Source organism: Glycine max, chromosome 3 (assembly GCF_000004515.6).
Source record: "Glycine max cultivar Williams 82 chromosome 3, Glycine_max_v4.0, whole genome shotgun sequence".
In the NCBI taxonomy this organism is placed as follows: Eukaryota; Viridiplantae; Streptophyta; class Magnoliopsida; order Fabales; family Fabaceae; genus Glycine; species Glycine max.
Window position 1 is genome coordinate 41,790,108 of NC_016090.4, and position 123,155 is coordinate 41,913,262.

At 33.2% G+C, this 123,155-nt stretch overlaps 16 protein-coding genes and 5 non-coding genes across 28 annotated transcripts; 6 read left to right on the forward strand and 15 right to left on the reverse strand.

Annotated features, from left to right (window-relative positions):
* Positions 1–2,141: 2,141 nt before the first annotated feature.
* On the forward strand, positions 2,142–6,007 carry LOC100782045 (F-box/kelch-repeat protein At1g57790). The gene is made up of 3 exons (XM_006577014.4): positions 2,142–2,381; positions 3,300–4,419; positions 5,569–6,007. Exons 1-2 carry the CDS (start codon positions 2,350–2,352, stop codon positions 4,399–4,401), a joined length of 1,134 nt encoding a protein of 377 aa, XP_006577077.1. The 5' UTR covers positions 2,142–2,349; the 3' UTR covers positions 4,402–4,419; positions 5,569–6,007.
* A 951-nt stretch (positions 6,008–6,958) lies between these two features.
* LOC100798476 (heterogeneous nuclear ribonucleoprotein Q) lies at positions 6,959–14,208 on the reverse strand. Of its 5 annotated transcripts, none has more exons than XM_006577015.4 (10): positions 14,029–14,208; positions 12,782–13,208; positions 12,592–12,708; positions 12,254–12,394; positions 11,931–12,104; positions 8,848–9,055; positions 8,597–8,739; positions 7,743–7,828; positions 7,413–7,577; positions 6,959–7,215 (listed from the first exon to the last, which is right to left on the reverse strand). In XM_006577015.4, exons 2-9 carry the CDS (start codon positions 13,181–13,183, stop codon positions 7,445–7,447), a joined length of 1,404 nt encoding a protein of 467 aa, XP_006577078.1. In that variant the 5' UTR covers positions 13,184–13,208; positions 14,029–14,208; the 3' UTR covers positions 6,959–7,215; positions 7,413–7,444. The 5 variants fall into 5 exon arrangements, with proteins under 5 accessions (XP_006577078.1, XP_006577079.1, XP_040870086.1 ...); XM_006577016.4 differs by having other exon boundaries at positions 11,979–12,104; positions 14,029–14,203; XM_041014152.1 differs by having other exon boundaries at positions 11,979–12,104; positions 12,782–13,563; positions 14,029–14,203.
* A 1,426-nt stretch (positions 14,209–15,634) lies between these two features.
* LOC100306641 (uncharacterized) lies at positions 15,635–18,098 on the reverse strand. 3 transcript variants are annotated; one of them, NM_001251090.2, is made up of 4 exons: positions 17,900–18,045; positions 17,472–17,611; positions 16,179–16,443; positions 15,635–16,025 (listed from the first exon to the last, which is right to left on the reverse strand). In NM_001251090.2, the coding sequence occupies exons 3-4, from the start codon at positions 16,438–16,440 to the stop codon at positions 15,961–15,963; spliced, it is 327 nt and encodes a 108-aa protein (NP_001238019.1). In that variant the 5' UTR covers positions 16,441–16,443; positions 17,472–17,611; positions 17,900–18,045; the 3' UTR covers positions 15,635–15,960. The 3 variants fall into 3 exon arrangements, with proteins under 3 accessions (NP_001238019.1, NP_001350244.1, XP_040869686.1); NM_001363315.1 differs by having other exon boundaries at positions 17,472–17,616; XM_041013752.1 differs by lacking the exon at positions 17,472–17,611 and having other exon boundaries at positions 15,661–16,025; positions 17,900–18,098.
* A 749-nt stretch (positions 18,099–18,847) lies between these two features.
* LOC100782581 (signal recognition particle 54 kDa protein, chloroplastic) lies at positions 18,848–25,652 on the reverse strand. Its single transcript, XM_003521422.4, has 15 exons — positions 25,434–25,652; positions 25,219–25,360; positions 25,050–25,117; positions 24,855–24,956; positions 24,154–24,306; positions 23,973–24,050; positions 23,417–23,542; positions 23,204–23,306; positions 22,875–22,975; positions 21,426–21,563; positions 21,202–21,345; positions 20,900–20,975; positions 20,055–20,140; positions 19,813–19,938; positions 18,848–19,313 (listed from the first exon to the last, which is right to left on the reverse strand). Exons 1-15 carry the CDS (start codon positions 25,578–25,580, stop codon positions 19,206–19,208), a joined length of 1,698 nt encoding a protein of 565 aa, XP_003521470.1. The 5' UTR covers positions 25,581–25,652; the 3' UTR covers positions 18,848–19,205.
* Positions 25,653–26,921: 1,269 nt separating this feature from the next.
* LOC100783118 (rho GTPase-activating protein 5) lies at positions 26,922–31,107 on the reverse strand. The gene is made up of 5 exons (XM_003521423.5): positions 30,217–31,107; positions 29,818–29,938; positions 29,469–29,588; positions 28,976–29,206; positions 26,922–28,028 (listed from the first exon to the last, which is right to left on the reverse strand). Exons 1-5 carry the CDS (start codon positions 30,600–30,602, stop codon positions 27,405–27,407), a joined length of 1,482 nt encoding a protein of 493 aa, XP_003521471.3. The 5' UTR covers positions 30,603–31,107; the 3' UTR covers positions 26,922–27,404.
* Positions 31,108–36,407: 5,300 nt separating this feature from the next.
* LOC100305530 (probable small nuclear ribonucleoprotein G) lies at positions 36,408–37,663 on the reverse strand. The gene is made up of 4 exons (XM_003521424.5): positions 37,430–37,663; positions 37,278–37,300; positions 36,790–36,911; positions 36,408–36,696 (listed from the first exon to the last, which is right to left on the reverse strand). Exons 1-4 carry the CDS (start codon positions 37,462–37,464, stop codon positions 36,637–36,639), a joined length of 240 nt encoding a protein of 79 aa, XP_003521472.1. The 5' UTR covers positions 37,465–37,663; the 3' UTR covers positions 36,408–36,636.
* A 3,542-nt stretch (positions 37,664–41,205) lies between these two features.
* LOC100784187 (auxin-responsive protein SAUR23) lies at positions 41,206–42,290 on the forward strand. Its single transcript, XM_003521425.5, has one exon. It carries the CDS (start codon positions 41,600–41,602, stop codon positions 41,972–41,974), a length of 375 nt encoding a protein of 124 aa, XP_003521473.1. The 5' UTR covers positions 41,206–41,599; the 3' UTR covers positions 41,975–42,290.
* A 3,695-nt stretch (positions 42,291–45,985) lies between these two features.
* Positions 45,986–52,192, forward strand: LOC100784714 (kinesin-like protein KIN-5C). Its single transcript, XM_003521426.5, has 23 exons — positions 45,986–46,190; positions 46,270–46,399; positions 46,564–46,722; positions 46,805–47,154; positions 47,244–47,382; positions 47,536–47,633; positions 47,730–47,886; positions 48,160–48,229; positions 48,345–48,421; positions 48,683–48,736; positions 48,833–48,913; positions 48,995–49,106; positions 49,188–49,274; positions 49,357–49,532; positions 49,685–49,846; positions 49,956–50,063; positions 50,236–50,394; positions 50,484–50,567; positions 50,713–50,918; positions 50,997–51,098; positions 51,201–51,310; positions 51,506–51,657; positions 51,770–52,192. The coding sequence occupies exons 1-23, from the start codon at positions 46,141–46,143 to the stop codon at positions 51,965–51,967; spliced, it is 3,021 nt and encodes a 1,006-aa protein (XP_003521474.1). The 5' UTR covers positions 45,986–46,140; the 3' UTR covers positions 51,968–52,192.
* A 5,845-nt stretch (positions 52,193–58,037) lies between these two features.
* On the forward strand, positions 58,038–62,574 carry LOC100799008 (beta-fructofuranosidase, insoluble isoenzyme 1). Its single transcript, XM_041014153.1, has 7 exons — positions 58,038–58,248; positions 59,761–59,769; positions 59,848–60,710; positions 61,192–61,350; positions 61,481–61,719; positions 61,819–61,912; positions 62,018–62,574. Exons 1-7 carry the CDS (start codon positions 58,065–58,067, stop codon positions 62,195–62,197), a joined length of 1,728 nt encoding a protein of 575 aa, XP_040870087.1. The 5' UTR covers positions 58,038–58,064; the 3' UTR covers positions 62,198–62,574.
* Positions 62,575–64,062: 1,488 nt separating this feature from the next.
* On the reverse strand, positions 64,063–66,122 carry LOC100527779 (uncharacterized). Its single transcript, NM_001250339.2, is given in 3 exon segments — positions 64,063–64,417; positions 64,510–64,691; positions 65,976–66,122. Coding segments are annotated over 3 exon segments (402 nt in total). The 5' UTR covers positions 66,066–66,122; the 3' UTR covers positions 64,063–64,287.
* LOC113001301 (small nucleolar RNA Z196/R39/R59 family) lies at positions 64,790–64,873 on the reverse strand. The gene has a single exon (XR_003266620.1). It is a non-coding gene; the product is annotated as a small nucleolar RNA Z196/R39/R59 family (small nucleolar RNA).
* LOC113001300 (small nucleolar RNA Z195/SNORD33/SNORD32 family) lies at positions 65,186–65,262 on the reverse strand. Its single transcript, XR_003266619.1, has one exon. It is a non-coding gene; the product is annotated as a small nucleolar RNA Z195/SNORD33/SNORD32 family (small nucleolar RNA).
* LOC113001310 (small nucleolar RNA U31b) lies at positions 65,731–65,812 on the reverse strand. Its single transcript, XR_003266629.1, has one exon. It is a non-coding gene; the product is annotated as a small nucleolar RNA U31b (small nucleolar RNA).
* A 1,647-nt stretch (positions 66,123–67,769) lies between the features above and the next one.
* On the reverse strand, positions 67,770–68,821 carry LOC100306626 (uncharacterized). Its single transcript, NM_001250830.2, is given in 4 exon segments — positions 67,770–67,956; positions 68,052–68,118; positions 68,393–68,582; positions 68,670–68,821. Coding segments are annotated over 4 exon segments (387 nt in total). The 5' UTR covers positions 68,773–68,821; the 3' UTR covers positions 67,770–67,929.
* Positions 68,822–80,291: 11,470 nt separating this feature from the next.
* LOC100785252 (protein ABHD11) lies at positions 80,292–84,628 on the reverse strand. The gene is made up of 5 exons (XM_003521427.5): positions 84,190–84,628; positions 83,871–84,106; positions 81,886–81,998; positions 81,251–81,391; positions 80,292–81,006 (listed from the first exon to the last, which is right to left on the reverse strand). The coding sequence occupies exons 1-5, from the start codon at positions 84,422–84,424 to the stop codon at positions 80,757–80,759; spliced, it is 975 nt and encodes a 324-aa protein (XP_003521475.1). The 5' UTR covers positions 84,425–84,628; the 3' UTR covers positions 80,292–80,756.
* On the reverse strand, positions 84,570–84,649 carry TRNAL-UAG (transfer RNA leucine (anticodon UAG)). The gene has a single exon. It is a non-coding gene; the product is annotated as a tRNA-Leu (tRNA).
* A 1,411-nt stretch (positions 84,650–86,060) lies between these two features.
* Positions 86,061–87,183, forward strand: LOC100799522 (pollen-specific leucine-rich repeat extensin-like protein 2). The gene has a single exon (XM_006577018.4). It carries the CDS (start codon positions 86,313–86,315, stop codon positions 86,967–86,969), a length of 657 nt encoding a protein of 218 aa, XP_006577081.1. The 5' UTR covers positions 86,061–86,312; the 3' UTR covers positions 86,970–87,183.
* A 3,190-nt stretch (positions 87,184–90,373) lies between these two features.
* Positions 90,374–90,471, reverse strand: LOC113001304 (small nucleolar RNA Z266). Its single transcript, XR_003266623.1, has one exon. It is a non-coding gene; the product is annotated as a small nucleolar RNA Z266 (small nucleolar RNA).
* Positions 90,472–97,867: 7,396 nt separating this feature from the next.
* Positions 97,868–100,108, forward strand: LOC100800056 (NAC domain-containing protein 90). The gene is made up of 3 exons (XM_003520654.5): positions 97,868–98,110; positions 98,618–98,916; positions 99,515–100,108. Exons 1-3 carry the CDS (start codon positions 97,957–97,959, stop codon positions 99,833–99,835), a joined length of 774 nt encoding a protein of 257 aa, XP_003520702.1. The 5' UTR covers positions 97,868–97,956; the 3' UTR covers positions 99,836–100,108.
* Positions 100,109–106,523: 6,415 nt separating this feature from the next.
* On the reverse strand, positions 106,524–109,900 carry LOC106796104 (uncharacterized). 2 transcript variants are annotated; one of them, XM_041014154.1, is made up of 9 exons: positions 109,763–109,900; positions 109,353–109,662; positions 109,047–109,265; positions 108,690–108,953; positions 107,976–108,611; positions 107,650–107,888; positions 107,400–107,567; positions 107,060–107,327; positions 106,524–106,962 (listed from the first exon to the last, which is right to left on the reverse strand). In XM_041014154.1, exons 2-8 carry the CDS (start codon positions 109,656–109,658, stop codon positions 107,177–107,179), a joined length of 1,983 nt encoding a protein of 660 aa, XP_040870088.1. In that variant the 5' UTR covers positions 109,659–109,662; positions 109,763–109,900; the 3' UTR covers positions 106,524–106,962; positions 107,060–107,176. The 2 variants fall into 2 exon arrangements, with proteins under 2 accessions (XP_040870088.1, XP_040870089.1); XM_041014155.1 differs by lacking the exon at positions 109,763–109,900 and having other exon boundaries at positions 109,353–109,725.
* Positions 109,901–114,238: 4,338 nt separating this feature from the next.
* Positions 114,239–117,084, reverse strand: LOC100800586 (vacuolar protein sorting-associated protein 55 homolog). Its single transcript, XM_041014156.1, has 5 exons — positions 116,943–117,084; positions 115,758–115,809; positions 115,040–115,079; positions 114,877–114,961; positions 114,239–114,653 (listed from the first exon to the last, which is right to left on the reverse strand). The coding sequence occupies exons 1-5, from the start codon at positions 116,960–116,962 to the stop codon at positions 114,470–114,472; spliced, it is 381 nt and encodes a 126-aa protein (XP_040870090.1). The 5' UTR covers positions 116,963–117,084; the 3' UTR covers positions 114,239–114,469.
* Between the last annotated feature and the right edge of the window lie 6,071 nt (positions 117,085–123,155).

Sequence of the window (123,155 nt, forward strand, 5' to 3'; positions counted from 1 at the left end):
GGGTTTATGATGTTATGTTGATATCACGATTTCATGATATTAGTTTAGCTCAAGTTGCCAATCGATGTCTCCTTGCATCATTATGTCATTATATAGTTCAAAAGACATTAGCTTCTTTAGTTTGATTGAGTTGTTTACGCGCGCCAAACCACCAATGTGCATGCTTTTTAACCAAAAGCGATGCTTCTGTTGAAAAGCTATGGTTGATAGTTGAATTACATCCAACGGGTTTCATTCTTTTGCTTGTATAAGAATAAAAACAGGTAAAATTTGAGTATAGTATTACGGTATTTGTGTTTATAATTGGTTATAAATTGATTCATATTCAAATTATATTCACATGAGTAACAACTTGTATCCAATGGGGATTTTTAATATCTACGTTTAGATTCTTTGGATCTATTGTTTATCACTAAACCAAAAATTATAGTATGTAGGATAGACATAACTTTATTCCTTAAATGATTTTTAGAATCACATATAGCTCGAAGGGTTATGATCATTATATATGTCTTCTTCTTCTTTTTTTGAAAAACAGCCCATTATATATGACATAGATTAGAATGTTAAGCCCGTCAAATATACATGGAACTTTGGATGTGAAACTAAGAAGATTTATATCAAACACATTTTGGTTAACTAAATTTTTTAATGTATGGTTTTATCTAGTTCAAAGGACGCTGATGGTTAATTATAGCATGTCCGCCGATAAAAATAAAATAATATCATATCATATCCAAAACAACAAGTTCTGATGCCCACATTCCTTTCTAAAAGGTAGCTCACAAGTTACAATAACACAATCAAATGTTGCTACGCAAGTGATTCGTGTTCTATAATTAATTGGAGGGGAAAAATATGGAAAACTAAAGATTTGCATTGTGACGGTTATGCTGATGCTGCATCAAATCAAACGAAAATTAAAAACATGAGAGCAAGCCTCGTTCATAACAAGCTTATGCTTGGGTGCTACTGCAATGTGCAAGAGTTATATTGTTATTTGAATCGTGTAAGCATCATTGTAGACTTTGTTTATTGGTCCAATTTACAAGCTTCTCAATGTGTTTTCCATGCTTGCAACAAGACGAAGATTCTTTTTTTCTTTTCAACAAAGTATTCCTTCCAAAACCTTGAAAAGAAGACAATTTTGGGGCGACATTCATAATTATTTTGCCCGTTTAGTGTAAGGCCGTGGGCCTCTTCCTCCTTCTGCAAATTTACCCACTGATGGCACAGGGAAACTACTATTGGTATTACCAATATTGTTATTAGCACCACCCATGATTTCATTAACAATAAAATGATATTTTTGTTGTTGGTTGAAAATTCCCAATACTTGCATAACCCTCCCCCTGCGACTTCCCCCTCTAAGAATCAAAGAATTATGTGTTTTTATTTTGTTAGAATTTTTTTCCATCTTTTTATTTACTCTCTCTCTCTCTCTCTCTAGTGAGCACGGACCCACCTAGTTTGTCTATATAATGCACGTGTAATTTTATATTTTATTAATATTTTTAATAAATTTTTTAAAAAATTAAGTATAAATGATGATATAATTTAAAATTTATATAAAAATATTTAAAGATAAAGAGACATGTGAATTGTAACAACTTTTTTATTACCTGTTTGCTTATTATAATTTAAAATAAATAACAAAAGAAGTCATGTGAATTGTAACAACTTTTTTAATTAAACTCTAATCATCTTGATCGATAATAACTACAAGTAAATATATAATTTAAATCATTAAATGGAATGAATGTTGTTTTTTTATTCATTTGTATATAGATTTCAACCATTAATTTAACTCAGACTTAGATTATAAAATCAGACAAAATTCAAGATAATCAATCAACACATGCTGCAAAACTATAAATAGAGGGTCAAATTGTGCTTTTATATATATTTTTTTCTTCTGAATTTGATTATATATATATATATATATATATAAACTGTTTGAATTTATGATTATACCATAGTTAATCAAATATATGTTTAAATAAAAAATATAATATATTTATAGTCAAACCTCAACTTAAAAAAAAAAAAACCAATGATTAGATGTGGTGAGTTGAGTGTAGGAAAATAAGAAAGAAATGAATTAAATAAAGACAAGAGTGAACAAAATCTTACAGGGTTAGCATCGGGTGTGAAAAAAATGTAGCACAAGATACCATGATGGGACATGGGTGTAGAGGCGGGCGTGGAAGCGTTCACACGTTAGTATATATTTGTACAAGTGTGAGCCATTCACACGTGTTGTTCATGTGCCCTTTTTGTGTAATGTAGGAAGCAACTCCGTTCTTCAGCCTCTCAAACGCAACTTCATTATCCAATTGCCTTCGCAAAATGTCGGGGAAGCGAAAGAGGAAGTTGAAATTGTAAGTTCTCTTCATCCTTAGCCCCAATTTGAACTATGTTTTTCTCTCTCTCTTATTATTATTATTATTTAAATAATTTGCATAGTTTTAGGGACATGAAGCATTTCCACAGGGTTTTAATGCCGGATCAGTACGGATTTGTAGGATGTGTTGGTTTTTCTTTAGTTCTGTTTTTGCTATTGAGTTTAAATTTCGCAAAAATGAAAATAAGTTGTGTGGCCCTAATTGACTTAGTTTGTGATTGATAATGTTTTCTAGGGTTTGTGGATGGGATCAGTATTGGATTTTGACAATTGAGTTGAATAATGGGTTGACTTAATTTGAATTGCTGAGATTTGGAATTTGTAACTTGTAAATAGCTGTGTTTAATTTCAATTATCTATAATAATATTATGCTTACTTTTAAGTGATGATTACTACATGTATGCTATCTCATTTCCAATTTGATGAATTTTTCATGTTTCTTTCATACTTATTTCCTGTATTTGAAGTTTGCTATTGATATGTTGTCCTTTGTCTTGGAGCTTTAATTGGTGCGTCATGACTGGTTCTTTGAATAGCCATTTCTAGGGTTGAGGGTTGTGGGATGCTCTTGTAGATCCATATCATTGGTAGTTTTAGAGTTCTTAATGGTGACAGTATGATATTGTATAATGCTGGTATTATATACTTGTCATCACATAAGCCTGGAAACTTTTGTGCCTCCGAGAAATTTACAAGTTTTGAGAAGAGATATAAGTTGGTTGGATGTCTATGCCTTTGTTCTGTATATTTTTTACCTGTTCTTCATTTGATATTTTTCTAAACTGTTTCTAGTTTCAAAATTCTGGCTCTTTTATCGATCTTGTTGCATAAGTTCATTTGTTGAATTTGTTTCACTTTTATCTTGTATGCGCATCTCTAATACTTATTATTTAGGTTAAGCGATGCAATCACAGATAATAGAAGAAAAACAGTTGCTGAGGTGAAAACTGAAAATTTGGAGCTGCAATCCTGGGCTGATCTCCCTGCTGAACTCTTAGAATCGATCTTGTCCCGATTGATTCTAGTGGATAACATCCGGGCTTCTTCTGTTTGCAAGAGATGGCATTCTGTTGCCAGTGATGTACGTGTAGTAAACCAATCACCATGGCTTATGTATTTTCCAAAATTCGGTGACTGTTATGAATTCTATGACCCTGTGCAGCATAAGACACTCACCTTCGAGTTGCCAGAGTTGAATGGATCTAGAGTTTGTTATACAAAAGATGGTTGGTTATTGCTATACCGGCCCAGAACTCACCGAGTATTCTTCTTTAATCCCTTTACTCGGGAGCTGATCAAACTGCCAAGATTTGAGATGACATACCAGATTGTGGCCTTCTCTTGTGCTCCAACATCACCTGGCTGTGTTCTGTTTACTGTTAAGCATGTTAGTCCTACTGTTGTAGCTATTAGCACTTGTTATCCTGGGGCAACAGAATGGACCACTGTTAATTACCAAAACCGCTTGCCCTTTGTCAGTAGCATTTGGAATAAGCTTGTGTTTTGTAATGGGCTATTTTATTGTCTGAGCCTCACAGGTTGGCTTGGTGTGTTTGATCCAGTTGAATGTACTTGGAGTGTTCTGGCAGTACCTCCACCCAAATGCCCAGAGAACTTTTTTGCCAAAAACTGGTGGAAGGGAAAATTTATGGCAGAGCATGAAGGAGATATATTAGTAATTTATACATGCTGTAGTGAAAATCCCATTATTTTTAAGTTAGATCAGACATTAATGAAATGGGAAGAGATGACAACACTAGATGGGGTAACTCTTTTTGCTAGTTTTTTGTCATCTCATTCAAGGACTGACCTCATTGGAATAATGAGGAACAGTGTCTACTTCTCCAAAGTTCGTTTCTATGGAAAGCGTTGCATATCATTCTCTCTTGGTGACTATAGATACTATCCCCGTAAACAGTGTCATGACTGGGGAGAGCACGACCCTTTTGAGAACATCTGGATTGAGCCACCAAAGGACTTTTCAGCTTGCATGTGAAGAATTTTAGTGAAACAAGTAAGCATTTACAGAGTCAGTATTGTCACTATTTATGTAGAGCTTCTTTTTCTTTTTTTTCCACCTAAGCTTTTAACTATGTATAACTGTTGTATCCATGCTTTTATAGCTAGCATAACAAGACATTTATGGGCTACTAGTTTATACTTTACTAATTAATTTATGTATCTTTGAATTTTTCATTAAGGTTCTTAAATGTTTTTGTTTGATTAGCAATGCTTGCCCCTTACAAATTAATCCAGTTGCATGTATTCTTATCTGTGCTAAGTTATATGCAAATCTTAACTGGATTTTTCCAGTGGTTACATGTGCATGAATAGCATCTCGATTTTCAGTTTTAAGTACAAATTAAAGTATTATTTTACATTTACTGTCTCTTATACATTGAATTGTTTTAAGTACAATATAAAGTGTTTGTGATTTTTAGTATCATGTTGCTAAGTCTTCTATTTCAACAGTATGATTACAGTGAAATGTTCTTTATCATTGGCTATGGAAATGTGAAAGGATCAAAGTTACAGGTTAAACTGCAAAACATAATTGTGTGCCTGCATGTAATTTAAGAGCACTAGTTTATTGTTAGAATGAGAGAAGTAACGAAGTCAAGTCTGCATACTAGAATTTGTAATTTTAAAAGTTCAATATTAATTTAGACAAATTTCCTTCTCATCTGATTAGGAGCCAACTTAAATAAATTCGACTGGCTTAGAAAACCTATTAGTAAGGGCACCATTTCGACTTTTATTGTCGATGAAAATATACGCCTGCATTCCTGAAAATTTAAAGAACATGCCACTTGGCATTGACAAACCTTGTCTAGGCTAGGGCTAGTTTGTGCTGGACCAGTCTGATGGGTGAATGGTTATTGTGTTGTTGAAAGTTTTCTGTGACTGGTTTCCTTTTTTGGGTGGTTAAGCTGATTGGACCAAGCTGTTGATTGGTCATGTATATATCTTGTTTTCAAATGAAAAGTGGGAAGATCAAACTTTCCTATTCAGATTGAAATGTTTCATGAGATTATAGAATACTGCTCTCTACCTTGCCATGTGTGGAGTTTTCCCCCTTCCCTCATTTGCTTTATTGTTTGTTCCTTCTACGTGTCAACGGTGGATCGGCATTGCCTAACATGATATCTATGTTTGTATGCAGCATTTTTTATTCATCCTAAAGTCCTAATGCAGAACATGTGAATATTTGGAAGCATTGCTACGTTTGCAGTCTGCATGTAGGAGGCTACTATATGCATAAAATGGAAGTTACATGTGAAGGAATGGACCTCTGTAAGAGGGAACCGAAAAGATTTGCCTCCTTGGTTGTCTTTGCAGATCCTGGGACTTTAAGATTTTTTGCCCAGCACAGCAGAAGACATTAGAGTTTATACTGATCTAGAGATTTATTGATTATTATCTTGGGCATGATCCATATATGTAGGAATGGACATCTGTAAAAGGGAAGCGAAAAAGACTTTGCTTCCTTGGCCATTTTGTCTTTGCAGATCCTGAAATATTTAAGATTTTTTTGCCCCAACACAACGGGGCTTATGCAGAACATTAGAGTTTATGCTAATAAAGAGATTTATTAATTATTATTTTGGGTATGATCCTTTGTTTATTGTTACTATTGCTATTAATCGTTTGTGTTTATTTTATCTGCCAATTAAATTTTAGTTGTTTTTCAGATATTTTTTGGTCTTCATTTTGCACAAAATTGTTTCTGAGGGGACGCATGAATTTAATTTGAGTTGGAAATGAAGTTTAACGATTTGAAAAAATTACAATACTTAATTAGTTCATTCAGTACATTTATATATTTATTATTATTTAAAAATAAAGTACCATATTACAATAAAAAATTAAATTTAAGAATAAAAAATACTAATAATTTTTATTGATATATTTATTATCATTTAAAAATAAAGTGTTTTATAAAATACATAATTTCAATTAATGTATTAGAGTTGTCTAAATCTTTAAAAATCCTGAAGGCACAAGTTAACAGTCATTTAGTAATTCTATGAACATTCAAGAAGTATTTTAGTACAAATCATAAAAAGTCTAAAATAGAGATTGTATCGGCATTTAACAAGTATAAACTGTCAATTGCCTCGGCATGGAAAAAATTGGATTGTACTATGATACTGCATTACAAACTTAGCAAATGACTATTAATTTGTATCATCGTTACCTCAGCAGGTACTTTCAATTTTTAGTCAAACCTAACGTGTTGAATTTTTTTTTTTTTTTAACTCTTTCACGAGTCCGCAACTTTTGAAATGGAGTGTATGAAAATGTATTATACTTTTTTTATTATTTTGAAAAGAATTACAGTATTAAAGTAAACTCCTTGAATTGAACGTAGATAGTTCTTCTACTTCTAACGATAAAATAGCGCAGCATGCAACTTTTCTGGTTCGACAAGAGGAGTTTGTTTTGCACTGGCACCAATACTCATTCAAACATCGTTCCAATTCTTCTAGAACGACGGTTAGAAACATGAATACATGAACCGCAAGCTAAACATCTGAAACACCTCTACATAATTTTTCATCAATCTAGTAAGATTTATCATGTCCTTCAGATAGATCACTGTGGTCTCTTTAAGAATTTGAGATCAAAAAATTGATGGACAAGATAAGTAAAATTATACGAAAACCTGACTTAGATGCTTAACTGAATCTTGGCCCTAGGTAGATGTATTACAAAATCATAACTGCATTCACAGCAGCGCCCTGTTTGTCTTAATCAGTTGGGCGCTGTGCCTTGAATCGTCAACACTTTTAGGCCTCAGGTGCAATTCCTGATGGACACAAAATAGCATATCAGAAAAATGAAGAAAATGGAAGGCGGCATTATATGTATGAATTTCAACAAATATACATGAATTCAATTGTAATTTCATTCCCCTGGATTCGTTATCCAGAATTTTTTATCCGTTCAGCCACAAAGCTTTATTCAGCATTGGAGGAGGTAAACCACTAACAAACAGGAACGAACCTTGTTTTGCTAGCTCCTTAAAGCCCATTAAGTTAGTAGGGATGATAGCGGCCATGCCCACGATTGCGATTATCATCATTACTGCATTTCCCACCACTGGAGCTACTGCCACCACTCCTCCCATGTCGGGATACTGGGGCAGGCTGTTGAAACCCTGGCTGTTGCCTATAGGTATAACCCCACAAAATTACAAAAGAAATGAAACAAACTCAGTAGATGGTGCCAATGGTGAATTGTTATACTAATGTGGAAAAGGCTAACATGCTACCATGCATGAATAGGAATAATGAGTTGAACATCTAAAACAAGATAAATCATGATGACACTCACACTATGTATGCAATCCTTCCATCTGATAACATCATTGGCATCATTGCCATGCCACCAGGGGTTGGTCCGGGACCATACATCAGTGGCTGTACATTTAGGCATATCAACATCAGTAAGAGACATATAGATCAGTACAAGGAGATATAAGGTGGGTTAGATGATTAAGGGAGAAAGAAAGGAGGGGAAAGTTGTGGGTTCAATCCCTCCTACTAACAAAACTAACATTTGCCGATAAAAAAAAAAATATAGAGCAGTACATTTGCAGTGTTACTAAAACAACAGAAGAGTGCATTTCATTGCTTTAAATGAAACTCTTGACTAAAAGCTAGTGAGCATAGAGCGGATTGATATCAGCTGGGTACAGCAGTTACAATTTTCCATGCACCAATTGTTCAAATGATATTAATCATACAATAATCCGACTACTATGATTCATATCTATTACCAATACATATGATAATATAATTAACGTAGATATCAATACAAGTTTCAACTTGTCAAGAGACCCTAAATCCACAAATTGAAGATCATGTTAACCTGATTCTCCGTGGGTTGAGGGCAACCCAAGTCCATCTACAACTAAATTAAAGAAAAAGCAAACGAAAAGTTGGGGATAATTTACGGCAAGTAAAATTAAGTGGGACTGTTCAAGGCATTCATCATCCAAATTGATAAAAAATTTCATGCTTTACAATTAATAACTGCAACTCACTCCTGTAACCTATCAAGGTGAGACAGCACAGTTGCAGCAGTGAGTTCATGGGAAGCATATTCCTGGCCAATCTCCAACCCTCAGTTTTTTTAGAATACTGCAAAACTAAAGGTCGAACTCTACCAGTCAAAGAGCAACTTACTTGTGCAAAGCCAGCAGCACCATATCCTGCACCTATAGCACCACCAACCATACCATAACCAAGATGAGGTGGATAAGTGGGAAGTAAAGCTGGTTTTTGTGAATTTGCTTGTGGCTTTGCTAGCGAACACTCCAGCAATTGTCCTGTCCATCCCCAGAAACAACAATGCTTACCATATATAACAGTCCAGTCCACTATTACCAAAGAAAAAATATTGGAAAAAGGTACTCATCAAGGGAAATAAAAACTACCATCAATTTCATATTTCTCTGTGTTCTTCAAAGCCTTCATGGCACTTGACCTTTCAGCAAAGTGAACAAAACCAAATCTGCTCTTTTCTTGACCCGATTTAGCAGAAGGGAGAACCACTTTTGTGATCTTTCCATGATGTTCAAACAGCTCCTTGAGACGATCCTGAGTAATGTTTTCTGGAAGGTTCTTTACATACACTGATTTTACCTAGTAACAAGAACTAAGTCTCAGTTATACACATTTCTATAAAGCATAACTAAAGTAAAAATTCAACAAATTTCATGAGGAAAACAGCAGGAAAGTTAATCACATAATCACAACAGCTGCACAGACTATATAACATGAAATACAATAACCAAAGTTTATTAGGACAGATAAAACCCTCGCTTTAAGCCCTCCCAAAAATAATTTTACTTACTAATAGTATTTTAAAAAATTTAAAAAGTCAGTACAACAACAACAACAACAACAACAACGCCTTATCCCACTAGGTGGGGTCGGCTACATGGATCAACTTCCGTCATAATGTTCTATCCAGTATCATACTTCTATCCAAACCATTAATTTCGAGATCCTTTTTGATAACCTCTCTTATAGTCTTTTTGGGTCTTCCTCTGCCTCGAATTGTTTGTCTTCTCTCCATCTGGTCTACTCTCCTCACTACAGAGTCTACCGGTCTTCTCTCTACATGCCCAAACCACCTAAGTCTATTTTCCACCATCTTCTCTACAATAGGCGCTACTCCCACCCTCTCTCTAATAGCTTCGTTTCTAATTTTATCCTGTCGAGTCTTACCACACATCCACCGCAACATCCTCATCTCCGCTACACCTACTTTATTCTCATGTTGGCTCTTGACCGCCCAACATTCTGTTCCGTACAAAATCGCCGGTCTTACCGCAGTCCGATAAAACTTTCCCTTTAGCTTGATCGGTACCTTTGCATCACATAACACCCCCGATGCTTTTCTCCATTTCATCCATCCTGCTTGAATGCGATGATTCACATCCCCTTCAATTTCCCCATCATCCTGTATTACAGACCCAAGATATTTAAACCGTGTGACTTGAGGGATAATATGGTCTCCTATTTTCACCTCTGAGTTAGAAACCCTCCTTCTTTTGTTGAACTTACATTCCATATACTCCGATTTACTTCTGCTTAGGCGAAAGCCATGTGTTTCTAGAGCTCGTCTCCAAGTTTCCAACCTCTCATTCAACTCCTCCCTCGACTCTCCAAGGAGGACTATGTCATCTGCAAAAAGCATGCATCTCGGCGCTATCTCTTGGATTTGTTCCGTGAGTAACTAATTAATCAATAAATAATAATTTATTAGGAGTAACTAATTTTTTTTATAAAGATCCCTCATCCTATTATAACTCTCCCTTTTCATAAAAAAAGCACCACTTGCTCATTAGTGAAAAACAGATAGCAATATACTATAGCAGAGAAGATGTACAAGCAGTATTGCGATAAAAGACAGAAAATGGAGAATCCAAATACCTAACCAGGTTTTTTTTAGGGTAAATGACCATTTTGGTCTCTGAATGAGTAAACCGATGATAATTTAGTCTCTGAAAGAATGAAAATTTTATTTAGTCCCTGAATGTGTAAAAAGTGTGACAATTACGTCTTGTCATACAACTTAATGACAAATTGGTCCCTGAACTTTACAACTCAATTTCAAATTGGTCATTGATCATTATAGCTTAATGACAAAATAGTCCCACAAAAACTTAACGGCAGGACGTGATTGTCACATTTGGTACACATTCAAGGACTAAATTAGAAGTTTTATTCTTTCCATGAGTAAATTGTCACCAGTTTACACTCTCAGGGACCAAAATAGTCATTTACCCTTTGTATTAAGTTGTGTATTGAAATTTTAAAAACACAAATTGGATAGGTTGGACCATTTTTGCCTTAGCTTCAATGGCAATTGGTAGTTGCAATTTTACCAAAGCAGTAGTGATGAAATTAGCACTAACGACACACCATTTGATAAATGTCATTCTAAGTATGTTGCATGGTGTAAGATGGGCTGTCTCACTGTTTAATTGCAAGGTTGGATGGTTTCCTTTGGCATGGACTATCCTACTGCTTTAAGTTCTATTTCCTAGTGTTGATCGGAGGTGTCCTCTTGCAGGTTCAGAACATTTGCTTACTGTATTCTCTTTTTATTGCCTCTGTTGATCTTTGCCTTTTGAATGTACCTTTGGATATTATATTTTATTTTATATTGTCCATTTGCAGCTGTTATAACTCAAAATTATAGGATTGACCAAGGACCAGAGCCAGCCCAATGTTTATATAGGCCTATAAATGAGACCTTTTTAAACTAAAGAATAATTTATTAAAATTATTATGATATTATTTGAAAATCTTTTGAAATTTTTAAGAATGCAAAATTACTCATTAAATAATTGAAATTCTCTATCAATTTTATTTATATTTCTTTTAATCCTAAAAATCAAGGTGTAAGTGTTTTACCCAGTGGAAAAAAAGACAAAGAAACTGTGTGGTGATCAGAAAGTACATAGAAAGAGAAGATGAAATAACATTAATCAGTTGAGAGCACAAACGAATAAATGGTGTCTATCGTCAGTCTTATTTAATTTAATTTTATATAATTTCTCTAAACTACTAGTTTGATTAACAAAGAAGAGAAAAGGCATTCTAAATGAAAATTATAAATAGGAGTAGCACTGGCTATAGACACTCCCATTATTTTCATGTAAATATAGTCTTTCTTACATATAAGATTTTTTATGTTTATTTGCATATTGTTGTCATTTTGAATAGTAATCAATACATCATATCTTGTTCACAAAATATGAGCCATTATTCAAATAGTTGCATTATGCTATACAACGCACAAAGAGGTTGCAGATGAAAAATATGATCTTCACATTAGGCTAAATCCTAAACTATAGCCATGCAAGCCTATCAACAACTATGATCTAGATTGATACTTCAGCATAATGTAAGTCATATATCATATATGGCAGCCTACAGATAGTTTTTTCTACAAAATTTTAAGGTAAGTTATTTATAAAATTTAATTAAAAATATAATAAATCACCAGAGAGATTGCAGATGATTCAGAATTCCTTGGATCAGCCCAGCTCACCGTTGGAGCATTGCTGCCAAGTTTAAAGTTTGAGTTTGACATCTTCTGCCTTGAATACTCTGCACAAGCATGATTGTAATACTCTATAAAAGCATATCCCCGGTTACGGCTAGAATTCTGTGGGTCCTGTAACAATGAAACAGTTTGTCAGGTCAAGGCACAAATTACCCACACAATGCACTTCATAGTTTTGGTAACAAGAACAAACTTTAAAAAGGTGTTAACCCATATAAAATCAAACCATACGACATATAATCGAAATAATGTCAACAAACCTTCAACAGTTCCACACAAATTACTCCAGGGCCAATTTCAGCAACAACTTTTTTCATATCTCCTTCAGTCCAATATTTAGGAACATTACCAATGAACAACTTGTGCTTAACTTGAGATGTGGAGCACTTTATTCTTTTTCCCTGGAAACTCAGAAAAAAAAATAATAAAAAAACTGACTTAATTCAGATAACAGTACTACAGGCTAGAGTATAAAATACTTTAAAACTAAAAGGTAAACATATTAAAAGATGGGGACACTGGAGTAAATGATGTAATCAATGAACAAGGTAACAACTAGAAATTAGAGAAAATAACAATGACAAATGTACCAAAATACCTTAAATTCAGAGTTGTTCAGCTCCTCAATAGCCTTAGATGCCAATTCCTTTGTCATGAAGGTCACAAAAGCATAACCTTTTGCTTCACCGGATTCTTTTCCCTTCATTATCCTAACCTGTACAAGTTTAATCAGTTTAGGCAGTCATAAAAAAGGGAAAAAAAGGAAAGAAGAATTTCATGTATCTTACCTCTGAAACTTCTCCCACAGATTGACAGAAGACCCTCAAATCTTCTTCAGAAACATTTTGAGGAATGCCCCCAATGTAAACCTCAGACCCATGAGGTGGAAGTGCAAGAAGCTCAGCATGCTTCTTTTTCTCAACTTCATCCTTAGTGTCTGCCACTCTTGTCTTATCTGAGAGCTTAGTCTCTTCTTCTTCTTCTTCTTCCTCCTCCTCCTCCTCCTCTTCTTCCTCCTCCTCTACTTCTTCATACTCAACTTCTTCCTCCATTGTCTCCTCTTGATCATTGTCCCCATCAAAGTCTACTCGCTCATCAGAATCTGTAGGTTTCTCAGGCTCACTGTTCCCCTCTGGTGAGTCTGGATTTTGGGATGTATCTCTCTGCTTTGTCCCTGGCATTTTTTGCATCTAGAAAAGCAAACTTGCAGGGGAACTGTGAAGGAAGCACAGATGCCAGAAGCATTCATAGAAGAGAGATAGAAAATATGGTAAGGGGGGAAAACAATATGAGAGGCCAAATGGAATAGCAGAGTAAGAATTTTGATTGAATCTGTGTCATGAGGTATGGATCAAGGAGTAGCAATATGGTTGATTTTTAATCCAGGGATCATCATATCATAACAACAAAAGTAACAGAGACAGGCAAGAGAGAACTCGAAACAAAAAATCAAGAGGATAACAATGCTCAAACAGGCCAATCAAAGACAAAAACATCTATTGAGAAATGAATTAACTAAGATGCCAGAGAGTTGCCCAGAAAATAGAGGCCAGTTTAAATTGTTGCTTAACTATTTGTCGGAGGACAATGTACACAGAGAACAAGGTGGAAAAGGAACAAAAGTAAGAAATAAGAAACTGAACTATATATAAAATATACGTAAAAAAATTACATAATATAGTGAGACAGATAAATTAAAAGTAAAAACTAAAGAGCAATACATTTACTCCAAAGCCCTCCCTCCTTAACTAGGTTTAATTGGAGATTAAGATATGTCATTATCTAAATTAATTTGAGATGTGAATAACAATGTTACTGCTCCCTAAGAAATACAGAGCCTTTACTATAAAATTTCACATGAGAATGATTTGCTACGTAGAATAGCCTAGTTAATCCCATGGAGAATCAATAAAACTAACTGTATATGATTTCTTTTCTTCAATCTCTTTCGCAAGATTACGAGATAAAAAAGAAAGAAAGTAAAGCCTGCGAAAATGTGCATTATTAAGAGCTACAGTAAGAGAAGCGAAAGTACCAGATCGTGCGCAAGTATAAATCGAAATGGAAGCTCCAAAATCGCTACGTTCGAAACCCTAATCCTTTGCGCGCGCGCGCCCTTATGCTCATGGTATGGTATGGTGGCCAAATTCACTGTTGCTCGGCAGTGTCAGGGGGCTTTTGGCCTGGGCCTTTAAACCGGGCCTTCTTACGCAAGCATGTTTGTATAAACTTATTATTATTAAGAAATCTAAAAGCAATTTTAGGAGAAGATAATAGAAAAAAAACTTTTTATAAGTTAAAATTAGCTCATATATACCAACAGTTAGACGCAAGTTGCGAGGAAATATCCACTTTATATCCACTTAAGGCTTCCCACGAAAATTTATAATTATTTTCAAGAAAATAACTTCATACTAATATTATAATAAAAAAAATTAATTCATATATAAATTAAAAATATTTTTTTGAAAAGTTATACGTAAAAGTTTCTATAATTAACTTATGCATAACTAATTTTAACTTCAAAAATAATTATTTCATTTTTTTCTTTTTGTAAAAGTATTTTTATAAAGATATTTATATTCTTTTTTTTATCTCGACACACATTGAAAAAAAAGATTAATTCAAATTGATCAGGATAGGCTCTGATTGATCAGGTGGAAAGAAATTAATTTAAATAAAAGATGTGAGATAAAGTTTGAAATTTGAATGGCAAAGAGAATGAATTGAAAGAAAAAAATAAAAAAAAAAATAATTCCTCTCATTTTTTTTCTTGTTTATTTTTTTCCTCAACTAAACACTTCATGTAGGTCATGTCGATTGTCACCCTCCGAGCTTGTATTTGTGTTGAAGAGTAAGCTATTAACATATTCTTTATATCATGGGTTAAAAATTATTAAAACTTGAAAAATTATGAATGAGATTCATTAAATAAAAAAGTAAAATTTATAAAACTTAATTTTTTTATGTGTTTATGATGCAAAATTAGTATGAAATTTCAATACAATATGTAATAACAAGAGTCAGGACAACTCATTTAATTTGAAATTTCAATAAAATCTTTTATTTGAACTCATTTTCAACCTAATTGATCTCTATACATGCAAAGTTACTTATTTGTTACTTGTCAACATGTTATTTCTTCCTAAGAAATAGTGCACTCTTAATTTACTCCTTATTTGAATGATGCATTCTAAGAATGCAGGACCAAATTTTATATGTCTAGCGGCCAAATTAAGCGTTACACATACAAGACCAAATTAATAATGTGTAAATGGTTTCATAACAGCAAGGACCAAATTGATAATATTTACACATAGGAAACAAATTAATAAATTTTTATGTATGGGGACTACATTATGCATTTAACCAAATGTGAATTGTTCGATAGATATGTTTCACAAAATTCAGTGCAGACGAGCATCAGCTGCCTTTGAAGCATGAAAGGCCAGAATCTGATGTAAAATGCTATCACTGCAGCACTAGGCTGGATAGCCCTGAGAACTTAATAAAGTCGCCACAGATTCATAGCCAATGTAAAAAGTAAATCAACAATCTACTTCTCAACCTATCTTCTGAAAGAAGTCAACTTTGGGGCTAATACTAATCATAAAAACTGAAGAGAAAGAAAGTGTTTTAAAAACCAAAATACGATCTCCATTTCACATGACCCAAAAAGATAAAGATCTCCATTATAACCAGTAAAAACTATATTTACCAAGAGAATCCAAAACAAATTATAAAAAATTGCAGCTAGTTAAGCCACTAGGACTGTGACCATTGTCCATTGGGCTAGTGCTGATGGGCTTGGGTAGTTTTTACATTTTTACATAAGATCAACCCTATTGTCACCATTATATCAGGAAAAAAAAAATGAAAAACATTGTTGCCAACACATTGATTATGTCTCCTCTAGTATTCCAAATGATAGAAAGGCCTCTGTATCATCAGACAAGCTTGTTAGAACTCACAGGAACAAGTGTTTAAATTCTCCATTTGCGAGCTGACAAAGCTTATTGTAGCTATCCATATCTGCCAACATGGAAAAAAATACATCAGAGTCCACAGCTTCATAAACTTAAGAATGTCATTAATAACAATGACAAGAGATAAAAACTATTCCATCTGTTTCATAGCCATATATATGTCAAAATCAATTTGAGGAATGGGATGGGAAAACAATACCGATGGCATCACCAAAATTGGTCCATATCTCAGCACCAATTGACTTATCACTGTTAACAAGACCATAAACTTCAACAAAAGTTGTAAGAGGAGCAGCAGGTGGGGGTGATCCTTTTACAACTAGTTGTTTCTCATCTGTTGATTTTCCAATGACAACTCCACCATCAGATCGCACAACCTGCACCACGATCCTTACCCTTCTTCCAACATAGAAGTGCAACAGTTCCGCATTGACTAAGGCTGCAGGATTTGATATATCCATACTCTGCAAAATAAACAAGATAACTTGATTTAAATACAGAAAAGAACACACCTACACACACAGAACAAGAATTGATGGTAAGAAAAAGGCGTCTTTTTTAATTAATTTGTGCTGAGAAAGACAATTCAAAATTTCAAACCTTTGAATTTGTGGTTCCAATGCATTATGAATTGTAATGTTATCGAATTATTATTCCGACTTTTGGCAATTTGGCATTCAACTTTGGATGAAGGAGATGGAGATTTTCAAAGGTGTTGGAATTATAACAGGCAATAAATTTGCAGTTATCCGTTATTGAATGGAGTTGTACCACATCAATAAAAAAGGGAGGTCCTTATGAAGAGAAGAGACATCATCCCAAATAGAAGAGATGTGAGAAAGTCTTTGGCAAGTGAAAGAACTATCATTACTTGTTGCGTTTCCGTAGACATAGGCAAGAGGTGTGGAACCATATTAAATTCTCTGTCTTTTGCTATTTCAATCTCTAGTGCGTTTTTGTATTTTTTTTCCTATCTTAATCCTTGTTATGTGCAGGTTTTTCCACAACAGTTTGACAATCAAATGAAACAACTGGCTTTCATTTACACAAATCGTGTCTCATAATTTACTCAGGTTCAAATTTCAAATATTCCTTAACTGAGAAAAACTATCTTCAATTGTTGTTCACTAAATAGCAGACCATGCTACAATAGTAAACTATTCCATTTTACAAGCAAAACTATCTACAATTGTTGTTCACTAAATAGAGAGGGCTTCATGGTTAATAATCAGGTACAATGAAGGCAGGATTAGTCTGACAATCATGAGTAATGTCAATTTACTTGATTCTTCTCTATTCCATCGCTTTTCAACCACGAAACTTGGGGGGTTTCTCATTTGGCCATTAATTGAACTCTATCAAAAATTACTCAATTAATTTGTATGAAGACGACAGTGTTTATCAATATGAAAATAGTATTTGAGACGCGCACAACAAACAAATTTCAAGAGACAAAAGTGAATGTAAAGAAGTATGAAACATGGTTTGTTACCTGCTCAATGCTGAATGCTCAATGATCAATGCTCAGTGCTGATTGAATTCAGAACACAGAAAAAAAGCGGCAACCAAAGAGAGCGCGGGTTCTCCTTTCAGTAAAAACGAGCAATGCATTCAACTCCAAAGCCCTCCCTCCTTAACTAGGTTTAATTGGAGATTTAGATATGACATATTATCTCAAATAATTTGAGATATGAATAACAATGTTACAGCTCCCTAAGAAATCCTTTACTATGAAATTTCACATGAGAATGATGCGCTACGTAGAATAGCCTAGTTAATCCCATGGAGAATCAATAAAATTAACTGTATATGATTTCTTTTCTTCTATCTCTTTCGCAAGATTACGAGATAAAAAAGAAAGAAAGTAAAGCCTGCGAAAATGTGCATTATTAAGAGCTACAGCAAGAGAAGCGAAAGTACCTGATCGTGCGCAAGTATAAATCGAAATGGAAGCTCCAAAAGCGCTACGTTCGAAACCCTAATCCTTTGCGCGCGCGCGCCCTTATGCTCATGGTATGGTATGGTGGCCAAATTCACTGTTGCTCGGCAGTGTCAGGAGGCTTTTGGCATGGGCCTTCTTACACAAGCATATTTGTATAAACTTTTTATTATTATTAAGAAATTTAAAAGCAATTTTAGGAGAAGATAATAGAAAAAAAAACTTTTTATAAGTTAAAATTAGCTCATATATACCAACAGTTGACACAAGTTGCGAGAAAATATCTTATATGCGGCTCAAGATTTTTCACGAAAATTTATATCTATTTTCAGCAATATCATGATAAGATTACATATTCAATGTTCAATGCTGATTGAATTTTGAATTCAGAACATTGAGAAAAAAGTAGCAACCATAGAGCACAGGTTCTCCTTTAGGATAGTTTTAGGTTAAATTCAAATTTTATCTCAACATGAAAAATATATTTTGAAATTAGTTCATATAAAGAAAAAAATAGAATAATAATGAGACCAATTTTTTTTTTTTTTTTAAATCTTCAACGAGAACGTCTTTTATTCTTATGGATTTTTCTAAACTATTTATCTCTTTTAATCTATCCTTTTCATTTTAAAAAAAATAATTTCAATATATTTTTTAAAAAATTATCAATTATTAAAATTAATTTTATATCATAATATAAATTATTTATCATAAATTTAAAGAATAAATTTGTTTAAAAAAGAAAACGGTTGATTTGATAATAAATGATTTAAAATAGCTTTTGATTATATTTTCTAAGCTTCTAACACATTTACAAGCATTGTGCCTTATGTCATCCACTGCATGCATTTTCAAAAGTCAGAACTACGTACAAGGGGACAAAGTAAGGCTTGTAAGTTAGAAGATCAAATGAAAAATATTGGACGGTCTTTATGAGTAACATTCCACTCCCACGCCAAGATACAAAGTTGAGTTGTACAAGAACAAGAATGACACGCATATTCCTTACAACATATCCCGCATATGTATGATACGACTCATCTCTGCCTAAATTACATCTTTCTCCTGGACAACCCTCATTCATTGCAATATGAATTGAACTAATAATGGTAAATAATCATTTTAGCCGAAGAAAGCTGAATCAAACAAGTTGGAGCTATATGAATTGCTCTAATGATGGTAAAGAATTATTTTAGCTGAATAACGCTAAATCAAACAAGTTGATCACCGGTGACCTGTTGATCCAGACTTCCCATTATATTGTTGTGTTAAACCCTTTAGGGATTTTCAATTTTTGCTCCCAAAACCACGAGGACTTGGCCTTGCTGGTGTTGAGTCCCCAAATACACTCCTTGATTCCGATCTCTTCCTCCTCCTAGCAGTGCCAGGAGGAGCCTGATACAGCCAGAACGCAGAAATCAGAAATCATTTAAATGTTATGACAAGTAACATGCACATGCAAATACAGGCTCAAGATATACAATTATGTGCTGTATTTATTCTCTGTTTTTTTTTCTTTTTTCAGGAAGTCCAGAAATGCAAATGACTTCATAACATCAATAGGATATTTTTACGTAAAAAAGATGTAGAAGGTCCTAAAAGTCTTGCACCTCCAATCAAAATAAAAGAAACATGGAAATGACATCAAGGGATTAGGATTATTCCAAAATCATCTCATGGCATGGATTGAATGCATGGCAGTTACAAATTTTAAGCATAACAAGGCAGACATGTTACAGCTACATTGAACTAGTGAATGGCCACCAAAGGATACCTATAGATGAGGGTTTTTAACACCTAGTATTATTTTACATAAACTAGCTCAGTCAATTCAAAAATAAAATAAAGTAACTTAAAAATTGTTAAATATCATATATGTAGAAAACGAAATCACCTTTTCCTCTGCTTTAAGCGCTTCCTCAAGATTACTAAGTGTTGGAAGTGATCCACTTTCCATTACACCCATCAGGTTCTTCATACGAACACGCATTTGGAAAAGTTGAGCTACAAGTTGGCTTACCTGATATTATTGATGAACATTCCTCTAAGTTAGGAAGTGAAGCACTGGTCGAGAAACCACAGCCTCTAAGGTCATTAAGAGAAGGTTAAATTCGAAAGAAAAATCATTCTACATACCTGCTGCTCTGTTTTCCCTGAATCCTGAGCAACCCTTTTCCTCCTGACAGGGGATTCTGCCAACAGTTCTGGCTTTTCCCTCTCCTCTGGACATAAACAAGAAAGGTTGGTTAGCAAAATCAGTTAATCTAGGCTAAAAAAAACGTAGGGTAAAATAACAAAGTTAATTCTCCTTACAATAACAAAAAAAGCAAAAAAAAAATAGCATTTTTATCATTTGATAACCAAGGGAATCTGGGCCCTGGAGTGTTTCTGTCAATTTTGTTGTAAGAATTCTATGTAATGACCATTTGCTCGTTGAAGATGTGCTTACACATAGCACAGAATATGTATTATGTTATCTCAATACACATAATAAAAAAAGAACCACAAAAATATGCCAAATAATAACTCCATTTGAAGCCTATACATGTAAATGTCTCGTTCAAGCCAAAAATCTTCATGGAAAACAACAGTTGACTAGAACCCTAGGGGATAATGGATTAAGTATTGATTGCAAAACTGGAAAACTAAAGGGTAAAGACAGTGTGCAGGTATCAACTAAATGTCTCACTTAAAAAAATACAAAACAGTAACAACTGAGTTTCAAAAATACAGAAAAACAATCATTGCTGATAGATAACTGCACTGGTAGTAAAAGCAAGAGTGATTGATCAAAGGACATGAGCCATCCAAGTAATGCAAGTCATCAACATATGCGGCATGTGACCTCTATCATTGCTAAGGAAAGTATTTTATTTACTAGAGATACTCCCATGTTAAGAAAAAAAATCACATAGATAAAGATGATATGAGCAATTTTTATTCAACAGATGTAACATCATTGATCAGTAGAAAGAAAAGACCAGGGGTCATCGCTTCTATCATTGCTTCCATGTTCAGCAAATTCTTCTCTGCATCTCGAATTTGAGCAGGAGTAACCTGTATGCATGCAGATGATATTATATAAGTTTTATAACATCTACTGAATCAAAACCACAAATATCAAGAAACGTTCGCAAATGCTAGCAATGCTGAATTTTAAGGTTCATAAACCAAAACTGGGAGCTTGTTGTCTCATAACTCCCTCCTTTGTTTGCAATTGCTATGAGGATAAAACCGTCATGAATAGAAATATTTAGTATAATTCATGTGCAGGATCTCATACCTTCCCCATACCAGGAATCATTCCAATGACACGAGAGACAGAACCCATTTTTGCAACAGTACGGGTTTGCTTTAGAAAATCATTGAAGTCAAACTTTGCACTCATAATCTTCTTTTGCAATTCTTCAGCATCTTCTTGACGCATCTACAATGAATGTGGTTAATAATTGAATATTTTATTTTTGTTTTGTGGCAATAACAAAATAGGAATACAGTGAGACTTACAACTTGTTGTGCCTTCTCTACAAAAGAAAGAACATCTCCCATTCCTAGTATGCGTCCTGCCATCCGATCAGGGTAGAAAGGTTCAAGATCCTCCATGCGTTCCCCCCGTCCTACAAGTTTAATTGGCTTTCCGGATACCTGCCATCATTGAACTATCCAATTAAACAAAATATAAGAGAGAAAGGAGAGAGACTAAAAATGGTGGACTATATAATCACTTCACAATTCCAAATGTGCTTATTCCACCCTATTTTTCCTTCATCCAAACAAAGTGCAAAAGTTATCACTTCAAAAAATCAATTAAATATAGAAAAACCTCCCATAGCTGAGGGCAAACCAAAATCTATATATTCACAAATTAAATGCAGCATCAGTAGTATATTTTGGCATTGAAATCCAGGAGTCATATGAATTAGATTTAGATATGCCACTCGTACCAAATTTAATGTGGTTATAATATATTCATGAGCATGTACATTGCAAACACAGATCCTCCAATAAATCATGAGTACTTGGCACAAAGATATAGGGGTTACTGAGTATATCTCCATGAGAAAATCTGCAAGTAACATTTTCCAAGGCACATACATTCAGAAGATGAGAGGTAGGATGTAGTAGACACAATTTGTTTACCTTAGAAGAGTTCATCAACATTCCATTGTCAGGCTGTTATGTTTTTTGAAATACATTCCAGGCAGACCTACTAGGTTAACACTAACTAGGATACCATAAAAATTGTTTGTTATTTCAGATATAAAACATATAGAAGTTGATGAAGGTTGAGCAACTAAGAGAAATAGACTAGATGGGTGTTTGGAAGAGTTTATTTGGGCTTATGGAAGTGGCTTATGACCTTTCTCAACTTTTTTTTAACCTTATTTCAATGATCTTCATCGAAAAGCTTATCAAAATAAGCTGATTGGATACAGAAACTAAGAGAAATAGACTAGATGGGTGTTTGGAAGAGCTTATTTGGGCTAGCTTATGACCTTTCTAAACTTTTTTTAACCTTATTTCAATGATCTTCATCAAAAAGCTTATCAAAATAAGCTGATTGGATACACTTTGATACTTAACCCAAATGCGGAGATTTGCCAGGTTTTATAAGAATTATTATAGCTATATTCCTAGCTGATGTGGGATTTTAACACCATCAAATGGGGTTCTTAATGATCTCTAGTCTTGTGCCCTTGTGTCAGCATCATTGACACAACACATCACACAAAAGACAAAAACAGCAAAGATGATAGGATCTCTTATCATCATGCATCTATTAGTCACATCTTGTAAATTAAGGGAACTAGCTTTCAAAAGTTTTTGATGTTAAAAATTCTGTATAGAATGGTAAACTTTGCTTCAGACAAGAACAAATTGCAGGGCTGCAGAAATGTTTGAAAATTAAATACAAAATAAAAACATCTTACGAAAGCTAAGATTATGCAAGCAAACCTCTTTGACACTCAAAGCTGCTCCACCTCTTGAATCGCCATCAAGCTTTGTCAAGATGGCACCTGTTATTCCAATCTCAAGATTGAAAGTAGTCACCAACGCTGTACAAAGAAAAGAGTAGTGTCAGAATTTTGGAATGGTTTATTTGTAGTATAATAACTGATAAGCTACATAAGGCACAAAATTATACCAAAGCCAAAAGAAACAGATCAATAATATGATAATCATTAATTTATAATCATTTTACAATTATGAATGATTTCTTTTCATTTATTATTTATAGAAAAGATCTCTATGCATGTAAAAGAGTAAAATACACTTCTAAATACCTGCGGCTTCTTGCCCTGTCATTGCATCCACAACTAGCAACACTTCTGTTGGATTCAATGCCTTTTTCACTTCTTTTAACTCATCCATCATTGTCTTGTCAATCTGTTTGATAAGAAATACAAACGTGATCAATAAAATAAAAATAATTCAAGAATAAGCAGAAAAATGAAATAATTATTCATTATAATATTTCCAATCCCATAAAGAATCACCTGCAGCCTACCAGCAGTATCAACAATAACAACATCAATTTTCTTCTTTTTTGCCTCTTCTAAACCTTGTTTGGCAATTTCTGAAGGTTTAACATCAGTACCTGCTGTATAGACAGGCACATCCACCTGATACAAGCTACAACTAATTATAAATATGACTAGATGTAAGAATGAGAAGAGAAAAATAGATAAGTCAAACAGTGTTAATTAGCTGTTGGTGTCTCTGATGTCTGAATCACTTGGTTACAAAATATCCATATTTTAAGAGCCTAATATAGATCATTAAGTACACTGAAAATGCCTAGGAGAAGAAAATATAGCTAGATGCTAAAGCACTGCCTAACAACAAATGCATAACAGCCCATAAAACACATCACTTCTTCTGCAATACACTCTTCATCAGTTTTGTAATAGTAACAACAGAAATCAGAGGGCTCCATACAAAAGTTTCAATTCAAAATTTAAAATGACACTGATGGCTATATTTAAAGGATGCATATTTCTCAAAAAATACAATGATAAACTTCAATGACGTAAAATTCCAGACTTCCAGTACCTGTTTTCCCAAAATAGCAAGCTGGTCAATAGCAGCAGGTCTGTAAACATCCCCAGCAACTAGCATGCAACTTTTTCCCTGAGATAAATTAATATGATTTGCTTCAAACTTTCAATAAGGTGCAGGAACTACAAACTACAAGAAAGGAGTAGAGTAAGTGGGAAGAAGATGGAAAGGACACCTGTTTCTTGAGATAATTTGCCAACTTTGCGCAAACAGTTGTCTTCCCAACTCCCTGAAGTCCAGCCAATAAAATGACAGTGGGCCCAGATTTGGCAAAAACCAGTTCAGAAACCTCTCCACCCATCAATTGTACAAGTTCCTCATGTACAATCTGCAAAACCCAATGATCAACACAATAACCATTTCATTCAGTACTCAAATATAGATCAACATCTCAGATAAATCTGATCTATACACATATTATCAAGATAAACCAAAAATATACATAAAATACAATAGTGCAATAGTTATATGGTGCATTCCATGCCACAAATTTCAAATGCAGCTTCACCCCCGCTCACACACACAAAAAAAAAAAAAGAGACAAAATCAGTTGAATTCAAATGAACCTTTGCAACCAAACACACACATTGGAGACTAAAAACTTTTTTGAGAGGCTGAAATTGAAATTTCTAGCACAAATTGAAACATTGCAAGAAAATGGTGGGCTTGCACCTTAGAGTTTCTTATGGTGATTTAAAGATGATAGAAATGCTAGTAAAAGTTTTAAAAAACGATCTGTGATTTCAGCTGCAATGTTAAGGTTATAGGACTCTCCAGGACCACATTGTGACCACGTTTGTCCTCAATTTGCCACAATGTCAAGCATCGCAATTTAAAACCTTGGCTTCTGACGAGTGTGGAACTAAATGATTTTACCTTAACCAATTGCTGATCTGGTCTCACTCCACGAATGACACCAACACCCACAGCCTGGTCACTGACAGACTGCACAAACCTTCTGACAACAGGAAGACTAACCTGCAAACACAACATGCATACACCATATTCTTTTACCTGGTGTTTTCAAAAACGGTTTTCTAGTTCTACATACAAGTTAAAAACGCGACTTACATCAGCTTCTAAGAGAGCTCTCCTGATATCCCGCATAGGTTCCACAATGTTCTCCTTAGACAAAACCTCTACAAACAAATCAGCTCATTGACATTTAACACTCTAAAGTCTAAACAATAATCAATTCAAATAAGCTAGTAACAAATCTGCTCATATCATAATATAATACCTTCTCCTTTGAGTTTGTTCCATGCAGTCTCAAGGCCACTTGTTAACTGGCCGAACATTTCAGCCCTGACCACCACTCCGCGTGTGTACCTTCTCACGGCGACGCCTTTGGAGTTGGAGTTCACCCAACCCCATACCTCTTTCTGCCAAATTAATTGTCACTAAACGTGTTTTTGCTAAACGCGCTTCCAAACAGTAAGTAAGTAACGTACTTACCGCGAACCAGTTTCTGGAAGATAAGGAAGCGTTGGTCGAAGGAGAGGAAAGCCTGATTGATTTGGCAGAAGAAGAGCGCAAGGTTTTGTTGTGAGAGAAAGAAAGGGAGAGAGTGGAAAAATGGTGGGAGCCTGTTACGGCTTCCATGTCGTCTCCTCTGCACAAACTTCTCAAGCTTCTGTGCTTTCTATCTTCTATCCACACCCACAACACAACTCAACTATGTGTCCACGTGGCATGCATCTATAATTTAACCATTTTTAATTTTTAATTAATATCTTGTCTCCCTATATCCAAACTCTTCATCTAGGTTGCTGATATAATTTGAGACTTGAGAGATCTAACAATTTCAATTACAAGGATTCTGTGAAACTATACTGAATAAATCAAGTTAAACAATCAATTTTTTTTCTTCTTTACAAATCAAAATTATATTTAATGGATGAAAAATATGTTGTCTAAAAAAAATTACTTTATTCATAAAGTGCCCATTTATGTTGGAATGGAAACTATTTTTTTTAACAAAAAAAAAAACTTAATTAAGAAATTAAAAATGAAAAATATATATTAAAAGAAACTAAGAAAAAATTAATTTCACATATATTATTTTTAATTAATATTCACAAGTTAACACTTAATAAATCATTGATCAAGTAATAACTGAAAATTCTTTAAATAAATAGTAAAAAATTTGAATTTTTTTTATTCGTAAAAATTGAATTTAAATATTATAACCATGTGCCCTGCTTATCAAGTAAAAGTTTGAATATTTGTGTATATTATATCGAGAAAACTTGATTAGAAAAGAAAAATTCACCTTAAATGCCTTCAAATGGTGAATTTAAACTGGGCTAATGGAAATGAATGATTGGAAATACTCCTTATAATAATGTGTATAAAAAAACAAATACTAACAAGAAAAGTGTTAGAAATACACTTGATTAAGTACATTCTCTTTTTAGTTAAAAATCATTAAAAATTAAAAATAATAATTAAATATAACGTAAGATTCATAAAATTTGATTAAAAAAACAATTAAATATGACAGACCCGTAAAAACACACTCCCTTTCTTAGCTTAGCTTCTGATTATAGGTATTTAAGATGTAGCTTATGCAGTTATAAGAATACTAGTATTATTACAAAGAATGTTGCTGACTGAATTGGTTGAAGTCTTGTATTTCCGGCTTCCATAGTTTTCGCGCAAACTGCTTTTCGAAACGTGACAAAATACATTTATAACATGTTTGGTTCTGTGACAGTTTAAATAATACTCACGCCAAATTACCACCTCCAAACTAGATATTTTTAACACATTACACACGTCGTGATTTTTAACTCCGAACCAAACACGTGGTTAGTTCTTTCTCATCCAATTCCATCATTTTCTTCTCCTTGAGAATACGAGACCAAACTATTTTTTTTCCAAAACGCCATAAGAATATCCATACATTAAAATGGTATTTATTTTCTATTTCACTCCATCATGTTTCATCTGTTCAAACCATTTCACTCTCCCTTAAACTGTTAAACATCAATACAAAAATGTGTTGAACAAAGCGGACAAACAACTTTGAATTCGTTAAATTCTATACTTCAGGAGCAGAAAGAAAAACGTTAGAAGTCTGCATGGTTAATGACATAGAATTAAGAAACATGGTTAAGAAACTCACCCAGAAACAATAACAGAAAAACACACACCAAACCAGTAGCCAGCATTTCCAAACGTGGAAACACAAATAGAGACCATTCCCTTTACACCTTGTCCTTTCCATTCCCTTCCCAAAAGGAGCTTATGTGGGTGCTCCCAGTACATGGATGATGGATGCTCTCCATTATGACATCAGCAATTATGCAACTCACAAGGGGTCCATATTTACTGAAATCACAATTGCAGAAAACATTATGGGAGTACCATTTTTCTTTTTTCATCCTGTCCCTCGGACAGCAAGATAAAAGGATCAGATGCCTTTCAACGCCAGGCTTCAGCCAACTCTGTTCTCGAATTTATGCGCTCAATAATTGCCATTCCACAGTTCTTCTCTGCAGCTCCGCTTACTGGAAGCTCAATCACCTTTCTGGAACACTTGTCTGTATCGTAAGTACTCAACTGAAGGCTTTTGCTCCTGCAAATTTTTGCTTGATCCCCTTTTGTCTGCCCGGTAGCGAGGCCACAGTCTTGAAGTCCAATTGCCAAAGAGCAAATTTGAGATACAAAAGTGCATGGACAACTGTCAACCACCAACCTATTCCCACTTGAAATAAAATTCTCAGTAGATGTAGGCAAACTTTTGGATTCGGTTTCAGTTTCACAGCCATCTTCAGTGAGATGACTAGGGCTTTGTTGAGAAGGCTCTGCAGTGACAAACACTGTATCTTCATCGTCATCACCACAATCATTTCCATTTTCACTGTCCTCCTTGTCAAGCATTTCTGGATTGCTATGGTTCCCATCATCGTCAAAAGAATTAAGGTCTGGAACAGGATTTGATTTTACAATAGATTCCTCTCTTTCTCTCAGTGTCTTCACCACAAGAGTCTTGAGAAAATTCATGACTTGTACTGCATACATCAGAGCAGTCAAAGGATCTGCCATCTGTAGGAGACACGTGAGAAAGAATTGCTGTAATTTCACCATAGATTAATCATAACCACAGAACAGCACTAGAAACAAGATTAAAGGAACTTGCACACACAGACCCGAGTCAATCAGAAATGCTGTTATTGCACTATAACCTTTGACCAAGACAATAATTTTACACGGCAAACTGAAAAAGATTTTAGGAATGCAAGAGACCACTGCTGATTTTATATAGTACTAAAGTGGGAAATTTTCTAAATATTCACCAGAATTTTAAAAAAAATGATTTTCCAAGTTCCCCATTCACTTCTCTAATTTGAACATATCATGCCATTTTGAATAAACATTCTGACCATCTAAAGGAGCTTTTCCACAACAAGCATGTGACTTAGAACAATGAGTTTAGACTACACCTCTAGGGAAGAGTACTCCTCTTACCGGGGTATTGGATACTCTCTCCAGAAAAGAAAAGCTCAATATTATAATTATGAAGAAAAGGCATGCCAAATGTTAACAATGATGGTCTTATAGACTCAACATAACCAAACAACATAATAAGCTAACCTTATTCTAGATTGGAATAATTTATAAGATAATCCAACATACAATAAATTCCCAAAATAACAAATAGTATCAAAAGAAAAGCCTCAATTTCAAAATTATCCTAAAACTACTAGCCCATTTTACATCAGTATGTTTTCCCAGATCTTCAAAAATCTCCAGAACCCTTGTTAAGGGTGAAAAAACTAATAACGTATATCTTTTTCACCAATTTTTTTTATTCCTTCAATAGAGGATTATTGGACTATATTACATAAACGAAAAGATATCAAAATGTTTGTTCCACTCATTGATGCTATATCCAATAAGATGAGGTTGACTTTTACGAATTCAATAACAAAAATTGGGGCTAAGAGCAAAACTGTATACTACATTTACAATAGAAAATGATTTACTCTTACTTGAGTCATGTTTGGAGCAAAAACCATTGCAATATTGCGTGCATTCATCTTGTTCAAGTTTTCCATTTGAGCAACATCTGCCATTAAGTTTATTGCCCAATCTAGCAAAGCAGCTTCTGTTGGAGGAAGAAGCCTCACAAGCTGAGCACATTCTTCTTCTGACTGGGATTGCATCACCTGCTCTGGCGAAAGAGGGTCCAATACCCCAGTTGGTAGTTCTCTAAACCAAGCCTATGAAGGAACACAAACACATCAAAATTAATGAAATAATCTCTTTAATATAGTTGCCATAATGAGTTAGTGGCCTCTTTAATGCATCCACCACTCAACCCCATGGTTAAAAAAAGGAAAACAATTAACATTAGTGTATTTATTAAATTCACCTAGAAAACATTCAAATAGGAATCCAACAATCCAAGACCAAATAAATCTCAAATTATATAGGGAGAAAAAAAAGGGAGAGTGATTTTGAAAAGGAAAAAAATAGTAATACCTTTATGAGACCTGCTAAGCAGTGCACATCAATGCCATCTGGTACTATGCCTCTGTTTAATTGTTCCCTCACAAACTCCTCTTGACCATTTTCAGCATTAATTCTGAAGATTCCTTCAGCCTGGATGTATACATTTAAGTTTCAATTTCAAGATTCAAGCCTAATTTAAATTAAACAACAAATCATACAAAAGGTTTCTGGTATAATCAAAAGCAAACATGGTAAAATAATGTACAAATTATTCATCCACTAACTCGCATTATATGTTCAAGAAGCATATTAATAATTCAAAACACCTTTAGATTCTCACCAACAAGGCAGGGAAGGACATAGGAGCTAGGATAAATACCTGCAGGCCTCCTTGTGCATACAAATGTCTTTGCATTAACAGCAGTATTGTAGGAACACTATTTCCTCTGGCATCAAAAGACAGCTGCATAGATTCTGTTGAAACTCCAAAAACATTTGCACTGCAAATAGTAACTAAAATATATCAACATTCAACAGGATAATACGATTCAGTATGCATCCACCAGATACATAATATTAAGAAAGCACCTAGATCAATGAACCAATCCCATCTTTCCCTGCCTCTCATTTTTCTCATACTGTTTACTTGTTACGATGAACCAAACCCACTTCAGAAGACTAAATTTGAAGAACCACACCTTAGAGGAAAAAAAAAAGCCCGATTCCAGGGGCAACAAAATTCGAAGAAAGATTAAATTTTGAAGAAACCCCAAGTTACCTAGCGCTGGGAGGTCTCCTGGGAACTTCTGGTTCGAACTCCACAGGCAAACCGAGAAAGCCATGGAAGCGATCGAAGGTGACATGTGCCACGTGTCTCACATTGGAAGGCCACCCAATCTCCATTGAAGAAGAAGAAGATGTAGTAGTGCTGCACCCAATCAAAGATTTCCTGAACGTAGCAATCAAAAGGGTCAAAATAGAAAGCTGATCCCTCTCCCTTTCCCTTTCTTTCTCTTCTTCTTCTTCAATTTCCACACTTTGTTGTTCTTCCACAGTGGGAGCGTTAATAAGGGGAATTGGGTGCGACCCATCATTGGGTGTGAGACCACCACATGGCCGACGCGAACAGCTTGAGGATGAAGGCAACTGAAGCACTTCCGTCATAATTTTTAATAACAATAACAACAATAATATATTTATTATTATTGTTGTTGTTATTATTGGTATTTTTCTTCTTGTTCTTCTTCACCAAGAAAAGGCAAGGTTTTGGTGGAGTAGAGTTTCCTTCAAGAAAAGGGTCTCGGAAGGTGAGACGTGACCATCATTACTGTGCCTCCCTTCGGAGATGAATCATGTCATATGAGAGAAAACAAAAAGAAAGAGATAGTTGTTGGAAATGGTTATGTTAGGGTGAAGTGGAGATGAAGAGAGAGAAAGAAATGTACATGTGTATTTACAATGTAAGAAAGAATTATTATTATTATTTTGAAGGGAAACAAGTGGGATGATTTGTATTCATTGAAAATATTTATGTTCAGAATTCAAATGTTGATTCATCTTATTTATAGAATAAATATTGTTGGAAGAAAGAATAGGATGATAAAAAAATATACTATTTTGGAGGTGGCAATGGTACTCTGGTAGTGTGGCAGGCAATGCTTTCCACCTCACACATTGCCAATCAGGTGCTAGATATATTATTCAACTCTTGAGTCCTATCTAAATATTTATTTCCAAGTTTTTTTATTCTTTCCTGATTCACTTCCAAAGAGGACACAAGTCCTGAACAACATCTATGTCTAACCTTCTTTTTAGGTAAAAGTCTAACTTAATATACCGATATTTTAGTTTGTTGATTAGTATATTAATTCATGAATCAATGTATAATAATAAGACCCGTTTGAAACTTGGATAGAAATACGCTGATCACATTTTCTGTAAATAGGGTATGACTTTTTGCAATGTGATGTACTCTCATAATATTGTCAAGTGGTAGTTTGGAATCAAATTTGCTGCGTGAATTATCGTTCCCTCTCCAATGTTTATAAGTGTGTCTTTGATTTTATATTGGAAAATTTATTTTTTTTTAGTCTAAAACTAATTTTGGACAAATATTTATTTATTCAGATTCACGTCCAAGAGAAAAATTTAAAATTAATTTTATATTTAAAATTAATTGTGATTTTTAAAAAAATTAAATAGATATATATTAAATAAAAAATTATATTAAATTTTATTCTTAACTTATTTTTATAATAAAAATATTTAAACATAAATCATAATATTAAAAATAGTTTTACAAAATCAATTTCACTCGTAATTAATTTTATAAAACTCATTCAAACACACATTGAAAAGCAATAAAAAGTAATTTTGTAAATTTGTTGATTTTTATAATAAACATCTTAAAATTTATATTTATAATAATTTATAATTTGTTACAAGAGATGTAAAAAAAAAAAAGAGTTATCTAATACAAATTGCGGGTTATAACATATCAATAAAATAACCCAATTCAGTTTAAGAGTCTAAAATGAAGTTCAAATTCAGGGAAAAGATCATTTTTTGGGGAGTTTTGTGGAGTAAGTCCATATCAAACAATAATTGAATTTGACTAAAAAGATTTATGTTCAGAACTCAAAATTTAAAATTTAAATCTTACATTTCATCAAACGAGTTTAAATCAACTTGTAAACTCCGTCAATTTTATCATCACATGAATAAAAAGTAATCCTTTCTTCAATAATAAATGGAGTATCTTTCTTATTCTTTAATTAATGTGCTAACGATACTTAATTGCTTTTTTTCTCAATATGTGAGTTTTAGGCCAATTCTAAGTGCAGTATTTTGGTTGGGCGACTTTAATTCATACCTAATCGACTTGTTGCAAGATTAATGCCAACTTCTCCACAGCAGCAAAAATGAATGTTTTGTTTTGACGTAGGCCAGCTGTAGAAGAGGGTGGCGTGGTGTATCTATTAGTTATTAGTCTCTTAATTTGTGTGTCCATTTCAAAGGGAATGACAAACATTACTCACAAGGAGACCAATCAAGATGATGAATCCATGATCATGACATGTGAGAATAAGACATCAGAGGTGTACACTAACCATTCGCTAATCGCTTCTCCGCCCTATCCATCCCCAACTTTTTCAGTGAATTGTCACTTTTTTCCCCTTTATTTTTTTCTCTGCTTGGGACCTATTTTTATTATTATGCATGCTTTTTGGAGGGGTCATTTTACTGTACATGTTTAAGAATCACTATATATATAAACTGTGCATATAGGCTTTGTCTTACTAAACCACCTAAACAAATAATGAAATGGTGGTCCACATGGCCCGCCACCATATAACATTAGAGGTTAAATCATCTAAGAAACTCTTTAATATTATTGTCTCCACGTTTCAATAACTTCGTTGTCATTGTTTCAGTATTACGGCCATTGTTAGCGGAAGAAAATTGAAAAAAGATAAGGTTTAGCGACATCATCTAATGAGGGCCTTTCAAGCTTGGAAAAGGTCAAGTGTAGCAGTTTATAACCATCTTAAGAATAAGATTACTCTCACATTCATAATAGTAAATTTCTAATTACTTATAGCAGAGTGGTATGATTACTATGTTGCTTTAAATATGTATTTCTTAATATGTTTAACAGCGTGACTTATTGGATAAAAGTATTATTTTTTCCAGGTGTGTTATTCCGTGTTTCTTTCATTGAAAGGAAGAGAACTATCAAGCAGAAGGTTGAAAATTGGAATTGAATCTTAATTATAAAATTTGTTAAATAAATCGAAATAATTTATACCATTCATATATTATTTTAAAAACTTTAAATAAATTCTCTATCAATTCTCGTAAGTGCACACAGCATATGAACTTGTTTTCAATAACAAATTAGATATTAAATTACAATTTTAATCTACTTTACCAAAATAACTTTTGACTTCAGCTAACCTATTTTTTTGTCATTTAATTTCTGTTTTCGACAAGCTGTGTACTTAATTTCATTAGTTAAATTCATTTTTTCTAAGGAGATCTAAATAATGCCACGTGTGGCTGCTCATGAAAGGTTTATACCTAAAATCTATTGTCTAATTGCTTTAGCTTTACAGTTTAGCTATTATGAATTCAATATACTTGTTGATGTATATATAGTGTCATTATTTGAATATAAAAGAAATTAATTTTGTATATCAGTATCTCGCTTACTTTTTGTTTTTCAGATATATATACAAACGCATCTGAAAAATACGTCCCAAAATACTTGCTAAAATTAAAAGAGAGAAATGTCGTTGTCTCGTTTTAATATTCAATAAACATTTTCTTGTCACTGTATCATGATAGAATTAGAAATAATGTTTCCATTACTCTGGCATAGGATAGGACAAGAAGCAATCTGCCTAATGAATTTGCTTGAGAAAAAAAACATGCAGCTGTCTATGACATGGTGGGTTTTTTTATATTAGTTTGGAGTTATAATTCTCACCAAACACGTACCACCATTTAGAGCATGCTTGGTTTTCCGATGCCTGACCTCAAACATATGTTTGCACAAATTCCGAGACAATTCTGACAGACACCCCAAACACAACGGAAATGTAAGGATTGGGATGCTTTGACTTACTTCTGTTTGTAAACGCAAATGGCTACCCAAACACATATACACACTTAACCGTTACAAGAAAGCAGCAACTGTGATTTGAGGGGGGAAAAGAAATGAAGAAAAAACACATTAATTCTTTCTTGCTAATAGGTAAGACTGTACATTGAAACCTAATGAATCTTGTGGAGCTCATTACTCAAGCAGCCAAGAAAAAACAAACAAACAAAATAAAAAGAACTGCAATGGGCTAGCTATGGTTTTCTTGTCCCCGTCGATCGATCATGAACTTGTTTCTTAACGGATATATAATGCTAAAGCAAAATTAAAGATACTTCATGGCTCCATGCTACTTTTCAGGAGTCTTTAAGCTTTGCATTTAATAACTATATATATATATATATATATATATATATATACCTCTCTCTCTCTCCCGTTGCATAAAGTGAAAAAAGGAGACTGTTGGCACAAGCTTCTGTACTGGGTTGAGAAAGCCGTTGCGATCGAGTATTCAGAAGGCCTTTTCGAATTAGAATGCCTAACATGAACATTTGAAATAAGAAAAGAAAAATTATTTTACGTGTATAAACCAAAAACATTTTTAAGGGCTACAATATCTGCCTCTTTAGAATGACATGAAAGTCTTCTAACATGAGAAAATATAAGCAAAATAAAAATTACTTCAAGGTGTGTACATGGTTTAGATTTTTTATAAATCAAATTGGATCTAGAAATCAAACCATATTTTACCAAAAAAAAACATAAAAGGTGATTTAGAAATTTTGTGCACCGATGTAGGATCAAAAATATTTTTGAAACTAAAACCGGTTTAAAGTTTTTGTTAACAAGAGAAGTGTAACTTTTCTCATATTTCCTTCTCCCTTAACCATCATGCAACCAACCAACCTATATCTCCTTATTATATAAAAATAATAGTAGTGTTGAGACATATATGTAATTAAATTTTCTAGACCAAAAGAGGGACACGTGTAATTTTTTCAGTCAATCTTTAATTAAAATTGTGCCTTTTTGTAATTAGCTATATTAGTGGATTACATTAAATGACAATAAGGGTTCACGTTTTTAAATTTATATAATCTAGATTTTATTCTCTTCCATAAGAAGGCATGTACGTTGTCCTTAGAAACATTGAAGTTTTTCACACAATGGGCAAACCTAGACCTGCTTTGTCTTTAAGATGCTCTTTGGAGATGGTGCAAATCATGTAGTTGTGCTGAAAGAGTAACACGAGCAAACTACAAGGAGAACATGCATTGTCTACAAAACCGGTTTAAAAACCAATTTTAAATCCCAAACCTTGTTTTAAAAACAAAATTTTCTTCTAAAACCTGTTTTAAAACCGGTAAATGCATCCCTCAACATTCTGCAAACTATCAGGAGACCAAGCTCCACCTATAGTAGCCAAAGAAACATATTACAAGAAAGAAAACCACACTGGTCACGTCTTATAATCTGCAAGTAGTTAAACATGCAAAACATACCCAAGCTCAATTGGGTATTACTGAGTTGTAGTGAACTTAATTCTAGAGAAAATACTGACTTTATCAAAGGTAATTTATCAAACACCTTATAAGCATTAAACCATAAATGCACCCAAGCTCAAATCTTCTCCACAACTAGTTGTTTGGAAGATTTTCACAACTATAATCATTCCCCAATATTCTCCTCAAACATGAACAATGCAGCAATACAAAATAGACAAATAGAAAAGGAATACTGGCAATACAAAAAGACTATTTAATGTGTAAAATCACAACAACGATTATCTATCCAATAACGTAAATACTAAATAAGAACCATTTATATTTCTACAGGATTTAATGCAAACCACATATTGAATTCAAATGTTGAAATAGACGAGCATTTAACCAAAACCTAAGCAATGACAGAGAAGATACCTCAAATCACAGATTACAGCAAATAAGAGAAACTATGGCAAAGAAGCCTGTGAAGAGAACAAGCAAATACAAAGAAGGAATTAATTTTCCAGGTACTGAAAGCATACAAATATGTGTGTGACCTAGAACTTCAATTGTTCAAATGAATCAGCCAAAATTATGTCAGTAACAACAAATATCATGTTTGGAAACCTGTTTGTAGAGTGCAAACAGGGAATCACACTTTCCAAAGGACTCAAACAGGAAGCAAGTTTTTTCATATTTTCCATTGAACGTGGGCTTGCGAGTTATCAACTGCAAACCAAACACACACTATGACTCCTTAGACAAATACATTTTAGTGTAAACTCTAATAGCTCCATCAACAACCCCAAGTTTAGACTTTAGAGCATGGAGAGGAAGAGAGAAGTTTTCACGCTAAATGCAATATAAAAAGAAGAGGAAAAATCAGCTAAAAGGGATATATGTAAACATTTCAATTGGATCTAGTCACAGCCCTCACACTAAAACACTATAGGTATCCTTCCCTAACAATTTAACCTGGAGAACCCAAATGAGTGGTCAACATGACCATCTTACAATCCACAATTACAAGCTACTCTCAATAGCTACATTGTTCAAATACACAACCATTAACCAGAAAATACTTATATAGAATGTTTACAAGCCACAGAAATCAAGTCCTGTTCACAGGTTCAAGCGCCTCAACAGTGACCACACTATTTCCTCTGATTACCTGCAATAAGAGGGAAAATTATCAATCTAAAAACCATGTCCATGCTCTATTAACTGCTATACCATGACCATTGATATGCAAAAGAGGACTCACCACCATCCCTATGTCATTTTTCTCATTGCCATTCACTTCCACAGTGTTGTCAACAACTAAATTCATAAACTGGTCGAAGCCACGGAGAGTACCAACAACCATGCGATTTGCATTCAGCTTGACTGCAAGAAAACACCAAGTATTTCAGTATAATTTTCTCACAAATAATGTAAGAAAATCATTGTCTAAGAAACAATACAAAAACTTGAGATATCAGATATTCATAACATAAACCCTAAAGTAAAAAAATACCCATTGAATCAACAACCAGGCTAAAACATGCTTAACACCACTGAACTCTACGCGAAAGTAAATATACAAAGATAGTGAAAAATGGAGTTTAAGAATATTTATAGGCCCTAACAAAACAACACCCATACTCCAGCTCGAAAAAACTCACGATTAAAAAAAATTAAGAAACAAAAAAAGAAACACGAACACGTTCAGATACAGTTTAAGGGAAGCAACAAATAGAGAATCAAACTTACTCTGAAGCTTCTTGTCCATGTACCTGCCGAATCCCCAAAACAAAAAAAGACAATTGCAGATCAATACGCAGCGAATGTAGAAGAACATGGAAAATTAAAAATAAAACTAAAATTAAAATAAAATTGAAGTGGAAAGTGAGAGAAACACTAACTTCTTCAAATCCGGTGGTTGCCCTGATCTGCTCATTGTGAGGAGAAGAGATCACAGATGCCAACGAAGGAAGAAAATTTGGTTTCGAAGTGGCAAAACCTCAACTACGCTCACTCAAGACCCTAACATCGGAGGCTATACTCTTTATCGTTTAAAGCCAGGCCCAGTATACGAAACGATTGCTCAAAGGCACATGGATCTGATAGCATTAGTAAACAGCCAGGACCAAAATATGGGAAAGCCCAAATTAATGACTGAGGCCCGTTTATTTAAACTTAAAAAAATGATTTTAAAATTATCTACAAACGATGTTTTTTTAGATTTTATATAAAATATAAATTATTTTTCATCAGTTATAAAAATAAAAATTTATTTTAAAGTTCTAGTTGATTGATTCTTTTAAAATCAGTCAAATTTACTTTTCAAAACAATCAAAAGTATTTTTTAAAAATTATTATTTTCATAAAAATTTAAATAAATCAACCAAAAATTCAAAATATATTTTCAAATAAAATTTAATTTTTATTATAAAAATAAATAAATGACTCCATAGTAGTATTATCAAAACCCTAATGGTCATTGACTCGATAAGACTACTGAGTTAATAGATTACTGGTTGAACTGATAAGTCACTAGTCGAACTACAAACACTAGTATATATTAAAATAAATATATTTATAAATACATAAATGTCCTAACAAACATTTATATAAATAAATAAAATTATCATAATACATTTTTATATTTATAAGAATGGAAATATTATAGTTTGAGTTTGGCTTTATTAGGCCTAAACATGACTTGTAGAGTTGTCCAAATGGCCAAACTCACAATCTAATTCGACCTACATTAGATTTAGGTTGAGCTAGGCCCAAAAAAGGGGGAGAAATACAAATAACTATAAAACTTGACTTAGTCCACTTACAATCCGGTCCACCCAAACCGAACCCATGGTAGGTCAAATTGATATGCTTAACCAGATAAAAAACAACCTTGTTAAGTGACTCATCCCATTACACAACACTCTATAGTCTACATTACACAATACACACACAACGCGTTTCACTCACAATAGAATAGACCCACAATCATGACTCCATCAAACCATAACAAAATGTGAGCACCCTAACTCTATTCCAGTCTTCCTTGCGCTGCCACACACAAGCATAACCCACGTCGTCCCATAGATTAGCCACCACCACACCACCGTGCAGTCTCCCTTCCAGCCTTCCCCATGACCCACTACCACCACGACATGGCCTTGTGAGCATCGTTGTTGTCGGTCTCGACTATCACAAACTCACGACGACATGTCAGTGCGCCACCACCTAACCACCTTGTCTTGCTGCATTGAACCCCACACCTAGCACCCAATTTGTTAGGAAGCTTACAAAACTAAGGTAACACGTTTTAGTCTTAGTTGTATGTTGAAATTTCTCATTTTAAAAAAATGTTTTTTTTTTAATTCTAGCTGGGTTGGTGAGTCAACTCATGAGGGACTGAATCAAACTTTTTTTTTTTCCAAGAATAAACCTTAAGCAAGCCTAGGTTGGGCTAATCCATTTATAGGATGGGTTGAGGTGGGCTAAGCCCAATGAGGCAGGCCAGCTCATTTTGACAACTCCATTGACTTGTTACCCGTCAAAGGCTTATTTGAAAGGCCTGAGTTTAACCTAGATGAAAACCTGACTTGGCCTATAAGCGTATTTAATGGTCTATTTTATGATACTTTAACACCAAGATAGAAGTGATAATGTGTATGTTAGATCTTTATGAGATTTTTTTTTTGTGTATTATAAACAATTAACAAAAATGTTATCCTTTTTATACAATAGATCACATGGGATGAGAAGGTGATTAGTATATTTTACCAAGAAGTCAGGGCATTGCAAGTTGTTTGCATCTGCATTAGGGGTTTGGAATTGCAGGTGTACTCTAAAGTTTTGGTCAAGAGTATTTCCAAGGAGTTAGAAGGCAGTGCTACCAGTTTGAGACTTACTCGGGAGATTGGGAAGTTGTTGTCTCTTGATTGGTAACTTAAGATTATGCATCTTTACAAGGAGGTAAATGTGGTTGGCGACAGTTAATGCTCTTGCTAATTTTCCATGTTTTAGTGATGAAAATTTTGCTATATTAGATCATGCTCCTCTAAGCCTTTTTTATGTGTTATGGTTGAAACTAGAGAAGTTTATACTTCTCACATAGTCTAGTCAAGTTGTAATATCTCTTTGGCCTTGTACATATTTAAAAAAAGTTAGAGAATAAATATAAACATGCTAATATTTCTTATATGAATGATTCTAAATCCTTCTATTAGCATTTTTTATGGTAAGTTTTAAATATATTTATATTTTAAAGACATGTATTTATTTTTCTTTCAATATACACAATAAGAGGATTTAAAGAACTTAATTGAACTTTTTAATAACAGGAGGATCAAATTGAACTTCAGAAATAACTTAGAAGATAAAAATAATAATTAAATCTATTATTAATGATATTAAGAATATTTGGAGGATGATGAAATATCAATATATATCATGAAAAGAATGATTATGTATGAATAGTATAATTTTTTTTACAAAATCATTCAATCACAACTTATTAAATATGATACGTTTGTTAACTTTTAAGTTATTTTTTTTAAATAATTGAAATGATAATTTATAATTAAACCAGAATATTGAAGAATTCTTACTTATTAAATTCACACACATTCTCATTCTTATTTGAGGGAAGAAAGTCTCATTTTTTATGGTCAACGAGTATAGTTCGCCGAAATATGTATAGTACTGAGAGTGCACTATCAATCATGGGCCACGAGACTACCATCGATGTGATCAATACACATTCGTCACATTGCCAGAGTCAAATTATCACCACAGAACAACAAATTGATGCCCGACCTTCAACACACTTGTCTTTGTGTTAAAGGCTTTCACATTTCACCTCCATAGTCAACCCATCTTTTTCTTATCATTGACCTGATAAAGCTGTCCTCTAACCCTTTGCAATCTTCCATACAAGTCTTGGTGTTTACGGTAAAAGTTTGGTTTGGTGGTTGATAATTTTGTATTAAATTATAATGTATGGTCAAAAAAAGAAATATAAATGTGAGGATGTCGATGGTTCCAAGGATATTCTCCACCGTGTTTATGAAAACGCTTATAAAAATAGCTTCACATTAGCTTCATCAACTTCGTGGTTACTTCACGATGATAATGACATAATCAGTTTTTTCTTTTCTTTCGTTTTTTTTGTCATTATTGAATTGCAGTTATGAAGTTCTAGAATCATGTTTTTTTTTTTTAAACATCCCTTGTATAGTTAAGCTAAAGGTTTAATTTATTATAATATGTTAAATCATTATGTTCGTTGAATGGTCACTTGGCTTTACTTAAATCGTAGATTACGATCCTGGGTGTAGCTTGCACGTATAAAAATGTAAAATTCAAATCCGAGAGAGGTGGAGGGCACGGTCATTGATGTAGGTATAAGAATCTAAAAACCATTGTAATTTTAAACATCAAAGATGCGAAATGGACCAATAGTGGCAATACGCCTGCAGTAGTAGACTACTGTTCTGTCATTTTTAACGAACGAATGACCAATCAATTGACCAATCAATTTTTAATTAGAACATGTCAACAATATCAATATTTTTAGCCATAATCAATCAATTGTTTTGACGCCATTGCACTGGCTTGTATATTTTGGCCAATGGCCACCCAACAAATGTGAAATTGAAACCACCCCAACTATATTATGCTAATTATTTAATTTGCCTGCCGTACATTACGGATGTTTTCTTTGGGTACTTTCCGAGTTTTTTTTACTAATAGTATTATGAACTATCGCCATTTTTCTTCAACTACAATGATTAGGGTATGCTTAGCCATGAGCCACTTCAAGATAACTGAAAGTTGGAATATAAAAATTGAGATTACTTTTCCACATTCAAAATATTGAATTCAACTCTCCTCTATTCAAAAGTAAGAAACTACTCCTTAATTTCATTTTTATAATAAATCCCTCTCACACTCTAATTAGCTGGCTATCTTACCAAAATACAATCATATAAATCATTCCTTCACCTTGCACAGTATAGCTAGTACCTCTACATAGCTTTCTTTCTATATTTGTATCCCTAACATCGTCTTCCTTAAGCAACATGTTGGGAAAAAAGAGTTTCAAGAAACTGGCAAAAAAGGTGAAGAAGGGTGTAGGTGGAATTGACCCTGACCCTGTACGTCACGAGTGTTTGCTGAAGGAATATGAAGAAGAATGTGCTACTAACACACCCCCAATTGGTTTTTTTGCAGTTTATGTCGGGGAAGAGCGTCAAAGATACGTGGTTCCGACCCGTTACCTTTCTCACCCGTTATTCAAGATGCTGTTGGAGAAGGCTTACGATGAGTTTGGATTTTCACAGAGGAATGGCCTTGTAATTCCATGCAGTGTTTCCACATTTCAAGAGGTGGTGAATGCTATTGAATGCAACAACGACAAGTTTGACTTGGGAAAGTTTTTTGCAGAATTTGTTTGAAACACAAGCTCTTTCATTTTTTTGCTATAGTCTGATAACTATAGCTTCTTTGGTTGGGTTTTTTTTTCTAGCTATAATGTATATGTATGACACACACATGTAGTGCACAACACTCCAGATAGGTAGGTTTTAACTTCAAATGAACTTGTTGTAGCAAACAGATTCAGTTAGAATAGATCTGACATATAAAATAGCCATTTTATGAACTTTCAAGATTGGTTTATCTTTAGCCTTTGCCTTTAACTAGCTTTTCTGTTTTTATTTCTTACTTCAAACCCTTCTGTTTCATGAAAAGTCACAATTACGGAATTACCATCTCGGTAATCTGTGGACTGCGGCAACAGTTGTTTACATTAAGTTAATCTAAATTATTTCTGTTAACACTTTCCTTAATTTTTATATAATCCACAATTTCATCTTCTTAAAAATGTATAAACAGGCAAGTTTTTATTTTTATTTTTCATGACTAAATAGCAATAATTTAATTCGGTCAGAAGATTGAAATAGTTGAATAAATAAATGAAGCTTTCCATCTGGTGGTCATCCAAGAGTTGAGGCTTGAGACAGAAACATACGCTTATGTATAACGATATTGTTGAGACTTGAGATGCAATGGCAACATTTACATATGATTTAATTTGTTCCTTCATTGAAAATTGCGTTGTATTTATATCTTGCTTTTATAAATCTGGGGAGATTCAACAGATCACGTAGAATCTACACCAAAAGTAAAATTTTGAACAGACGAGTATCATGCAGAATTGGTCAATAAAATTGATTATAGTTCAATTTATTGATCTTAATAACTTCAACTGTCTACAAGGGTTCTCTTCCCATGGTCGACAAGATTTATGCATTTGCTCTCTTGGTCAATAAAGTCTTTATGCATTTCAATTAAATCAGCAATGACAGGTTCTAACTTCTAACTGATGATAATGTCCTATCGATTGTTTTCGTGTGTGACACAGAGTTCTCATTTATAATGTACATCTCCCTCTCTACTCATAATAGGCTGACTTTTAGGACTAGCATCTCCTTTGTAATGGAAACCAAGTGTGAAACTAGAATGATAAATTCATAAACATATTGTATCTTATTTATTTATTTAAATATGATACAGATTTCATGCTTATTAATTTCAGATAACAATTCTACATAGCCAAGGCCAGAGGACAACATAGACAATAATTTGATGCAGATGTCAAGCTGTTGGGAAAACTCATACTTTCCCGCTTCGTGAAGTTTAAGATAGGCACTTAGTAATTAAAGGTAGTAATGGGGGCACACGATTATAATTCTCCAATATGGAGATTCTTCCACTATACAAAGTGATAGTAGGGTTACAAGGATGTGTTTACAAAATTGACTCACTTTATGGTGGCTCACTCAAGCTTGAGGATAGAGACTTCCCAAGCTATTTATCTTCTCTCTCAGAGAGGCTTACTCAAGCTTGAGGATAGAAACTTCCCAAGCTATTTATCTTCTCTCTTAAAGAGACTCTCTACTTGGATCGACTCACTCTATGGTGGCTCACTCAAGCTTGAGGATAAAGACTTCCTAAGCTATTTATCTTCTCTTTCAGAGAGGCTTACTCAAGCTTGAGGATAGAGACTTCCCAAGCTATTTATCTTCTCTCTCAGAGAGGCTTACTCAAGCTTGAGGATAGAGACTTCCCAAGCTATTTATCTTCTCTCTCAGAGAGGCTCTCTACTTGGATTGACTCATTATACGGTGGCTCGCTCAAGCTTGAGGATAGAGACTTCCCAAGCAATTTATCTTCTCTCTCAGAGAGACTCTCTACTTGGATTGAATCACCCTATGGTGGCTCACTCAAGCTTGAGGAAAGAGACTTTTCAAGCTATTTATCTTCTCTCTCAGAGAGGCTCTCTACTTGGATTGAGTCACCCTATGGTGGCTCACTCAAGCTTGAGGATAGAAACTTCTCAAGCTATTTATCTTCTCTCTCAGAGAGGCTTACTCAAGCTTGAGGATAGAGACTTCCCAAGCTATTTATCTTCTCTCTTAGAGAGGCTCTCTACTTGGATTGACTCACTCTACGGTGGCTCACTCAAGCTTGAGGATAAAGACTTCCCAAGCTATTTATCTTCTTTCTCAGAGAGGCTTACTTAAGCTTGAGGATAGAGACTTCCGAAGCTATTTATCTTCTCTCTCAGAGAGGCTTTTTCTCACTCTAAGAAGTGAATTCACTCTTTGTCTTGGATTGATAGGAATGAAGGCTCCTACCCTTATTTATACTACTCCACCTCCACAATGAATGGTGGAGATTACTTGTATCCTAGGGTGGAGACTAATTCTCTAGAATGCTCCACACATTTTAGGAGTCTTTACACTCTTCTACTCTCTTCCATGCTTTTTCATAAGATTCCAGAAGGTTTCACACATCTCTAGAATATTTTAGAGGTTTCCACATTCTTTCACAAACTTCTAGAGAGTTCTACACTACTCTAGAGTTCTCCAGAACGTTCTAGAAAATTCTACACTTTTCCAGAAAGCTCCAGAATTTTCTAGAACCTCTCCAATTAAGGAGGGATCCCAACACAAACTTCCAACTTTCATTTAACAATTCTGCAAACAACCAAAGCCAGTGGTAGAGTTCCTGGTATATGCCCTCACAGACCAGAATTGGAAGAGAGAGACATATTATGTGAGGGATGTTATGTTCACTCACAAAAATAAGGGACATTTTACAAACACCTACTGCATTAAGCGTCATGATTTTCCTCAAAGTTAGTTTAATGATTTGTATTTAGTTGCTCTAGTCTACCAAATACTTTAACTGGTTTATTTATCCCAATTTCATTAAATCTTTCACGTGAGGACTTGATATCAAGTCATGTTGCAACTTTATAATTAAAAAAATAAAATAAAAAAGTTTGAAGGCAGAAAAAAAAATCCCAAATTCAAAACAGTCCAATGATAAACGGGGTAAAACAATAGGACTGTAGAACATAGATACCCCCAAGGCCCCAACTGACGAGCAATTTTGCAATCACTTTGTTGAATAGAAAACAGTTGCCTGTTGTCCCACAGACCCGCACTTACCTCCAAGCGGTTGATCATTTTAATTAAAAATGAAAGAGTTGAGGAAGAAAAACGATATAGTCTTGTAGATGTTGTCGTATCATACTTCAACATAAATACTATGATCAGTTAGGCCACATGTCCTTACCCTCAGGTACATTTTGGGAAAATTAAATTTCTCCAATCAAAATAGAGTACCTATGAGTTTTTTTTTTTTGTACCATAGTAGATATTGTTTGGTAAATTACTAGTTAGATCATCAACCCGTGTATGTGCACAGAAATGACAGCAGCAATTTCCATATAATAAAATTACAGAGTCATGAAAAAAATGGTGAAATATAGACAATTGATGAATTCTTGAACAATTTTATTATATATTGAGATGAAATTAATTTTTTTATTATCGAATCTATGCTATGTAAGCCCCCCCCCCCCCCCCCCCCCCACTGTGTGTATAATGTATATGTATACACATCTTTTAGTTTTAATATCTAGAAAAATGTTTTTAATATTTAGTTCTTTCGTGACATATATAATGTTGGTACATTAATTATTTAGTTAGTTTTTAATTTTTATTTATTTTAATATTTTTTTCCAAACTACCCATAAAATTTTATCATTAAATAAACAATAAGTTAAAAATATTTAGTAGTCAAATTTACTATAACGAAGTTGATCATTAAATAAACAGCATGTTCTTATGCAGATGCAGATATATTACAGATGGACCTTGTTTTTTTTTTGTCAGAATAGATAGACCTTTCAGCACATAGGTGGGCTAGAGTCCAGGCCCGAAGCGTTTGAGTGATTGTTAGGGTAATCCAATAATCAAAGAAAACACAATATAAAATACATTGAACGATAGGGGCAAAACGGTAAGAATAAAAAAGAGTGGAACACCGTTGGATCACTATCCTCAAAAACGCTGAACCGTAGATATATAGCGAAGGTGAAAAGTGAAGAGCGGATTTCAAAAATTCAAATCTCAAACGCTTCTCTCCCCGAACCCGCTCTCACACCCTTTCACGTCGATAGAGAGAGAGAGAGAGAGAGAGAGAGAGAGAGAAGAAGCCATTTTCATTTCTCAGAAGCCACTTTCAGAATCGGATCTACGAACCAAACATGTCTTCGAAAGAGAAGGGCGTCAACGTTCAGGTCCTCCTCCGTTGCAGGTAATTCCGTTTTCCTTCGTTAATTTCCTCGTTCTGGAACTCCATTTCCAACCCTTTAACGTCGTTAATTTTTTCGCAGGCCGTTTAGCGACGAAGAGTTACGAAGCAACGTGCCACAAGTCGTGACTTGCAATGAATACAATCGAGAAGTGGCCGTGTCTCAGAGCATCGCCGGCAAGCACATTGACAGGGTTTTCACCTTCGATAAGGTCCTTCTTAGTTCTCACTCTTCTCTCTGTTCAAATCACATTCGGTAATTTATGATCTTCAAGCTTGAGTTTACGGAAATGGACGCAAATAGTGAGATGTTAAGTTAGTTTTAGGGGGATTTCAATTTCAAATTTGTAATGTGTGTTCGTTTTATCTTGTGAAGGTTTTTGGTCCTTCTGCACAGCAAAGGGATCTTTATGACCAAGCTGTTATTCCGATAGTTAATGAAGTTCTAGAGGGCTTTAATTGTACTATATTCGCGTATGGTCAAACTGGTACGGGAAAAACCTACACCATGGAAGGGGAATGCAAAAGGGCCAAGGTATGCTTTAGTGTCTATGAATGATGAATAATGAGTTATGTTAGTGATTTTATTTGAGCTTTATTTGAGTATTGTACTACAGAGTGGTCCCAATGGAGAGTTGCCTACAGGAGCTGGAGTTATTCCTCGGGCTGTCAAGCAGATTTTTGACACACTTGAGAGCCAGAATGCTGAGTACAGTGTGAAGGTCACTTTTTTGGAATTGTATAATGAAGAAATCACTGATTTGCTTGCCCCGGAGGAGCTTTCAAAGGCTTCTTTGGAGGAGAAGCAGAAAAAGCAGCTGCCTCTCATGGAGGATGGTAAAGGTGGAGTTCTAGTAAGAGGCTTGGAGGAAGAGATTGTGACGAGTGCCGGTGAGATTTTTACTCTTCTGGAGAGAGGGTCTTCTAAACGACGAACTGCAGAAACTTTGTTGAACAAGCAGTCAAGGTAGGTAACGTTTGTTTTGCTATTTCTTTAGTTGACAGGAACTGGAATCAATTTTTGATTACTTACTAAGACTTGTTTTCTCTTTTCAGTCGATCGCATTCGTTGTTTTCTATTACAATCCACATCAAAGAAGCAACCCCAGAAGGTGAAGAACTGATAAAGTGTGGTAAACTTAATTTGGTGGATCTGGCTGGGTCAGAAAATATATCTCGTTCTGGTGCTAGGGAGGTAATACATAATAAGCTTGTCATTTGTTCAGTGTTCTCTCTCTCTCTCTCTCTTTCTCTCTCTCTCTCTATATATATATATATGATGGTGTTTACCTATAGAATAATAATTTTTAACTAGTAAGTTGAATTTTGTTTGTGTAATATTTGTTAGGGTCGTGCCAGGGAAGCAGGGGAAATTAACAAAAGTTTGCTTACTTTAGGGCGAGTGATCAATGCACTAGTGGAGCACCTGGGTCACATCCCTTACAGGTTCTTAACTTTTCGGCCTTTGACACTGCTTCATTCTTTTGAGTCTTTGGAATTATCCTTTTCTTTGTGTGCTTACATGGATAAGTTGGTATTTAGGGATAGTAAATTGACGCGTTTACTGCGTGATTCACTTGGAGGAAGAACGAAGACATGCATCATAGCGACAGTGTCTCCTGCAGTTCATTGCTTAGAAGAAACTTTAAGCACGCTGGATTATGCACACAGGGCAAAGCACATAAAAAATAAGCCTGAGGTTTGCTATTGAGAATGTTTACGATACCATGCATCTTTAGCGATAGTATCTTTCAAACATTTCATGTGAATATGTTACAAATATAGTACTTCTACAAGGATTTCATGAGATTTTGGACTATATTTGTGTTTTACAGTCATTAACTAAATATATGATAAAATCATCTATAATAAAATTCTTAAACAGAGGAACTGATTTGTGTGTTCTATTGTATCCATATTAGACAAGTATGCATTGTTTTTAACCTCCTTTTTCTTTTCTGATATTTTTTAGGTTAACCAAAAAATGATGAAATCGACACTTATCAAAGATCTTTATGGTGAAATTGAACGCCTTAAGGCAGGTGAGTTGCATTGTAGATTTGTAGTTGCTGAAGTAAGTATCGCTTGGATTCTTCAGATTTCCTGCTAAAGTGTCTCATTCTTGATGAAAATCATAAAATTTGTGACATTGACCAGAGGTTTATGCTACACGGGAGAAAAATGGAGTATATATTCCAAAGGAAAGATACTATCAGGAGGAGACCGAAAAAAAGGTTATTTTCCTCTCTCTTCTTTTTTTGTCTGGTACCTTCTGTTGCAATATGGAAAATTCATCAAGAGCAGTACTATTGGTCTATGTAACTTTTAGCTGCTGAGATCATAGAGATCATTCTGGTTTAGAGTGCCTTGGACATTTCTAGTCGTCTAGCATGTTTTTAAATATTGGTCCTTTATTAATATAAATTTTTTTGGTGTTTATTTTCATGATCACTTTTTCGAGGTCTTAAATTGATGCATGATTTTCTTCTGTCTAGGCCATGTCAGATCAAATTGAGCAGATGGGCGTCACAATAGAAACTCAACAGAAGGTTTGCTTTATTGAAAAAGCTATTTATGTATAGAATATAAGGCGTGCCTGCTTGTTGTTCCTGTTATGCCTGACTTGTTTTCTATGTTTCAACCAGCAACTTGAGGATTTGCAAAACAAATACGTCGACCAAATTCGGCAGTGTTCTGATTTGAGCAACAAACTTGATAGTACTCAGGTGAGTTATCAATTTTTTTGTTCAATATTATTATGGAATTTTATATGCTTTGTTATAAGGAGATGGTGATGAATCACACAGAAAAACTTGAACAAGACTAGCAAGTTGCTTGCCAACACAGAGGAAGAATTGAAGAAATGCCACTATACCCTGAAAGAAAAAGACTTCATCATTTCCGAGCAGAGAAAAGCAGGTATGCTGTATACATTATCGCCTTTCTATCACTGTTTCTTGTGTAATGTTTCGTTGTGATAAAGTTAATTATGTGCGGCAGAAAATGCTCTGGCTCATCAAGCATGTGTTTTACGAGCTGATTTGGAGAAAGCTCATCAGGATAATGCTTCATTATTTTTGAAAATTGGTAGGCCTTATTCTTTTCTCTGTTATGATCGACTAAGAATTGAGATGTGTTTATTGACTTATTTATCTGTCTGGTAATATAGGTAGGGAAGATAAATTAAACTCAGATAACAGAGCTGTAGTGAACAATTTCCAAGCGGAGCTTGCTCAGCAGGTTGGTTCACTTTGCAATACTGTTGCAACATCGTTGTCTGAACAGAATGAACATCTAGAAGGTGTGAAGAAGCTCTGTCATTCTTTTTTGGACCTTCATGATAAGGTGTGTACGTCAAATATCCAATACCGTTGCTCTTGTCAGCGACATTCTTTGTTGGTTTCATCCAATTTGTTGAATCCTTTCCCTCCATATTTTTACGTTTCTTGTAATAGTTTATCTGTAAATTCTCTCATTCCCCTTTTTGTTTTCTGTAGGCGGCTGTTGATTTGAAAAGGAAAGTGACATCTCTGAGGACCTTGTATATATCTCATTTTGAGGCAGTGGAAAATGTTGTACGCTTGCATAAGGCGGGCTCTGATGCTAACTTGGAGGAACTATCATCAGTTATATCCTCTAATGGTCATTCTATTGAGGAAGTATGTTTCAGCTGTTTCAAATTATTATTTCTACTTTTACTGTTATGTCTTTGGCATTTTTTTTATTCTTCTAACCACTAAAATAAAAATTTTATTCTTGGTGAATCAGTTTCTTGCATCTGAGGCCACTGAAGCTGGTTCAATATTTGACGATCTTCAGAGAACCCTTTCAACTCAGCAGGATGAACTGGAACTATTTGCAGGGAAACTACGCAGTGTATGTGCTTCGAAGTTTTCCTTCTTTTTACCTGTTTATAGCTTTTAACAAATTTGTCACATCTTTTGTTTCTCTGTTCTGGACAGCATCCTGTATATTTATTTTTTCTTTGTTATGACTGATATTCTTTATCTTCTTCTGACTCTGTTATGTTGTGTATTGTAAATCAAAGAGATTCAATCTCAGTCTTGAACAAATAAAAGATATCTCTGATCGCTCTCAAGAATTTGTGGATAAGCTATTTGAAGAATCAAAAAAGCTTGAAGACTATGCATCACAGGCTGACCAAATGCAAATGAAGAGCATTGATGAGTTTAAGAAAGCATATGAGGTTATAACATAATATTAACATGTATTGTTTGAAAGATGGTTATGATGATTGTTGACATCTGATGTAGACATGTTATCTATTCTGTACAGGAGCAATCAAAATCTGATACAGAGAAACTTATTGCCAATATGACTAGTTTAGTTTCTGATCACATTCGGCGACAAATGGATCTGGTCAGTATGGGTCTTCTTTTTTATAGTCGTATCTTTTTTTGGCCCTTGATGGGTGAAGATTGGGGTGGATGGGCGGTTGAATAACTTTTTGTTTCTGTTCCTGTCAATTTAGTTTGTTGTCTTGGATTGATGATTGGCCTTGCAGGTAGACTCAAAGCTTGTTGATCTTAGAGAAAGTGGCATCAAGAACAAGTCCTTCTTAGATGGACATGTGTCATCAATGGGAGATATTGTGACCAATGCAAAAAGGAAATGGCAGGCCTTTTGCGTGCAAGCAGAAAAGGATGCAAAAGACACTGCTGATGATTCTGCCGCAAAGCATTGTCGTATGGAGAAACTCATACAGCGGGGGTAAGTGATTTTCCTCAAGTTTTTCTCATCCGGATCCACTCACTCACATGCATTCTAACTTTCTTTTCCAATCCTTAGTGTTCATACTGCTCAATCGGCTTTCGAACATACAAAGAAGACACATGAGGCTGTAAATGAGATGGGGACCAAACATATTTCAGCAACAGAGTCAATTGTCAGGTACGGATATGATTATTGCCTGTGTTTTTCTTGGTCCATTTTACTGTTTTGATGCTTCATTAATAGGCTTCATGCGATGTGATATCAAATACTTTGGTACAGGAATGCTACTGATAACAATGTGCAACATGTCGTTGAGGTCCATTCTGCACGAGTTACAGCAGAGGAAGATGTGGCAAAGAACAGTGAGGATCTTCTTGAGCAGTTAGATGGTGAGTATTGTGTTGGATGTCCTTCGATTTATAACTTTCATTCAGCAAAATTTACCTCTGCAGCTGAGATTGTTTGATCATGATTTAACAAATATTTAAGAGGCATGAATCACCAAATATCTCAGTTTTGTGTCAAAATGTCTTGTTATATAATGCATTCATCATCCTTTTTTTCTTGGGGTGCATTTTTTGCAGTCACGTCTGCACAGGAGAGGGAATCCATATCTGGCGTATTAAATGTGGTGAGAACTCATGCAAATACACTTGAGACGCTACGAGAGGATCACAATGGCCAAGCTACTTCAATTGAACACACAACAAGCAAAACTTTCCAACAGCAGTACAGGGTAGGTTGATTGGGTTTCTATTTCGTTCTCGGAAAATCAAATAGAAACATGATTTAATAGACATGTTTAACATTAATGAACATGTGTTGTTGCTTCCTCTCTTGTCTTGCAGGACTATGAGGCTAGCGGCACAACACCTATAAGATGTGAGCCTGATGTTCCGACAAAGGGGACAATAGAGTCTCTTCGGTCGTTGCCAATGGAAGCCCTTCTTGAGGAATTCCGGGAAAATAATCCATATGAATCTAATGATGTAAAGGAGTTGAAACCATCGCTTATTCCACGATCGCCTCTTACTCAGCTGAACTAATGGCGGTGGTTGGGTCCTCTGTTCTTGAGTCAAATTTGTATTTCTATTGTAACATCACATTGCCTTTGTTACCCATTAAATTGTTGGAAGAATGCATCATCATCCGCAGATAGATTATTGTATTTGATATTTAGAGCAAAGTACTCATGTAAATCCCACCTTGGGATGAAGTATAGGATAAATAATGTTTAATTTTAAGTAAGGCTCGCGTGGTTATTCTTGTCATTTTATTTTTTGGCTGTTTGCCATCTACTTCTAGTTCTGTCTCTTGTAACGATATGGGCATACTCGCTTTTGTGTGTGTAGTCTTTGAAACTTCAAAAACATTTCCTATCTGCCTAAAATTTGAACTGATTGTTAAATTTTGTTTCTGCAATCAAACAGTTTAATGATTTATTTGTTCTACTGGTGGGACAAGAATTAGTTACTCTTTAGGTTCGGAAGATGTGAAACCATTTAGATGATAATGATGATAAATATTAGTTAGAACTTAAACAAGTCCCCCCCTAAAAAAATTCGTCTTTTAATAAATTTTTCTACAAACACTTATAGAAAAAAAAAGATGATATAAATTTTTTTATAAGTTAAAATTTACTGTTTTGAGATGTTAATTTTATTTTTTATAAATTAGATTATGCACAAGTTAAACTTATTTTTAAATTTTTTCAAATAAATATTTATGAAACATCTATAATTTTTTTAGTAATGCCATATTTTAGTCTAAATACAATAGAGCAACATGATGAAATAATGCTTGTGTAATAGAATGATGTTTTTGGATAAGTTTACTTTGCTCTTGAAAACGAAAATGATTAAAATAGTGTTTAAAACCACTCAAGTTGTCTAATTCAAGATGAAAAATGTTAAATCATAATTTTTAATATATTTTTAATCTTATTTTTTATGATTAATTAAATTTATTAAAAAATGTAAAAATGTGTAGGTTTTTCATTTTATTTTTGCTTATAATTTCATACTTTTTTTTTTACAATTTTCAATTAATAATAGTGTGCTTGAGTGTATTGTTAACCTTTTAAGACCAGTTAATTTCTTTGCAAACAATTAGCTAATCGATTGATGCCTTTAGAAAAAAGTTTTTTGAAAAAAATGCGAGAAATTTTTTTATGAAAAAAAATTCAAAAATGTTTTTTGAAATTTGTTATTATACCGTGTATCATTTTTTTAAAGAAAACTTCTAAAATGTGTACGGGTTGGTAAAATTATTATACTAAAAACAGTAGTATTATTTTTGTGAAAATTAATGTTGAATTTGACTAGAAAACAAGTAAAAAAAGTATAGAAATAAAGTAAAAAAATTAAAATCAAATAGAAGGAAAAATCAATTATTTAAGATTTTCTATTTCCAAATGAACAAAAAATGATAATAAATATACGAAAGTCACAATAAGCACTTTATAATTTTAATGATTTAGTGGACATAAACATCTATCCCAAAAGTTACTTACAAGTCATTAATTATATAAGTTTACAGAAAGTAGTCTTTATGAGAGCATGCGGGTCTTGCAAAACAACTTTTACATACTCGCATGATACACAACACGAGTTGCACCACTGTCGTTAAATGACACAAGTGATTTTTTTTTTTTTAATCTTGTGAGTTGAAAATATAAAACATCTCTTGAAATAAATTAGTCATAAATCAAATTAGATTAATCAAGTTGAAGATTATTTTCTAAAAATAAAGAATCTAGGAAGAAAAGCTCAAACTATAGTTATATTTAAATAAATAAGAGAAAAAAAATTATAATTTTACACAATTATTTAATTACAAATTATTATGTAAGATAAATTTGTTAATTTTTTAAATAATTATCTTGAAGTAATTTAAATGATAATTTATGATGTAATTAAATGCATGACAGTATATAACTGTTTTTCACTGTTAAGGTATATATTAAACTCTTAAATAATTCTTTTTAAAAATTAAAAAATTAATAACATAAGTAATATATTAAAAGATAAAAAATAGTTTTATTGTCCAATTTTTTTGTCACAATATTTAAGGAAAAGAATAACACCTCGTAATAGAAAACTTTTAGACTCAAAAAATACTTACAAGGAACTTACATTTACCTTAGTTGCAAAGAAAAGTAGAGGCTAGAATCTGTGACTTATGAGGCACAAGACCATATCTTGCTTCATTCAACCAATCCTTGGACCTTTCATTATCTTGTTTAATTGTTCACAAAACATTTCTCAAATTTTTATTATTTTTTTCTGATATTCTCAAATTTGAATGGGGTGTCCTGAAAATATTTTATGATACAATAATACGTTATGATGTTACTTTGTAAAATTAATATTTTATATGTTCCTAAAAGTATTATAAAGTACTAAAAAGATATGTTATTAAACAGTTACATGTTTTTTAAGTTGACAATGGTAAATATAAAATTCTGAAACTATTATCAGTATCGTTAAACTTGAAAAGGTCATATCCTCTGCGGATTCTTGCCTTTGAATGTGTCCAGTTCTAAACAGAATTCGGGTACGAGGTGGCTGTTCTTTATTTTCTAAACTGAATATACTAACAGTATCATGGTATTTCAGCTAAGATCATTGCACAGTGGGGGCACTGTCACATAGCATTTTCACTTTCATCCCATGTTGATGTTGAACCCAGTAACGGTTTTGAACTTGCCACGTGTTGCAACTTTTTATCAATACGATGGATGGAGTGTAATATATACAGTAATCTATCTATATGCTAGTGCACAATTATGGCAGTTTAATAATACTTTATGCCTTTTCTTTATCCTTTCCGTTTTTTTTTTTACATTCTAGTGAGATATTATTGAATAATACAATTACAAAGGACAATGCTTAAGCTCCTTTCAGGATTTCTTTAACTAAAGTGTTGCAATAGCATAAGAAGGTGGTGCCAACAAGATGTTTACCTTCTAGCAATTGCATAAAACAATATCCCAAATATAGAGTATGAATCGAAAATTTTAAAAGTAATAATATTATATTGCATATGATTTTAAATTAGTGACAAAATAATAACTATGTTATATATGATAAGCATGTCAAATTATTTAGAGTTATATATGTTTTTTTATTTGTGAAATATAGTTGTATTTTACTTTTGATTCTTAAAAAAAATCTTGAGTTTTGATCCTTATAATATATATTATATAACTTTTTTATTTTAGTTTCTATAATATTTTTTTTATTTTAAATTAGCTCCTTAAAAAATATGTAGATTATGTTCGATAAGACATTTTATCTAATTATTAAATTTTTTTACTAACTCAAAAGTTTGTTTGACTGTTTGGTAAAAAAATTTTTTTAGTAGCTTGTTATATTTTTTTAAATGTTACTTGAAGTAATATTTTTTAAATAAAAAAAATAGAAGCTAGCATTTTATAAAATCATGATTTTATTATTTTTATATTATTTTACACTTATACTTTAACAAGCTAGTTTTTCAGCTTCTATATATCAGCTTTGAGCTACTATTCCAGCCTCCAATTAACTTTTCAGCTAATTTTGTTAAAAGTAACCTTAGTAGAGACTAAAAGCCTATAAATCATTAAGTGATGATAATAAATAAGTTATAATTTTCTAAATTTGGTCATGTTACGGGGTCATGTTTTGCAAGATATTTCATTTAACTTTTATTTTTTTAGGTTAAATTACTCATTTGTTCCCTATAGTTTCATGATTCTTATATTTTTAGTTCTTATAGTTTGAAAGTGATCTTTTTAATCTCTATAATTTATATTTTAATTCTCTTTTAGTCCCTCTAGTTTAAAAATGTTCTTTTTAGTCCCTATAGTTTATATTTTAATTCTCATTTGAAAACTATAGAGACTAAAAAAGTAAAAATCATGAAACTATAAGGACTAAAAAATCCATTTTCAAAACTACACAGACTAAAAGAGAATTAAAATGTAAATTATAGGGACTAAAAATATCACTTTCAAACTATAGGGACTAAAAAAAGTAAGAATCATGAAACTATAGAGACTAAATGAGTAATGTAACCTTTTTTTTATTAGTTGAAAACTCATTTAAATGTTCAAAATATAAGCTTTTTTAGTAGTTTTTAGTATTTTTTGAAATGCTACTTTAGCATTTTTAAAAATTCTAACTTTTAATTTTTTATATTTTTTTCTTGTTATTTTAATATATTTATCAAATTTTCTTATTACCTTTTTAAATAAATAATTTTATTATATTTCAGTCATTTTTAAATTATTTTAACAATTAATTTTACTAAATACTTATAATTTAATAAATTAATTTTTAAACTTTCGATTACCAACTTTTAACTTTAATTAATTTTATCATACATAACCTAAGTTTGGTACATAAAGTTGGTCCCTATACATATCCAGACCGGCCGTTTTGGAATTTCATCACGTGATATAAAATTGGTCTCGTTTTTTTTTTTTTTTTTTATCTTGTAAATTGGTCTCATTTGTTTTTATTGCTCAGTTATAAATTTGAAATGAAAATAAACAAGGAACTAATCTTAAAAATGGGTTGTGCTACTTAACACATGGAGAATTTTTCGTTTTCATAAACAGTTATAAGTCTTCTATTCTTGCATACTTAGGCAAATTAGAGGGATCTGAATATGCATATAATAAATGTCTTAAAATAATAAGGTGATTCCGTGAATTGGGACTCAATTCTACTGGTAGGCAATTGGTATGATGGTTATTGAAGAATTAGGCTCTTGTATTAAAATGATGCAATTTTGTTCATAAATTATCAAAATGGATTGATTTTAAAAAAAATTACAGAAATAGATAAATTATGCTATTAAAGATGACTTTACTTTTTTAGATTCTTATTTATTTTTTATTTTAAAAAAACTGTGACAATTAAAAAATCGCTATAAATTGATTCTTTGACTGCCACAAGATAGACATTTATTTATTTTTTATGTAGAAAAATAATTTGTGAAGGTTTTAAAAGTAATTTGGGGTGATTTTCTAACCTCCACAGATTAAAAAAAACAAGAAATATATATTAAAAATACTAAAATAATTACGAATATTTTTTAAAAAATTATACCATAATTTAATTTGTTCAATAATTATAAATCTAAACTATACTTTATATATTCAAATATATTTATAAATCTTGTAATTAACTGTATTATTTCAACATTTTAAATATATAAAAATTAATTGATAATATATTTTATTCATTATTTTAATCTCTTTTTAATAAGTTACTGTAATTATATGCATAATATTTAATAAAGTAATTACCATTCTATATTAAATCTAAATCTATATAAAATTTAATGTGTGAATTTATTGATTTACTTAAAATGTAGATTCACTTTAATTATTACAGTTATGTATTTTTATTAATTTAAAATAAAATAATAAAAACCCAACTAGAAGAAAAGAATAAATGCAGTGTTGACATATAATAATTGTGTATATAGCAAAACCATCTTTTATATGGATTGATATGTATATTTAGTTTTTTTAACCATCAGTCCATTTTCAGTTATAAACTAAAGAAAATAAGTTATGAACTTCGAATGTAAAATACTTTTACACGGTTCAATCACAATCAATTATATATGTTAAATTTCTAAAATTTTCTGATAATTATTTTAAAAATTATTATAATAATTAAAGTACTCATTATAAAATTAAAATGTAACATATATATTTGAAAATATTTAGTTATTATAAAATGATATATTTAAAATATTTTTAAATATATAAACAAATAATTTTGTTATATAATCCACATGTTAAAATAGTAATTATAAGTGCGTTTTATAATCAGAAGGGTAATCCACTCGGTTTAAAAATCTAAATCCCATTAACATAGACTCAACTCCCACATTAGTATTAGGTTTCCTATCTTTCCGGGAGAATCGTCCAAAACAATGGTAAAAAACAATTACTGCTTTTGTTTTGGATTTATATATTTATGTCTAATTCCTATTTTAATCCTATCTGTCAGCAACCTTACCCCCTTTGAATTGAATATCACTCTATAAATAATGGGAACCATCTACTTATTTCTCTCCATGCTTTCTATTCCCATGCTAAACCACCGCACGCAACAAATCCATTTATTTTCATCTTGTTTTCTGATGGTTCTCCCAAAGTGTCGCTATATCTCTGTAGTTTTTTTCGCCTTTGTTGTGTTACTGATCAACAATGGCGTTGAAGCTTTTCATAAAGTATATCCTCATCTTCAATCTGTTTCTACGATATCCGTGAGCGGACAACACAGAACTGCGTACCATTTTCAACCTCCTAAGAACTGGATTAACGGTTCGTATGATACTCTTTTTAACCTTGATATATATTTGAGTGCAATTTATTTTATTTTGTTTAATGTGATTCTTTTATCCTTGAGTAATATCTTGAATGATTTTGGTACACTACACCCCTTTGAAGCTTAAATAATTATTTCTCATGCATTAAGTGCCTCGTTCATAGGTGTAAAGGATTTGCTTGGTGATGTAGAATACTTGAAATTGATATACATACGTCTGGCTAAACTTATGCCTTTTTGCATGGCTTTCTAGTAGTTAAAAAATTATGCATGCCAAAGTTTTCTATTGGACATCAAGCAGGGCTATTACATATAAACTACTTTGTGTTAGTGCTACGTGGATTTGGATGAAATTTTTGTACGGTCCGGGATAATTATGTTTTTATTTTAAGAGGAAAAATTATAACCATATAGTAATCTCAATCTATACGATAATTTAATTATTTTTATATTTAAGTGCATGGGAAGTAGGGCAGCGAATACTGGATTTTGTTTTTCATATGGAATAGTTTTCCATCTTATTCCCTTTGTTAAATAGTGGTGAATCAGACTTCCTTATATAACAAATCAATAATTTTACAACAAAGCAAAAGAGAAAAAAGTGAGAGAAATGTGGAATATAATAAACCATGTAATGCTGAGAGAAAAACAGAACATTCTGTACAAATTGTTGTACGTGTTGTTGCGTGAATCAATTTTAGTTAATTATAATGTTTAAATATACTTTTGGTTGTTATAATTTAGTATTTTTTTATTTTTGTTTTTGATAAAAAAATCGTTTGAATTCTTAAAAAATGTATTTATTATCTAAAGCATTTTAAAGAAAATAAAACAAATATATTTTACAAGAACTAAAAAAAATGACAGGAACAGAAATGAGAAAACATTAAATATCAAGAAATAAAAATATAGTTAAGCCTAATCATAATGATATTGGAATTTTGACACCTATAAAACACTAAATGATATTTCATGTTTTATAAAACATTTGATCGAATAAAAATAAAAATAACATTTAAGTTTGTACTTTTTGAATTTTACATTGCTTTTTTTTTATAACACATTGCCATCTATATGTACTATCGCACTCAAGTAGTGCACAAATCATCATCGTTTTCTATGTTTTACATTTTTTTACTACAATATAAAATCAAGTCAGAAATTATGAGTTTGGTAGACTTATTTAAGTATAACGTAATTATTATAAAAATTATCTAAATGGCTTGAAGCAAACCAGTGCTCATTGTACTTTAATTCTTGCTACTTTTTATAAACCACGTGTCCTATTCTTTGGTAATGGCTTCAAATTGTTCTCCTCTGTTAGCTCGCACCTTCAATTCACCTTATCCCACGCCTCAACATCGCCCATGTTGTTGGGAACAATGGATCGCTAATACGTGGAGATGCATGCCTAATTATAAGCTTATATTGGTTATTATGAATTGTTATCTCAGAATACTAACTTTCTAAATCCTTTCATGGTTAACGGACACATCAATCACATGCAGATCCAAATGGTAAGTAGAAACGTCATTTTTAAATTAACGTCCATACATTAATATATTATCTTATATTCCTAACTGCCAACAATGCAGGACCCATGTATTACAAGGGAATCTATCATCTATTCTACCAATACAACCCCAAAGGGTCAGTGTGGGGTAACATTGTGTGGGCTCACTCAGTGTCAAAGGATCTCATCAATTGGAGGTCCCTTGAACATGCACTTTACCCATCCAAACCATTTGACAAGTTCGGGTGTTGGTCTGGGTCAGCCACCATAGTCCCAGGTAAAGGACCAGTGATCCTCTACACCGGAGTTGTTGACGACAAACAAACTCAGGTTCAATGCTATGCTATACCTGAAGACCTAAACGACCCACTCCTCCAAAAATGGGTTAAACCTGACAAATTCAACCCAATCTTGGTTGCTAACAAGGGTGTCAACGGTAGTGCGTTTCGCGACCCAACGACGGCATGGTTGAGCAAGGACGGTCACTGGAAGATATTGGTGGGTAGTAGAAAGAATCTTACAGGTATAGCTTATTTGTATAGGAGCAAGGACTTTATGAATTGGGTGCAAGCCAAACATCCGATCCATTCCAAGGGTGAAACTGGTATGTGGGAGTGTCCTGATTTTTATCCAGTTTTGCTTAGAGGCAATGCAGGGTTGGAGACGTCCGAGGAGGGGAATCATGTGAAGTACGTGTTTAAGAATAGTCTTGACATTACAAGGTTCGACTACTATACAGTGGGAACATATTTTAAAGATAAGGATAGATATGCCCCCGATAACACCTCAGAGGATGGTTGGGGTGGACTTAGGTATGACTATGGTAATTTTTATGCTTCCAAGTCATTTTTTGACCCCAGTAAAAATCGAAGAATCTTGTGGGGTTGGGCAAATGAGTCTGATACCAAGGAAGATGATGTTCGCAAAGGATGGGCGGGAATTCAGGTACTTAATTTAGATTATGCATTGCCTTCAATTTTTTTTGTTTGTAATTCGGTCTCTTAGTGTTTTTGCTACACCAATTTGATAAATGTTAATTTTTGCTTTTATAAGGTACGTCTCACAATTTATTGTATCTCCAAACTAAGTTAGCACACTAAACTGACATAAGGATCAACTTCATCCAAATAGACACTAGACTGACAGGAGGATCAACTTCATCCAAATAGACCAAAGTGATTTTTTTTAACTTAAGATATTAAACTGAAATAGAAAAAAAAAAGATGAAAGAAAGTATTTTAGCCTCAAACTAACTTAGCTTGCAACTGATATAGTTACTTTAAAGAAATTAATTTTCATGCAGAGCAATTTATGTTTGCATATGAGTTTTTTTTTATGATGTGCTATAGTTCTTTTTTTTATACTAGTGCAAATTAAAGGAATTGAATTTAAATATTCATGTACGTTTGTTTGTTAAAATATTTAGGCGATTCCGCGAACTGTGTGGCTTGATTCTACTGGGAGACAATTGGTGCAATGGCCTGTTGAAGAATTAAACAGTCTCAGAGGGAAAGAAGTTAATATGAACAGTCAAAAGCTTCAAATGGGAGATTACGTTGAAGTAAAAGGAATCACTGCTGCCCAGGTTAGATTCTTAATAAAGCACTACTATGTGTGTGTATGTGTTTTTTGTGCTCGGGAAGGTTAACGCTCATGTGTGTGTTTTCATACATACATATATAATGATATATATAACAAACTTTTTTTTCCTGCAGGCAGATGTGGAAGTTACATTCTCATTTGCAAGCTTGGACAAGGCAGAGACATATGATCCTAAGTGGGTAAACGCACAGGACCTCTGTGCCCAAAAGGGTTCAAAACTTCAAGGTGGAGTTGGACCATTTGGGCTTCTCACATTAGCTTCTCAAAATTTTGAGGAGTTCACTCCTGTGTTTTTTAGAATTTTCAAAGGTCCAGATAAGCATGTGGTTCTCTTATGCTCAGATGCAAGAAGGTTAGTCTATAATTCAAATTGGGATGAGGATTTCTAATTTCTTTCTATTTTTACATCTTTGATTTTTTTATTTTATTTTATTTTGACAATTCTGAACAGTTCCTCTTTGAAGAGTAGTATGTACAAGCCATCATTTGCTGGTTTTGTAGATGTGGATTTGGCCACTAAAAGGAAACTCTCTCTTAGGAGTTTGGTATGTGCAAATGCAACCATTGCTCCATTTATTGCTTACATATAACATATTTATGAGCTCCAAGACACTAAATCAATGTTCTTTGTTTTTTCATCTGAATGGTAGATTGATCACTCAGTAGTGGAGAGTTTTGGTGAAGGAGGAAAGACAAACATTTTGTCTCGTGTTTATCCACAACTAGCAGTAGCAAATCAAGCTCACTTGTTTGTGTTCAACAATGGAACTGAACCCATCTCGGTGGAAAACCTCAAAGCATGGAGCATGAACCCTGCTGATATAAAATAACCAGCCATAAATCAATTAGTAGGCAGAAAGTATTAGGCTTATAATACTATTTGTAAATAGAAAAAAATTACGAACACAATCTTTTCACATTTTTTTAACAGGCTCTTTATTACTAGGTGAATTAGTATTCATCCTTTAAAATAAATATGGGCGGGATTATGTTAAAAAAAGTGATAGAAGATAATATGCTAGACTTTTATTTTGGAGAAAAAAGTTATACATCAAAAATATAAAAAATTAATACATAATCTTTAAATTCTTTATTTTATTTCAGTAGATTAAGGTTTTCAAACCATACTACCACTTTATAATTGTGGATTAATTGGTTTTATAGTTTGATTTTGAATATTAAAAAATTGATTGCGTGTTATTTTTATTCCTCTTATTATTCACACATTTAAAACAATATCCCACAAAATCAAAATAACTTTTTCCTTAACCCAAATGTGTTAAAAAGGCACATTTATGGTATTTTTAACTAGTTTCCAACTTTTTAGATTCAAAGTATGGTATTGTATAAAAAAAGTAGGATAATGTTTATTTTGGTTCTTTGTCTTATTTTATTTACAATGATCATTTATCTTTTTAAAAATTATTTTAATTTTTTTTATCTTATTCAAAAAATTCAAAATGATCGTTCAATTATTAAAATATAATTAACTTTGTCCTTCAAATAACATTTCGTTAAAGTTAAAGAATTATTCTATTTTTTAAATATTTGAAGGACCATTTTTAACATTTTAAATATGAGGTACCATATTTAATCCTTTAAAAGATAAATAACCATTTTGAAGATTTTAAATAAAATAAAAGACAAAAATAATTTTGTTAAAGATGAAGAATCAAATAGAACTAAAAAAATAAAAAATAAAAATGATTATTTAGCCTAAAAATTATCCAACAAAAGAAAGATTGGAATAGGAGTATTTGTGTGATATAATTGATAAGAAAAAAGTAGAGAAAAATATTAATTTAAAAATTATCATACAAGTTTATTATATAAATTAATGATCTATACTTCACCTTTTGTCTCAAAATTATTATTATGATGCAACCATACTACATTATAACTAATAAAATGTATATAATCTCACAAATTACTTCTGAATTAATTTAATATTTTTAATAACTTATAAGAAAAATTTAAGAACTTATTTGGTGATTTATTGGTAATTCATTTTGAGTCACCATTAACCAATAATTTGGGACTATTGCTATGATTAAAGTGAATAATAATTCGAAGTTTAGACACCCTGTGGTAACCACCACCCTGTGTTCAAATCCAAATCGATGTACATATCACTTAATTTCACAATACATATCCCTTTCTTTTTCAAAGAATCATTCTAAAATTAATTTCGTAAATTATTATTAAAGAAAAATTAATGTAATTTAATTTAAAAGATAAAAAATTTAAAATGTTATTAAAATAATATTTTAATAAAAATCACGAAAACCAAAACAAATCACATAATATTTCAAATTTGATTCAGATGGTTTTTTTTAATATAAAATCAAACCAAACTGAACGAAAAACAGCACTTACCACTAATCCAGAAATGAAATGGTTTCAATAAAATTATTAAATTTTTATTTGATATACTACACTCATGCCAAAAAAAATGGAAAAGAAATAATAATAATCCACGGGATTGTGCACTTTTTAATTAATAATTATAATTCTGAGTCAGGTTTTTTCCATGATGTCCGCGTTCCACAACATGGTTGGCGTTAACCTATACAATGATTTCTGGTATTCTTCAAGCAACTATCGCATGTTTATAGTATCCAAAAAAAAAAAACTATCGCTATGCTTCAACTTTTTCACATTCTAATTTTTAATTCCCAAAAATGCTGATGGAGAATTAACATAAGAATAAAATTTGTTAAAAAAAGTTTCGACGGACTAAAAATTGAGATCTGAAAAAATTGAGGAACTACAACACTTAAAACCGAATTTGAGACGGCAAGTGAGGGGTAAAAGACCATGTTAAATGTATATCATGCTGCAATTTATAGAAGCATAAAAAAAGATCAAAATCCAATCAATGTCGCAACAAGTGTCATCAGGATTCACTACCAATGAGTGACTATTCATCCTCCTGTGTGCGTAATCTGGCCGTTTTGTTTGTCACAACAACATCAAGCTGCGCGGCTCTCTCAACTATATCTTTTCTCTTTCTTGTGGATATATTGTGGGCAATCTCAGCACAGTAAGTCCTAAAATAAACACAAATAAAGTGGTCAGAAAACGTTTGATGCAAAAGAATTAGAATCGAAAACCTAATTGGGATTGGGACGAAATGGTTCACCTGTTGTGCATCATGAGCAGCTCCAAGTCCTTCACATTGTGAACAACAAATTTCTTGAAACCATTAGGGAGATAGTGGCGGGTCTTCTTGTCTGAACCATAACCAATGTTTGGCATCAAAGTGCATCCCTTGAACTTTCTCCTAACACGAGAATCTATGCCCTTTGGCCTGCGCCAGTTTGTCTGTTGAAATAGTATAATAAAAAAATGAGGTCAGAAAATAAGAACTGATTGTTTATACACACTAGGTTAATAATCTTATTTAGGATAATAATTTCATATTCAATCTTAGCCGAAAGATGGTGATATTTAGGATAATAATCATAGACAATCGGCAAATTATTGAAATGTCATCAAAGATTGCAGATCAGACAATTTTCAGGTAAAGCAAAAGTATTCTTAACTACATGAGCAAGAAAAGTACTATTAAAATGAAAACACTTTATGAGACTAATATCAATGTACTCAAGAGATGTAAACAGCAAAACAGTAACAGAAGGCTTATAGTAAAGAAAACCATGTCGCAAGGCCTGTAAAAATTCTATATATGCCTTTAAAACGAGTTGTACAGCTACAGCAAGACAAAAGTCCAAAGTCTGGACATCAGGATAATAAATTATAATCAACAATTAGTCAAACAAAATTACTTGACAGCAATAACACCATGAAAAAGATGCAAGAGATCAGATGGTAGTGCATGTTAGTAATCATCATTCTATTGCAGAATTGATGGATAAACATCATCATATCTCTTTGGAATCGCATTTCATAATTTACAAAGAACAATTTTAAGGGGAAATTTATTCGGACAAATAAAAAATTACTAAGTAGGTCAATCTGTGCATATTAATTAAGTTATCAGACAATTAAACTCTCAACAGAGTGTCCCAATGGAGCAAGTAAGGCTGCGTGTCAAAAAGTAGTCATCAAATCCAATGTGCGTCAAATTAAAACAAAAAACAAAGAAACCCTAACAATCAGGAAACAAATCAACTTCAATAAAAAAAAAAAACCAACAAAAAAAGCACCCCCAAATGTAGAACACAATTCATAATTCTTATATGATATATGGGATCAGATAGTCGATCTTTAACCACGTATAAAAAATATAGTAAGACTGGGAGTCAAAACTGTATCCTCGTATACCATCGGTCCAAAAAAAATTGAGACATCAAGAAAAAAATTAAAAACTAAAAACTAGCAAATTCATATATAACTAGCAGGATCAGGTAAAATGTCAATCACCATCTTACACCTTGTGGTGCAAATTAAGACTGGGGCGACAAAATACTATCGTCATATCCTTAGCTAGATCCCAAGTTCATGCAGTTCAACATCCATATGCCGCAAAAACACAATGTAATATCACAAAAATACGATCCACACAACACATCTTAACTTTCTTCGAATAAAAAAAAAAAACAGTGCATGTAGATTAAACAGAAAGATAAAAGTTAGAATGTATACCTTGACAGAAATTTTCCTGTCACTCTGAGGCCTCTTGAACTTCTTCACCCTCTTCTTCACGATCTTCTTGGAGAGTAGAGGCACCGCCATTTTCTGTGAAGTAGCTTGAGATAGAGACTGAGATGTGGGTTTGAATAGAGTCTCTACGGTTTTTACCTTTTGACGGTGTGCGTCTATTGTAGGGTTTTTTGAATGTAAGTAAGTGTAAATGGGTTGAGCCAAACCGGGCTAAACACTAAAGAAGCCCGACCAAGTAAACAGTGCTAAGTTTTAATTGACCAGTTCATATGGAGAACTACTTTGACTAATTGTCTTTTGGAATTGCCATATACCCCTCCACTTTTTTTTCTTCCAAAATGTCTTTCGAAATCATACTGTTATAGTAAGTATATAGAGGAATAATTCTGAGAAATTATTGAGACAAGTTAAACAAGAGTTTCATACATTTAATTTTTTTTTCTTAATTCTTTGATTCATCAAGAAACCTAAAATTAATCCAGAATAAAATAAATAAAACCCAAACAATTCAACCTCAGCACATTTAACACTTATGAACAGTATACTTGATTCTGTTACGTTTAAATTTATTTAGTTTACGGCTACAAAACAAGGTTTGAACCGGATAGAAGCTGTTCGGTAATTCTGCAAAAACCAAACTGATTTTAAAATGCATTATACTTCTTTCATTAATTTCGTATCTTATTTTTGTTATTCGAGTCCGTCCTTAAAAGTCCGAACAAGCACTTTCCATAACAGATCATCCTTGGAATGATTATTTACTTTGAATTTTCAATTAAAAAATTGAAATTGGTGGGCTGATTTAAGTTTAAAATGGTCATATAATTCATACACCTAATTGTAAGATATTGTGCCCACAGATGTAGCTCATGAAGATTACTGTTGAAGCTGCCAAAGCTTTCAACGACCAACAAAAAGAGTCGAAGTCCTAAGTCAAAAACAAAGAGTAGAGCGAGTAAAAATTATGTTCGCTGGTACTTCTCAATAACAATGTCAGTCAACATAGAGTAGTAAAGTACCAAGAATGCATAAATAATATACTTTAACCGTATGACATACGTTCCTGTCAAGGAGCTTGAACGACGTTGTTATATTTCCTCAATAAAACGACATGCAAAAGTGAACAATCTATCTGGTATTTGCTTCCACGTTCAATTCATTCACACGGTTCATGATAATGTATAATTAAATATTTTCTTATTGCAATTGTATTCTCAATCTTATCGTGACTCTGATAACATATATAGTGAAAGTTCAAAAGCTGATGGTATATATGCTCAAAAACATCAAATCATAATATCATTTATTAAATAAAAATGTTGGATAATTGCCAAAAACAATGGGCAACGACATTAGAAATTGGGATTATGGAAAGAATAAGCTAAAGTTTCAATTTTACAACTCAATGGTAGTGACTCTTTCTCGTAAAAATGAACTAAAATAAACTGTCAATCAGCGGAGTAAAACGAGTTTTTTTTTAAAAAAATTAATAGAGTCAATTGGTCGTTAAAGTATTAGTTCCTCTCCAAAATAAGCATGCTACGTAATTTCCTAAGTATTCAAAAGAGAGAATAATTACCGTTATTCATAGTTTCAGGACTAGTTACGTCATTTAATGATTTTAAGGACTGTTTAGAAGAGAGAATAATACTTGGATGGAATGGTAGTTAATCCTATTAAAATTACAGGAAAAGGATGCATAAATTTACTGCTTTTTAATCGACAACGGCTAGAGGTGAGACGAGATCAAAATGTCATAATAACATTATAATTGACTAAGACCAAAATGGCATCATAAAAATATAATTGACTAGTTCAAAACTATTGTCTCAAAACAATTAACATTAATCAAAACCAGAAACGATAAATACCAAACAAGTCACTGTTCTAAGACAAACAAAACGAAAGTAGAGACCAACAATATCCCACCCAGAATTTACTTGATCTTCTTCTTAGGCCTCAACTGCAAGAGAGCAACATTTTTCAAAGTCAATCATATTTAAACCACTAAACGGTAGAAGAAAAAAAGACAAAATCCAACATTAACTGAGGACGGACCTGGTTACTATGACCGCACTTCTTCTTACGGCAGTTCACAGCCCTAGGGTGCAGACGAGCATAGCATCTAATAGACCAAAACCAACACACTTCAGTACATAAGTAAAAGCAAGTAATTATCAATAAAATATTTCCAAGCCAAAATAAAATTCATAAAACACAGCTAGAATGTACCAACAATGAAAATCAACTGTGAGTAACAATCACAGTTGACAAAGTATAGATGGACATTAATATAGGGAACAAGAATAACCCCTTTTCCACTCGAGAAGCAAAAGGGGCTAAGTTATTGTCCCATAAAACACAATAAAAAACAAAACGAAAAAAGATAGAGTGCATACTTGCGGCAAATCATCTTGTCCTGGTTGTATTTGCGAGCCAAAGCCATGAGGGAAGGCTCGATGATGCCACCACGAAGCCTGAGGACAAGGTGAAGGGTTGATTCCTTCTGGATGTTGTAATCGGCCAAGGTCCTTCCATCTTCAAGTTGCTTTCCGGCGAAAATCAAACGCTGCTGATCCGGAGGGATGCCTGAAAATTCAAACGAGGATTTTTTGGTTTATGGAAAATTGGGAAACGCGATTCAATAAATGGAGTTTGGGAAATGACGAGTAGTACCTTCCTTGTCTTGAATCTTAGCCTTGACATTGTCAATGGTGTCGCTGCTTTCGACCTCGAGGGTTATGGTCTTCCCCGTTAGGGTTTTCACGAAGATCTGCATTTTTAATGCCGCTCCTCCCTCTGCTGCTTCACTCCTCTTCCAGAGAACTAATGCTAACCCTGCAACCCAGTGCATTTATACTCTCCATTCTAGGGTTTCAATTTCACTGCTCACTAAGCCTTCCTGGGCCTTCGAATTGGATGGATTCGTACCCATTTGTGATGGCACTTGCTACGTGCACCCAGCATTATTGCTGGGGCACCCAGCAAACAGTGAAGTGGCGAAACTGCCCTTCAGCAATTATTCTTCCGGAAGAAGGTTCTTCCGGAAAGTTTCCGGAAATAATTTTTCCGGAAAGTTTCCGGAAGAACCTTCTTTCGGAAGAATAATTTGTGTCTTCCGGAAATACTCACAGACAATTTCCGGAAGAACGTCATCCGGAATGTTTCCGGAAGAAGCTTCTTCCGGAAGAATTCCAGTGTCTTCCGGAAGAAGCTTCTTCCGGAAGTCTTCCGGAAGAAGCTTCTTCCGGAAGTTAGTTTTTTTTTTTAATGCGTATGTAATGACGATTTTGCCCTTGTGTAAATTTCTTTAAATTAACGTCTTCAGGCTGTGTTTTACTGCGCTTTCTTTCTTTCTTCTTCAGGCTGTGTTTTACTGCGCTTTCTTTCTTTCTTCTTCCGTTTGCTTTGTTTCTTCTTCCGTTTGCTTTGTTTCTTCTTCCGTTTGCTGTTGTTTCGGTGGTGGTCCCTTCAGCAGTCTGTTGGTGGTCCCGTGAAGTGAAGTATTTGAAGATTTGGTGGTCCCGTGTTCCGTATTTGAAGTTTTATTAGTGGCTGTTGTTCCTATTTTGTCGGAGGTACGCGTTTATTTCGTTTTCCGGTTAGCTTTTAGAGAAGAAAAACAGTAAAAAATGTATCCGGAAGAAATTTTAGGCACAGAAGCAGGAAGGTCCGGAATGATCACTTCCGGATGAAGGTCTTCCGGAATTGGGCTTCGTAACTTCCGGAAGACCTTCTTCCGGAATGTTAAATTATTACTAATTTATTAATTTCTGTTTTATAATTTTTTTAATTTCTGTTTTATATATATTTCTGTTAGTTAATAATGAATTATTGGTTTAATTAGGTATAATGATATATATTGTGGATTATAATTTTTTTTGTTTTATAATGGTATATATATTTCTGTTTTATAATTTTTTTTTATTTCTGGTTTATATATGTTGTGGATTATTGATTTAATTAGGTATAATGGTATAATATTAAATGATTTAGGTAACTTAAATGTATAATGGTACAAAAATGTTTTATTAGTTGTTTATTATAGTGATAAGTTTAGTTTAAGTAAATAATGTAGTTATAAATTTAGAATATAGTGATAATTTTAATATAGTCGTGTATGATGCATATGTCCTATTAATATGTTTGTTATTTAAGGTGTAGTAAATTTTTGGATGTGGTTATATGATAATTTGAATGTACTTGTGTATGATGCATATGTCCTTAAGATGGACGAAGATCAATGGAGGTATGACTTTGCGATGTCACAAGAAGTTGATATGGATTATGATTATGATAATCAAGAAGAATGTGGAGTGAATGAACGACATGTCGATTGTTCAAATGCTTTTAATACATCTCAGGTAATCATAGATAATTTGAGTCATTGGTTGAATTGATGGTTTGTACGAAAATTAATGTGTTAGGGTTGCGTTGTAGGTATTCGCTACTCGAGATGATGTTTTGCAATGGGCTCGAACAGTTGCCCATGAAAATGGATTTGTTGCAGTGATTATGAGATCTGACACAGAGACCGGTAGCAGAGGAAGAAGTTCATTTGTGTTAATTGGGTGTGAAAGGAGTGGTACGTACAAGTGTAGAAATAAAGAATTCGTTAGAAAAGACACCGGGAGTAGGAAATGTGGTTGTCCCTTCAGGCTTCGTGGGAAACCAGTGCGTGGAGGGGAAGGTTGGATGGTGAAGTTGATCTGTGGGATTCATAATCATGAATTGGCGAAGTCCTTAGTTGGACATCCATACGCCGGGCGATTGACTAAGGAAGAAAAGAAAATTATTGCTGATATGACAAAGTCGATGGTGAAACCGAAAAACATCTTGCTAACGTTGAAGGAACACAATGCCGACAGTTACACCACGATAAAGCAAATTTACAATGCAAGAAGTGCATATCGTTCTTCAATAAGAGGAGCTGATACCGAAATGCAGCATCTGATGAAGCTTCTCGAACGTGATCAATACATTCATTGGCATAGATTGAAGGATGAAGTTGTGGTGCGTGATCTGTTTTGGTGTCACCCAGATGCAGTAAAGTTATGCAATGCATGTCATCTAGTGTTTTTTATAGACAGTACCTACAAAACAAACAGGTACAGACTCCCACTACTTGACTTTGTTGGAGTGACACCAACGGCGATGACATTCTCTGCTGGGTTTGCATATCTGGAGGCTGAGCGTGTTAATAATATTGTATGGGCTTTGGAACGATTTCGAGGCCTATTTTTAAGACACGATCGCCTCCCTCTTGTTATTGTCACTGACAGAGACCTAGCACTGATGAATGCAGTGAAAATTGTGTTTCCCGAGTCTACTAATTTGTTGTGCAGGTTTCATATCGATAAGAATGTGAAGGCGAAGTGCAAATCTTTAATCGGGGAAAAAATGCGTGGGACTATGTAATGGATAACTGGGGTACTTTGGTTGATTGTTCGTCCGAATACGAGTTTCATGAGTCATATCAGAAGTTTCAAGTTGCTTGTTCGCCTTGGCCGATGTTCGTTGACTATGTTAACGACACATGGATTATCCCCCACAAGGAAAAATTTATTACAGCATGGACGAATAAGGTCATGCACCTAGGCAACACAACAACAAACAGGTATTAACAACTGATTTTATTTGTTAGTAACGATTAATATTAAATGGTATTTAATTGTTGTATATTTTCATGTTTGTTGTGTATTTTAAATGTAGGGTTGAATCAGCTCATTGGGCTCTCAAAAGAGTACTACAAAATAGCGTTGGAGACCTATGTAGTGTTTGGGATGCCATGAACAACATGATCACGCTGCAACACGTCGAAATTAAAGCATCCTTTGAAACCAGTACGCATGTGGTTGGCCATGTATATAAAAAAACCTTATACAAGAGGCTTCTTGGGATGGTTTCGAGGGATGCTTTAAATCAGATTGCTTCTGAGATTGACCGTCTACGTTATCTCGGCAACAATCTCTCTTCTTGTGGTTGTGTGATGAGAAGCACGCACGGGCTTCCTTGTGCATGTGAGCTTTCTAGGTATACTGCTAGCAGCATCCCATTGGAGTCAGTCCATCTTTTTTGGAGGAGACTTTGCTTTTCAGACCAAGGGTTATGTGAGACGGAAGTCACCATCAAGGAAGAAATAGAGGTCATATCTAAAAGGTTTGATGAACTTGATGTGGCTGGCAAAGTAAATCTGAAGAGTAAACTTCGAGAAATCGCATACCCTGATCATAACTCTATGTGCCCTCCTCCATCAAAGGTGAACACTAAAGGTGCACCGAAGAAACCGATGAAAAGAAGTCAAACATCCACAAAGCGTGATCCGTCTTACTGGGAGTATGTTGATGTTTTTCATTCTGTTCAAAGCAGCAACTCTCCAGTGAAACGAAGTGCATCATGTTCTCAACCGCGTCAGCCAACAAGGATCATCCCGATGTTGGATCAATTTGCGTCATTCTTTCAAGGTTTCATTCGTGACGTTGTGGATGTGAAAGCGGACGGTAACTGTGGATATCGGTCCATTGGCGCTTTATTAGGTATGGGGGAAGATTCGTGGCCGTTAGTGCGTAATGAATTGCTTAAAGAACTTGGCAGGTGGTCGCATGAGTACATGAACCTCTTCGGTGGCACAGAGAGATTTGAACAATTAAAGTTGTCCCTACTTGTTGATGGATTTTCAAAGGTATGTTTTTAGGTTAATTTTTTTTAATAACAATGTTTAAATTACTTACATGTGTATGTTTGGTTCATTCAGGTTAGTGTGGACAAGTGGATGGATATAACAGACATGGGATATGTGATTGCTTCACGGTATAACGTAATCCTTGTATCGTTGTCCCAACAACAAAGCATGACATTTTTCCCTCTTAGAAGTCAACCACCACCTGACTCTTCTGGCCACCGCATCATATGTGTCGGTCACGTGTTTGGAAATCATTTTGTTCAGGTACATTGAATATAGTTAGTGTAACAATTATGCAATGACTTCGCTTGTTCGTTTGGCACGATCAGCGCATGATATAATGTTTGTTCATGTACAACAGGTTTATTTGAAAGACCATTGTCCGTTGCCGCCCCCAGCGCTGTTGTGGTCAACCAATTGTTATTCTCAGGCAAAGCAATGAGCAATTCCATATATTAGTAGAATGCAGGAATACACAAGCTTGATGTCATTCAAAACACACTATGTAGACCTAAATGAAGACTAAACATTCATTGTTTATTTATTTGTATTCATTATGCGATATAATTCGTTGTAACCCGTCACTAACCAATTAATATTATCAACTACTCGTTTGGTTAAGCAAGGAAATTGTTGGTCCAACAAAAATCATTTACGCGTACAGCATACATCATTGTCATAATTGACAACACATAATGACATGCATGCGTGTTACAGTTTGAGCGTGACAACACATTGGTTGACTTCAGTACATATTTTGAAACTAGCAGTCGCTCAACAACACATTTGTTGACTTGACTACACATTAGCGACAACACATTGGCTGACTTGACTACACGTAAAATCATTTCCTATTTCATCATGGCATCAAGATATAGAACAGAAGTTTCATAGTTTACCTGTAAGAAAATTGGCACGTAAATGGAAATGGTTCTTCATCTATTTCGTAGAAAGAGCTCCAACCCATAAGTGGCTGAGACTCCATGATCATGCTCCAGACACGAAGATATATAAAGACGTTGAAGTATTGAAGAAGGATTATAAGTCCCTTCCTTGCTGAAACAGTAGTAGAACGTGGGGAATATGAAAGGAAGTTGGCAATTTATATGAATACGAAATAGGAATATACGATGATGAGAGTGAATCATATGTAACTTAAGGTGGCTATTAATTGCTTGGAGAATGTGCGCGCCGCCTTCTATGCGTGAATGCGTTTTAATGGTGACGATGAGTATGCTTGCGAGAGTTACAAGAATACAAGGGGAATAAGAATATTCCAAGTTTGAACTTTAATGAACTCTCTTGCTTCTTTAATGAATAGGTTTTGAAGATTGTGATCGTGGAGCTTCTGTGCATTTGGAAAAAAAAATCCCAAACATGGGTACTTGAACATGGAAAAGGGTTCATTTCCTATTTTTTTTCGATTTTGAGGCTTTGTTTTGACGTGTTAGTTGACGGAACTGGGGAACGGGACTATTTTTTTTGGATTCTTTGACGTCCAAACATGAGAAATGGCCGCCCTCCATTGTCTCAGGGCACAGGCACACCCACGCAAAAAAATCCCAAACATGGGTACTTGAACATGGAAAAAGGGTTCATTTCCTATTTTTTTCGATTTTGAGGCTTTGTTTTGACGTGTTAGTTGACGGAACTGGGGAACGGGACTATTTTTTTTGGATTCTTTGACGTCCAAACATGAGAAATGGCCGCCCTCCATTGTCTCAGGGCACAGGCACACCCACGCAAAAAAATCCCAAACATGGGTACTTGAACATGGAAAAAGGGTTCATTTCCTATTTTTTTCGATTTTGAGGCTTTGTTTTGACGTGTTAGTTGACGGAACTGGGGAACGGGACTATTTTTTTTGGATTCTTTGACTTCCAAACATGAGAAATGGCCGCCCTTCATTGTCTCAGGGCACAGGCACACCCACGCAAAAAAATCCCAAACATGGGTACTTGAACATGGAAAAAGGGTTCATTTCCTATTTTTTTCGATTTTGAGGCTTTGTTTTGACGTGTTAGTTGACGGAACTGGGGAACGGGACTATTTTTTTTGGATTCTTTGACGTCCAAACATGAGAACTGGGGAACGGGACTATTTCCTGATTTATTAATTATTTTAAAAACTTTTATTTTTTATGTAATTCTTACAAACAAAACTCATGATTCTAGGTTCCCTTTTTTTAAAAATAAATTTAAAACAACCGTAAACTTTGCTTAAGGACCACAAACAATCGGAATAACAAACTATATTATAAAATAATAAACTGTGCAAAACACGCCAACTATATTAAACAAAAACTGTAATAATTACAAATATTCATGTCAACTACAACACAACAATATAAATACAATGATCAATGGTCCGTGCGGCGTCTCTGACGAGCCCTGACCGTCCCATCAGCACTGGGTCCCCCTCTCGCGATCGTCAGGCAGTCCTGCATAATGTCATATAACTCTGTGCTTGCAGTGACTATCCTAAGGTTGAGCACACACTCCAACCTCTGTGCAATCGCCTCATATCCCTCGTAATCATCCTGTCAAAGTCAGTAAAAACATTTATTATGAAATTCAAAATAAACAACAACTCATAAAACATTAAACGCGCAAATAATCTTACCACATATGGAGGGGGGTCAAATGCCACTGGAACCTGGGGGCTGGGCGGCTGTATGTAGTCCTCAGGGTCTGCAGCTGGTGCATCCCTCTGCTGGTCAGCTGCCTGGGTCGGTGTCATGAAAGGGTGAGATATGCGGAAAAACCACTCAATGTAATCCGCAGATACCTGCCCAGGCACTAAACAAGGCTGACCCGCAGGTAGTAAGTGATCCGCAAACTCCATCCACCTGTCATCTATCTGCTCCTGTGACAATCGTGCACTAACAGGCGGCGGAGGGATGCTCTGGATGTAACCGAACTGGCGTACCACCCTCTCCGGTCGAACTGCGACGATCATAGGACCCCATCTGAGCTGACCCTGGAACGATGAAATCTCCTGAAACGCCCTAACACCCCGATGCTCCGTGTACGGCAACCAGGACACATCTGTGACGGTCAAACCATCACAACGTGCCCTGTAGGGTGCTCCTGTGATGCCATTCATGTGCGCCTTCGACGTCAACCACCGGGAAGCACGTGGGGACGTCTCCTGGTATGTGTCGTCAGTCACGCACTGATGCACACTAGGGAAGTGCTCATAGATCCAGCACTACACAATAATTGAGGTTAACATAACATAAAAACATGTTTAAATCATAATCGAACCTAACATATTAATAAACACAAAATTTACCTGAAATAGCGTCAAGTACCCCGCAAGCTGTCTGGTGGTGGTCCTACAAGCCTCATCTAACTGGTCGTACATATGAACCAGCGCGGCAACCCCCCAAGCGTAACCACCACTATGAGCGAGGTCCCGGAAAGCGTCAAGATGGACCACATGCACGTATGTTGCACTCTTATTAGCAAAAGGAGTGCAACCGACAAGGTGCAGCAAATAAGCGCGAGCTGCGACAATCCACCGCCGGGCCTGACATCTGGTCTCATAAATGTCACGAACCCATCCTAATCGTACATATGCTCCACGTGTGAGCGCTGTCTCGGCTCTGGCCTCCTCCGCAGACACTTCCAGCAACTCCGTGAGCAAGAATCTGGCCTCCTCCGTAGAAAGAGCGTGGAAACTGTGCAAGGCGCCAGTGATGGGCAAATGTAGAATGGACGACACATCATCCAATGTGATCGTCAGCTCTCCTACTGGAAGGTGGAAGGTGCTAGTCTCACTGTGCCACCTCTCCACAAATGCGGATATAAGTCCAGGATCGCCAGTAATAACTGAACAATCTATCAGTGGACTTAATCCTGTGGCAGCCACCAGGCCTTCAATCTCAGGCACTGGCCTCCCAATCAGTGTCAGCTTCCTCCCATGTGACACTAACTTCAAATCAGGACGTTCCTGATTTGAAGTACAAATTATACAATTATTAAAAAAAAATTAATCATAAACAAATAAATAAACAATGACAAATAATTAACAAATTAAAATACCTGTCCACTCCACACGGCATGTGCAACATGCTCGGCAAATGATGTGAGCACTGACGGGTCACGTGGACCACCAGGGAATCCCTCTGCAGCATCATCACCATCTGACCCCTCACCACTATCAGCACCCTGTGCGTCCGCACGCATCTCAGGTGCCTCCGTAGGCTGCTCAGGGACATCATCAGTCATGTCAGCGACGTCCTCAGCCATATCACATCCCTCCGTAGTCATCTGATGAACGCGTAGCCTACGGGCTGAGGCAGTAGGCCTACGCCTCTCGGGAACATCGCCAGCATCCTCGCCAGCAGCTCTATCTCTGCCTACAAATCTACCTATGGCACGACCTAAACCTCGTGTTCTGGCCATGATCTGTAAATCATGTCGAACACGTTTTTTTTTCGGTCAAAATATACACAATTTTCTTTATAAAAAATCAACTTTATTTATAAACAAATAAGACTAACTTAAATCAAATCATTTTCACACATACACGACCTAATTTTAAAAAAAAAAATTAAACAACTTCATTTATATAAAAAAAACAACTAATGTAAAATAAAATTATTAATAAACATGCACAACTTAATTTTTTTTAAAAAAAAATAAACAACTTCATTTATATAAAAAAAAACAACTAATGTAAAATAAAATTATTAATAAACATGCACAACTTAATTTTTTTAAAAAAAAATTAAACAACTTCATTTATAAAAAAAAAAAAACACAACTAATATAAAAATAATTCATTACTAAACATCCACAACTTAATTTTTAAAAAAAATTAAACAACTAATGTAAAAAAAAAATTATTTAGTAAACATCCACAATTTTTTTAGTAAATAAAATACTTCATTTATAATAAAATAAACTAATTAATTATAAAAAATTAGTATTTTTATAAAACTTCCAAAACACACAACTTTAATTATAAAAATAGACAACTTCATTTTTAAAGAAAAAACACTAATTTAAAAAAAAACAATAACAAAAACAAACACAACTACTTTTATAAAAAAAATTAATTTACAAATTAATATTTAGTAAAAATACACAATTTAAATTATAAAAAAAATATGACATCAAAAACCCAAACTTCATTTTTCATAAAATCTAAAAAACAAAATAACCAAAATAAATAAAATAATTCATTTAAAAAAAACAAAACAATTTCTGTTTAAAAAAAATTTTAAAAAAAAAACACAAAAAAAAAACAAAAAAACCACTTCCGGAAGAAGTGGTTCTTCCGGAAACACTCCGGAAGAAGGGTTCTTCCGGAAAGGTCTTCCGGAAGTTTGAAACTTCTTCCGGAAGTGGGCGTCTTCCGGAATTCTTCCGGATGAACCACTTCTTCCGGAAAGTTCCCGGAAGACGTTTTCCGGAAGTCTTCCGGAAGAAGTGTTCTTCCGGAAGACGTTTGGTTACTTCCGGAAGAACACTTCTTCCGGAAACTTTCCGGAAAACGTTCTTCCGGAACTTCCGGAAGAACCCCTAACGGGTCTTCCGGAACACTCCGCCGTCAGCCTCTGTTCCCCATTTTTTCCGGCGTCCTCTCCTCTCGTTTTCTACCGTCCTCTCCTCTCGTTTTCTACCCTAAAGTTACTATCCTAAGGTTCCACTGCTACAAGTTATAACAATGTTGTATCAAAGGGGAGTTAGGGAGACTAACCTCGTTCGCGGAGAAGAAGAAGACGACGTTCGCGCTTGCCTTGCCGGAGAAGAAGAAGCAGTTCGCGGAGAAGAAGAAGCAGTTCGCGGAAGGAATGAGGAATGAGCAGTTCCGGAGAAGAAGAAGCAGTTCGCGGAAGGAATGAGGAATGAGCAGTTCCGGAGAGGGGGGGGCTTTTTATAATTTTTTATTAAAGGGCAAAATTGTCCATTCATAAAAGTTGCTGGGTGCACCAGCAATATTGCTGGGTGCACCTAGCATCTCCCATTTGTGATGGCTGTTCTCTTCTGGGCTATATTTGGGCTCCATTTTGCGTTAGCCTATTTGGTGAGAAAATAGCTATTTGTACCCTCTTATTTCTAATGCACTCCCATTTTAATTTCCCATCTCCCTAAAAATATACTCCCCTTCATCATTCTCCTTAAGTCTCTCACCCAAGGCTTCTCCAGCACTGTCAAACACATTGTGCAAGTAGCAATTCCGCTGTCAAAATTAAAGTATGTAATTAAAAGAAAATTGGTTAATTTTTATAATAGGTTCCCTTTCTCAATCAATATTGAATTAAGCACCCATTAAGCACAACATGTGATATGTGCGAGTATCGTAAAGACATTTTGTATTATTTTGATCGGATATATGAAAACAAGAGGAAGAAAGAAGAAAAAAGGAGTAGGTATGGCCTCTTTCAAAAAGAAACAAGAAACAAAACGATCTCTGACCGCTATGTAGAGTATAAAAATGTAGGGAGTTATTGCATAATTAAACCTAGACGAGGATGAAGAAGCCTTCTTTGTTAACATTGGAGATAGACTTAACGAGAGCGAATAAAGGGAGTGTATTATCCATTGGTTTCTCAGGCTCTTTGTCAAGACAATTCAACAACAAAAATAGTGTATTTTTTAGGATAATTTTGGAATAAAAAATCAAAAGGGAGTGGATTAGTAATAAGGGGAAATGGAAATAACAATCGTTTTTGGTGATCGAATGTTTTTTTTATATGTCAATCAATTAAAAATACCATAAATATAACTTTTAACGTAATTTTTATAACAAAAAATTATATATGACAATATATAATTAAATAATTGTGTAAAAAACATTTACGTTGTCGATAGTCGTATAGTTTAAGAAAATATTTTGTTTCCCATTTTCCAAAGTTTGTTCAAGAAGCAATGAAAATGTTTTGTTTTCATTTTTTTCCCGTATAAACTTCAGGAAACAGGAAATAAAGCGATTTTCTTTCAAACCAAATGGCTCCTAGATTCTTTTAAGCTTAATTCTTCTTTTTTTATATTACTGCTTAATTGTTCTTTTGATCCTTATAATACAGTTAATCCGTGATTTTGGTTACTCATGTTTAATTTTGCAATTTTCACAACCCCCAACTTTAAAATTGTTTAATTGTGTCATTGTAATAATTTTTTTCGAATTGATAGAATAACTACTGATGTAATTTTGTTTCTGTATTTCATAAAATATAATTATATGTCCATAATCAATTTTCTTCAATGACTTATTCTTTTATCAAATAATATTTTATCAATCGAATAATTTTGGAAATTTTTAAACCAAAAATAGTTTGTAAAATATGTTAACCACAATTGAAATTGATTTTTTTTTTCAATATCACAGGCTGTATTTTGTAATTTATAAACTAATTTCTCCCTACATAATAAAATGTATAAAGTAGATAAGTGGTGTTGCTTATTACTTACAGTTTATTGACCCGTGTTTGAGCATAATAAATCCATTTTTGCAATGCATTTTCTCTTCTTTTTTTTATCATCTGTATCTCTTAACGTTTTACATAATACTCCTATTTCTTATACATATTTCAAATAAGTTAAGTGACTTAATAACACTCATGCTTGTTTAAAGACATACTACATTTAAGGGGTCCTGAGTTCAAAATTTTATAATTAAAGGGAGGTAAAATTGCAGAGTTAAAAATGCAAAGTCCAAAATCACATATTAACTAAATTAGAAAGACTAAAATTATATCCACCAAAGTTACAATTAAGCAATTCTTTTATTGAAGAACACTGTAGTAGCTGAAAGAAGTTTATTTTCATACCAATTAAATGGTATAAACACGTACTCATGCGCAACACATGCATGCACATATCTAAACAATTAAACACATCTAAAATAAGACTTAGTAAGTGGACATGACAACTATGAGTCCTTATGGGTTTTATTTAGTTGTGTAGTGGTTGTTTCAAAATCTGCGCAAAGATATTCGCATTACAATGAATTGTATGTAAAATAAATTATTTGGTAGTTGATAAATTGTACATAAATAATGTAAGAATTTCGACTCTGGACGCAACAATTTTCAACGATGGATGCCCCATAGTTCAACTAAAGCAGAACTAAAGGGATGCTATCTTGGAAGCCACGATCTCAAGAAGTCCCTTTGGGTTATCTACGTGAACCCAATGACCAGCATTGGGAAGAACAAAGAAGGAAGCTTTCCCAGGAGAGTCAGATCCTCCCTGACTGGCTAGTTTCTGGATCCTGTCAATAGCGTCTTCGTCCCATCTATCACTTTTTTCAGCACGCACAATTACTATTTCCATACCCTTGGGAGGGTTCTCCAATAGATTCCAATAGGACTTTTCACTGTAGAATTGTAACGTTGGGGATTGTTACTTTTGTGCTGTAGGGGAAGATCGCAGAAAACACTCAAGAGAAACAAAGAACAAGTTTAAATGAAGTTTTCAGACACTCATTTTGTTTTTCAAAAGAGGTTACACTCCTGTTAGATATTGTTTTATGTTTTTTATTTCTGATCTCAAATTTTTGTATAGAAAAGACGAAAAGATTATTTCAAATGTTTACTCAAACCAAATAATGCTTCATTTACCAGTAAGAATCAAACATCTCCTTAGCATTTTGAATATCAAATATCCATGTCTCATGATCACCAACTTTTTTCAGGTTGGTGCCTATCCAGTCTGACAGTGCCTTAGGGTAACCAAGTCCCATCAGATGACCCACAAGCCACCTGAAAAAAAGGTGTAGTGTACATTTTAGTCCAACTACAATATAGATTGGCACGAGAAAGATTTGTATATCGTACATTTGTGAATTGTGATAGTGTTTAGAAATTAATACACTGCACTTTCAACAAGATTCAAGACACCAATAATTTAGACATTAGACTTCCACTGAATATCAAACGCAATGTGCAAACTTTGGTATGCACTTCATTTGATTGTAGACAGAAAAGCAGATCACATACATGAAATTAAATGAAAAATGGAAAAATTAATTCTCTCTCTACAATCTCCATGATTCCTTGGGAGACACAAAATTAGTTTCATACATATTGTTTAGCATGTTTCATTTAGCTTGTGCTCCAAAAATGCTACTGGAGGAAACAACATATATCAGGTCATAGATAATGTCCACTCGGTACACCAAAAATTATAACTGGCCTACTGAAAAACTACTAACATGATAAGAGAATAAATTCAGGGATATAGAATAGAATCTCACTTCCGAGATGAGAATTGGGATGGTAAACTTTGCAAGGTTGCTAAAACATTTCGGACTTCATCATTACTGTTTTCTTGGTTCACTTCTCCAGGGACAGAGTCCAATACCCAGAGCTGTTCTTCAGGAGGGATAAAAAGAGAAACATACAGCGGACATTAGGCCTATAGTACAAATGTTTAAAATTAAAATCCATAATACAAGGTTCTTGAAAATTGCAGAATTTCAGACAGAAGGTGATAGAATTTATTAAACTGAAATTTTTTATACAAGTCAATTTATTCTCTGTTCTGAGTCTAGTATTTGTACATGTGGTGTTAGACTTCTCTTGGAAGCTAACAATACTAACAGGTTCTAACTAACTGACAACTGTCATAACAGAATGTAACCTATAGAAGTTTGGATAACCTATAGTGATACACTACTACACAGACCGTGTTTGGATAAATTTCTCCATAAATTCTTATAAGAAAAGAAAATAATAAGTAAAATGAATTAAATTTCTCTCATAAGCTAAAATCAATTTATGCACTTAACTTTTATAGAAGTTTCTCATCTAACTTCTCCAAAAGCTATATATATATATATATATATACACTTATGGAGAAGTTTATCCAAATAGAACCATATTCTAACAAAAATCAGAATATTATGGCACAGGAAGCTTAGAAGATGAAGAAAATGCAAAATATATCAAAAACATCAAAAGCTTGATCGTATATTCATTAATTAACGAGTGAGAAGTTTATAAACTGATACCATTTCCACTCATGTAAGGATACAAGGGTTGCATACAAAATGCAGAACAAGTTTTTTATAGTTTATTTTATGTTGCTCAAATGTCTAAATAAAAGAAGTATTTTGGAACTATGTATAACTTTAAGCAAGTTAAGCTATCTCTATCTTCATATCTGACAGCGCTACTTCATTTATCTCTTAAAAATTCGGTTGAAGCTAGTTATTGGTAGAGAAGTAAATTAAATTATTATAATTCATGACATCATAATTCAGAAAAACACTTCTCTGATGTTTTAGAAAACACACACAAAGGACAAAGAAATTTCAAAATGCAAAGTTCTACAAGAGTGAACAATATACTGATTCAAAGCAGACTTACAAATCTTATAATGTGCACAGACATCATTCGTATGGGAAAAAATAAAGTTCCAGATGGGTCCATCTTACTTATCCCTAAGACAAGAGAAAAATGGCAGCCTTGCAACACCAACAAATCAACAATACATTTTCATGTACTGCAAGGTATGCATATTTTACAAGCATTACAGTCACTAATGAATGCTGTTATACCTTTATCCTTTTTTATACGAAAATCAAATCATTCATTAATAGGAAAGGACAAAAGGGTCCATCAATACAGTCTTACAGAGGCTTGTCGAGGCACCAAGTCTTCCCACACACAATTTTGGTAGGACCTAGCAAGTGGTGTCATAACATGTGCTGGTTTAATGCTATCTCTTTTCACAAGAGATAAAGATAAAAAGTTAAAACTCTATGCTAACTGAATACAGTCCTTGAATTTGAAGAGCAAGTGTGGACTTCCTTTACTATCCTTAAAGCATGCGCAAACAACTTGAAAAATGAAAATCAGACTCAGCTTCAATCCTCTCCATCCTATAATTAATTGTCAGTTGCAGACTCCATCTCAAGGCTAAAACTTCTGCTATCTATGATGCTACATTAATCTTAAAAAAAATAGCACGCTGATACCTATGTTGCATCTCACTCTCAGGTCTGAGTATTGAATATACATGTACAATACAATACATAAAATGTGATAAAAAAATGATTAAAAATAGGATACGCCTATGACAACATATTTTACCCCTACACATAAACATACATATATTACATATACATTCGCAGCAATGTGAAAAACATGAGTCACATGAACCACTAAATAACTTTTTCGTTATTATTGAATTCGACCGTTGAATTTATAACTATCCATTGCAATAGAGAAGAAAAACCTGTTTAGGCAACAAAGCAGAATGGCCATAGTCACCACGGCTACAACTCTCAGCAAACTGCAAAGCCACCTTTCCACCCATGGAATGCCCTATGACAACCTCAGGCCAAGACCAGCCTTCAGCCTTCACCAAATCGACCAAATCTTTGGCCGCATTTTCCATATTATGAGGCGGATTCAGTTCCCTCTCCGTCGATTTCCCGTGGTTCCTCATGTCCAACATCACCGTCCTCCAATCTACACGGAAACAGAAAATCGATAAATAACAATTAAGTTCAGAATTAGCAAATAAAAAAAAATGAGAGCGGAGCATGAGGTACTGGAAGAGGGAGAGGAGTTGGAGAGAGAAGCCAAGAGGTTGCGAGAGAAAGATCTCCAGTTTCTGGAGGATCCCAAAAAGCCATGGATGAAAACCGCCGTTGAAGTGTAGGGTTTGTCCGGGTGAGCTCGCAGTTCTTCGTAGGCTACGGTTTGCAACCACCTTCGACTCGCTGAGTTGAGGAAGCGAGTTAGGAGGAGGGAGGAGCTGTTTCTGCATCTCAGAGATGCCGCCATTTTCTGCTTTACTTTTTACTTTGACTGGGCTTTTAGTTCTTCTGCCTGTGGCATACCTTAGACCAATGAAATGGAACCAAGGAATTGAGCTAAATAATATAGTGAATGTAATGAAATTATAAACCAAAAAAAATGAAAAAAACATTGACAGCTGTGGGATTTGAACCCACGCCCTTTCGGACCAGAGCCTAAATCTGGCGCCTTAGACCACTCGGCCAAACTGTCACTTTTGTACTATCTTATAAAAAAAACTATATAATATTCAAAAAGTTTTGTCAAACCTTCATATCCGAGATTATACATTTTAATGTAGCTTTCGCAACGTAAATTGGATTTTGAAAGTGGCTGACAACCTGACGGCATGCACCATGCTTAAACTTTTCCGAATATTTATGCACATAATATATAGGCATATAGTTCCATGATTGGCCGATAGTGTTCATAAAATATAGATTGGGAAAAGAATATTTGGCTTCTAAAGTTGAGTATTAGAAATCAGGCATATGCTATTAAAAAAGAAACCCAAACTTAAAAAATTTATTCTCATTTTGTTTGACATATTTCATTCTAATTTTTTATTTATTTATATACAGAAAATTGGAAAGAAGAAGGTGAGAAAAAATGTTAAATTATGGTCTTAATTTTTAAATAAGCTCTTAATATGTAAATATGTATATGATATATCCCTTCATGTTTATCAATTAAACCATTTAATAAAATATAAATAAATATTAGAACAAATTTCAAATATATTTAACTAGACTAACGTACAACTCATTCAATAATAGGACAAAAATTACAAACAATTCCTTGAGTATTTTTGTGACTTTTAATACCAACTGAATTATTTTAAATTAACATTTTTAATATCTTTCTTACTTAAATTTCAATAATATTTAACTAGACTAACGTACAACTCATTCAATAATAGGACAAAAATTACAAACAATTCCTTAAGTATTTTTGTGACTTTTATACAAACTAGTATCAATAAATTATTTTAACAAAACTTAATTTTATTGAAAAACAACGTCAAAATCACTTACTCACTCTCTCCCGTTATAATTATTGTTCTAGATTAATAGACAATTTTTTTAATAAATGGATGAACAAAAAAAGTATAATTTTACAAAATTAATTTTATCATAATTAATTCATTTTTAATTTTTATTGCCATATCATTAATATAATAAAAAATATAATTAATATTATATTTGTAAATTATCAATAATTTTATTTTGAAAATGTTAGATTTGAATTGTTAAGAATATTTTTAATAAAAAAAAATTAAGTGAGTTTTTTAAGTTACTTGTTGTGATTCCCACGTTAACATGTCATTATAAAAAAATCATTTACACAATTTTAGTTTAATGATAAGAAATTTTTAAAAACTCACATTTTTTTATTTTTTATTTTCACTTAATTATATTTTAATTATAATATTTTTATGTATAAAATAAATATTATTTTTTATTATTAAGAAATAATTTCTTATAAAAGATATAAATCTTATTTTTAAAAAATTTCTTCTTACCACATAGTTACTCTAATAAAAAAAAAATCCTAAGGAATAGTTTATTTAGTTAAGAAATCCTTAAAAAATATTCCCTTGAAGATGCTTGATTATTTTATGAATGAAAAACTATAGTGAGCGCAATTAAAGTTGTAAGGTGGAACCTTTATTGTTTGTTTGAATGCGTCCCTCGAATTTCAATTCTGATTTTCAGGGTCAATCTACTGAGGACTTCCACGTCAGGGAATAGATATAGAGCTTCCCAATTTCTCATTCTTACCACTCTGCGACCCTCCGCCACATCACAGCTATTCCACTAAATCACTATTCACCATCTCTTCTTTTCTTTCCCTTCACTCCCAACAAAACAAATCAATGGACCCCACACCCTCCTTCCACCGCCGATCCTCCTCCTCCTCCTCCGACCGCCTCCTCGGCCCCTACCCCTTCTCCCCCTCCCCCTCCTCCGCCGCCTCCTCCTCCGCCGAAGAACTCAACGAAGCCGAACTTTTTTGGGCCACCGATTCCTCTGAATCGGAACCCCAACGCCCAACGCCCCCACCAAAATCTCGCCTCCGCAACTTCGATCGCCCCGTGGATTCCGGAATACTCGTCGTGCTGAGGGAAACCGAATCCCGCGGCGGCCTGTTCCGCGGCAAGTCCCCCGTTCCGACCTCTTCGCGGATGACGATTCCGTCGCTTCCGAGGCCGCCGGCGGCGTCGCCGTCCGCCGATTACCTCGCGCAGTCCGCGCCTTCCAGAAAGTTCCAGCAATCGGCGCCCGTCAAGGTCCCGATTCTCCTCTCTGCCAGCGCCTCCAGGCGGAAAAACGCCGACGACTTCGCGCGCGTAGTCGACGACGACGACGATGACGAGGAGATGCTTCCGCCGCACGAAATCGTTGCGAGAGGCTCCGGCGTTTCACCCAAAACCACTTTCTCGGTGTTGGAAGGTGTCGGGAGAACGCTCAAAGGGAGGGATCTCCGTCAGGTTAGAAACGCCGTTTTGCGCCAAACCGGTTTTCTCGATTGATTTAATATAATTTAATTTAATTTACCTTTTTTTTTCTCTTTCTATTTTGAGGTGGGGAAGTTAAATTTTGATAGCTTCTCTGCATCCTGTGATAGCTTCTCTCTATGTAACTTCGCTTTCGGATGATCTTTTTGTTCTCTTTGATTTATAGAATCTGTAAAACGATGTAAGTTGTTGGACCAAACTTGGATAAAGTTCTCTATTTTTTTTTTTTCATTTTCTCTCTCCATTTTTTGCATTAGATTAATGGTTAACGGTTTTGCCTTGGATTAATGCTTTGGATAAAGTCGTGAGACATTTAAATGCCAACTCTTTAATGCCTAAACTCCAATTTCAATGTTGTTCCTGCTTTTTATTTTTACTTTAGTTGCTCTGTTTCTGAATAAATGAAACAATCCCGTGTGGTGATGAATGGAGTGAATGCTATGCCAATCAGATAATTGGTGCATTTCATGTGATTATCAATATTATTAGTAGTTGCTTTGATAGGAGGTGAAGGACAATAATTGTGAGATTGTTGTCCGTATTCGTGTTAACATGTTTGATAATGAATATACATCACGGATTAGATTCTTATTGAGCTTAATAAAGAACCATGATTACTGGTTGTTAACACTTGTTATGTTTGTTATTTTCTGATAGGGAATAGTTCTGATTTGTGGATGACATTCTATTATAGTATACTCCATGATTTGTTTCTCCCTCAGTTTTCAGCTGAATGACGTATCATGTCCTGTAGTATGGGTATGTATGTCTGTCATATAAGTAACTTGGGTTGGGTAAAATGTTGATTTGAGAATACAGTACTGCCATTGGCCCTGTATGTGAAACCTGAAGATTTTGCTGTTCCTCTATTTTGCTTTCTTGAAATTGATATTGATTGCTTGGCCCACCGTAGGCAAAGTTGTGGGCTACTGAATCGATTCATGACCTTGTGAAGTTGCTTGTAGAATTGGTATTATCAGTCGTGAAACATGGACACATCATTTTCCTAATCTAAAATAATTTATTTCTTCATCACCCAACTAAGCAAACTAGACAGAAGTTTCAACCTCAATTAAGCTAAGCACATGTTTCGTGTTGTTCTACTGAAAAAATAGAATCCTCTGTCACAAGATTAGCTTTAATTATACTGTCCCTGTAACGGCTGAATGGGTTAAAGTGGGTCACAACTCACAAGTTGCTCGCAAAAAGGGTGCTTAAATTATTCCAGTTTGTAAAAAGTATTTTTTTAGATAATCTCCGGTCCGTTTCATATTATACGGCCAGGCATAGGGACATATATTAAGAAATGTAATTAATATTTTGAATTTCATTAAAAAAAATATCATGTAATTTATTATACTCTTTATCTTTCTTTTAAGTTACCTAGTAACAACAACTTTGACTAAGGGTGTTCAAATGAAAAAAATAAATTAATGCTTCATTGTTTTGTAAAACGACAATTAATTTAATTTTTTTTTTATTAAAAAAATATCATCATATAAAGTGAAACGGGGATGGAGTATATTGAAACCTTCAACATTTTTTTAATATTAAAAAGACTTAGATGGAGAGTTATTAAATGACAAGTGATATTTAATTAAAAAAAATTGTAATTTTCAATAAATTTTAATAAAGTATTAGAGATTGTTGTTAGCATTAGAAAGAATGTTGTTAATCATCAAATAAAAAAAATGTTGTTATCATTCCTCTATTTATAAATACCTAAAGTAATACAGATATCCTTTTCTAATGAAAATTTGACTTACACTTTAGAAACTATTCCGGTAATGGGAAACTCTAGAACAACTTGATAATTGCTAATGATAAAAACTTTCACTAGTGAGTTCCTTTTGTTTCTGAGATCCAAGGGGAATTTAAACTAATACCATTTGATGGTTATTCAAATTATGGGAAATATCTTGTTATTGTCGATCTTATCTTAGTATCTGTCAAATTTTTATAATACTTAAATAACTTTGAAATTTCTTAAATTATTGGAAAAATATTCTTAACGTAAAACTTATACAAGATTCCTTTTAAAACTTATTAAGGCATTTTATTTACAAAATGAATATAAAATGAGTCCCTGTATTTTAAAAAATATATATTTTTTACTTCCTACACATCATTTTATTTCATGTTCGACCTCACTCTAAGAACTAAAAGGAGTTGAAATGATTAGTATCTTCTCTCTTACCTCTACTATTTCGAGGTTTATCAGTTTGATTTTATTTTTTTAAAATTGCTCTTTGTTGATTGTTATTTTTTCAGCATTTCCTACTATGTTTAACAAAATAATGGTAAAAAGATGAAAACTAAACACATGTTACGTTAGTTAACCTTCTTAGTGTGTAGTGAGGCGCACTTGAGTTCTTTCAGAGGGAAATTTGTAGCTGACTGGTTGATGAAGTTCTTTCATAGACTTAGTCATCCTTTAGTTATTTTCTATCCCCACCGTTGAAGTGAATGCCTCTTGTTTGAGACATCATTGTAAATAACTATAGAATATAAACAAGTATTTTATGTAATAATTAAAGAATTAAAATAAATTTTACATAACGTAAAAATACTTTTATACTTTTTCCGTAATTCTCAGTAAATTCTTGATTTTATTTATTAATTTATAATTGAATTTTAAAGAATACTAATATAACATTTTAAAAAAAATGTTTCAATTTAATATGTTAATTTATTTCCCCTACTAATCATTTAATCGGAAATTTAAATTCAACCTAGGCGACTTCAATTATTGCCACTAGTTATAAATGAAAAACAATTTAATAAAATATAAATGATTAATTTGACAAATATAGAATAAAATTACTTTAAAATAAGCAAACACTGGACTAATCTTTTTTTACGCACTTAATTCTTACAAGTTAGGAGTCTTCGATTATACTATTTTTTAGATTTTTAAAATGAAGATAATTTCAACAAATTAAAACATTAAAAAATAACATTTTAATTTTATGACAACAACTCCACCGATATTTTTGTAATAAATCTTAAGAAATAATATTTTTTTAAAATCTTCCACAAAAACACAACAATTAACGGGTAATTAATCAAGAAAATAGCAAACGGTTTCTGTAAAAAAAAAAAATGATATTAAAAAAAAATTATGTAACATGTCCCCCCCACCCCACAACAAAAAATAAAGTATACAATTTTCTACCCATTCGAAACATCTATTTTTAGGGACAAAAATTACTTTTCCATGCTAACACATATTAAACATTTGCTATTATTTGATAAAATACTAATCTAAAGACAGTCAAAACAACCGGAGACGAGCAATCATGGTAGAAAAAATGAGCTGTAAAGGTACTTCAAGTTCTGATTTTCACAACGATAAGTCCAAGTGAGGAAGCCGTGGTTAATTAACTCTAAGAAATCAGAAACATGACGCTACTTAGGAGTATAGGCAAGTCAGATATATGAATGGATATGACTCAAAATTTTGAATTCAGAAAGGATTTTTCCTTTCATACATCTAATTGAATCATCATTGCATTCTGTTTTCTTATTGAATGCGATGAAAAGATAAAAATAAAAACAAAATAATAAACCCAGCTAAAACTATAAAAAAAAATTGTGCTGTGCAAGTGTTTCCCATCCGACAGAGGCATTGACAAAAATGGCCTAGTCAAAGGAGCTGAAGTCTCATTGGTTGAATCTAAAGAGGGCACATTGGGAAAAACCCTATTTGCCATGTAGAACAACAAAAAGTAGAGATCCAAACTCCAGTGGCTAGAAAGGTGTCAATGACTCGTGATTAGAAGAACAAGGTGGGAGAAAAGAGGACCCAGAAGGAAAACCCTAAAGAGAAACCTCAAGGGGTGTTAATGTAGCGCTGCTATGACTCAAAACGCTTCCATTGTGAAATAGGGGAAGGCGATCTTAAGGGCAGCGCCGACAGATTCAAAAAATTACACGAAACCGAAAAGAGATCTTACAACGTTGTCTGAAACGAGAGAAAGAATAACAGGGAGAAACCCTAGGAACGGATGAGAAGAATATATACTATCGTTGATAATCTGAATGACGTGTTTGCCCTTATTGGGCTTTTTCAACATCACGCCTCGGCTTCCGGGTATGGCCTTTTTAGCTATTTGGGCCGCAACTAGTTTAGGTTTCCAGTTCCGCCAAGGGGGTTGCTTTTTTTTTTTAAAATATTATCAACTTTTGAAGTTTTAAAATATTTTGAAAGTTAGTTTATGGAGTATATTAAATATATTTTTTTAAAATAAATTCATAAATTCCAGAATTTCCGTTTTATCAAAAAAATGATTTCAAAAATTAACTTTTAAAAAGAGATATATTCTATAACATTTTTTTAATAAAAATAGTGAGGGATGTATAGGTTAAAAAGGATTGGAAAAGCCAACCCATAGTTGACGCAGCGATTAATTTTTGGGTCTTGGCCCATAAACTGTGACGGATACCAAAAACAAATAAATAATAATTATATTCCTGTAAAAAAAAATAACAATTTTGAAACAAAAATAATCTACCAAGGATTAAAGCTAAACAATTTTTTTATTATTTTATTGTTTTTCGTCACTACTTTTTTTTTTTTACTGATTTTCGTCACTGCTTATATAATGTTGTAATCTTATTATATTTATATTATATAAAAACTCTTTATGCATTGATAAATATTATTATTCAACATCAAACTGTCACATTGGTTTCAAGTGGTTTTACTATTTTCTTTACTGTGTCAGCGTTTCTGGGGTCCGAGTATTTATATCCTGCAAATTGGGCCTAATTGTATAGAAAAGTTTGGCCCAATAATCTCTCTGGGCTAACTCGAGCTAATACCCTAACACCTATCCACAAACACGCAAGAAAAACCTTAGGAGCTCGTATTTAGGCAAATGAGGGTGTAATTAACAAATGAGATTAAGATGAAATGCAAGCAAAGGAATGATTATAAGTTATGCTCCTAATTAAATTTTAGCTATTAATTTCCCACTCAATAACCAAAATTCATCCCTTGACCACCAAGAGTCAAATCCAGAATGTGGTTAATTGAGTCTAAGCATCGTAAAAGAATAAAAGGTCAGGTTCCTTTCTTCAAAGTTCAAAGACAGAATTGTGGTTCTTGTTTTAGAATTTAGACCACTGAATGGTGTAACTTATTGCCGAAGAAAATAAGCATTTGTCAATCCATTTGAGAGGGACATATATGCGACTACCTTCGCGCCAGTTTCATGTTCGTTCCGAAGAAAATGCATGCATGCTTTCGCTATAACATCAAAGGGTGTGAAAGGTATGAAAATTTTTACTAGCCTATTGACCTACTTGCTCCAATAGTTCATGCTTTCTGTAAATGGTGATCATGAATGAATATTTAATAGTGAAAAAGCGTACTACTTTTATTACGCGATGTTCATATATATATATATATTCCTTCCTTTTTTTTTTTTTGTGGTGGCCTATAGTCCCTCCTTTTATTGTACTATGACTATAATTTATTACGGTATGTTTCTCTTAAAGCTACACCTTTTAATTAATGTGTCTTATACCAACTAACTAACTTAAGAACTTATTCTACAAGCAAAGTCTCCATCGCACACGGCCTTGCTGGAAGAGTTTGATATAGTTTACTCAGTAAAGTGGCCCATCTCTCTCCATCGTGTTGAATATATTAATATTAATTAATGTTTCTGTCACAGATAAGAGGATACTTATAAAAGACACTCTAATGTTTAAGTGAGGGTTGGACTCAGAGCTATTAAAGATATGCAGTGATTATTTAAAAATGAATCAATTCTTTTACACGGGTTTATTTCTTTTTATACTAACCTTGTTGGGCCTGGGTCTATGGGCCTGTCCCATCTCAATTATCAGTTGTGTAATACTCATTTTAATCATGTTTAGATACTTCTAATTGAGTGATTATTCTTAAGTGGGTTTAGCAACGATAATTATGATCAAGTGGTGCTTGTTGCTCGCAAATGTTGAAGATCAACATATGTGAATACATGGTTAAAGGATATATTCCATTTGGGCGTGTCAAGTGTCTTTTTGGTATGAATGTGTACTTTATTCAGTATAATTAATAAATATAAAGGTGATGAGGGAATTGTTTTTATGCAGGAGAAAAATGAATGTGTTTATTTAGATCATCGTTTTCTTTTAATCGGCCAAAAGATCAAATATATTAGATAGGGTACCAGTGGTACCAAAACAGAACCATTACATAGAAAATTAACAAAATCAGATCGCATGCATATGCTATGCATGACCTCCCTCAGTCAACACAAATGCCTACACTCCCACCTATACATATGCTATGAAGACCCAATACCCCAATTGGTTCCACCTGCTAAAGCCCTAACGAGTTGTCTTTCACGATGGACGCACCCGCAAGTGGTGTATGACTCTCGGTTAATTTCTAAACTTGAAAGAAGGTCAAGTATCTTGACTATCTCGACTTAATTTTTCTTTTATTGGCTTGTTCCCACGAATGCACCGCCATTCATGACAAATTGGAAATTACTTCTTGTTGTCAATCAATTCTATTTCTAGGTCGGTTCCTTTTGTACATACTTTGTAGTTGGTCCTTGTGAGAGCTAGTTTGACAAATTAATGGAGTGTTGGTTGGCACGCGTTAGATGAGACGGAGATCCCAGTGATGAAAAAAGGAGAGGAGAGAGAAAATTGTTTTAAAAATTTGATTAAGTTACTAAAATATTCCTAAATTTAGTTACGGAAAATAAAAGGAGTGGTGAGTTTTTTTTTTTAAAAAAATATTTTGGTGTAGATTGTTAATACACTTCAACTTAAAAAAAAGTGTATAAAGATTAGTATTTTTCACTAAACAAAATTTATATATATATACTAACATTATAAGAAAAATTACTTTTATATATTAGAAATTTAAAATAAGATATTAAATTACTAAATTATTCAAATTAGCGAGCGATTTCTCTTAAATAAATAAAAAGTTATACAAAAGTAATCTACGCATAGAATTTCTCTTTTGGAATTTCAATGCTATTCAAAATTGTTGGCATGTTAAGTGAGAACATAACCTGTACATTCCTCTTAATTGACAACGGCAACTATAGCTATGTTTTTTGTCTTGTTTTCACAATTTACTCGACAGTTTATGTGTCACAGAAACACGCATGGCTCCACACAGAATGGTTCAAACGCCAAACGAACAAGGCAATCGACGATTTAGGGACGACATTAGCAAGTCAATTTTTTTAACCTAAATCATCATTAATTTCGTAGACATAATGCTATCGTCCACCACACTAGATGAGAAGGGAAATAGGAGGTTAATAAGAAAAAAACATCAATTTACTCTTCTAAATACGAAGCAGATCAAATGAAAATATCAAAATATAAATCATTAAATCTTATTTAAATTATTAATATTAAAAGCAAAGTGCACAAGATTTCGTTAAGTGTCCGATCATGTGACTGCTGAATAACTTCTAATTTTAATAATTCGTGTATGATTGTATGATCGATCCAAAATTAAATTTCTCACATTCTTAAAATAAAAACTATTTTCACTTAATACAATCTCATATATGAGCATATCAAATGAAAACTCTCTCATGATAAATGAGAAGCATAAATATAAACTATTAGATCTTATTTAAATGCTCAAGATTAAATTAAAAATACAACTTATATGATTTTTTTCAAAAGTCACAATTTTTTGAATGGTCACAAAATATTAAATTTTTATCATTACGTATGATTATTATATGATATAGATTTACTCTCTTATTTTCATATAAAAATGACATTCTCAATTGATATGTCTCCTATATACATAAATTTTTTTTATTAAGTTTTATACATATTTGGGGGCATCTAAAATAAAATATCGCTAAAATATATATTCAGATTCAAATTAATGGCAAATTAAACTAGTAAATTTTTTTTACTATACTCTATAGATTAAAAAAAAAAAGCTTTAAGAATTGAGGTAATCATAATCAAACTCAAATAGCATCTGGGTCTTGAATTCTTTTAATCCCCCGCGCATAGCCCAGCAGCATGCAATACTAGATTTGAATTATTGACAGTAGGAACTTCAGAGACAGATGTGACCTAATTATTCTCTTGCCATGCCGCATATGAGTTTGAAGTTGAACGTCGTGGCTTGCTAGGCCACCTCCGCTTGGCGGTGGTGACGGCGGTGCGGCGGTAGGAGGCTCCATTGAATACGAAGACGAATTGGAACGGAAAATGAACTCTCAGTGGGATTGTGTAGGTTGTTCTTCCATTTTGCAAAATATCTGAGGGTCTCGAGGGAGAGGAAGAAAAGGTTTGGGTAGACACTGGAAATTACAATCACGTAAGGAAGGGGGTGGGGACATTTTGGAAAAACATAAAGACACTAACAATTAAAACAACATGCATGTGTGATGTGTCAGTCACATGCCAATGTCTGTTAACGAAATAAACGCACTATTGGTATAGTCCCTCCAACAGCATCTTCAACAAGACTATTTATACAAATTATTTAATTTTAAGTAACATTGTTTAACTTCTTTTCTATTGGAATAGATAATGATGGATCCAGAATTAGTTTTTTGGAGGACAAAAAATGATCTAATATTCTTTCAAACAAAAAATTATATAAGCTTTATTAAAAATGATAATAAAAAATTAAAAACAATAAAATTTAAATAGATCAACTGGATAAATTAGTATCAATTTATTTTTTCTTTTATCTTTTATAATTATTTACATTCACTTTATTAAAAAAATTATCTTGTGAAATCAAAATCTATTTTTTTATGAGAATAAAAAAAATTATTTAATATATTCAAATAAAAAATTTATTTTGTGGGAACAATTACCCACATTACCTAACATTTAGATCCACTCATAAGAGTAGATGATATGATATTACTTAACAAATTTATACTATAAATAAAATATTTTTTAAATACTATAAGATCTACAAAATTAAATTAGTTACTCATTTTAACAATTTAAATATTTAAATAAATTTTTATATAAAATATTTAAATTTATATAAAATTATAAGACTCACAAAATTATAATAATAAACAATTTATCTTAATACATACATTATAAATGCTCTAAGCAATCAAAATCAATGAATCATACACAAACACTGAATCCATGTAAACGAGACACAAACAATGAAGAGGGTTTAAATATGAGCCATTACTAGGTGGATCACTTAAGCCTTTATATTAATTATCACGTGGTCCATAGTGGAACATTCTTTTAAGCCTTTATATTGATTATCACTTTAATTTTTATAATAAGTAATAAATACAATTAATTTTATATTATTTTATACTAATTAAATTATATATATAGGGAAGGATTCATTAAGAAAATTGTTCACACTAAATAATTTTTGTTACTTGAATATATTGAATAATTTTTTTCTTATAAAGAAATAAGTATTGCTCCCATTAGAAAATTATTTTAAAATATAAATATAAAAAGTTGAAAAATACAAAAAAAAGAAATTAATATTAATTTTATTTTTTAATTTTTATTATTTTCAATTTTTCTAATACATTTTTAATAAAATTTATATCATATTTTATCTGAAAAAATATTAGATTTTATTTTTCTCCTCTAAAAAAATTTATAAATCGGGCAATATATATATATATATATATATATATACTTTGTCCTCCTCTAGATTCGTTCATGTGCTTTGAACTCGACCCCGCAATAACACAAGCGAAAACAAAAGTGACAAAAGTGACAATACAGAAAACCCTTCTTTTAGTTCAGATTTGGCATAGGTTTCAACAAATTATGAACTTTTGTTCAGAACGCTCTATGTTTCTGTGTGCAAAGGAGTAATATCAATCAATATCAAAGAAAAAGAATATTCAAAAAACTAAAATTACTTTAAACTTTAAAGTGCAGGGAGTGACAAGGAAGTGTGTGGGCGACACAGGGAGAGCCGGTGAAGCATGTCGAAGACGAAGCGAGAGTCAGAGTCAAAGTGGAAGCCAATTTGAGGAGGCGGTGACGTTGCTGGCTGAAACTAAGGTTTTGGGAGAGAAGAAGATAGTGGTTGTCAGGGAGGAAAAAAAACCGCCATCGGAGATGGTGCCAACCAACAGTGACCAGAAAGATTCTTGTGGGAGGTTGCGGATTCCGTGTAAACTAACTCACAATAACAAATAAATCCAACGGTTCCAAATTATTGTCCAATGGATCATCTTGACCACCTATCAAGTGATCCACGATAGAATTGATGTTTTTAGTTTTTGTAATTAAGTTTGTTTTTTTTTTATAAAAAAAAAATTGTTCATTTTAAGTTTATGATAGTTTGTACTTCTTATTTTTAATTCTTATAAATTTAAGTTTTTTTAAATTTTGATTTTTGTAAATATAGATAGACTTTCAAAGACTAAGAATGAAAAAGTTAAAATCTTAAAAAGATTAAAATTAAATAAGTAAGACAAATCATTAAGAGTTTATTGGATGAAATCAAATAAAATGAAAGTAAATTAAGATAAAAAAGTTTACATTAAAATAAAGTATAAAAATATCAATTTCACTTTATTTTACTTGTTTATTTTTAAAAAAATCAGCTGCAAACGTACCTATACTATACTAAACCTTAATATAATAACTAAAGTAGAAAAGGGTAGAAAAATAAAAAGAAGAAACAGGAATGCGCCAAGCAACATCTGAATATTCAAAAGCCATGGTACGGACCCAGAAAATAATGACAACTGTGTTAGCGCGTGGAGTGGAAGTTTCCTAGCAAATTAACCAAATGATACTTATGCAATTTCTTGTTTTTCTTCATTTCACTCGGATTGCCATTTGTCTTTTTGCACCTTTGCCTAACTTTCTCAGTCATTGATTCTCCGAAGTCGCTAGCTAGTAGCACTTGATCTCTCTCTCTCTCTCTATATATATATAAATACATCACGAGGTGTAGTTCGTGAGAATTGGTCTTCACCGATAACGAAGAAAATTTTCTCGTTGTTGTTTCGGCACACAAGTGAGATCAAAGATGGGAAATATGCCACCAGGTTATCGCTTCTACCCCACAGAAGAGGAGCTGATTTTGTTCTATCTTCACAATAAGCTTGAAGGAGAAAGGGAAGACATGAATCGAGTTATTCCAGTCGTTGATATATACGACTACAACCCATCTCAACTCCCACGTAAAAATCTTACATATATATTATATTCCCCTCATCTCCCTCTTTCTCTTTTCATTTTTCTATTTTTTTTTTCCTTTCAATCAAAATGGAGATGACTTGAAAGCTATGATTCGAGTTGTTTTATTTAACCAAGCACATTCTATATAATTTAATGTTACTTTTTTTAAAAAAAAATTATTGACCATAATACCGTAAATTAATGTTGTTGATATTATTCTCTGATCAAGATTGGAGAAAAGGATCCATGTACAGTCCTTTTGGCTTCATGAGAATTGCTCATGAGTTTTATATATATATATATATACTAGTTTTGCGCATGCAATTGGCAAGTATATTTGATATTAAACTTGATTCACTGAAACAAGATGCAATTAAGTCTATATATATTGTATACTTACCTTGTAACTTAGCCGAATCGATGAACTTTTCTTTTACGTTCCGGGTCAAATCTGTATATGTTGCTAGTAAAATATTAATATTTATATTTTTTTTTTATTTGGTTTGCAGAAATTTCAGGAGAGGCAAGTATGGGAGACACGGAGCAATGGTTCTTTTTCATTCCGAGGCAAGAGAGTGAAGCCAGAGGAGGAAGACCAAAGCGTCTCACAACTACAGGGTACTGGAAGGCCACAGGGTCTCCTAATCATGTTTATTCTTCGGATAATCACATCATCGGAATTAAAAGGACTATGGTTTTCTATAGTGGAAGAGCTCCAAACGGAACCAAAACCGATTGGAAGATGAATGAGTACAGTGCCATCAAAGGTGAACCATCATCCTCTATTTCCAATAAGGCTGTTCCCACGGTACGTATTATATTTACTGCATGTCTAAGATTTAGGGCTAGCTTGATTATATTTTGTTGGCTACTTAATTTGTTTAATCTTTAAGCTTTATCGTCTCTAGCTACTCTCTTCCTCTAAAAAAAAATAATAAAAAATTCTTCTCTACTCTCTAGGATTCTCGGTCCTCTTCCTTCTTCTGAAATATCAGAATTTGAGCACCCTTCTGAACCAGAAAAAAGAAGAAGAAGAAATTGAGCATTCTTATTTCTTACGAATGCAGCGACACAGATTGACATTTCACTGAATTTTATTAAGTAATAAAATAGTAAAAACCAAAATAATCTGTGCTCGTGATATTTCGTAAGTATTTCGTACATTAAAATTTTTGATCATAGTACTCAATATTGTTCTCAGTGGATAATTAACTTACAAGTTACAATTAATCAACCATTCAGTCAGAACAATTTGGTTTGAATATCAGTGCAATTTTAAATATTTGTTACGTGACAGTGCAGTTCGATCTATATTCATATAATTGTTTACAGATCAATATCACAGTTGCACTTCTTAATATATGACTAACCTTTTGATTGTACTATATACAATGAATTAATTGCAGTTAAGGAAGGAATTCAGTTTATGCCGAGTGTACAAAAAATCAAAGTGTTTGAGGGCATTTGATAGACGACCACCTCCAAGGAGGGACGTAGTTAGCTATTCCGGTGCTCAAAATGTAGAAGAGCAACAAAAGGGTTCAACATTATATGATTATCATCATAAAATAATGGTGAAGAGAAGTACAACGTGTTCACCAGAGACTTCTACTTCCTCCGGAGACCATGACCAGCCCCCTCTTCACGGTGAGGAAACTACTCAAATGGATGTTGACCCTTTTTTGGATTGGGAGAAAGTGGATTTTTTCTTGGGATCAGAACCATGAACAGATCTAATCCAATATATCTGTGCAATATCTATCTATCTATGCATGGCTTGCTGCTACAACACCGAATAAGTTACACTCATGATCAGTCATCACCGAATAAGCAGAAGCCAGAAGGTTATGTTAATTATTAATTACGTATGTCGCATGCAGAACCTCTACTTTATAAACTTGTTAGATTTCTTGCTAGTTTTGTAAAGATGTGTAGTGGCTCATTTGTCTGATCAACTATCACAAATTAAGTCTTCATCATCTTGTGATGAATCGCACCAATATGATATCTTTGTTTTTTTTTTTCTTTAAAAAAAATGTTAATGTAATGATTAAAAAGACAAGGATATCATGTATAAACTCCAAAGTTCTGTGTGAGATTATTTTTTAACTAGTTAATTGAGTTTTAATTAATCTGAACATAAACTAAACTCTTTTAAAAATGTAATACACTTTTTAATAGATTATTTTGAACACATTCGATAGAAATCTATTAGATATTATATAAAACTGTGGGTCAATTCTCTTATTTAATAACTTTTGTTAATTTTTTTAAATTATTTTAAATATATTTTAACTACTAGCAAAGAATGTGTTTAAAATAATTTCTAATATATTTTAACTAATACTTATCAATTCCAAAATGTTATTTTATGAATTAATCTTCTTATACTTAATTAGATTTCTTTCGAATTAAATTCTTACATAAGTTTTTTCTCTCTTTCCATAAAAAATAAAACAATAAATAAGGGTGTTAATGGAAAAGTAATACTGTCTTGATTTTATAAAATGGTATGCATTTAAATATGATATTTCTTTTCTTTTTTTTTAACTGCAAAATATGATATTTCTAACTATTAGCTTAAGGGTTGAAATAAATTAAAACTCTCAAGGTGATATATAAATTAAAATGAACACTAATTAAGGATATATGATATATGAGTTGTATCTATTTTTAATTCATACGGATTAAAAAAATTAAAATGGATAAAATATCTAATAAGTTGTTTTTTATATGATTTCATACAAAATAAGCATCCATGTTAATTGGAGGGGAAGGAAAGGCATTGACTTAATTATTAATTATATCAGGCACAGACCCGAAGCCTCGCTCTACTCCTTCCACGCTGTAAGTCTTTCAAAAAATATTCTAACTTTTTTTTGAAAAAATGTATTTTATCGAAGCAAATGGATTGACCTCCCTAAAATACGTCATTAATGGTCCTTGGTGCATCTCAAATCCCTAAAACCTAGCTCCACTTGACCACAAATCGAGTTGAACTAGTAGTTTAGTACTATGGGTCTTTAGGTGTAAACTTCTCTAAAAAGTATTTCTAGATGAAAAAAATAAGAAGAAAAAAATGAAATGAACTTTTCTATTAATTAAAATGAGTTTTCCATTAACTAATTTATAAATGTCATCTCATATTTTAAAAAAATTATATTGGTGAGCTTCTAAAAATTAATTATGGAAAATTTATTTTTGTTTATAGAAAAGTTCATCTCATTTTTTTTTATTATTTTCTTAAAAGTATTTCTAAAAAAACTTACCAGAGCAGACCCTATATATTTTCCAACAAACAGAAGTAAGCACCTTAAGGACCACCGAACTTTTAATGCAGTGGGGACATTTATGAATGATGACAATCCATAATATCAACAGCATTGCTAATGTTAAAGATAAATGGATCATCATACAGTTTGGGTGTGGAAGTGTCAAAATAATTGTGGAATACACTATTAAGCTGTTTTGGTAGAGACAGAAAAGGAAATATTGAAGAAGAAATAGGTAGGAAAGAAATTATTGGAGATCGAAAAGAGAAACAAATAAAAAACACGGTGAAAATATGATATTTTTTAAGTTTGCTTGATTTGAAATAAAGAAAAGACAAGAAATTAATATATTAAGAAATCCAAATAATCGATATTATGCAGCACCATATATAATCAATCATAGAACGTTAATTGTATAATTAATTATATGGTCACGTCATAGAAATAATCAGCCTTTTGTGCCTAATCGATTTTTTTTCTCCTTAATTAACCAATTATATGCTTGAGAGCAGATTGCATGATCTTTTGAATTCATATGAGCTCACGCTAATAAGCCATGTCTACTTTCACCATATATTCTACTTACGTGAGAGAGTGAAGCAGCAATTTGCGGTAGAGTTGTGTGAAGTTCACGAGGGTAGACGCATAAGAGCTAATTCTTCGCATTTGATCATGGAAGTTTTTTTGTATGAACCCCACTCAGATTTTCAAATTTTCATCTTTATTTCTTTGATACCAAACGACAAAAATTCGTAGACTCATCTCACTTCTCTTCCCTTTTTTTTTTATATTTTTTTCTTCTTCTAATTTGAACGCGACAAAGCAAAGCCTTAAAGTATCAACGAAATGCAATAGTAATTCAACGGCACATTGAATTTATAGGTTTTTAGAGCTAGCTATCGTCCAAATTGTTTGTTTTTGCTTCAGTACGCACACACGTTAATTAACATATTTGAGATGGTGTATTTAATGAAAAGTAATGTTATGTTTTTTTATACTGCAAAAGTAATGTTTTGTTATCCCACAAATTCTCCTATTGGTCCTTTTATTACTTCATAAAATAAATATTAAATGGGTAAGTAACACATATTCTAATATTTTTGAACGAACACATTTTCTAATATAGTATACTTCCTATAATACATGTTTTATAATTGAGTAAAATTTATTAAAGATATTACTCCATGCATCCCAAAAATGATTGGTGTTCAAATTCAAAGTTTTTTTATTTTTTTACATAGATTAAGAATGACAATAAATTAGTTACTTGTTGAAACAATTTTATTAAAATATCTTTACTTTCCAATAATCTAATACTTGTAATTATTGGATAATTAGTGGTGAAAGTTAAAAAAATTGATAGACATGGTTTAACAATCATTAAACTAGTGTAATTTATTTGAGATAAATTTAGAATAAAAAATTTAATATCTCATTAAAAAATACGTGCAAACGTCAATCAATATTTTTTTAAAAGATATTAAAACATCAGTCGTTTAAAAATGTAGAGGAAGTATTAATAAAAGGAAAAATCACGACACCATACAAATGCGCATGTAATTGGCAGCCAGAAAATAATAAAGAGCAGTGATTCATCAAAACTTCCTAATTTTAAATATCTCACAAATATTTTTTTATTTTCTTTTTTTATCACATTATAAATCTTATTATATCTATATTTTTCTCTTTCTCACTAGGTGTTGGATAACAATATTAACTATATTTAACAAGTTATTTTAATTAATTTTTAAATTTTTTATCAGCTGAAAATAATTATTTTACTATTCAATAAATAAGTTTTTAAAGTAACTTTCAAGATGTTTTAAAACATAAAGTAATATTTTTAAAACGTTAAGTTTGAAATTCTATTTTTTTATATTTTATTTTTAAAATATTTATTTATTTTTCTTATTATCCTTTTAAAATATATTATTTTATATTCTTTTTCACTTTAATAATTAATTTTATCACATATTTATAATTTAATAAGTTAACTTAAAAGTTTCTAATTATTAACTTTAAGGTAATTTTGACGAACAGAAGTGTATCAAATATTTTCCAATAAAAAAAGATGTGTCTCCAGTACACCCCTGCATACAAAATAAAAAAGGAGGATTTAGAATAAAATTTGCAGCTTCCAAGGTTTAATTAATTGTATAGAACGTAATAGTGTACTGTCATGTTGATCCCTACTTGCAGATTTCCGAAACTAGCAGGAAGTCTCATAAAAACTGCAACCATTCATCTATCATAGCCATAAATTTTCAGAGTTGGATAAAGTCGCGCGAAGGACAACATAGATTATGACATTCATACATTAACGCGTTACACTTTGAATATTTGATTCTGATAGCCAAAAAAGAGTACTGCATCATATTCTCGGTAGTTACTACTTACTACTGTCTCTGTAGACAGTGTTGACTGAATCATCTAGTTGACTCTGCATGTCTCTCGTGATCAAGGTCAAGGTCCCACTAGCAATTAGGGTGATGAATCTTTTACCTTCGGAGAATGAACTAAAACATTAACGGGTGAAGTACCGCGTACTGTGAATATAAAATTTGAGAACTAACCGTGTGTTTGTTTGGATGCACGTCACACTGAAGCAAGTATATGTGAAGCTTCTGCATCTTTGGTTTGGGTTGAAATTGACATGGAAAATATCAAAAACATATATATTTTAATCGAAACCAGACACACGCACTAAATCTAAAAATGTGCTTGAATAAAAGTTACGTTCAATGTAATTAGTTTTCATCTCAATGGAAGTATGGAACAAAATACTTGCTTCCCAATTTGATGTATTGGAATGTATGTTTCTCCGCTTGACAAGTTTTAATTGCAATCCGAATACACACTAAATTGTCTTGTTGCGTGTTTAGAAACCCATGAAAAAAAAAAAAAATCACATCTGCAATGAAGAAGCTATAGTGCGTCTCTGATATCCCATATAATTTTTCCCATATATAAGACGTAGTTCCGATTATTTAATTAACCACGTCAAAAATCACAAAAGATGCAAAAGCAAAACTAGATAGATAGCTTTAATTAGGAATAACGTGCGACAAGTGTCGACATTCAATTTAACATGCAGATAATTATTAGCCTTTGGTTAAACATGGAAAATCACATTCGTAACCTAGAACCGAACATGCTATTATTAGCTATTTTACTCTCAAACTAGAATATACATTAATTGCAAATGCATCGTCACTCTCACGTTTTCAAGACTTGGACATGGCTGTTCGTACTTTCAACAATCATGCATGGTGTACTGGTGGTAAACCTTGAACATATTATACTAATTGAAGTTTTTCAAAGCTTGCACTATGTTGTGATTAAAATGTTTGGCTTGGAATATATAAACACGTCTATTCACAATAGAATAAACACCACATAGAAGTCGTTTAGGTACCTAACTTATATATTCAATTAGTAGTTTGTTAGTAAGAATTAAATAAAAATGTTCAAGTGAATTGAAGATTAACTCGAAATTAAATTATATTATTCTATCTGGTCTTATGTTGATCTCAAATATAAATAAATATTTTAACTAATTTTATTTTATTTACTAAATTTTTTTTAAAATACCCTTCATTTAATTAAAACTATAAATCTAATGATTTTTTTGTTAATTTCCTTATCAAATTCTAATGAAAAGCAGCTTAGAAAAAAGTATTTGTTTTTAAAAATAAAATAATAAAATTAAATGATGATAGTTATTATTTTTAATTAATATAAATTAGGTTTGTTTCTTATATTGAAAATCTAAGAGAATATGAGATTATGAATAGCTAGAAAGATATGAGTGATTCTTCTTATACTCAAAAAATTTCTTCTACATCTAACGTATTTTTGAAAATTCTAACTTAATCATTTTTTACTTCTTTTTCTTCGTTTCTTCTTTTTTTCTTTTCTTCGTATAGTCTATGAATTGACAATCCGTAAGGTATTGTTCATTTGGAATTTTTGGTGTGTTCGTTAGTCTCTTTCTTCTCCTCCTCCCCAAAGCTGGTATTGGTATTATTCGTGGTATGTGTTTGTTGTCCATGGCTCCTCCCAGTTTCTCTTTCGATAATTTCTTATCGTCCTCCGTGAGTTTCCTCTCCTCTATCGTCATGAGTAGCATTGCGTTGTCACCGATAAATTTTTGTTTGCCTTTGTTTACTCAATCTGTATGGTGTATACGGATTGTTAATCCGTATGATCCATACAGACACTACTAGAAAATAAGGTTTTAACATCGGTTATTTAAGACTTTCAACATCGGTTATTAATTGATGTTGAAAGTACCGATGTGGAAAGTAGTATCATTAACATCGGTTTTTCAAAACCGATGTTAACTAATAAATACAACATCGGTTATTTAAATAAGCGATGTTATATGATACGAATTATGAAAAAAAAAATTATAAATCTATAAATTAACATCGGTTTTTTAAAAAACTGATGTTGTAAGTGACATTTAACATCGGTTTTTTAAAAACTGATGTTGTAAGTGACATTTAACATCGGTTTTTTAAAAAACTGATGTTGTAAGTGACATTTAACATCGGTTTTTTAAAAAACTGATGTTGTAAGTGACATTTAACATCGGTTTTTTAAATAACCAATGTTAAATGTGACATGTGACATCGGTTTTTTAAAAACTGATGTTGTAAGTAACATTTCACATCAGTTTTTTAAAAATCTGATGTTGTAAGTGATATTTAACATCGGTTATTTAAATAGGCGATGTTATATGATATGAATTATGAAGAAAAAAAAGTTATAAATCTATAAATCAACATCGATTTTTAAAAAACTGATGTTGTTAGTGACATGTAACATCGGTTTTTAAAATAACCGATGTTAAATGTGATATATGACATCGGTTTTTAAAAAACTGATGTTGTAAGTGACATTTCACATCAGTTTTTTTAAAAACTGATGTGAAATGTCACTTACAACATCAGTTTTTTTAAAAACCGATGTTAAAAAATGTTGAGGTAGGTGACATTTAACATCAGTTTTTAAAAAAACTGATGTTGTAAGTAACATTTCACATCAGTTTTTTTAAAGACCGATGTTGTTTTAGAAATTTATTTTTAACATGATGTCTGTTTTTTCAATAAATCCCAAAAATAACCTGCAAATTTTAAAATCAGACCACACAACATATAATTTTCATTCTGTTTTGAAACAGTTTTTACCAGAAAATTCAATAAGAAATTTACTAATTACTATGAATTTAAAACATATTTAATGTTGAGACATGAATTGTAAATTAAGTAAGTAAATATAAACTACAATTACAAGATTGTCTAAACATCCTAAGTTTCATTTTTCACTTTCAAATAGTATTTTGCCCACTGGTTGCGAAGTGCCTTCAATCTTTCTGGTTCCAATGGTCTAGGATCAGTGAAATACTGCATGATATAATAAAACATAAGTTAATAATATATTAGCAATCATAATAATATGAAATTTGGTGAATTAAAAATTACCATTTCCCAATTATTCTGGAAATTTCCTAAGATTATAGTTGACATCCAATGCATGACGTAATACCCACACTCAGTGCTTCCTTTTTGTCTATTACACTAAATACATTATGAAATTTAGATATGCAACGTTCAGTACAAATTAGTCTACACAATACTAAAATATAAGTGAAAACATATTGTTTAAATAACTTACTTTAACAACAATCCACCTAGCAGGAGTCTTGGATTTACTTTGTTGAGTATCGTCAAGTCCTTTCAAAGCACTATTGAATACAAACATAGATTCTTATTGTACATTTAAAATTTTGATTTACCTGACTAATGCTAATGCAAATATATTAAAAAACAACACTGACCTATTAATTATGCCTTTGAGGTAGTTGTCTGGCTTATTATGCAACGAACAAAACCAAATGACAACATTTTCCTTAGGCAAAATGACGACCATTTGCCAATGTGCACTGCAGTGGAGACCAATATATGTTATTATACTATTATACATTATTTAAATTCATTTGTTGAGTTTAAGTTACCCATTCAAGTAGGCTCCTAGGTACACATCTCGTTTTGAATTTTGCATCCAGTTCTTAATGTAATTTTCTGATTCAAATTGTGATTGGCCAGATCTCTGGATAGACTGTGGCTCGAGGAATCCATACACATCGATATTCCCAGCTCGCATACTTGTCTCAGTCATATGCCTATTATTGTTAACACAAAGTAAATTATGCATGAAGGTAAAACAATAAATTAGGTAACTAACAATAATCTAAATTGACTTACAGAATCCACAACTGTATAACAGATATGCTGAGACATTGACCACCATGTGCAATTTCAGACAGATCTTCATGCTTTATGTACAAGGGAAAGTTTTCATTAAATAGGCCAAACAAGGTAGCATCCCACATAACCTGCAATGGCTTCAGAAAAAGCTGTGGAATGGTCAATGTCATTAGATATAGCGGATCATCGACCTCATCATCCGGCCTATCTGCAGGTTTCGCGGGTCTCACAGCTCCCTGTTTATCCAACATAATTAATTGACATAATTTAATCACAGTAAACATTTTAATTGGAAAAATAAGCATTTAATGACACTAAAATACCTGTTCTGATAAACGCTTGACTAGATGTGTCGGCCAAGCAAGGAATGTGTTAAGAGCCTGTCCCACGACCTTAACCTCTTTAGTGGGTACAGGAATGGGAGCATCTACATCTCTAATCTCCTCAACACTAACCTTAACTTGATCATGCAGCAAAGGAATGTTGTGAATTGTTGTAGATCCCTCATAAACTCTTCCCAGGGCAACCAGGCGAGAAGGATATTCTTCAATATACAACCCACATTTGTATGAGTCACCGGTGTCTAGATCGTTCCCTGAGGGATCAACACAACTCTCCTTTGTGCTGACACGAGCAGCTGAAGGACCAACATCAGGTTCAGGAGGCAGTGCGAGTCCCTGTGATTGCATTTGGCTGAAGGATAACATTAGCCGTCGAGTGACTTTTTCTGTGATTGAATCCTCTAGTTGGTCCTTGATTTGTTGCGTCAACTGTTGCAGGTATTCGGGAGCAATGGAGGAGGTCCTTGAAGCTGATCCAAAGTATTGTTTGATGGTTATACCGGCTCCTACAGCACGCACACGACCAGGGTGTTCTGGTCGCCCAATGGCAGCAGTCAGTATATCATGACGTCCATGGGTAACAAAGGAACCCTGTGAGGCCTGCTCCTCAAGCGCATCCTGTGAAGAACACATTTATTCTATACTTAATCACACAATAAAAAAAATAATTACAATTATGAATTGAAAGTGACTTACAATCTTGTCAGCAATTTCCTTTGCTGCTTCAGATGTCATGTCACCAGTTTTCTTGGTGCGGGCTAGCTTCCACTTCACGTGTCGTTTGATGGGAGATGGAGGATCAATGACGGTGTCAGTGCTTCCGGATTGAGTTGCTTCCTCTAGTTTTTTCTTTCTCTTCTCATCCATCAACTTTTTTTCTAAATATTCATAACCCCCACGAGACATCACGTGAGGGGCAGTGTTTTGTTTTTGGACAGCTTGTGCTTTTTTTCGAACATTCTGTAAAAATGAAACATTAATGAAACTCATGATTACAATGTATTATAATAAGTTCATTTAAAGTTAAAAAAATGAAAATCCCAAATTAGTTACCTCCCATGAAGGGTCTCTACGGCTCTGGCAAAATTGGGTCCATTTCTCCTTGCTAATGCCGTACATTTTGCATACAGTGTCATCAACACTATCCTTGTCAGCTGCAAGTGCCCATTTCGACGTCAAATCAGACTTAAACTGTCTCCACCGCTCCCCCACAGTCTGAAGTATTTTCTTTTTTGTCCTTAAATCAGATGCTTCAGGGATATCAAATTCAGCCTAACAAAGAGTAAATTAGGTTTTATTAATACTAAATTCAAATATTTGGCTAACAAACAATATGGAACATGAAATAATACATGATACCTGAATATCCTCCCATATCAAATCCTTCTGAGTAATAGGGACATGCTTCCAATTTTCGTATGTGACATCCACCTTATCACGAGCAACGATCCCTAAATATGTTCTAAATTTCTTGCTGTGGGGACCGTCTGCTTTGCCAGTAACAGGATCCACATGGACAAGGGGTCTCTCTGCCCCAACTGGTCTAGTCGCCAATAATCTTAGGCGTGAGGCCTTTCTAGTCCGCTTCAATGGTGGTGACGACGAATGCGATGTTACACCAGTAGAAGGAGGAGGAGGCGGAGGAGAGTTTGACTGTGTAGCCATTTGGCTGTGAAAAAAAAAACATTAATTCAATATGTTATAAAAAATAAATGCGTATGAATGTAATTAAATGAATTGAAATTAAGTACAAAATAAAAAAAAATTACATTAGACGATGTTAATTAATTCTCCTTCATCGTGATCATTACGATTAGCATGAACATCGTCAGTTTCTTCTCCGATGACATTAGGTGACAATTGTGTGGACAAAGGACTAACATAAGTATCAGAACTAATAGTTTCTAAACAATATGAGCGCTTCCTAGCATTACATAACAACAGCTGCACAGCCCCTGCCGCATAGTCAAAGAAGTGCCTTCCACTCATCTTTTTGATAATTCAACATCCAGTTCATAGAGGACTGCCTACTCCCACAGTCTCGATCTTGAACTCAAACTGATGTCTGGCTATTCTTCTAGATGCTGAGACTCACTTTATTGATTGATGGGAAATTTGGATCCCCTTTTTCTTTTTTCTCAACCCCCCCCCCCCCCCCCGGTCTCAGAAAAATAGAAATGAGAAACTGAAACTCACGCTCAGTACTCATAATTTCAGAGCAATAATCTCTGTACATCAATGTCAAATACCAAAACCTACAATCAATGCAAGACAATTTCCCTATTAATTTCAAATGCATTTGGCTATTTAGTCTATACATCTGTAAACCTTGAGCAGGCATTGCTAATTTTAATATCACAAAGCTTCCAAAATACTGTGGATCAATATCCACATAAAATACACCCCCAACTTCTCTTGAAGACTTCCTAGCTTTTCCCTCTCTTACACAACATGACCTCCAACTTCTAATATTTTACCTTATGCACCTAATTTTTTCCTTCTCGGACTAATGTCAAGAATCTTTGAAATCTATGCTTAACTATTACAAGTATAATGTTTTAATGAAAAATAACAGGTCATAAGCAATGAGAAGTGTTTCAGGCAGGTGTAGTCATATAATATTTACCTTGTTTCAGGCACGGTCAGCCATGGTTGATAACGAAGAGCGTTTCGCTGGTGCCGAACGCAGAGAGAGGGAAGCGAGTATGTGTGTGTGTGAGAGAGAGAGAAGTAGTGATAAATAAAAACCAGGGTTACTACTGGACTCTATTCTTTTCTGTGCTTCCTATTTTACCCCTCAGCACCCGGTCTACGCCCACAGTCAAACTCCCGCGCAATATTTGATCCTGCCTTTCCTTTGGGCGCTGGCCCAATAACACACAGCATGAGATGGGCCTTTATTTTCGCACCTCACACTATAATCTTCCCACTCCCTGACTTTGTTTTGTTATGAACTTAACACAGTTTTAATTATATATTATTTATTTATTTATTATGTGAACGAGTTTGTTGCATTTTTCGCTCTGAACTATGAACCTGATGAGTGATGAAAAAAGTTTAAACATGCTTGTAAGATGCTCTAGAAGCCGTGAGAACGTGGCTAACTTATCTATAAATATTAAATTTCATCTATCTAATTTTCAATTAGTAGTAATTAAGTATATCACATTTTCATATAATTTAAAAACATGCCTATATACTTTATCAATCAACTTCATTTTGACGAATGATACGCAAGATTTTAATTTCTATAAAGAAACCATATAATTTTTTTATATCATTCATTAGTTAAAATTTATTATTACTACAATTTTTAGGATAACTAACATGAAAAAAAATTGTACATAATAATTTATTATTAAATATTAGTGTAAAAAATTAAATTATTAACATATACTATTTACTCTTTTTTTTAGTAGCATCCACTATTTACTCTTAACACAATGCATTTGGTAATAACCAAAATATTAAATTTTACGTCCATTTGTATGTTGGTCATTTAAGCAGTGAAGAAAAAACTTTGCTTAATCAAATAACAAAAAATATGGCGAAATCTGATCAAATTTTGTTGATTAAATAATAATAAAATTAAATTTACGAAATTCATTTTAAAAATTTAGTTTAATTTTTAAATGTTTACCTTTTGAATTTATAATTGTTTCTTAATTATTATATATTTTTAATTAAAATATAATTAATAACGCAATATATGATTTTTTTAAAATATATAAAAATTAAAAAAAAATTTATATTAACATCGGTTTTCCAAAAAACCGATGTTAACGTGTATGCATTAACATCGGTTTTTTGGAAAACCGATGTTAAGAATGATACTTTATTTACAAATATGCCACCGCGTTTAACTTAACATCGGTTTTGTAAAAAACCGATGTTAATAAGCCGATGTTAAAACTACTTTTTGTAATAGTGAGATTACCAATCCGTAAGATTCATATGGATTGTTAATCCATATAAATCATATAGATTGAAATTTTTTTATTCAATACAGAAAAAAAAACACAAAGAAAAAAGAACTTATTGTAGCACTTTTAGAATTATAGTGGACACCAACCACAACCACATACTACTTGATGAAGACGAATTGAAGAGAAAAGAGAATTTGAGAGGATAATGAAAATGGGGTAAATGGTGTAGCGGACAAATTTCCAATCGGTAGTTCAAATTTAAGTTAAATGAATTAGGGGTAAAATTAATTTTTTCACTCAAAATGTTAATGTAGAAGAAGTATTAAGGGTGCAGGAAAAAAATCTCAAAAGTTATTCATAGTTCACTTGCAACTACGAGGAAGTTCACTCAAACCCAACAAGCCTAATGTAAATAGTAGTAGCATGGTTGAATGATTGTTGGAAAATATAGCGAAAATGAAAACTAGTAATTCAAAACTCGATTACTGACTGACTGAAAAAATTGATAGTGGGAATTGGACTTGCCTTGCTGCACCAAAATTCGGGGAAGTGAAATATGCTATCACCTGCGAGTGTATTAACGCGTTGAAATCATCACGTTGGACTCAATAAGGACAAGAGAAATATATACTACTACTATATAGAAATATATAAATCAAAGCCGTCACACATAAACCATTCATATTATATATATATACATATACATATATATATATATATATATATATATATATATATATATATATATATATATACTACTACTACTACTATATAGAAATATATAAATCAAAGCCGTCACACATAAACCATTCATATTATATATATATATATATATATATATATATATATATATATATATATATATATATATATTTCTAATTTAATTAAGTAGCTTCCAAGTAACTGCATATACGACTTGAGTCTGCAAATTTGTGTTGATTGATGACAGCACTAGACCATTTTATAAGTCTCCACCAATTAAATGAAAAATAAATAGTAATGGGAGAGAATACTTTAGGTTCACTAAAAAAATAATAATAACGGGACAGGATAAAATTACAGTGACTCTCGTTAACTATTATTCTATTTAATAACTTTGAAGTAAATAATTTTATTTCAGAACTTATTAAATGATTGAAAATTATTTTTATAATTTACAAAAATCATATATATATATATATATATATATATATATATATATATTCAAAATTATTTAGTACTTTCATATATGGATACCAAAACTTGTGTAATTATATATTTTTTAATATATATATATATATATATATATAAATATGAATTATTTGATTATATTTTATTTTTGTTCAATTTTAACAAAATTTGACAAACAATCATGATAATATGAAGTTATTATTTAAAAAAATTAACCTTATTATATAGCTATAATTTCTAAATTTTAGTTGTTTTCAGAGTTCATTTTCATAATAATTGTAGTTGTTCACTTTTTATTTTTTTAATTTGCATATGTGAAATCTATAGTGAAATTAGTGATTTAGAAAAAGAAGACTTCTACAAACAAGTCTATTATACCACTCATTTATTTTTAATTAATTAACCAGACATCATATAACAAAGAGTTCTACAATGGTCAACAATAATGATTTTTTATTTAAATACAAAAATTTAAAAATACTCTTACGATCCAAGTCAATGTAAATTGAAAATAAAATAATAATATGCAGGAAAACGAACATGCGTATGCTTGTTTTCATAGAATTTGAGTAGAAAAATGTATAGGGAAGAGAAGTGGGGTAGCGAACAGAACTTCTTCCACTAGGAAATACTAGTATAAGCTAAAAAAAACGAGGGAAGAGAATAAAAAGAAAACATGAGTCCTAACTTTTTGTTTTCTCACTTACGAGACTAATTAAATTGAAACAAAATAAAAATACTATTTTCAAAACTATCTTACTCATTAAGTTATGTTACGATATCATTTTACATGAACTATATATATTTTTTATTTGGCAATGTCGTGAAAATAAATGTCCATATTCACACACAAAACAAAATGCCCACATCATTAGTGTAAACAGCTGTTGGGGACGTCCAGCAATTGCACACCTAATTTGGGATTGTCCCAAATTTTCTAAAGAGACATTTAAGTATCTTTAATTGGTTTATTCTAAAGAGACATTTTCTACTTAAAGGATAACATATGACTATAAATAGGAATAGTGTCACCACAAAGATGGGTTCATCTGCGTGTCCAACAGCATTTGTGTGTGCATAAACATATAGAAAGTGTTGTTAGCAGAGTATTATACATGAACGTTATACACATCTTATGAACAATAAAGAAACCAAGGAACTCAAATGTCACGTGTTCTCCACAAATCAAAATTATCACAAATACCTTACTATAACGAGAATACACATTGACAAAAAAAACAATTACTGCAGAGCTTTACAGAGGTTTGAACATACATTTCTTCTCCCATGGTTGTCGTAAGTTTCACTATCTGGTTTCCCTTTTTACGGGTAACAAACCCTAATGACTAGCAGGGTGTTAGAACTTTGTCGATTTTACTGTTACCAATCATCATCAAGGCCGGCTTGGTGGAAACATAAAACAGTACATATAAAAATGAAGAACGATACAAGTTCAATGAGCATCGCGCCTGTCTCAATCATATGAGCGTGCTTGAGGATTATAGGAATGGCTATGCTCCCAACAGCTGATGCTCCAGTCAAAAATTTTGCAGCATCTATCCAACTGCAACATAATATCAGGAATTACATTCCCAACTGACAACAAGTAATCTTTGAATAAAATTGTCCCAGCATTCTTATTGAATTGAAAACGGTTATATAAATAACACCCACCGCATACAAGTTATACAAAAGAATCGCAGTAACACAAAAGCCAATTGCATGGAAATTGTTTCTGCATAAAATCGGAGAACTTTTCTGAGCTCTAAATGGCAACAGATACTTACCCACCACCATCACGGCTCATTAGAAATTGAGTGGATCCACCTCCAAAGAATAAGCAAGGCATAGGAACCAGCACATACATCAGAGCTGCAGGTGCAATGTTCTAACAATTAAAATTTCCGAACAAATATACAAGACATTCTAGTTCAAAAAACTATAGTTTACCTGATAACATTGGCCACCAATTGTTATATATTGCACATGCCTGCCACATAGAAAACAAATGGAATACACTTCAACACTTGAAAGTAAATGTGCATTCAACAGATCAGATGTGTCATGAACTACTATAGAATTCACATTCAACATTTCAATTGGATCATGTATCAACCATATCATCATAAAAAATATCTATTTGGATACATAATCATCTTTTCTTTTCACTGTTTAAGTGTTTAACCCAAATTTGGTCCATAGAATATAGGCTTCACCCTTATGCATACTATAAAATTATAGTTCTCCTCTTCCTCTAAAATTTGGTAATTATAAAATATTAAAAACCAAGACATAATAACCCACCAACAATTGTGTTAGAATTTAAAAAGTTGCCCATATGTGATCATAGACTCCAATAGAGTGCTAGACTGCTAGTTCATGTAAATTTAGCTTCACTAAATATTTATGCTCTCCATATCCTTTTCGTCCTATATTCATGAAAGTTTTATTAAATTTTAAAATTACAACCCTCCTGGTTCCATTCTATGCCTCATCAAACAATCAAAGTTAAACTTAGAATAATCGAAAAACAAATATAATACTTCAAAATTGGTCAAACCAAAGTTGGATGAAGCATAATTGTGAGAGGGGGAAAAAGTACAGAAATTACTCATTTCATTTCAAGCATTTAAGGCAAACACAATTTGTCTAATTGTGTAAAACGTACCAGAATCTGAAGCAAAATGCTAGCTGAAAACATAAAAGCCAACCCAGCAAGGCTGCAAGTCCAGGAAAGAGAAAGTTAACAGTTGATTTACCTTATATTGCAATATAATCAATCATGGTACAAAACTCAGAGAGTTAGTTTTATACACTTACACTGTAGAGATGAGAGGCAGTCCCAGAACAACAATTTGTAAACATCAGATACAGGGCAGAGTCAGTAACATACTTAAAAGCATATACATTGAGGAATTTTTTTAAAAAAAAGTGCTGCATGAATTTTACAACATCCCACAGCAGTATAATCTCCAAAAGTACAAATGAAATAAATGATAATAAATATAACGAGAGTGGGATAGTGGATTTTTAGCTTATCTAACTGTTGATTGAAAAATTAACTAGAGATTTTAACAACATGATAGTTTGCTATATATGTACATGTATACCTATCGGAGCCTCTCAGCTTTTGATTAACAGTTGTACCCTCTAAAATGCACTCATCTCACTTTGGAGGAGAAAAATCCCTTGGGGGTGATGGCTATCCGCGACACACACATATGCAGAGGACTCATTTGAATCTCTAATATTACCATCCAAGCTAAACTGTAAGAGTGTGTTTGGGAACCAATTAGGAACCCCGTTTCACACTTTCCAAAGCAATTTCCCACTTTCCAAAGCTGTAAACGTGACTGGAGTAAATTCAAGCTTTTACGTTCAACGTAAATGGAACGTAAATACAAACATAGCCTAACAAGAGTTTTACATTCTTACTTCTTTGGACTTGAACTTAATATTGAAAATTTACAAGCATCACCCAAGTGTCGATGACGTGAGCAGCATAAATTTCCAATTTTATTACAGCCCGGACCCTGTACTGATTAAAATTAACAATTTACTCAAAAACCCAAACCCTTCTGCGGAATTGTATGTTCCTTGAGCAATTTCATTAATGCTCATTTCTCTTCACGAAGCGACCTAACAGAGAAACGAGTGTATCTTTGTATGGCCTAATTTCATTAATCTTACGAAAAACCCCGATGAATTGCTACGGAATTTACTATTCATAACCCTAAGCCAATTGTGAATTTGTGAGTGAGTTAAGTTTAATCAGTTTATTGAAGAGAAACCTAATTAGAGTAATAAAGAGAGTTGCGAAGCGGAGAATGGAGAGGTGAGTAGAAAACACGTACCGTGTACAGTCATCGCCATCCTTGAGAAGGGACCTTGCTCTCTCTCCCGATTGCAAACACCGAACAAAGATTTTCTCCGGCGGAATTTTGACCCACCCCCTTTTTGCTTCTTCGACTTTCGAGACCGGGTACAAAACAATTAATATAAAATAATAAAATAAATTTTAGTCATCTTATTATAATTTATAATTTATTAGTGGTTATGTTTTTTTTAAGAAAATATTTGTTATGTTAGGATTAGGATTTTGATATGTTTTTTCACATAAAAATATATATTTTTATATAATTAATTTTTTAAAAAACTAAAATATTTTAAATGTGTAAGTTTTATGATAATTATATATAACAATATTTGAATTTTTAAATTAGATTTTAATAGGTATATATTATTCATGAAAAAGTTTTATATTGTTATTCAATTAAAAATTATTTTATGTGTAATTGTTAGTAAAATGCACGTAAAAAGAAAAATGTTAAGAATGTTTAATTTTTTGGGTCTAAACTACCAGTATTTGCCACATAACTGGCTCCACATCACAACCATTCCCTGAACGGAACCCCGTGTCCATCACCTCCCAAATGAAGACCCTTGCATCATCACTAATAGAGCACAAATGTCGTCCAAAATCTGGGGACCATGACATAGCATTAACACACGTCCTATGTTTACTTAACCCCATAAATGGTGTGATTGGTACCCTAATATCCAATATCAACACCTTGTTGTTGTCTAGTTCAACCGTGGCCACGAACCTTTGGATCACTTTTATTCCATTCCAAATGAAAGCAAGGGACAATCCTGCACTGGATTTTCATATCTTATGGTCATTTTTTTCTTGTCTCTTAAATCAAACACCCTCACAGAACCATCACCTGAAGATATATATAAGGAACCATCACCTGAAGATATATATAAGGTTGTTTCTTAAACCCACCCCACAAAATATAATACACTTCTTTGTCATGTGCCACTAATTATGCCTTCATGGCTTTTCTCTCGATGTCCCCGTGTTGTGTCTACGCTATAAGTGTCTACAAGACAAATAATAAACACGACCCAATCAAACAAGGTAATATCGGAGTGGTCACTAATTTTGTTACCAACTAGAGGGGGGTCGGACTATAGTTGAATGTGGTCTTTGTGGATTTCCCATAGTCTTAGGTTGTAGCCTGACGTGGCTGCTAGTGGGTATCGTGATATTGGAGTTGCAATCATTACGTACCCTTCGCTGGAAAATCAACCTTGTCCTCAAGGTTAAAGAGGGACTTCAAACCATGGTTCAAGGACGCTTTCAAAAGAAAGATCATTGCACGAGAAGAAAGTGATGCAAAGGCAAAGGCAATGCTAATTGGTGTTCCATGTGGCTGAGTGGATGAAGCCATTACTGTTATAGACTTATTGAAGAGGTTGAAGATAAAACAGAGAAGAAGGAAACAGAACAAGAAGTGCAACTGTAATTCTCATCCATGCCAAGCTTCTTGCACCTATTCTATCTCCATCACCTTCTCTATTCACCCCAAGGATAAGTGCTCTCCTTGATGATGATACTTCACTGGTATCTAAAGAACCCGAAGGCAATAACAAAAATGTTTTACTCCCATATTGTGTCTTCTGTACACGAAAAGATATACAATGCACGGACGTTCTACTAGAAGATTCAGATATATCAAAAGCACTAACTGAATATGCTTCCCAGGCGGGAATTGAGCATCTGGTTCTTGGCTCTTCAAAAAAGCTAGCTTGCTCAAAAGATTCAAGGTATCATATATTCTAAGAGCAGTTTCAAAAGGGGCACCAGATTTTTGTACAATCTATGTTATTGAAAAATGAAAGATTCAAACAATGCGATTTGTTTTTCATCCTGCGCCGACCATTGTCCCTAACCTTTGATGTTGCACCGTGTAGATCGCAGGATGAATAAGAACCATTCAGGTCACCATTCACTAGGAAGGGTTACAGTGTAAGACAATATGGGGATTCTCCCAAACCAGATACGGACATATCTTTTCTAAGTACCGAAATGAAAAAGCATAGAAAACTTCTTCCTTTCATTGAACTTAGATACAGGAATGTCCAACCCTCGACTATCATTGGGCTCATACATAGATGGAAGCTTCAGCTTTGAGTCAACGCATCATGGAAGGAAGTCAATGGAAACTGGCACTCCTCCTGAATTTTCATCCCTCTCATTTGAGAATGACAGGCATTCATCTTCTACATCCTGTAAAGAAGATTGAAGTTGGAACTGAAGCAAACAATGGAAATGTATAACATAGCCTGTAAAGAAGCACTCACAAAACAATAGAAAGCAGTGGAACTTCAGAAGTGGAAACTGGAGGAAGAAAGGAGAATGGAAAAGGCAAGGCTTGCTGAGGAAACAGAACAAGGTCAAAATGGTAGTGGGTAGGCCAGAAAAGTGATGAAAGCACCGGCAAATTAGCCTGGAAAACGTGAAAGTGGAATTGGATTGGACGTGGGTTAGTGGGTGGCAGCTATATTGGTGGGACCAGAAGAGAGGTAGAGAGAAAAAAAGTGGGGTGGGGTGGTCAACTGATAGAGGGACACGTGTGTGAACAAGATTAATGGTAGGTGAAAAAAAATATTGAATTAAACGTTGGGATGGGGTAGAAATTGGCATGGGTTGTTGGTGAGGTGATGGACGCTTCCTTCCTTTTCTTCTTCTCATAGTTAATTCCTCGGCTTTGGATTGCAGATCACGAACCTCACAAAGGTAGAGACTCACAAGTCGTGCTCCAAAAAGTTCTGCCTCAGGCTTCCCTCCATTTTCCTCAAAAGATGCACGTAAACGCCCTATGAGTGCGTCAAGGCTCCCCCAAGCTTGCCTAAGAGGACATGGACATGGCAACAGAGGGTTCAGGTGCCCGTAAAAGGGGCAGATCGGTGTGTGCACTTTGGTCTTCCCAAATTGATCCAGGTACCGTGGGTGGTTTTCTGGATGACTCTGACAACCACAACAATTGGAAGGCCAACGATGACGCCGAAGACGGGGTCGTATAGCACATCAGAGAGGTGACGATGGTTTACCACGACGGATATGGTGGTGTCGAAATTCCTCCGACAAAACCGCTTGCTCCGCAAATCGTCACTAGAGCGGTTACCTCTGGCAAGAACTCTTGCTCCGATACTGGTCGTGACTTCATCAGAGCAAGTTTTGCTGCCAACTTCTTCGCTAGATACAATGACAACATGGTTTCTGCGTTTTGGTGCTCCATCGTTGTCGTTGCGGAAGCCATAGGTGATCTTCGAGATGCGTTTGTTGGTGGGGACTTCATGGTCTCCACAGTTGAAAGATCCATGTTGAGGACGTGGAATTGAAGCGGGGGTGATTTTGAAGCGTTTCCACGGTACCGAACAAGCTTAGCAATCGGTTTTGGGTGCTCTCGAGATCAATCCCAAGGGATAGAGCTAGATGTACATAAGAAAAATCTAGGTGCTGAATCGGAAGTGATGGGTCACATTAAGCGTTGAACGAAGATGGTGGTAATGGGTGGTGGATAGTTGTTTTGAGAGGCTGCAACGGAAAGAGGTGGGAAGCAGCCATGGGAGACAGGTCAGACCAATTGTTAGGAACCAAAATATTTTAAGCTATGCTAAGCTACACTAAAATAGGTACTGGGTAATTCCCGCTGTTCTAGTATCACTATTTAGATAAATGTCTATGGAAGTAACAGAATCTGCATAATTGGTTATAACTGAATTGTTATTCGCTATATAACAGAAATGGGTGGGGAGGCAATGTAATCTTCAGCTGCTTGTCCCTTACACGTAATCCTTGAGGTAGCTAGGTCTCTTGGTGATCCTTATGAGTCTGCTAGTGGGTGCCGTGATATTGGAGTTGCTATCAGAGGGTCGGTGGTGAAATGGAACTTGTCGTGGTTGAAGTGGACAAGCTCAACCTTGTTGGTGTAGTCTTCCAAGTAACTACCAATGGCAAAGCGTGGGCTTTTGTGGCGGCGCAATGACCATGCTAGAGAGGAAATTGGCCACTGAGCAACGTAGGTGTGCACGCCTTGCTTTGCATGGTGAAGTTATTAACTTCAATGGAATCCATGGGAAAGCCAAGTAACTTCTGCATGGATGATTGCACAATTTATGTGTGAAGTATTATTTATAATCTTGCTCCATAAATATTTTAATTAAATCCCATGTAATGAAAGTTTCTTTTAACAAAAGAATTATAATATATCGACATTTTTACATGTCAAATACTTTATTAACACTTATTTTTACTTCTTATCATACTATATTAATTACATATCATTCGTACATTTTTACATATTATATTACAGTGTTTGTCTTAAAAGAGAAGTTAGAAAAGGGGCTTACATTGTTGAGATCCCAAAGCCTCCGGTGTTAGCTTCATGCAGTACAACCACGATGGCCTGCATGGGCATAGAAATAGAAGGAAGGGTCAGTGGCGAAGGAAATATATATATATATATATCAATTTAAAGCATCACCACACCAGTTTTCCCATAGAAAGAAAAGGGAAGGGAAGGTGAAACTAATGGCCAATCATTAATTTCTTCTCCATAGTTGGGTCAGCCTTTATAGTCAAGAATTCAAACACGTTTGTAAAATCAAATTGTTCGTGTCCCAACTCCTAACATATATATATAAAGTTGTGTGATTGATAAAATTTTATTTTAAGTTTTACTTTGATACGATTTAATAATTAAAAGTTTATAGTATCTTATTAATTAACTGACGTACTGTTTCATTAAATTAAATAATATATATTTAGATTGATGTATAAAATAAATATTGCATATGATTATATAATTAAACTAAAAAAAATTAATATAAAAGACTGGTACTATTAAATAAACATATCTAGCAATTTCGGTATGAGTTGCATACTTACTACAACTAATATTAATATGTGCACAAAAATTGTAATAAATATTAAATACTCATGATAACTAAAAGATGTTTAAAATATAATAAATATTTAATTTCTTAAAATTATGAAATACAATATTGAATACTTACCATACAAAAAAAAGGAAAGTTGTTCCAATCTCAAATCAGTATGTATCATTAATTAGGATCTTTGTGTTTAAAATATTATTTGTTTGGGTGTTCAATTGATCATCACATTTATTCTTAATAAAACACATCTCAATGAATTGATATAAAAATGTGTTTATAAATAATTTATGACTTTATATGATACGAGATTTTGTGATTACTAGAATATAATTAATAAGATAATATTTTAGATTGAGAATTATTTTTTGAGAACTGTATGTGTATTCATTATTGTGTGAAACATTCAAAATCTTGAGGGATTCAAAGATAACAGATTTGCAATGCTGCAGTGGCCACGGTGAAATTTTGAGCATAGGTTTGTTGAAAGGCAAAAGCTACCAGTCATCGAGTTAATGACTCAATAATTTATTTAACATTATTTTAAAGGGTAATAAAGTATGTCAATTCAATTATCAAGTACTTTGTCTTTTGTGCAGTTTTTTTTTTTTACAAAAGGATTTTTTTTATCCGCAAATGAATTTTATTAATAGATAAATGACCCCAAATTGTGATCATAGAATAAAAAAAAATTACAATAAGGATTACATGTCATCATAATAGTCAAGCAAAAACATAACATAATCAAAAATATAAAATACTCCATTGGATTAATACACCAATTTGCGAAAGATAATATTCCGGGCGGGCATAATCCTTTGTACCTAAGCCAAATTCATGATAATCATTGAACCTAAAACAAAACAATTGCAAGATTGCCATCATTTAAAATGACGTTATTATGTTGAATCCATAAACTGAAACAAGTCGCATGCCGTATAATGAATTTCATCTTCTTCACATGTTTTCCTCTGAAACACAAATCATGTCAAACATAATGTTCATATATTTGATTTGAGTGCATCATAGCACACTCATCCAAACAACATGAGCAAAATCACACATTAAAAATAAAATGAGTGATATCCTCAAACTCATTGTCACATAAAGCGCATGACAAACTAGGCAAAATTACTCTTATTCCATTCAAAGTTGATTTTGTTAGTAACTTCCCCCAAAGCAATCTCCAAGAAAAGAAAAAAAAAACTTTGGTATGACACACCTCCAAAAAGCCAAGTTCAAAGATGGATAATTGAGATGTATAAAGCTTTGTGTTGATTTTGTAGAAGGCATGCGTTGGTTTTGTTCACATGTGATATTT

Bases quoted from the DNA above. Each gene is read 5' to 3' on its own strand.
- LOC100782581 (XM_003521422.4), bottom strand. From the start codon at position 25,580: ATGGAAGCCGTAACAGGCTCCCACCATTTTTCCACTCTCTCCCTTTCT. The intron at 25,118-25,218 runs GTATTATATTAT...ATTTGTTTGTAG, and splicing joins GAACAAACTCAAAGGAGAAG to AGGTTTTGTCTAAGGAGAAC. The intron at 24,957-25,049 runs GTAAGTCGCGTT...TTGTGTTTGCAG, and splicing joins GAGCTCTCTTAGAAGCTGAT to GTTAGTCTTCCTGTTGTCAG.
- LOC100798476 (XM_006577015.4), bottom strand. From the start codon at position 13,183: ATGCAAAAAATGCCAGGGACAAAGCAGAGAGATACATCCCAAAATCCA. The intron at 12,105-12,253 runs GTTTGTTGACAT...TCATTGTTACAG, and splicing joins TTTGTGTGGAACTGTTGAAG to GACCCACAGAATTCTAGCCG. The intron at 7,578-7,742 runs GTGAGTGTCATC...TTATACCTATAG, and splicing joins GGAAGGATTGCATACATAGT to GCAACAGCCAGGGTTTCAAC.
- LOC100306641 (NM_001251090.2), bottom strand. From the start codon at position 16,440: ATGGATATATCAAATCCTGCAGCCTTAGTCAATGCGGAACTGTTGCAC. The intron at 16,026-16,178 runs GTATTGTTTTCC...CCATGTTGGCAG, and splicing joins CAATTTTGGTGATGCCATCG to ATATGGATAGCTACAATAAG.
- LOC100800586 (XM_041014156.1), bottom strand. From the start codon at position 116,962: ATGGCGATGACTGTACACGG. The intron at 115,080-115,757 runs GTACGTTTTACA...TCTATGTGGCAG, and splicing joins GCATTTTGCTTCAGATTCTG to GCATGTGCAATATATAACAA. The intron at 114,962-115,039 runs GTAAACTATAGT...TTGCACCTGCAG, and splicing joins TTGGTGGCCAATGTTATCAG to CTCTGATGTATGTGCTGGTT.
- LOC100799008 (XM_041014153.1), top strand. From the start codon at position 58,065: ATGGTTCTCCCAAAGTGTCGCTATATCTCTGTAGTTTTTTTCGCCTTT. The intron at 60,711-61,191 runs GTACTTAATTTA...TAAAATATTTAG, and splicing joins AAGGATGGGCGGGAATTCAG to GCGATTCCGCGAACTGTGTG. The intron at 61,913-62,017 runs GTATGTGCAAAT...TCTGAATGGTAG, and splicing joins AACTCTCTCTTAGGAGTTTG to ATTGATCACTCAGTAGTGGA.
- LOC100784187 (XM_003521425.5), top strand. From the start codon at position 41,600: ATGTTGGGAAAAAAGAGTTTCAAGAAACTGGCAAAAAAGGTGAAGAAG.
- LOC100783118 (XM_003521423.5), bottom strand. From the start codon at position 30,602: ATGACGGAAGTGCTTCAGTTGCCTTCATCCTCAAGCTGTTCGCGTCGG. The intron at 29,589-29,817 runs GTATTTATCCTA...GTATACATCCAG, and splicing joins ATGCACAAGGAGGCCTGCAG to GCTGAAGGAATCTTCAGAAT. The intron at 29,207-29,468 runs GTATTACTATTT...GTTCCTTCATAG, and splicing joins GCTTAGCAGGTCTCATAAAG to GCTTGGTTTAGAGAACTACC.
- LOC100784714 (XM_003521426.5), top strand. From the start codon at position 46,141: ATGTCTTCGAAAGAGAAGGGCGTCAACGTTCAGGTCCTCCTCCGTTGC. The intron at 50,064-50,235 runs GTATGTGCTTCG...TGTAAATCAAAG, and splicing joins TTGCAGGGAAACTACGCAGT to AGATTCAATCTCAGTCTTGA. The intron at 51,311-51,505 runs GTGAGTATTGTG...CATTTTTTGCAG, and splicing joins TCTTCTTGAGCAGTTAGATG to TCACGTCTGCACAGGAGAGG.
- LOC100785252 (XM_003521427.5), bottom strand. From the start codon at position 84,424: ATGGCGGCATCTCTGAGATGCAGAAACAGCTCCTCCCTCCTCCTAACT. The intron at 84,107-84,189 runs GTACCTCATGCT...GTTTCCGTGTAG, and splicing joins CAACTCCTCTCCCTCTTCCA to ATTGGAGGACGGTGATGTTG. The intron at 81,007-81,250 runs GTAAATGAAGCA...ACAATTCTACAG, and splicing joins GAGATGTTTGATTCTTACTG to TGAAAAGTCCTATTGGAATC.
- LOC100800056 (XM_003520654.5), top strand. From the start codon at position 97,957: ATGGGAAATATGCCACCAGGTTATCGCTTCTACCCCACAGAAGAGGAG. The intron at 98,111-98,617 runs GTAAAAATCTTA...TTTGGTTTGCAG, and splicing joins CAACCCATCTCAACTCCCAC to AAATTTCAGGAGAGGCAAGT. The intron at 98,917-99,514 runs GTACGTATTATA...AATTAATTGCAG, and splicing joins CCAATAAGGCTGTTCCCACG to TTAAGGAAGGAATTCAGTTT.
- LOC100305530 (XM_003521424.5), bottom strand. From the start codon at position 37,464: ATGAGCAGATCAGGGCAACCACCGGATTTGAAGAA. The intron at 37,301-37,429 runs GTTAGTGTTTCT...GGGATTCGGCAG, and splicing joins CAACCACCGGATTTGAAGAA to GTACATGGACAAGAAGCTTC. The intron at 36,912-37,277 runs GTAAGTTTGATT...GTTTTCTTGCAG, and splicing joins CATGGACAAGAAGCTTCAGA to TCAAGCTGAATGCAAATCGC.
- LOC100782045 (XM_006577014.4), top strand. From the start codon at position 2,350: ATGTCGGGGAAGCGAAAGAGGAAGTTGAAATT. The intron at 2,382-3,299 runs GTAAGTTCTCTT...CTTATTATTTAG, and splicing joins CGAAAGAGGAAGTTGAAATT to GTTAAGCGATGCAATCACAG.
- LOC106796104 (XM_041014154.1), bottom strand. From the start codon at position 109,658: ATGGCTACACAGTCAAACTCTCCTCCGCCTCCTCCTCCTTCTACTGGT. The intron at 107,568-107,649 runs GTAAGTCAATTT...TAACAATAATAG, and splicing joins GTTATACAGTTGTGGATTCT to GCATATGACTGAGACAAGTA. The intron at 107,328-107,399 runs GTAACTTAAACT...TCTCCACTGCAG, and splicing joins CTAGGAGCCTACTTGAATGG to TGCACATTGGCAAATGGTCG.
- LOC100799522 (XM_006577018.4), top strand. From the start codon at position 86,313: ATGGACCCCACACCCTCCTTCCACCGCCGATCCTCCTCCTCCTCCTCC.